Source organism: Miniopterus natalensis, chromosome 13 (genome assembly GCF_054644295.1).
Source record: "Miniopterus natalensis isolate mMinNat1 chromosome 13, mMinNat1.hap1, whole genome shotgun sequence".
NCBI lineage: Eukaryota > Metazoa > Chordata > Mammalia > Chiroptera > Miniopteridae > Miniopterus > Miniopterus natalensis.
In genome coordinates, this window is record NC_142093.1 from 35481208 (window position 1) to 35625386 (window position 144179).

A 144179-nucleotide genomic window follows, 5' to 3' on the forward strand; every position below is an offset into this window, starting at 1 on the left:
TTTTTTAAAATTTTTATTGATTTTAGCGAGAGAGAGAGAGAGAGATTTGTTGTGCAGCTTATTTATGCAATCGTTGGTTGACTCTTGTATGTGTCCTGCCTGGGGATCTGACTCAAAACCATGACATATTGGGAGGATGCTCTAACCAACTGAGCTACCCGGCCAGGGACTTGGATAATTTTTCTTAACAGAATAAAGGCAGAAGGGAACTCTTCCACATAGTTCTCTATCGGGGGGTGGATATTGCTAGGCCATGCCACTGTAGAGTTGGACAATCAGTTGGCTCTCATGGACTCAGCAGTTGGACCTGAGTGGAGGTGAAGGAAAGGAAGAAGCACCGCCATTGTTGGGTGACTGTTGTGCACCAGGCGTTGTACTAGACACTTCGTCTCCACTGGGAATCAACCACCCAGTATGATATTATTTTGCCATTTTGCAGATGAGGAAACCATGGCTTAGAGGGCAGAGGGCGTATGGCAGAGCTTCCCAAATTGGTATGCTGGAATGGGTTATGTGCACTGAGTTATCAATCCCCTCAGCACCAGTGGTGCCAAGAGGGGGCCTGAGGTACCTGGAGCACCTTTCAGTCACCACCTGAAGAGACCCCTCTACCCTCCCAGCCCCATCAATTTACCCCCGGGTGCCATGCCCTCAGGGCCGACCTTCAGTGAGCTCAGGTCCAGGGCCAGACGCTGCTCCTTCACCCTCTGGAGAGCAGGGGTGACTTCACAAAAAGCGGGGAGATGGACAGTTCTCAGGGTTAAGGCTGAGGCACCAAACTGGTAAAAACCTGTCAGGTACCTTTGGGGAAAACAGACTCCCTTTCTGGAAAGCAAAACAACCAATCCCTGACCATACTCCTGTGCCACAATCTTAGGATACAACTAAAAGACTAAGAGCAAACAGGACTCTCAGCCACCCCAGCTCCATGGAGTTACCTCTCAGAGAGGCTGGAAGGTTGCTGGGCTTTGTCCTTGGTGAACTATGGCAGAACCAGAGATTTATGACCCATATTTTAATAGCCTCTTGATTGGATGATTGGAGCTCCCTATATTTCCATCTGCCGGCTAAGTAGTTTGGTGTCTGCACAAGGCCCAAATGCTGTAGCCAGACTCCCGGAGAGGCAATGGCTCTGCACGTTGAGGGAAAGCTTCAGTAACTCAATTGACTTTCAGTTACTGAGAGCATTGATTTTTTTTTTTTTTTTAATTGCACTTACGGTTTATAAGACCTAAAATAGCCTTGGACAATAGAGCACAGATTGCACTGTTGGCCCTTTAAGCAACTCTTGACGTATTCTGACCTCTAAAAGGTCCAGTTAATGTATTAGGCGCTTCTAGCTCAAGCCAAAGGCTTCCACTGATGGGACTACAGGACTACTGATGCTTATATCCATTCCCATGGGAAGGTAACTCTCGGAGAGTCTCCAGTCTCTACAAAGTTTCTGGGTGATATTCTACCTAAATCAGAGATGTCTCAGGAGTTCTGCAGCTTCTCTTTTGTTCTGCATGTGACCTGTGATCTGCAGGTACCTTTTTTCTTTCCCCAGTGACCTTTGCTCTCAGAACCTCCCACCAGCACATGTTGGGAGGAAGGAAGGCATTTTCCAGGGAGAGTAATCACTCCCCATGTTTGTATAGTGCTGTCTAGTCTTTGGTGTTACAGAGAACATTAAAAAGTCCTAGGTCACTCCTGCTTTTATAAATGAAGGATTGAGGTCAAGGGAGGTTAAGTGATTATCCGAAATATCACAGCCAGCAAGAGACAGGGCCAGCGATGATCAATCCAGGCTCTATGAGGTCTATGGAGAGAAGTTCTCATTAATTTATCCATGCCAGGGCTGGAAGGCACTTGTTTTTCCCATATGTGCAGGCCACAGGACTGGCACTGGTTGCACAGATACACCCTGGAAAGAGTGGAGAAAATTTTACAGCCTCCCATGAATTCATTATGGAAAGGTTTATAGGACATGTACTGTGTGCCAGGGGTGGGTGTTCAGATAGAAAGCCTGCATGACCCCATCGCTGTGAATCCTCAGTCCAGTGAAGAGATGAGGATGTGGGGGCTGGAGGGGAGGTGGAGCCCAGGGTTAGAGCGGGTACTATCAGCTCAGCTGGGGTGGAGGGTGACTAGGGCTGCAAGGCTCAGTGCTGACATGGTCTCAGAGGGATCACCTTTGGCAGTCAACTGGTCCCCTTATGGATTCATTCTTCCCTTCAAATGGTTTTCAGGGTCCTAAAGAAATTCAGCTGTATTGCAGGAGTCAGCAGACTTTATGTCACACCCCCTCCCATGTTCAGAATCTACGGCATTGCTTCAGGGTTCACACTTTCACAGCCAAATGGCAGTGTACCTGGTCTGATATCTGAAGATGAATCTGAAATCAATGTCAATATTTTTCCCAAACTTGGAAGTGTGGTTTTAGGCATTGTTGCCTAAAAGTCTTGTTTAAAGCAATCTCCATCCAAAATCCCTTTAAGAAGAAAAACATTTGACATCTATCGATTATTTACTTCGTGCCAGGTGCTGTGTATGCATTAACTCACTGAATCCTCCCGACAACCCTATGGATAGGTCCTATTAAAGGCATATCACAGAGATATTTTGGGGTTGGTTCCAGACCACAACAATAAACAAGTCATAATCTTTTGGTTGGTGGAAGGTCTTGCCCTTCACTTGTAAAAAATGCAACATCTGCGAAGCCCACGCAGTAGAGTGAAGCACAATAAAATGAGGAATGCCTGTCTGTATTAACCCCAATTTCAGGTGAGTAAGCGGGGCCAAGAAAGTAAATGATCAGCCTAGGATCACATAAGGGGAAAGTGGCTTCATGGGGGTTTGTAACTCCTGAGCCCATGATTTGAGTCTGGGCAGTTTAATTACCACTTAAACTGGTGCTTCTCTGAAATAATGTAACATCCAAAGCCATTTAATAAATTCCTGGTTCAGGCATTCTCGGGGTGGGGGGGTGGGAGAGGCTTCTCAGTCTTAGAAAAGTGTATAGTATGAGGAAACTATGTTTACCATAATATTTATTATGTACTTTTATATGTTAAAAAGGGCAATAATAGGCTCTGGCCGGGTAGTTCAGTTGGTTAGAGCATTGTCCCGATACACTAAGGTTGCAGGTTCAATCCCCTGTCAGGGCACAAACAAGGATCAACCACTGAATGAATGAATGGGTGGCACAACAAATCAATCAGTCTCTCTCTCTCTCTTCATTCCTCTCCCTCTCTCAAAAATCAATAAAAACATTTTAAAAACCACATTTAAAAAAATTTTTAATATATCTTTATTGATTTCAGAGAGAAGAAAGGAGAGGGAGAGAGAGAGATAGAAACATCAATGATGAGAGAGTCATTGATCGAGCCCGCAACCCGGGCATGTGCCCTGACCGGGAATCGAACCCCGATCGCCTGGATCCTAGGTCGACGCTTAACCATTGAGCCACGCCCGGCCGGGCCACATTTTGTTTTCAAGGACAATAATAAAGACTTTCATACAACCTTAATTAAGGGGGCACACTCATCCATAATGCCCAAGTGCAGAGAAGCCACAGCTCACCATCTCCATGGCGTCTCAGCAGTAAAGTGGAGAATAGTTTGCCCATCTATAAAGTGGGAGGAATGATAGCACCTACCCGTTAGGGTTATTATGAGGATTAAATAAGATAATGTCTGTCAAGGCTTTTAACCCGGGGCACAGTGTATAACTATAATTGATCACTCAAAGATTTAGGTGGAAAGATAAATAATTTGACTAAGTAATCAAAAGTATTTTGTTGTTAAAATAGATGGGCCTGGATATGGCTAGAATAAACACTTTGTATAGATTTTAAAAGATATAGATCAAACTTCAAGAAAAGTTGGTCTGTTGCAGCGCCTCTTCAGGGCATACTGAGGAGACATCTTTCTCTTTCCTCCTTTGGGGACTATTTTGATGCAAATAGCTAAGTTGCCAGGCTCTAAAAGTCCTTTTCTGTTGAATGCCTCCAGCACCCCAAAAAAGGGCTGGTGTGACTTCCCTTGAAATGTAAATAAAGCTTTTGACGTCTGGGCACCCAAAGTGGCCCCCCCGTCACGTTTGTTGTTTCCCTGGAACTCCCTTGTGTCTAGGGAAATCTGGTAAGGCTGGGGGAGGGTCTGTCTTCCAGATACCACTGGTGTGAAGGACACTTTCTAAGCTTGACAAGCCTGAGGAATGTTGGTAACTTCCTCTTGCGTGTTTGCTTATCTCCTTTCTGTCTCCCTTTGAGATTAGCAGTAAAACCCATTTGACCCCTCTTGTGAAAGAGGCCAACCTATTACCATCATTTCCTTCTGCAACTCTGAGGCCCAGAGCATTTGTGCCATTCCTCGCAAGCCTGCGGAAAGTTAGGTGACCTGGAGGTTCAAGCAAACATCTTTCAATGTCTCTTCTAGTATACCTGCCACACTAGATCACTTGCATCTCGATGATGGCCCCTCTGGAAATCATGGTAAACAGCTCGGGATGTAGAGCTAGACAGAACGGAGTTCGAATCCCGGCTCTACCTCTTACCAGTTGCGTGGCAGCAAAACATTTTGTGACTCTATGAAAGCTTCAGTTCCCACCCCTACAGGGATTAAATGATTTATTAAAAGACTGAGCACCAGGCCAGGCAGAGAGTAAGCCCTCAGAAGATGTTAGCTGTTCATATTCTTTCTTAGAAGTAATTCAAAGAAGTGCAGTTGGGGATTTAAGGAGGAGGAACCTGACAGTTTTTCAAGTTCACAACCAGGCAGTGATAGGCTTCTTACCTCATTGGGAAGCTGCATGAACTGTTTTTTTGTTTTGTTTTGTTTTTGTTTTTAAAGATATCTTTATTGGTTTCAGAAAGAGGAAGGGAGAGGGAGAGAGAGAGAGAGAGAGAGATAGAAACATCAGCGATGAGAGAGTCATCATTGATCAGCGGCCTCCTGCACGCCCCGACTGCGGATGGAGCCTGCAACCTGAAACTCTCTTTATTCAGAACTATTCCTGTGCAAAAGTGGAAGTGTTTCTGCTGCGTAGGAGGTCCTGGTAAATAATTAGCAATAACAGCTGGGTTGAGGGAGCTGGGGTCCTTGGTATGTACCTTTAAAATCAGTGGGCGCAGCATATTCTCCAAGACAAAGGAAACGGGCTACATGGCAGCTTTGTGCCCTGCTGAGTGAGGTTTCCCCAGGGCTGCTGTGCTGTTCCACACACTGGTCGTCACACGGAAGAACTAGTTTATAGGAAACAGGTTTTGCTCGGTGGATCGGAAGGAGCAGAGCCTCCATCCTCGCTTCCCACTGTCTCCCCGAAGGGAGGCCCACCCGGGAGACCTGGGAGGAGGCTGTGGAAGGGAAAAGGGCTCTTACTAAGGCTGATGAGGCAGACTTCCCCCGTGATCAGACATCACCTAGGGGACGGTGGGTGAGGGAGCGGCTGGGGCTGTCAGATACTGAAGGTGCAGGGAATCCGGGAGAACTGACTTAACAGGGGGCTCGCTAAAACTGGACTTTACAGGGGAGTGCACAGGGGGCTTAAGAGGCTCGGGCAAGCGAAGGATCTTTGTCAAGGCCGGAGCTCGGGCGTCCCCCGGTGCTGCCCGGCTCGTGGGCTTCCTGGGCCTCGAGCCTTTGTCTGTAAGGGAGTCATCGCTCTGGAAAGAGCTGTGGGCAGATCTGGGCCGGGAGGAGAAGCACCCGGCGCAGGAAGGAGTCCTTGTCTTGCTGAGAAAACCGGCAGGCCAGGAGGGCAGGGAGCCCAGGGACGAGAAAGGTCCGCCCCTGGCCGAGGGGCAGCTTGCTCTGACCGCAGGGAGGCTGGGGCCCCCGCTTGGGTTTCCCCCAGGAGGCTAAAAGCACTTCCTGGCCGTTACTCCCTTTGCCATGAAACCATTTGGGGAAGAGGGAGGTTTTCGGTCAGCGTGGCCCCGCAGCTGTCAGGGAGGCAGGAAAGCCGAGTGCCATCCTCAGGCGCCGAGGCTGCGGCCCGAGGCGGCGCCCCGCGTCCCCGCGCCCGGGCTTCCCCTCCAAACGGCGGGGCGGAGGGCGGGACCCCACCTCGTTCCAGCCGCACTGTCGTCAAAGAGACGGGACGGGCTCTGGTCTAAGACGTTCACTTGGGAGAGGGCCTGGCATGGGGCTCCCAGGTTAACTCTTCTGACCAGCGCGAGCTTCACAGTCAGGGCGCAGGCGAAGATTCAGCTCCTCCCGTCCCCCCTCCCCCTTCCCTCCCCCCCTCCCCCTTCCCTCCCCCCTCCCCCTTCCCTCCCCCTCCCCCTTCCCTCCCCCTCCCCCCTTCCCTCCCCCTCCCCCCTTCCCTCCCCCTCCCCCTTCCCTCCCCCCTCCCCTTCCCTCCCCCCTCCCCTTCCTCCCCCTTCCCTCCCCCTTCCCTCCCCCCTCCCTTCCTCCCCTCCCCCTTCCCTCCCCCCTCCCCCTCCCTCCCTCCCCCCTTCCCTCCCCCCTCCCCCCCTTCCCTCCCCCCTTCCCCTTCCTCCCCCTCCCCCCTTCCCTCCCCCTCCCCCCTTCCCTCCCCCCTCCCCCTTCCCTCCCCCTCCCCCTTCCCTCCTCCTCCCCCTTCCCTCCTCCTCCCCCTTCCCTCCCCTCCTCCCCCCTCCCCTCCCCCCTTCCCTCTCCCCCCTCGGGCTGGACTAGCAGGAGGAAAAGTCTACAAAGCCGGATTATTTTCAGCCCTTGATTGCCGGCTGATTCACTCCCCCTCGCCCCTTCCTTTGCGGAGCCCCCTTCGGTCCAGCCCGGCTGGGGCGCGAGTTCGCCCCGAGCTGTGGGTGAGCGAAAGGAGCTCAGAGCCGCTCGGCCGGCAGGCAGGGTGCGGGTGCCGGTGCGGGTGCGGGGCCGCGGAGCTGCGGGGCGTCTGCCGTCGTCCGAGGTCCTTGTGTTCACCCCGGCGGCGCCGGCGGGACCCCGGTTTAGAGGGGAGAAGACCCTTGGCAGGTGCTGTTTCCTAGGAAGCGTGGGTTACTCAGGCACACATAGCAGTACCCTTTCTAAGACGAAAAATGCCCCCAGCCACAGTTGGTGTTACTTAAAAAAGGAGTGTGCCTTTTAAAATTTATCAAGAAATATTTTGAACGTGAAAAAGCGCAGCGTACCTTATAACTCATGAGTATAAACTCCTAACATCCCATTTAACACTTAGTCCTACTGAATTCCTTTTTAAATTGATTCTAAGGAGTAAAGCATTACAAAGAGCAGCTGAAGCCCTCCTGTGCTCTCTCCCCACTGCCCTACCCCATGTGAGGGGCTGTGTATCTTTCCAGTCCATCATAGGCAATTTCAAAGCAGGAAGAGACACGGAAACTTGTAAATTAGCTACTACCATTAAAAACATCCTTTTAACTTTTTCTCTTCTTCAGGTCAGTAAGGTCATCAACTCTATTAGCATCAGCAGCATCATTTCTGGTAGAATACATCCCCTACCCACCATAGACTGCAATACAGTCTCCAAGTCATAGATTGCTGGTTCTGGAATGGCCTTAGCAATTAAAATTGAGAAAGCCAAGACTCTAAGAGGCAAGGTGTCTCTGCGTTGACAGTGTGCACACTCAAGAGCAGAAGCTGGAAAGGAGCAGCAACTCTCCCCAGCACCCCGGCACCCCTGGCGCAGACCTTAGCACAGAGGCGGCTCCCTGTAAATGCTCATCGCATGAGTGCCTCTGTTAAAGGATGAATGAGCAGTCATATCCTGCCCACAGTGCACATACGGTTCCTGCTCTAAATTTCATCCTAATCAATGAAGATCTGTTAGGAGGGGGCTCATCTTGTTACTTAATATAATGAATGGAATGTTTCCCAAAACTTCCTAACTATAGAAAAGTCCGCTTGGGACCTTTAAAACAGTTTATTGGGCAATAATTAATATGTGAGAGAAAGTGTTAGCTATGAGAAACACACACACACACACACAACTAAGAAAGAAAGAGAAGTGTTAGAACCTGCATTCAAACAGTGTTCAGCATAGAAATGCCTGGAGGCTAGTTGCTATGGGATGGTACTTCCTATTCATTTATCCAATGTCTCTTTTACTATGTGCCTGGATATAAGGAATAGATAAATAACAGTCCTAGAAGAGCAGGCGAGCGAGAGCACATACGTCTTTGCCTGGTGTGGCGTTTATGAGCTTACTGGCTTGGCTGAGGGGCACAGCTGGTAGCTGCAGGAGAGAGATTTAAAAACTCCCAGATGGTTATTAGACTTATCGTGATGATCACGTTGTAAGGCATATAAATGTCAGATCACTATATTGTACACCTGAAACTAATAGAATATTGCATGCCTATTGTACTTGAATAAAAAGAAAAAAAACACCCACCCAGAAACAGCAGCTTATGGTTGGGACTCAAAGCCAGGTTTTAGGGGCACCAAGCTCTAATCTAGGCCAGATTGCTTCCTAGAGTTCTCAGGGGATGACATGAATTTCTCCCCAGGAATCCAGGCTGGGCAGAGGGCAGGTGGCAGGAGGCCTGGGGTGGTAGAGTGCAGGGCAGACAAATATCAAGACCACCTGGGGAGGGGCTCCTGGCTGACTGGTCATAATGAGATCTAATGTTGAGTGCGTGTCAGACACTGTATTACTCACTAAATCCTTATAATAATCCTGCCAAGTAGAAGCTATTAAACCCTCACATACAGATGAGGAAACTAAGGCCCTGAAAGCTTAAGAAACTGTCTAAGGTCACACAAAAGAAAGTGGTAGAGCTGAGATTCTTTCCCAGGCTGGTGACTCCAAAGCTCATGTCTTTTTTTTTTTTTTTTTTTTTAAACATTGAGGTATAATTTACATACAGTAAAATTTACCCTTTTTACTGGTGTACAATTCATGAGCATTTGACAAATGCATACAGTTGTATAATCACCACCACAATGAACATATAGAACAGTTCCATCACCCTCAAAAATCCACTGGTGCCCCTTTGTAATCAATCCCCTCCTTCCATTCACCCACAGCTCGAGGCTTCCAGTGATCCCTTTTCTGTTTGTTTTGCCTTTTCCAGAATGTTCTATAAATGGAATCATGCAGCCTTTTGAGACTGGCTCCTTTCACTTAGGAAAATGCATTTGAGATTTATTCTTCTTCTGTTGCTGCATTCCTCTATTGTTTGTTCCTTTATATTGGTGAGTACTATTACGATGTATAGATATACCACAGTTTGTCTCCATTCACTAGTTGAAGGACATTTGGGTGGTGCCCAGTCTGGGGGGATTATGAATAAAAATGCATAAATATTTGTGTACAGGTTTTCATATGAGTGGAAATTTTCATTTACTTTTGGGTAAATAAATACCTAGTAATGGGGATAAAGTAATAATGTTATACTCACAACAAAATCTTAAGCTTAAAATATAATTTTTGATATGTGATGAATGCTAAAAACAAAACACTACTCTTTTTTTAAAAAAATTTTGTTTTACTATTTGTAGTCTTGCATCCCAAACAAAACTCACCTCCTACACCCCACCTCACGACATTTCTGGATGTTTCCTGTGTGACTTTGAAAGCATTATAGTCAGACCCAGACACGCAAACGAAAGGTGTAGGGGTTTTCTTTCTCTCCTCTATTTTTTAACTATATCTTTATTGATCTCAGAGAGAGGAAAGGAGAGAGAGAGAGAAACATCAATGATGTGAGAGTCATTGATCGAGCCCGCAACCCGGGCATGTGCCCTGACCGGGAACCGAACCCTGATCGCCTGGATCCCAGGTCAATGCTCAACCGCTGAGCCACGCCCGGCCGGCCTCTCGCCTCTCTTTAGAATCCTGCTCTTTCCTCTCAGGTTTATTTTAACTCTAATCCCGTTCTTCCCCACATCCCTCCCCCCCTTATTCTCACCCATCACCTGCTTTGGAAGAGAAAGCTAGATTCTCAGATTTGTTAAAATCTCTATAACGAGTGCAGTGCACACGTACATGAGGCAAACCACGCCACCCCGCTTTGTGTCCTGATGTACGTAAAAAGTGAGCAAGCATCCCACTTCCAGTGAAATTGTTCTTCCCATTTTTACATGGTGACTCACTCACCCTCCACAAGATGGGTTCTAGTGAATCTACACAATGAAATAGGACTTGGTGAGAAGGCTTCATTGCTGAGCCTCCCCAAGGTGGGTAGAGGGATCACTGTCTCCTCCTTTGGGCTACATGTATTGAGAGCCTCTCTCCGAGTTAGTGCCTGACTGGTTACAACAGCAAGGCTCACATTCAACACAAACATAAGCAAGGATCCAAGAAACCCTCACCGTTGTGCCCTCGTTTTCAGAAGCCAAGTGATTTTTTAACATTAATTTTTAGAGTGAGAGGAAAGGAGAGAGAAGTGAGTGGGGAGAGAGACATCAATTTGTTGTTCCACTTATTGATGCATTCATTGGTTGATTCTTGTATGTGCCCTGACTGGAGATTGAACCCGAAACCTCTGCGTATCGGGACGATGCTCTAACCAACTGAGCTATCCAGCCAGGGCCCCAGGTGATATTTTTTGTGGTTCCTGAGTGCCTTCGTCTGGGTTCTCCCCAAAGCAGAGCCTGATAGGAATGCCAATCTGTGCGTAGTCTAATTCAGAGTGAAACAGGGAAAGAGGGAGAGCCAATAAAAGGATGAATTATTGAATTGGTCACCACTAAGCAGAACCTTCTAAGAAGCTTTGTGAAATGCATCTCAGGAGCATCCGGGGGTGGGGGAGAGGTAATGGGGAAACATTTATCTTCCTGCTCCCAGCCCCTGGTGGGCAGTGGTTGCCCCGTGGGCATCAACATCCCTACACTCATCTGGTTTGTGGTGGGTGTAGGGAAAGCCAGGGGCACGATCCTCACAGAGGCCCCTTGGCTACACAGTGGTGCTCCAGCCACCCCTGGTGTTCGTTGGGCTTCAGGTGCTCTTGCTGAGTAAATGGCAAAGCTATTTGGAGTCTCCTGGGACTTGGACCCAGCCATTGTCTTCCCGTAGCGGGGCTGTAGAAGGCTAGTTGCTCTGAGTGAGCTGGCGAGAATGGCTGTGGAGATCCTACTTGGGAGAGGCCTGGGGGCAGCCATCTGGCTGGGACCTGGGGTGGCCTTCAAGCTGTGTTTGCACAGCAGGTACGGTGTTTACTTAGACTGTAGGGGGTGGCTGAGGGAGAATGGGGGACCCTTAGCTCTGGACACGGCCACCAAGGGCCAGTGCTGCCCATGTAGCCCAGTCTTCAAGCTTCCCGCACCTGATGTCTTTACAAAACCGTGCAGAGCGCTTGCCTGGGCTCTTTCCCTTTCCCTTTCCCATCCGGCCTGGCCTGCGCACTCCCTCACTGGGGGGACGGTGAAAGGGAGCAAAGACGACATCCCCTCCCAGCACAGGAGCTGTAAGTGAGGTCTCAGTTCCCAAGCTTTCAGGGAAATATCTTCAGCCCCCGAAGCTTGTGACTCCCAGGTCCCGGGTGGTATGATCCAAGCACAGCAGTGAGCGCTGGCCGTTGCGCAGTGTCCCCCGGTGCCAAGCTTTCACATGCGTCATCTTACTCAATCAGCCCTCAGACCTGAAGAAAAGGTGACCTCTTTAGCGTGTGACTTGTATTCATTAGTGCCTGTCTTGGCTTGAAAAGCAGTTGCGAATGACCATGTATGGGCCTGTAATCCTCTGCGACTGTCTCTGAGTCCTTGGTGCTGCTCTTGGTAACGTCTCCTTTTCCTCCTCAATTAGCTTTGACGTGAGGAAGCGGGCAGGGCAGGCGGATGAAGACTGTCGGCTGGAATTCCCTTGCTTTGTGTGCTGCTCAGGCCTTGCCTTTCCCCTTTCATTCTCCCCCCCTCCCCGTCCCTGCTTCTAGTCACCAAATTGCCCCCATCCCTTAAGCCTCACTTCCTTCAGGTTCTCTGTCTACTGTGGTTCCCAGAGGTCACCTTCTCCTCTGAAAACAGTGCTTTTCTGCTCAACTAGCTGGGCCATGCATCACTTCTGCCTGATGACAGCTCTGGTTTTGTAATTTATCTTTTCAGATATTCCTGCCTTAACTTTAACCCTTTCCCACACCTCCTTCCACAGCTTCCCCCCAGGAGATTGTAAGCTCCTTGAATTTGCTTTATATTTCTTCATAACCTCCACAGGGTCTAGACGGGTGTCTTAGACACAGTAGGGATCAATAAATACTTCTTAAGTCAAAAAGTGAATAGAAAAAGGGACTTGTGAAAATTTGGGGAAGGACACTATGATTCTTTATCTTCATTGTTGCCTCTATCTGAGTGTATACTGGGTTGAGCCGTGTCCCCCCCCACAAAAATTCATGTCTACCCAAAAACTCAGAATGTGACCTTATTTGGAAATAGGGTCTTTGCAGATGTAATTAGTTTAGATGAGGTCATATGGGATTAGGGTGGGCCCTAAATCCAATGACTGGTATCCAATAAGAAGAAGGAAATTTGAATGCAGAAACAGATACACAGGGAAGGAAGCCATGGGAAGGCAGAGGAAGAGACTGGAGTGGTGAAGCTGCAAGCCAAGGATTGCTGGCCACCATTAGAGGCCAGGAGGAGGCAAGGAAGGAACTCCCTAGAGCCATCAGAGGGAGTGTGGCCCTGCCAACACCTTGAGTTTTGACTTGTAGTCTCCAGGACTGCGAGACAATACATCCCTGTTGTTAAGCCACCCAGTTTGTGGCACTGTGTTATGGCAGCCTTAGGAAGCCAACACAGAATTTAAGCGACTTAAGAGCAGGGACAATGTCTTACTCACCTGTGCCCCACTGCAGTGTTTAGATCAAAGCATGTTGGTTGACCCAAGATGTTAAAGGGAACTTTTTGAAAAGTATAGATTACTGGAAGGTATGGCCCTTTACCACCTGGCTGCTGTCACACACAGCCGCAGAAATTAGGGGTTTGGGGCACTGGACAGTTGCCTCCTGGGAGGACTGGACGGCACTAAGGAAGGGAAACACTTAAGAGGGAGGGAGTTGAGAATGAGCCAAAGCTTCCTTCATCTGCTTCCCAGTTTTGGCTAGAGCTGGCCTGGTCTCAGGCCCTTGTATCTAATTATGTGGGTTCAAAAAGGCTCAGACACTCCTTGTGGGAGTGGAGCAAGTCCTCAAGAATCCAAGGTCCTGACCATGGATTCCTCCGGCTGGACTCGGGAGGACTGGTGGCACTGGGGCTGGGGAAGAGGGTGGTGGCTTGGGGTTGAAGTCGACTTTAGCAAATAGCCCATTGTTCTCTTTCACCCTTCTGTGAAAGACTATCAGAAGTTCACTGCATGGCTCTCAGGAAGTTCCTGGCAGCTCTGTTTATAATAGCGAGATTTTGGAAGTGACCCAAATGTCTGACAGTAGATGATTGGTTAGATAAAGCATGGTTTAGCCAGACATTGGAATTCTATTCAGCCATTAAAAATGATGTCATGAATGATAGTTTACTGGCATGATAAAAGGATATCATATATGGAAAACTTATACATAGATCTGTAATACTTTACATATGTGATACATGCATGACACATGTATGCAGGCATAGGAAAAGATCCACACAGAAATAAGATCAAGATTTTAACAGGGCTTTTCTCTGGCTGGTGAGATTATGGACAATTTTTGCCTCTACAATGGGCACATATTTGTTTGTAATATAAAACTAAAGTTGTTTTTAGTTTAAAAAAGTGCTCTTGCAGTATTATAGATTGAACCATGAGCTTCCTCCTTTCTTCTCCCTACCGGAACTTAACTTTCCTGGATTTCTTTGCACAGGTTTGGGCTCTCCTCTCTATGAATCTGCAGAGGGCCGTGAGAGCATTACAAAGAAAACCTCCTGCCCAGGGCAGTGGGAGGTCTTGCGGGAGCTCTGGGAGCTCCCTAGGAATCATCTCTTTGGTGCTGCGGGCAGCTGAGGTCACCTGCCGTGGTCCATCCACATCATGCAGGCTAGCAGAGGCTTCCCTGACCATCCAACACTGCCTCCGCCTCTCATTCTCTCTAGTAAATCTCGTCTTGCTTGAAATCCCAAACCCTACACCATGTCTCTAAATATTTATTTTAAAGAGTTATAACGTTCTACTCCAGTTCAACTCAGCCAACATTTATTTGACTGTTTATTTTGTTCCAGGCACTAAGTTACATTGTTGGGAAGCAATGATCACCAAGAGAGGGTCTACCGTCTGAAGGGCTCCGTCCGAAGGGCTCGTGGCTGGGACTACCTCTCAGGTGCCAGGGGCTTTGCTGAGGACATGTACATGCTCACTTTTGTTTTTTTTAATCCTCACCGAGGATATTTTTTCCACTGATTTTTTTAGAGAGAGTGGAGGGGAGGGAGGATGAAGGGAGAGAGAGAGAGGGAGGGAGAGACATTGACGTGAGAGAGACCCAGCAACCGGTTGCTTCCTGCGCATGCGGCAGCTGGAGCCCTGATCAAGGCTGCAACCGAGGTACTGCCCTTGACTGGGAATGTGCGGCCTGACGCTCTAACCACTGAGCCAAGCCGGGCAGGGCTACATGCTCACCTTTAATTTAATCAGCACGGCAACCCTTTGGGTAAGCACTAATATTTTTATGGTACAGATGAAAAACTAAGGTTTGGAAAGTGCTCACTGCTCACTACTTGTTTAAATAGCAAGATGGGATACCAAATCCAGTTCTGTCTGACTGTTGCTGCTGCTCCTCCTCTACTCTACTCTACTCTACTCTACTCTACTCTACTCTACTCTACTCTATTCTACTCTACTCTGTTCTACTCTACTCTACTCTACTACTATCTTGGAGTCCCAAGTAGTTTCCATTACACAGTTTTCAGTTAGCAATGTATCAGAGTTTATTCTAACTATTCCTTATTTTGAACAACTGTATACTTTTAAATATGTCTGCTATTATAAGGAGACATTGCTATAATTATGTGTACATACATAGCTTTTGCTGACCTTTAAAAGAAAAGTTCCTACATATGCCCACACATTATGTGTAAGTGAGAGAAAAGACAGAAAGAAAATGCACTAAACATCTAACAATTACACATGGGGCATGGGATACAGCATGGGAGGCATAGGGGAAATAACTTTAACAACTTTAAAAAGTTGACCTTATTTTTTAGAGCAGTTTTAGGTTAAGAGCAAAAATGAGGGTAAGTTAGAGAAATTTCCCATGTATCCCCTCCCCCACACCTCTGGCCTCCCCCACTGTCAACATCTCCCACCAGAGGGGTGCATTTGTTACAACTGATGAACCACATTGACACATCATCACCCACATTCTACAGGTTTTGACAAATACGTAATGATATGTACCCATCATTGTAGTTTTACACAAACAGCTTCACGTGCTGAAGATCCTCTGTGCTTCACAACCCTTGGTAATCATTGATCTTTTTACTGTCTCCATAATTGTGCCTTTTCCAGAACGTTATAGAGTTGGACTCATGTAGTGTGTAGCCTTTTCTGATTGATTTCATTCACTTAGCAATATGCCCTTAAGTTTCCTCCATGTCTTTTCATGGCTTCACAGCTCATTTCTTTTTAGTTCTGAGTAATAAGTCCATTGTTTCGATGTACCACAGTCTATTTATTCATTCACCTACTGAAGGACATCATGGTTGCTTCCAAGTTTTGAAGAAAGCTGCTATAAACACCCATGGGCAGGTTTTGTTCCAACATAAGTTTTCAACTCATTTGGGGCAAATGTCAATGGGCGTGGTTGCTGTATTGTGTGGTCAGAGTATAATTTTGTAAGGAACTGCCCAAACTGTTTTCCAAAGCTGCTGTACCATTTGTAGTCTCACCAGCAGTGAGTGAGAGCTTGTGTTGCTCCAGATACACGCCAGCATTTGGTGCTGTTAGCATTTTGGATTTGGCCATTCCAATTGGTGTGTAGTGGTATTTCATTGTTTTAATTTGCAATTTCCTAATGACACGTGATATTTTTATATGCTTATTTCCATCTGTATACTGATGAGATGTCTATTCAGGTATTTTGCCCACTTTTTAATTTCATTTTTGAAATTATTATTATTATTTTTAATTCTCACCCAAAGACATGCTTAGAGAGAGGAAGAGAGAGAGAGAAAGAGAGAGAGAAACATCAATGGCTGTCTCCTGTACACGCCCCTACCAGGGATTGAACCTGCAACCCAGGGATGTGCCCCGACCAGGAATCGAACTGGCAGTCTTTCAATGCACGGGGTGATGCTCCAACCTACTGAGCCACTCCAGCCCAGCCTTTTGTCCATTTTGAAAACTGGTTATTTTCTTATTGTTGAGTTATAAAAATTCTTTGTATATCTTGGATAATAGTCCTTCATTAAATATGTCTTTTGCACATATTTTCTCCCAGTTTGTGGCTTGTTTTCCCATTCTCTTGAGAATTTTCACTTTTTAGTTTACACACTTCAATTTTGTTTGTCCCCCCTCCTCCCCAAAGGGCATGCAGTGATTAAAAAACATTTTCTTAAAACACTACCTTCTAATGCATTCAGAAGCATACAAATAAACTAGGATTTATCAGTAATACAACTGCTGTTAGAAGGATTCCTAGGAAAATGAAAGATTTTCCCTAACCAGAAACCCAGGCTCAGCCCTGGGAAGAGGAGAGTGCAGTCAGCATGGTGACTGTCTCCCAAAGAGGTAGCAGACTTTTTAAGAGCTTGTGTGTGGTTATGACTGTGTCGTGTTTTCCAGCGTTTAATGCCTATATTATACAGTGATATGTCTGAGAGGGTCTTGGATAAAGAGGACAGTCTCTAGCCTCCCTGAAAAAAATGCTAATGAATTGGATTCCCTTTGGCTGAAAGGAAAAACTGGAGCCAGCTGTCTCAACTCGAGAGAGCAAAGGGAAAGGCTAAAAAAGAGAGCATACTGGAGGCCAGAAAAAGCCATTTGGCAGAGGATAGGCTTCCTTGGCTGATGGACTTCTGTGGCTCTTGTAGGAGGAAGCTCCACATTTCTGGTCAAAGGCCTTGGGCAGCAGACCAGCCCCATCATAAGCTGACTGTGTGACATGAACAAGATGCTAAGCTTTTTTGAGCCACAATTTTCTTATTTTGGGAAAATGCAGATGATAATAATAGTAACTATCTCAGAGGGTTGCTATGAGAATTAAATGATGCTTCACTTTCAAAGTGCTTTGTAAAGAACAAAGTGCTTGTTCTAACATGCTACCCGAGCATTCCTTGGGTATTTAGATACATTGTGCCTGAATGCCCACTGTGTGCTGACTACTGGGCATACCAGGAACAGTAATGCTTGGTGTTTACCCTCAAGAACCTGTCAGGCAGCATAAAAAGTCAGAAAGGATCATCTGATGACTACTGCACAGGAACTAACAGCAGGTAATTTGCCACTTAACAATATAGGGCCATCTGTGTTGTTCATTATTGCAAGAATGTTCTCATCTTCCGAAGCAGATTGCAGGCTCTTTGATGGTAGGGCGTGGCTTCTTTTACCTTCCATTGCAACTTAGAGTGTTGAGCAAATCATATCTATTACCATATATGGAGGGCTCTCTCGGGTGTTGAGATCTTTTAGGTATATATTTAGACATACCTTATGTGATATTTAAAACAACCCGATGAGGTAGGTAATGTTATAATATGAATTTTACAATGAGGGAACAGAGGCACAGAGCGGTTAAATAACTGTCATGAGACTTCTCAGCTTTTGGATGGTGGAGTAAGAATTTGAACCTTGATTTATCTCACTTCACAGCTCATATTCTTAGGTGCTATGCTGTGAGCTCTGGGAATTTGTTGACTGGTTGCTAAACTCATCTTGGGGTCTAAAGTAGAGAAAAACTTAGTGTTGAGTTTAAGAGGAGGCATGAGGTGAAGTGTGAGGGAGCTCAGAGAAAGGGTAAAAGGGGGATTTGGGGCTCCTGTCATGTCCCTGGGGGATGTCCCTATGTTAGGGGACCTCATGCATTTTCCTGGCCCTGCCCTGTGAGAACTGAGGGTATTTGCTGGCTCTCATTTACCAGCAGCCAGTTAAGGATCGCTGTGGGTGCCACACACAAGGGCAGGTCAGTTAGGACTAGGACCCAGTGTACTCATAAGTTGGCGTACAGAGTAGAGGTCGAGGGGCCTGGTGGATCTGGGGCTGGGGGTCATCTGGGATGCTACTTACACAAGGACTGGGTGCTTGGGAGGAGAGATGCTGGGTGAAATAGACAGATTGGGGGGGTGTGTGTGCGTGTACACGCGCGCACACAAATGGAGCCTTGAGTTGAAAGGTTCAGGTCTTCATTGTTCTGGCTCTTCTAAATGATTGTTATTAGTGCTGTCAGTCAGAATTGAGCGGGAAACAACAGACAGTGCCTGGAGAGGGATGTCAAGGAGGGCTTAGTAAAGGGGCTATTCCTGACTACAACGCCAGGAAAAGGATGGTGAAGCACCTTAGGCCTAACAGTAGAGAGAAATGCTACCAGCCTTGGGCCTGAAGCAGCAAGGGGCAACAGCAGACAGGAACACCCTGGGGCCTTTCGCTGTAGGACAGGCCCCTTGACAGGAGCTGCGGTCCCGGAGAGGAACACAGCCACTGTCAACTCGCAGCTGGCAGGAAGTGAACCAGAGGATTCACATCCCGACTCCTCTCTTGTTCCCTCTGATTTCCGGCCACTCACGTAGGTGTCACCCAACTAGATGCCAGAGAGCAAGACAGCCAGCCATGCTATGGGCTGAAAAAGATGGATCTGGAGGGGTGAATGGAGAATAGCCAGGGCCTCTGTCCACAGAAATGCTTAGCAGCTGCTCCCAAAACAACCAAGGCACTTGGTTCCCTATTAATAGGAAAGTATCTAAATAAACTGTGCGATGTCCACACCAGGGAACACTATGCAGCAGCTGCAAAGATAAGCTCGACCAATAAGTACTGATGTGCATGGGTCACTGAGGCATGTCACTGTTGAAGCGAAATGCAGGAGGATGCCCAGTATAGGGTGGCATGTTTATTGCACATGGGGGAGCGTGGGGGTGCACGCACTACCATAAGTCTATTAAATGCCCCAAGTCTATTGACTGCTATGGTATGTTGTGTATAAGTATATTTACAATATATGTGTGCTTGTAGAATCTAGAATGATAGTAGTGGTTAGCACTGGGGAGATGGGAGGAGACTCAAGATTGGGGTGACAGTCAAAGGGGACTTTAGGCGTGGTAGACATAGTTTCCTAATAGCAGCCTTTCCCTACCTTCTCCCCATCCCTTCATACTAACAATTCAAATTCTGTCCAAGGCAGCACTGTGCTTAGGGAAGGTGGGTCCAGTGTCAGATCATGATTGATATAAGCCAAGTACACGCACGCTATTCCTCTTTGCCTGTGATTTGTCTAGGGGTAGGCATGTGACCCAGTCTGCTGGAGATTTCTAGAAAGTTTTTTTCTTCTCTAATAACAAAGAATATAGTGAACAAGGAGCTCTGCTTCTCCCCTTCCTTTCTGTTTTGGGTCGATGTTTGGAAATGTGATGTTGGAGCTATGGCAACCGTCTTATGACCACGAGGGAAAGGTCAGGAAACTGTAGAGATATCACTCCAGCACCCTGATCTCTTCTTGCTGTTCCAAAGCAGAAACCATTTTCCTTCAAACCTCTTGTTGCCTGAAATAATTAAATGCCCTCATTGCTTAAACCACTGTTCGTCAGGCATTCTGTTGTAATTAAACACATTCTAACCAACACAGTGGCTTGATCTGAAATAGTTTAAGAATTTTCTCAGGAGAATTTAGCCCTGTGTACTTGTGTAATTAAACATGTTTTTGTAAAGCTACCTCATGTACTGGCACTTCATTTGCAGAACTGACATGGTCCACCTTCTGCAGGCTCCCTGAGGCTCTCTCTACCCGTCACGTCCTTGTTTGCCTCTGTCTCAAGGTTGCCTCCTGAACTGCTTGACTGATGACTCAAGTGGACAAGACTTTTTGGAACACATACACTCTCTATCCCTCCTGGGGCTGCAGCATCCCCTGCACCTCCTCAGGCTGGGGGCCCACTAACTGGGGCTCTTTCCCACAGCACTCTCTGCAGGGAGGAGCCTGCTCTTTGATAACAAAAGAGATCTGGGGAGACTGGAGAGGTGCATGCAGAATGGGAGAGGCCTAAAGCTGAGGGTAGGATTTGTTCTGCCCCCAGGCCCGCTGTGTGAATATCATAAAGAAGCTCCTTCTGAGTTTACCCAGGGATGTCTTGCAGCTCCGGTGATTTCAGAGAATGCTTTTAAATCACTAGTATTCACTGCCTCTGCTGGAGGTCCTGTGCATTGGACCTGATCCCCACGGCGATGGGACTTGTGCAAATATCTAAAAGAGGAGAAGGAATGGTTTGCGCAGGTTCATAGTTGCATAAGGTCACCCTGGAAGCTGAAGACTGTTGGGAGACCCTTGTGAAAGGCTGAAGGGAGAGAAGCTAGTTGGGGCCCAGGATGGGGTGCAGGGGAGAGAACAGGTGTGAGTTCCCCCTTCCCTTCACTGTGGGTGAAGCTATATATACGTTGGCAAAGCATGTTTTCTGCATTCTTCAAAGGAAGGGCACGGATCATTGGGATGCTGTTTTCTGAGGATGTTTTGGGGAGCTGTCTCTAATAAGGGTTTCGTTTGTGGCATCTGGCAGTCAGTCCCTCCGTAATCATTCCTTGCAGCAGGCCTGGGTAGGGGGATGGGAGAACAGGACTCCTGTTATTCCTTTGCCACTGTGAGCTCTGCGCCCCACTGTGAGTGGTAGGCACCTCCTTCCTCTGTCCCTCTCCACCCGCCTTTTTCCAGTTCGCTTTCCCTCTCCAGGCTTACCGAGGGCTGCACTCCGGTTTGTGGGACAGGGATACCTGTAGTTAAAGACTGGGAAGGAGGGAGGGAGGGAGGGAGGGAGGGAGGGAGGGAGGGAAGGATAAACAAAAGCAAACTTTTGCCTCAGATGCCCGCTGCTTTATTATGCATGCTTTCCTCTTTCTCAGAGTGTTTTGGAAAGACTGAAAATAAACACTTTTGTAATACTGACTTGTAATTCACACTTTCCCGACAAGTCACTGAAAATGCAGCGGTGGCCGCTGAAAGAGGGATCTGACACCTTGGGAGGGCTCTGACGAAGCCTTCCTCAGCAGGGCTCTCTGGTTCAGAATGTCCCAGCCGTGGATCCTGCGCCTCCTAAACCAGCCCCGGGGCCAAGGAGGCCATCGGAACCGGGGCCAGAACTCGCCGCCACCCGGGGCTCCACCACCAACCAGTTCAGGCTTCGACACTGCTGGTCCTCAAGTAATGTTGAGGAATCATTGAAAACCTCACCTGGAAGGGATCATGGGAGCCCATTAACTCAAGACGCTCATTCTACAGGTCAGGGGAAGGACTTTCCTGCATGGAATGACCGGAGGGGTCAGTGGAGGAACGGGGACTGTACCCCTGAAAGCTGGGCTCCCGGCCCTTTCCCATTAAGCCATGCTTTACTAATGCTTGTTTCTTTCACTGATGTTTTTATTATGGAGAAACTGAAACATATGCAAAAGTAGAGAGGCAAGTATAGCAAATACCCAGGTACCCATCACCCCATTGCAATAGTCATCCTTGTTCTGATGTTCTTGGTTTTTTGTTGTTAATCTTCACCTGAGGATATTTTTTCCATTGATTTTTTTAGAGAGAGTGGAAAGGAGGGAGGGGGAGAGACACAGAGAGAGAGAGAAACATCTATGTGAGAGAGACACATCAATTGGTTGCCTCCTCCATGTGTCCCGCCAGGGCTGGGGATCTAACCTGCAACCCAGGTACGTGCTCTTGGCTGGGAATCGAGCCTGAGGCCCTTTGGTGGGCAGGCTGACACTCTAACCATTGAGCCACACTGGCCAGGGCCTGAAGTCTTGTTTTATCGGTTCCCCCACCTTGCCCCTTTGCAACCAGACAGACTTCATACCATTTTATCTGTTAATATAGCAATATGTTTCTCTAACAAAGCTTTTAAAAAGAATGTAATCACAGAACCATTACCACACTCACACAAGGTCCACACATTGCATTTGTTGATTTTGTAAAAGGGCTTTTAAACTGTAATAGCCCCTCCTCCTATATATCCCCCATGCCATATGCTTGTTGCAAAACTGGGTCATCTGTCCTTTAGAATTTCCCTATTTTCTGGAGTTGGCTGATTGTGTCCTGCTGGTGTCTTTTAACATATTTCTACATCCCATTCCCTGTAAATTGGTACTTAGTTGTAGAGCAGTGGTTCTCAACTGGGGAAGATTCATGCCTTCCCTCCCTCCCTGCAATCCCTCCCAGGGCCTGACAGTGTGTGGAGACATTTTTAATTGTCATGATTGGATGGTGCTGTTAGCATCTAGTGGGTCAAGGCCAGGGATGCTGCTAAACATCCTGTGTACACAAGAAAGAATTATGTGTCCCAAGGCGTGAATTTTTAGTAACTCTGATGTTAAGGTTAATCAGTGGGTTCAGGAGGAATCAGCCTGCCATCCATTATAAAGTAAGCCAAATTGAAGTATTTGGAGAGTGAAACAGAGCATTAGTAATAGACAAGAAGACCCAAAATGTCTCTGGCAAACAGGGACATGTGATTATCCTACCCATTGACTTTTTCAAGAGCTTCGTTCTGCTCTAATTGATTTTCTTTGACATTTCTCCCAGTTTTTATAAAAGTTACATGGGCACATAATTTAAAGAGTCACATAATTCTCCTAGACTTGTTGCTATAGCAATTCCCTCATTCCTCCCCATTCTGCCTTCCCAAGAGGCAACCGTTTCCAATTTTTTCAGCTGGTTCTTTTAATATTTATCTTTGCATATCCTAATAATGGGCTTAAATTGCTACTTTTTGCACATTTAAAATTTGGGTATTTTCTAATGACTTCTCCCTAAAGAATATGATAATCTCTCTATTTTTCTAATAATGTTTCCTAGCCAGGCGCCTTTTCTATCCATTTATGTTCTTAGAATAAATGGTAATTTTTGTTGTCTGCTCATGTCTAAGAGCAGGACACTAAAAAGCCCATTAGAAGCTCTGATCTCACTAGTGGGGCTTGTTGACTGCAGCTTCACTGCAGGGTTATCTGGCTATGCTGTTTCTTTAGGGAGCCCCCAACGTCAGAATGTTTAAGTCTTTCTTCTTGGTCCAATAAAATTGCTCAGAGAAGAGTTTTCCAGTGTTGTGCTTGGAAAACTCTTTTTTTTTTTTTAAAAAAAAAGATTTGAGAGAGAGAGGGGCATCAATTTGTTGTTCCACTTATTTGTGCATTCATTGATTGCTTCTTACATGTGCCCTGACTGGGGACTGAACCAGCAACCTTGGCCTAAGGGGACAATGCTCTAACAGCTAAGCTACCTGGTGAGGGCTTAATTATTGTAGCTTTATATCAAGTCTTGAAGTTAGGTAGAACAAACCCTCCACATTTCCAAGCTGAATTGGCTATTGTAGATCTTTTGCATTTCCAAGTGAATTATATAGAATCAGTTTGTCAATTAAAAAAAAAAAAGCATTTATATTGTTAATACAAAATTAACAATATGATGTAAAAATGTATTGTGTGTGATGTAAAAAGCTCGCTGGGATTTTGAGTCAAATTATATTGTATTTCTTGATCATATTAGGGAAAATTTATGTTTAGCAATATTGAGTATTCCAACACAAGAATATGGTATATTTTTCTAAGTATTCCTTCACAAAAAATGTATTCCTTGCCCGGCAGGGCGTGGCTCACCCGTTGAGCAATGACCTAAGATCCAGGAGACTGTGGTTCGATTCCCAGTCAGGGCACATGCCTGGGTTATGGGATCGATCGATCCCCAGTCAGGGGCCTGCAGGAGGCAGCCAATCAATGACTCTCTCTTCATTGATGTTTCTATGATTCTCTTCCTTTCTCTGAAATCAATAAAGACATATTTAAAAAGTATTCCTTCATTTCTTTCCATGATGTTTTGTAGTTTTCATTGTACAGAACTTGCCCATATTTTTTTGGATTTATCCCTAAGTATTTTATATCTTTAAATGGTATTGTAAATGGTATTACATTTTATTTTATTTTTAAAATATGTCTTTATTGATTTCAGAGACAGGAAGGGAGACGGAGAGAGAGAGACAGAAACATCAATGATGAGAGTCATTGATCACCTGCCCCCTGCACGCCCCGGACTAGGGATCAAGCCCGCAACCCGGGTATGTGTCCTGACAGGGAATCGAACCGCGATCTCCTGGATCCTAGGTCGATGCTCAACTGCTGAGCCATGCCCGGCTGGGCAATGGTATTATATTTTAAATTCTATTTCCCACTATTTTTGCTAGTATATAACTTGATTTTTTACATTGGTCTTACATACTGAAACCTGGCTAAACCCATTTATTAATTCTAGCAGCTATTTTGTAGGTTACATAGGATTTTCTACATAGACAATCACGTTATTTGTGAGTAAAGACAGTTTTCCTCCTTCCTATCCAATTTGGATGCCTTTTGGTTCTTTTTCTTGCCTATTGCATTGGCTAGAGGCCCCTGTTCCATGCTGGATTTCAAGGGTAAAAGCAGGCGTCCTTTCCTTGTTCTGACGTTAGGGGGAAACCGATTAGTCTTTCACCACTAACTGTGATGTTAGCTATAGGCTTTTCATAGACACTGCTTATCAGGTTGCAGAAGTTTCCATCTAATCCTACATTGTTGAAAGTTTTTTTTTTAATAAAAATACAAGTTAGATTTTGTTAAGCACTTTTTTTGCACTTATTGAGATAGTCACATGGTATTTTTCTTTTTAATTTGTTAATATAGTGAGTTAAATGGATTGATTTTCAAGTACTACATCAACCTTGCAAGCCTGGGATAAAGCCTACTTGGTCATGATATATTATTTATTTTATATATTGTTGGAATCAATTTGCTAAAATTTTGTTTTAAGAAATTTGCATCTGCGTCTATGAGGAATATTGGTGTGTAGTTTTCTTCTTTTTGACAGTCTTTGTTTGATTTGGTGTCATAGATTGCTGGCCTTGCAGGTTTCCTTCCTTCCTCTTTAACTTTCTGGAAGAGTTTGTGGAGAACCAGTATTATTTCATTAAATTTCTGGCGTTGTTATTATTTCCTTCTGCTTACTTTGGCTTTCATTTGCTCTTCTTTTTTTCATTTCTTAAGTTGGAGGGAAGCTGAGGTTACTGATTTGAGACTTTCTTCTCTCTCATTTTTCCCGATTTAGGCATTTAGTGCTACAGAATTTCCTCTAAGTTCCGCTTTAGTTTTTTTGCACAAATTTTGATATATTGTGTTTTCATTTTCCTTCAGTTCAAAACACTTTCTAACTTCTCTTTGATTTCTTCTTTGACTCATTGGTTAGGAAGTGTGTTATTTAGTTTTCAAACATTTGGAATTTTTAAGATATGTTTTTCTTATTGGCTTCTAATTTAATTTCCTTTTGGTTTCAGAACATACTTTGTATGACTTGAGTCCTTTTAAATTTATTGAGGGTTATTTTATGGCCCAGAATATGAACTCCTTTGGTAGATGGCCCGGGTGCACTAAAGAAGGGTGTGTGTTCTGCCAGTCTCGGGTGGAAAGAGAAACTCTCTCAAGACAGTAAGCTGCAGGATCGCAGAGCTCATCTTCATTTCCTGTCTCTCAGGGATGGCTGCACTTTGTTGCCTAATATCCAGCGTCTTGAGAACAGTTGTTTTCATGCGTTTCATCTGCTTTATAAATTGTGCCTGGTGGGAGGGTAAACCTGGTCCCTGCTGGTCCATTTGGCCAAAGCATAAGTCTCCTCAAACTGCTTTTCGTTGGGGTTTCAACCAATATTCCAGTTAGTCCAACTTTAAACTTCCACTTCAGAAGTTTCTGGTTCTGATAGTTCCTGAGCCTTTGTGGGGATTCTAAGATGTCAGTTGTGTTGTTTCTTGGCTTTTCTCTCTCCTGGCTCTGGAATGTAATAAATATTCTAGGGGAGTTATTAAACTAGAGCAGGGACTACACAGGGGGCTCTGAAACTGGACAATCATGGCCAAGCTCGGTTTTCTCATGAGGCTACTTTGCCTGGAACTGGGCCTCAAACTCAAATACCAACCAGGGCCCTGGAGGGAGGGGGAACGAATGCAAAGCACTGTTGCAAAGTAACAGGGGTAGGCGAGGACATAACTCACCTTGTTTAGACAACTCTGCTCTAGGCTCTTATGGCCATGCAACAAAGAAGGCCCAGGGTTATCAGATCTTCCCTTAATTCAGAGAAGTTGGAAACTCAGAATTTTATGCAAAATTTTCTATTTTTAAAAATCTTGACAATTAATCCAAATTTTAAAAACATGTTGTGGGCCAAATGAAAATCCAAAGAAAGACTGGACCTGTCTTGTCGGCCTGTCATTTGATACCTTTGGCTTTTCATGTCTGCTTCTCCTTTTCGTGTTCCTGATCCATTAAGCAGGTGACTCTCCCTGCTTCCTCATGTGTCTCTGCTCCCCAAGCGTTGCTCACACATGACTCCGGTTTGCCATGGCACCCACACTGACCACCTTCCACATGACCTTTTTGTTCAAGTTCCCAGCACCGTGTAAGTGACTCATTGTCTCAATATTTCAATTTCAGGTTCCCAGAAGAGAGAATCTGATTCTCTGGCTTTGGTCTTATCAACTATGATTGGAGAGGGTCAATTAGGGTGCCACTTACTAGCCTTTGGTGGCTGAGAATGGCATAGGTTTCTATGGGTAGTGAGAAAACAACTGCCTTTCTATGGAAACCAACCAAATCATGCAAGGGGAGAGTTAGAAATGACCTTAAATTTTTGTTGTCAAACTTCATTATGTTACATATGAAGAAACTGGGGCTTAGAGAAGTGAAGTGTCTTCTCCAAGCTGAAAGACTTTATTAGGTGAACATTAGGCCTGGGTGTGGGATTTAGCTGCCTAGCTAAGTTTTCTTTCTATTGTGTTCCATGAGAGCAGGAAATACATTAGTATTCTTAAATGCAAAGAAAGTTTGATGCATAGTAGGTATTCAATGAATATTTGTTGAATAAAATGATGTACTGAGTTGTTTTCTAAAATGTTAGCATACTTTCTTTATAAGTTAAGATAAGGTTTAACTACATATAACAGAAACAATGGCTCATATACAATCAACGTTTATTTAGCTCTCAGGTGAAAGAAGTCTGGTGTTGAGATGGACCTTTAGGATGTCTGTTTTGTCATGCTTAGTGCATAACTTCCATCTTTAAATTTGTCTTATGGTACTGGAGCTCTAGTCAGATACTTAAACTCCAGGATGGAAAAATAGAGAATGGGTCTACGGCAGAAAGATTTCCTGGAAATGCCAACTCAACTTTTCTTGTATCTCACATTTGAAACTTACAGACATGTGGCTACATTTGGTTCCAAGGGAGACTAGAAAAAGGAAGTTGGATGCGTTGTCTCCTTGAATAAATCTGGATTTTGTTAAAGAAAAAAAATGAAGTGGGTATTGGGTAGACATGCAGCAGTGTCTGCCAGCATTAAAAAGAGGTAATTGATTGAAATGTTTCCTAGTTTTGATATGCCCAATAACCAGAATGAAAATATGAAGGCCTTTAAAGATACTTATCAGAAGAGATGCAAACAGAAGAAATGCTGTTTTGGTTCTGATAATATTCTAATGTTCTGGTTCAATTGCTTTAGAACACATTGGCTCAGTTATAGTTCATAGTACTTCAGTAGGATTTTATTGGTTTTCATAGAAATCGTTTTGGGTAAGTTCACAATTTAAAAAAATGTTTGTTTTCAGTTCAGTACTGGGTTTCACAAATTAATATGATCCCTTTCAATTTTTGGTTCATAGCTTGGGTCAGTGCCAGTTCCTGGTTGTGAGGTATCCACACTAAGAATTTTACAGTTATTTAGAATAGCAGGCATAGGCCAAAGAACCGATTTCCATTTAGGCAGGAGTCTATTAATCCTGCTGTTCATATGTAGGAACTAATAATCCTAATGGCGTTGAATGATTCTAAATCTATCTCTGTGACTTGGCATGGCTAAAGGTCCCCCTTATGATAGATATGCCAAAATTAATGCATTAGTCTGTTTCATTCCTGTTCTATAATATAAATGCACGCAATTCAAACTTCTCTGTTCTTACTCAGGTTTTACGTTTCCATAGTTTGAGATTTCCTTTATCATGTTAGTTCTAGAACACTGCTCTGGATTTTGTCTGTATGGTATCTCAGAAAATACACTTAAAATTAGAGGTTAAAAGTTCAAATTTTTTTTTTTAAATATATGGTGACTAGGGAGTTGTTGTGAATTTCAGAAGCAGAGCTTGTGTTGGGAGTGATGGTTGTTTCTGCTAAAGGAAATTTAGCTGATCAGGGCCTCGCAGGACCTGTGGCTCAACATTGCTATGTAGCATAATATTTTAATGAGGACCTGGAGATCTGAATTCATATGAAGAATCCTGATTTTTACGTATCATTCACTAATTTAAAAAATTAAAATCAATGAGTGGGTCATTACTGTGCAGGCCAGACGATACATGCCTATGGGTCTGACACTAGGGGTGCTGGCTTCGGGGTCTGATTTAAATGCGCCATGTTTCTCCATGTCCTTCTTGTTCTCTTCTACGCTTTGCTTGGTTCGCACTTGTTCTTTTGAATAAAAATGTTGACAAAATATTTGAAAGTTGCTTCCTACTTTCATTGGTATCATGACATTGCCTGTGAATCAAAATATATTGCCTATTATATATTTTGATTCACATTGCTTGTGAATCAAAATATATAATACCTATATATTCAACCTAATAGATAGGTTGAATAACCTTTATATTTCCTCTCGTTGTCTAGGAGAGAGTAATTCAATGAGAAGAGGACAATAGGCAGGCAAGGAATTTGCTTCTCTGGGTATGATCGTGTGTTTCTTGCAGCCATTGGCCATCCCTGTGAAATTCATCTGGTCCCTTTGCACATACGACCATTGGTCATAAAGTTAAAAAGGCAAGAGGATGTCAACAATGCATCACAATCTATCCCGCATAACCAACCAAGCAGCAGGACTGCGTATTTATACGCTACTTATTTTCCAGATTCACTCAGTGAATGTCAGCTGTGTGTTAGGCCTATGGTAGAATGGTGAATGGAATGTAGACTGGGGGCATGCCTTCCTCTGGCCTTTACTTATTTCTTGCTAAGGGAATTAAGGAGAATTGAAGGGAAGAAGGCCTTTGTCCTCTGGTCATAAGCTGTGAGGATGTGAGCCTTGAGGCTGCCAGCAGACATTGTTTCTTCAAGAGGAAGCTGGTCTGAGAGCATAAGGTAAGATGCATTATTTCTCCCCTGGGTACTGAACAGCTTCCTGACTTGTCTCCCTGCTTGCGCCCTTGTTCACTGATGGTCTGCTTTTAACAGAAGAGTGGGAGTGATCTTGAAAAACAAAAGTCAGATGTCATTCATTTGCTTAAAACACTGCTTTAGCCCAGCCTGTGTGGCTCAGTGGTTGAGCGCTGACCCATGAACCAGGAGGTCACTGGTTTTATTGCTGATCAGGACACATGACCGAGTTTTGGGCTCGATTCCCAGTAGGGGGTGTGCAGGAGGCAGTCGATCAACATTTCTCTCTCATCATTGATGTTTCCATCTCTCTATCCCTCTCCCTTCCTCTCTCTCTCAAATCAATAAAAACACTTTAAAAAGCAAAAACAATCAAACAAAACCCCCTGCTTTAAGTCCTTGTTTCACACAGAGTAAAAGTGAAGTCTTCACAGTGGCTTATAGCTCCCTATGACTGGTCCTGTTTGCCTCTCTGCCCTCGTCTGCCACAGTAATCCACCTCACTCACTCTAATCTAGCTGCTCCTCCAAATGCCTGGCAGGACCTCTGCATGGGCTGTTCCCTGTCCCCAGGAAACTTCCCATGGATTTTTCAAGTCCAGTGCTCTCTACTCCTCCAAATGTTCAAATCTCACCTTCTCATCGAGGCCTGGTTTAATTGCTTTGCCTTCTGTGTAGCCACACCATCACTTCTCCTTCTTGCCTTTGATCTTGGCCCCGAGTGACTCCAACTCCATGACCACTAAGACCAGTGTTGTAGAAGAAAGGGCTTGGAGAGTGACTGGGGTGGGTGGGGGAGAGAAGCTTCCTTGAAATGGCAAACTCAGTGACTTAGAGGAGCCTTGTCTCTGTGGGCTAATGTGACTAACTTGAGGCTGTTCATTAGCCTCTGGCAATTCTTTTTCACTACAGAAGCTCCCCAGTTTTATTTATACAGAGCGACTTAGCCTTTTCACAGACCACATCTCCTTATTTTTGGATCTGTTAAAAAAAACCAAGCCAACAGCCCCCAAAGCCTCCCAGAAAGCTGTGCTGGAAGCTGAGGCATAGCCCAAGGCTAAGTGTCTACACCTTCAAAGACTAGGAGGGTCTAGAGGCCAGAAGCCTTCACCCTTCCCCTCTCCCCCTCCCTCCCTCCCTCCCTCCCTCCCTCTCTCCCTCCCTCCTTCCTTTGTTCCTACCTCCTTCCCTTTTTCCTGCTTAACTCCCCCCACCCCCATTCTTAATTTGCTTGGCTCATAGTCATGAAATAGTTCCTAATCATATATTAGAAGTAAGACATTTTATAAAAAGTTAAAAGAAGACAAGATATGTTCTTATAAAGATGTCTATAATTTACTTTAAAAAACATCCAACATAGACAGAGAATCTTAAGTTTGTGCTGTTTGGTTTAAGCTCCAACTCGAAGGGCAGCAGCTCTTGCCAAGAACAGAGTCCCGCGTGCGGCCAGGTTCGTTCTGATCAGGAAGCTCAGGCAGCCGCTGAAGGCGCTGATGATGCGCGTGCCTTGATCAATACCCTGTGCCCTGCTAACTAGCACAGCGAATGTCAGAGAGGGGTTTATTGCTAACGCGGAAGCCGGTGGCCTGCATAGTGAAAGTGGGCTCTCAACTTGATGAAACTGAACATATTTAAGATGTATGGATGGGCTAAAATTTCAAAGCCACTTGTAGAAAGAGGGGAGAAGAATCTAGCAAGTCTTTGTAGGTAGCCTGCGCCCTTAGGGCAGGCAACAGACACTTGATCCCTAAATGATCCCATATCCAGCCATTGGTTTAGGAGGATGTCTGTTTACTTGGTGCCACCTGTGTGGGCAACAGGATCTTGTTTCTGGAGAGTTGTCATGTCTGTCTCTGATAAACCTTTCATATGAGGTGGTGGTCAAAACATTATAAGGTAGACAGCTTAGACTTCATGGGACTTATGGAACAGGCTTTATAAACCACTTGTGTTTGCTTGTTTTTTAGTAAATGTTAGTATATGTGGCAGAATTTGGTTTGAGGTTTCCCATTAATGTAACGGGGTGGGGAGGGTGTGGGGAAGCAGCTAATCCTCTCTCACCTTCAACTTTTTTAGTGGCTACTATTTTCACCAAAAAAGACCAATGTTGTATATAACCAAATTGGCTTAGGTCAGTTTTCAGTAACACCCTCCCAGCAGGAAACTTGAATTGTAGCTAGAAAGGATAATGATTGGAATAACAACTGGAAGAGAACACAGCTCAAAGGAGGATACTCCACACTTCACACAATGCACAGCAGGAGCAGGAGGGCTTCAGGAGGGTGGGAAAGGGTGAGCGGGGTTTTAAAAAATATTTTATTTATTTTTGTCAGCTTTATTGAGGTGTAATTTACATAATTTGCCAATCTCAAGTGCATGATTTGATGAGTTTTGACAAAGGTATATACAATTGTATGATGGCCTTCATGATCAAAATATAGAACATGCCTGTCCTCCCCAGAAGTGCCTTCCTTCCCACTAATAGTCAAGCCCCTTCTTCACCTCTTGGCCCCTGACAACAACTAAACTGGTTCTATCGCCATAGTTTGGCCTTTAAAAAAGAATTTCACATAAAGGAAATACAGTTTGTAGCTCTTTGAGTCTGGGTTCGTTCATGTGGCATAACGCATTTGAGCTTCATCTATGTTGCAGTGTATATAACAGCCCATTCCTTTTCATTGCTCAGTAGTATTCCTTTGTATGGATATATGACAAATTGTTTATTTTTTTCACAAGTGATGGGCATCTGGGTTCTTTTCAGTTATGATTATTGTGAATAAAGTTGCTATGAGCTGAACCATTACCATGATTTAGCCCCACTCTACTTACCCAAGACAGGCAGGCGGGGGGAAGTATTAGAGCTGCATATCTATTGTGGGCCAGATATTGTGCGAAGCATTTGACATGTCTTTTCTCAGTTAGCTCCGCAAGAACGCTGGGGATAGGAATTCTCACTATTTTGTGGAAGAGGGTTCTGTCCTGAGTGGTTAGGCGGCTTGTCCATGGTCACCTAGTTGGTAAGTGGAGAAGTTAAGACAGTAAGTCTGACTGATTCTAAAAACACTGTGTCCCAGCTCGTCCCCAGTGTTCACCTTTATTTGGGAGATTCATATCTGTTGACACCAGTTTACTGAAGTATTTTTTCATATGACTCCTCCAACAATTACCTAAATAGTATTCAACTGATCCAGGGATGACTTATTATATTGTATGCCCTCAGCCCCCCTGGTCCATGCCCTGCTCTCTGACCCCTGCCCCTTTATATACCTGGTTCCCTCGGAAGCAGCCGTCCTTTCCCGTGACCCTGCCACCCTGGGCTCAGATGGGCTCCCTGTGGTTTGGGCCAATGAATTGCTCCCTGAGATTTGTAGACTAGAATGGAATCGGCCGCCCCTTGCTGGCCGAGGGCTGCCGCGGGTGGTAGCGGTGGGCGCAGGTTACCTGGCAGGGCGAGCTGGGCAGGCGGCGAAGGCCTTCAGGCGAGGACGTGCGGGTTGGCGGCTGGAAGCTGGGCGGGTGCCCTGAAATGGGCGTGGCCCCCGCAGCTCTGCCAGGGCACTTATTACACCCTCCCCGCCTGCGCCTGTGCCAGGCACCTCTTCCATAATAAAAGAACCGCACAGCAGTGGCATGTTTATATCAAGGTAGGCTCAGGCTGACTTGGGGTTTAAGATCAGTGGGAGAAAAAACCAAATTCTTTGTGTAATTATTGCCTAAAGCCCATCTCTTCGGTTTGACTCTAAGGTTTATGAGGGCAGAGGCTGTGTCTTTATTTGATAGCTGTCTAACCCTCAGGTTCCAGCTCGGCACCTGGCACATAGCAGAACTCCATGCGTTTTTATTGAATGAATAATGCATAACTAGAAACAATGTGAGCTATTAAAATTTGGGAAAATCTGAATGTGTGCAACATAAAAAAAAATGCATCTTTACAGCTCCAAAATGTCATTGTTAGTTTAAGAATATATTTCTGTGTAACAAGCAAATTGATTTGCTTATAAAATTATTAAGCAGCATGTTTAAAGGTCTAAGGACCTTGAAAAACATTGGAGGATTTTGTTTTTTTTTTTGGCTCAAAAAAGTCTAAAGAGGGGGAAAGAAAAAGCTGTTTTTTCAGCTGTTTGTTTTCTTTTCCCTCCCAACTCTGAGGTTTCTATATGCTATTAAAATCGGGCCAAGTATCCCTGGCTTGGATTCCATCTTTCCTTGGGGGCAGAAGTCCCCTTAGGCCTCCAGTCTTCAGTCTACAGATTCTTCAAAATATGGGCTGACTAATCCAGAAATGGTCTTTTTGTTGACCAACTCCAGACACATGTGCTATTTCATGGAGGAGTATTTTTTGAAAGAAAGGCCGCACAGTTTTCATTTGCAAGAGAGGAGTGTATTTTCAGAAGCTGCTATGGAGGGAGGGTATCTTTGCACTCACATGGAGAGCCTTTACTCTGGGTTTTTATGGGGAACATCAATTATTTCCTTCCTTCCTTCCTTCCTTCCTTCCTTCCTTCCTTCCTTCCTTCCTTCCTTCCTTCCTTCCTTCCTTCCTTCCTTCCTTCCTTCCTTCCTTCCTCATGGGTCTTTCCTTCTTTCCTTTCATCTGGGGCTAGTTTTCTCTCTTCTTTGGGTAAACATTTTTATTGAAGGGTTTTACAGCAGGGAGGAAAAGATTTTGTTTGTTGAAAGGACATCTCAGGCTACTGGAATCCAATTGGGCCTAGGGAATAAAATTTGGGAATGCAATTTCCTCAAACTGTACAGACATTTTATAACCCCTGTTTTGCATACTTTGAAATGTGGCATGTATATAAAGCCACAGAGAGAGTTGAAATAATTATTAAGTGAGGTGTTCTAGGCAAGAAAATGAGTTGGAACTGTTATTAAAGCAGTCAACTATAAATGTCCCTCCTTCTGTAACAAAAAACAACACTATGTTAATTAAACCCCTCCTTTCTATCTGGATGCTACAAAACCCCCTGTCTTGTCCGTTGGAAACAATGGTTGGAATGATGACGTAGTCAAGGAAGGTGGGGGGAAGTGTTTGAAATTAAAAAAAAAATGTTTCATGTGGTGAATCAGAAGCTGACCAATAAAATATTGCAACATTTATATCAACCAACCCTATGGTTATGGTTGCAACCATACATAATTATATCTAATTTTCACTTATTTTTAAAGAGATCAGAGATTTCTCTTTCAGCTAAAAACTGGACAGGACATTTCATTGATAATAGAGGGAAGGAGAGGGAAGGATTTTAATGGAGTTGCCTTGTAGTAGGCAATCAGGATGTAGACTTTGGTCAAGGACAGCTAAGCATAGAACTGACCCTCATTCAGCAACAAATAATATATGAAGATTATTGTCTAGAAAAACCCAATGCTATGTACCCCCTAGTTATTTATAAATAAACACAATTAAGGGCTATAAACCTGAATATGTGGACAAAAATTAAAATCTATCATGAAGAGAGAAAAAGTCTCCTCTTCTCTGTCTGTCCCCAGTGGAACCCCAAACTCCTCTAGGTCCATCCATGTTGTCACAATTGGAAAGATTTCATTTTTTTTATGGCTGAGTAATATTCCATTGTATGTATGGACCACATCATCTCAATGCATTCATCTGTCAATGGACACCTAGGTTGCTTCCATATTTCACTATCATAAATAATTCTGCAATGAACATAGGAGTGCATATATCTTTTCAAATTAGTGTTTTCAATTTCTTGGGCTAAATACCCAGCAGTGGGATTGCTGGGTCATATGGTAGTTCTATTTTTAACTTTTTTGAGGAATCTCCATACTGAGCCAACGGCCAGTGAGACATTTGATGGTGAGTCCACCCCATGCACATCCCGTGAGATATATTCAACTCCAGCACACTGGCCCTTACGCCACACCTTTTTCTTTTCACTCAGGACAGCTTGCTGAGTGTCAGAATGCTTTCCAGACAGAGGAACATCTTGAATCCTCTCTACTTTGTAATGAGAAAGGTCAATCTTTGCAAAGCATGTATTCTTTCTGCCATGGAGCCACAGCCTGTGTGGGGAGGCTGCAGTTACAGTCCCTGAGGATCTAACCCTACAGTGGCCTGCTCTCTCCCCGCTGGTGGCATGTTTGGTAGAGAATAACACTGTGGCTCTTCCTGAGAGTATGCTGACCTACACAGCCTTTTGTCCCCATGGGTCCGCTTTACAGTGAGATAAAAATCTTAGCATTTGCCCTTGACTTTTCACCCTAATTTGCAATTTTAATATTATTTGTGGTTAATTTTTTTAAGTTTTTATTTTCTAGTCTAAAGTAAATATATTCAGTCTTATTTTGGAGAATAGAAAGCTGTGTTTTCAGCTTGAAATAAATTAGAATGATAAGTTGGGAGTTTGGTTTAATGAAAAGAGCAGTAGTTTCAGAGTTAGATTTTTAGCTGTGTTCTCAGTATACTTTTCCTTTCTGAGACTTAATTTTTTCATCTGTTAACAGGGGGTTTTTTCGGGGTTGTTAGGAAGATTAAGTACCGTTTGGAAAGCACCAGCCAGGGCCTGGGTCAGAAGACGTCAACAGAGAATGCCCTTCTCTCTGTCTAGTGGGGTGCCCCAGAGCAGCACAAGGCTTAGCTGCAGAGAGATGGACGCCTCAGAATGTAAATTCCCAGGGACCCCCACCTGCAGGTGACTCTCTAGCTGGGCTGTGGGAATTGCTGGTGGCAGTGCCTGAGGCGTGTGTGTGTGTGCCCGCGCATGCCAAATTTTAGGGCTTTGGAGGGAAGTCATATAATTTAGTTCTGTTCTTAGCTTGTTCTTGTACAATATCCTTGTGATATCAAAGACTTGGGTTCTGAGATGATAAATCAGCATAGTCCTCAGTGTTTCTAAAAAGAGATGGAATGGGATCAATTAATAAGAAATCATAGCTGGATGTGGGAGGTAGAGGTATGATCACCTGTGCCAGCAGTGGAAGAGGTTCTGGGAAGATCCTTATGTCTCTAAATGTCCCTAAATGTTTTTCTCTCACTTGCTAATCTGAAATACTTGAAACACCACAGGGTATTTTTTCTTGTCCCTCCCCTCCCCTCCCCTCTCCCTGCCCTTCCTTCCTTCCTTCCTTCCTTCCTTCCTTCCTTCCTTCCTTCCTTCCTTCCTTCCTTCCTTCCTTCCTTCCTTCCTTCCTTCCTTCCTTCCTTCCTTCCTTTTTGCTTTCCTTTAGTTACACATCCAGGTCATTCACCCTGGCCAACTTGCTTGAGACCTTGTTTGAGTCACTTTATCCCTCTGGGCCTCTTAAAATTAGGTATTTATCTAATTAATCTCCAGGGCCAACCAGCTCCGCTATTCTGAATATAGAAAATTGTTACCAGTCTGAGTGTTGGCTCTGGCTGGGCATCTTCAGCAATCACTGGGTGCTAAGTGCTCATCTCTGTGGGTGGGGAAAGTGTTGCATGGGATGCTGAAGAAAAAATAGAGTCATCCGAAGGCAGGCCCTGGGCTCACTGAGGAGAACCTTTAAGAGAAAGGTGCAAGGAAAGCTCCCACAGCTTGAGAAAGTGTCCTGTTGGTTTAGACTCAAGCTGACGAAAGCAAAGCCTTCATCCCGGGGGTTGTCCTATGAGTCCTGCCAAACTGTAGGACCAAAGAGATGAGAGAAGTAAGTGATACAGTTGATTTTCACGGCTCTTGGCTTTAGGCAGTGTGGGAACTGGAGCCGGGAGTTCTGGTTTTGAGGCCCAGACTTACCACTGATTAGCTGGGTGACTCTGCCATCTCCGTGCTTTGCTTTTTTCTGTTAAGTGGGGAACTGCACTTGACTTGATAGAGACCGTGTTCACTCCTGCACTCGCTCGCTCGCTCACTCATTGTTCAAATATCTCTTGAGAGCTGCTTATTATGTTCTGAGCATTGTTCTCGCTGAGGATAGGAAAATAGACAAGGCTCTCACGTCCCTGCAATCAGTGGAGGAGACAGACAGAAAACGAAATAAATGAGATAATTTTGAATTGTGAAACTGCTTGGAGACACTATGAGCATAACAGTAGGTGAAAGCAATCCGCAGTCTGCGTGTTTGGGGCACCGTGGCCCGCAGCGGCTTCTGGTCACCGTCCTTGCTCTGCGCCTGCTCGACAACGCCGTCGTCACCTGTGTTCCGATTCGTTGGAGCCGTGTGGGAGAAGCCAGCGAGATGGCGTTTCTTCGTTTCTGGGATAATTCATTTCTCTCTGTGGCCCATCACTGAACCTCCCCATCTGTATCTTGCTCCCTGTCAGGTAGCACGTCTCGCCAACGCTCTTGGCTTGGGGATGCAGAGTGTGTATTCTGGGGTCTTCTTTGGGGGTGATGGGCTGTTACTATAGCAACTGCCTCCTAGACTTAACAGTTGGTTCCACTGGAGGTTTTTCGTTGGCTTTTCAGACTATAGTCAGTTCTTCTTTCTCTTCAAACGCCAGAGCTGATCTAACTCCCCTGCTTCTCAGCTCGAAGCTGGGGAAGCCCTGGCTGTCACGGAAGTCAGGCCCGCACAGGTTTCAAGTGTTTGAAAGAAACAAAAGCAGGAGCAAGCACAAAAGGGGCCACCTTGCCAGGATGACGGAAGGTGGAAGTTCTGCAGGGCCGGGAGCTCCCCTCTCCTCTTGCCCCTCACTGATCTCTCCAGACCTCCTGGGGGAGTTCTCAGGGGCTCTGGTGGCCACTGCTCCCTCTGTGCTTGGTACTACTCGTTTTCCAGTTTCCCTGCTCTTTGGATCCTGGTGCTAGATTCAAAGGCCAGATTTATAAGGTCAGGAGAATCAAAGACGGCCAGTGACTCACACACTTTCATGTGTCTCAGCCTTTGCCTGTTGGCAGTTTCTGCATCAACTTGTAACCACTTTCCTGGAGCCAGTGCAGGTTAAGGAAAGGAGCTTAGCAAACAGGGAAGGGGTAGGCGGCCTGCCTGAGCCTGAACCCAAGCCCGGGCCTGTGATGTGGTCAGGCTGCTGTGCACTCAACTCGGCAGGCCCTGCCAACCCCGGGCAGACAGGCCAGGGCACACACCACAGGCGCCTGGGAGAGCTCCTGGGTCCCCTGCAGGGTGGGGCTGGCTGGGCCATCCGCTCCCTGTGCTGCCCTGGGGGTTGTGCTCTGGGAGGTGGAAGCAGCCAGAGAGAGGAAAACAGTGGTATTGGTAAAAGTTTGGTAAATATGTGCTGGGCTCTGTGACTTTATGTGCACCGTCCCGCTGGCACATGGACTTCTCTTCTGGTGTTTAAAGATCTTTTGGACACAGTTATGTTCACTTCTTCAATCCTCCCTCTCTAATCTTCAAACTGTAGGTCATAACCCATAAGTGGAACATGAAATCAATTTAGTGGGTTACAAACAACATAGGAGAAAAGATATACCGAATTAACTTTAATAGTTTAGCTGCATCATGCAACTGTGGCTGGATAAGAGAATGTCTTCGTTCTTAGGAGATGCATGCTGAACTATTGAGGTGTGAAGGGGCATGATGTCTGTAATTTACTTTCAAATAGTTCAACCAAAAATTGTGTGTGTGTGTGATTTCGCGCACATGAGTGTATTGAGAGAAAAATAAAGTAATATAGCAAAGTGTTAACATGGCAAAACTGTTGGTGGGTCTAGGTCAGTGGTTCTCAGTGGGAGTGATCGTGCTTATCAGGGGACATTTGGCAATGCCTGGAGACACTGTAGGTTGTCACAACTAGGTACATGTGTGGGGTGCTAATGGCATCCAGTAGGTAGAGGTCAGGGATGCTGCTAAATATCATACAATGCACAGGATGGCCTCCACAGTGCTTTCCTGATTGTGCCTGATGATGTCAGGCAGTGACAGCTATGACATGATTACCCACCTATCTGGCCACCAGCAATAGTGACACACACTGGTTTGGAAATGCTAAAGTGAAAACCTATGGTCTTAGAGTCGGTGAACTCCGTACCTGTCCAGCTTCAACCCCCAAGTCGCTGCATCTCCAGTGACTCACTCCCTTACCCAGTTTTCTGGGTGGTATCATTTGTACCATTGTGAACTTCACGGTGTTTGGACAAAACCCTATGTTTGTCCCTATTGTATCTGTTCGACCTATACTTGTTGATGTATCGTCTCCCTCCCTGGACCAGGAGCCTCTTAAAAACTGAATATTTTATTTATATTTGGGTCTGCTGTGCCTAGGATCATCTGAGGAGTAAAATAAGTGCTTAATAAATATTTTTTGACTGAGCAATGTTAGTAAGAGCCCACAAGTTATATCTGAGAAAGGGACATGCTTACATGAAGCTTCCTAGATGTTAACCTCCTTTCTGGGCAGTTTATTGGTGAAATAAAGACTACTTAATTAGGAGTCATCCAGCTCAAAATGTAACCAAAGAAAAATATTCTGAGACATTGGGGAGGCACAACATGCTATGAAAACAGGGAAGTAAGGAAGAACTTGGGGTGTTAATAGTAATGCAACAGAAGGCAGGCCCTGCCGGTGTGGCTCAGTGGTTGAGCATCGACCTAGGACCCAGGAGATCGCGGTTTGATTCCCGGTCAGGACACATGCCCGGGTTTCGGGCTCGATCCTCATCAGGGGGTTTGCAGGAGGCAGCTGATCAATGATTCTCTCATCATTGATGTTTCTCTCTCTCGATCTCTCCCTTCCTCTCTCTGAAATCAATATATACTAAAAAAAAGAAAAAAAAGAAAACAGAGGGCAGGTGGTTATGCTTAGGTCTAGGAAAGAGACGATGGTTTGAATTTCCTAAATGGCCAACCAAGACCCAGGGGCTCATCCCTGGCTGAGGTGTGAGTTCTGGGGGCTTGGCAGGGCTAGGACGACATTGACTAGAGCTCTGCAGATCCCAGGGACCTGGTCCTTCCAGCAACCTCAGGACACCAGCTCAGCTTCCTCCACCAGGAAGAGAAAGTGCTGAAGGCTTGCCTATCACGTCGGCATTAATGTCTCTCATGATAAATTGGTTGAGATGGGCTAGCAGGATTCACCTCAGCATTACCTGACGGCTTCTGTGCTGGTCCCCGCCAGTCACAGCGGTCACAGCAGGCTGGAGCGAGGCCGGACTGGAACCCAGGAGACCGGGGGCGCAGTGTTAGCTTCTTCCCCACTAACACATGGATCTGGAGGCTGTCTTCTGTGTCTGTGCTGCGTGTCCCAAGGGCTGTGGGTGTCTGTCCTCATCAGGGACAGCCCCCCATGTGCAGTCAGTTGGCTGACCAGCCCAGGGCCTGGGTCCTTGCTTTTTGGATTGCCTCTGTTTCCCTTTCCTCTGGTACCTGCCCCTGGCATCTCTCTCAACAACTCCACCAGCCTTCCTGAACTCTGATTTATGCATCCACCTGTCCCAAAGAGCCTTGGCTCCCTAAATCAGGAGGCCTGGGTCCCCTTCCTCCTACAGACAGAACCCTGGGGCAGCAATACTGGGCTCCATCGTCCAGAGTTTGCTCTGCTCCTTGAGATGTGGTCACTTGAATGCTGGACTCTCTTGAGTGGAGAGGAGGAAAGAGCCGTCTCACCTGTCCTGGTTGATTTCTTCAGTCTAGTTTTCATTTTCAGTAGCTGCCTCCAGCATGCTTTGTGGTCAGGACATTCTTGTTAAGCCAGACAAATGACTGATAAAATAGAATTTCTAGATCTATGACACTGAGGACCTAATGCTGGGCCACGAAGGGCTGTACAGGTGGGATTCCCTGTGAGGCCTATCTTAACAGGGGCTCCTTCTCTTACCCGGAATAACTCAGCCTCTCGAGGAACAGTGGGCAGGTGACCTAGGCTTTGGGGAGGCAGGGAGCATCTCCAAGGCCTCAGTGTTCAGTTGTCACCTCTACCTTGGACCTCCCTTAACCTTGCTACCACAGGATCAGCATCCCTTGAAAGGCTAGAGAAGCAGAATCTCGGGCCTCACCCCAGACCTCTTGAATCAAAAGCTTCATTTTAATAGGAAGCCCAAGTGATTTTAATTCACATAGGACTTTGAGGAACATGTGTCTAAAGCACTCGTGACTGTAGCACTAGTTTGTTATGTACAGATGCTAAGGAGACTCATGTCTACGAAACACCTATTATGTGCCTGCACTTTCTCTACCCAGCCACAGTGCCTGAGGATCTTTACTTTGCTTATAACTATTTTGTTTTTCTTTAAATATATCTTTATTGATTTCAGAGAGAGGAAAGGAGAGGGAGAGAGAGAGAGAGAAACATCAATGATGAGAGAGTCATTGATCAGCTTCAGCCCGCAACCCGGGCATGTGCCCTGACCGGGAATCGAACCCTGATCACCTGGATCCTAGGTCGACGCTTAACCACTGAGCCACGCCCGGCCGGGCCTTTGCTTATAACTCATTCGTTCATTCAACTCTACTTTTGAGATCCACATGTGCTGGGCACTGGGCCAGACATTGGAAATATAAAAGTGAACAAGACTCGGGCCCTGATCACAATGACATGAGGCTGTAATAGCAACACAGTGCCTTGTACACAGTGAGTGCTCAATGAGTGGTACCCAGGTGGCTGATCCAGCAGGTTAGTGTGGGACTCATATACAGGTGTCCCAGATGTGAGCAGTGGGTGGGGTGGTACTTGCTATGTGGGCCCCAGGTTGAAAATGGGTAAATCAGGTTGTAAAAGGGTGGTGTTGTGACTGATGTTGAATAGGAAGAAGTACTACGTGGCAATCCAGAAACATGGACTTTGGAACTAAAGCTGATGTAAACACGAAACAGGAACCAAATAAGCTGTATTCTTTGGCCAGCATGCTCAGAAAGTTGGCATTTTGTTTGTTTGTTTATTTGTTCACCTAAGTTCAGGAGTCTGCAAACTATGGCCCATGAGCCAAGTCTGGCCCACTGCTTGTTTTTGTAAATAAAGTTTTATTGGAAAACAGCCATACTCATTTGTTTACATATTATTTTATGGCTGCTTTTACACTATGATGGCAGCCTTGACTAGTCTCCAATAGAGACTGACCGCAAAGCCGAATTATTTACTATTGAGCTTTACTGAGAAAGTTTGCAGACTTCTGACCTGGTCTTCCACTTTAGCTAAAATAAAAAACAAGTTTTCAATTACTTTGAAAGGTATACATATATTTAGATAGAAAAAGTATGCAATGATATAACATAACTATTTGTGCTTTTCTATGGGGAATTTGATTTGGAAGAATTAGGGAAATGGAACACTTAATTTTTCCTTAATATGTTGTAATAATTTTTGAATTTTTAATGATCAGATTCGATTGCTTTTATATTTAAAAGACTATTTTGTTATATTAAGCACTTTCTGTTATATTAAACTATTTTTATTATGTTAAAAGTAATTTTTAATTACAAAAGCTATACATAAATATTTTAGAAAATACACAGAAACAAAAGGTAAAACTACCCATAATTATCCCACCCAGAAATGTTACTGTTACTGTTCCTATTTTGATGCATGTCTCCAGTCTTTCATTTGAATGTGTTACTATTTTGGTGTATAATCTTCCAGTCTTTTGAGTATATATAAGTGTGTGTGTGAATATGTATATATACACGCACATACATACATATGCATTTAATATACTCATTCTCTTTTGTAAATTATTTTAAAAATTTAATATGTAAACATTTTTCTGGGATGTTAAATAGTCATCTACCCAACATTTAAAATGTTGCATAGTATTGTATCCTATGGAGATATACAATGATGTATTTAACCAGTTCCCTATTATTGGACATTTATGCCGTTTTCAGTTTATTACTCTTTTAAAGAAAGCTGTGGTGAACATTCTTGTAAATAAATCTTTGCAGATTTCCATTATGACTTTTATAGAATAGGTTCGTGGAAGTTGAATTGCTGGATGAAAGTGTATATAAGCACTACAATTTTGATTTCAATTCTATTCCAATGTGTGAGTTTTTCCCCCACATCAGGCAATTCTCAGGTACCAGCTGGGTGTCCTGCATTTCAACTCAATTCTGACACTATCTACCGAGAGAGAGCACCAGATCCCACAGGTTAAGGGCTCAGTCCCACCAGACTGACTGCCCCCCAATTCAAATGGCAATCGCAAGTCCAGGTGTTACCTGTGCTTCTGGCCGACTGGCTATACATCAGGGGTCCCCACAACCCTCTCCTTGGGTTAATTTGCTACAGTGGCTCACAGAACTCAGAGAAACATTGTACTTACTAGATTATCAATTTTTTATGGAAATATATAACTCAGGAACAGCCAAATGGAAGAGATGCCTAGGGAAGTCGAAGGCACTTCCAACTTCTCCCAGCGCCCCCACATGTTCACCAACCTGGAAGCTCTCAGAACTCCGTCCTTTGTTTTTTTATGGAGGCTTCATTACATAGTCATGATTGGTTAAATCACTAGCCGTTGGTGATTGAATTCAATCTCCCGCTCTACACCCATCCTGGAGGGTGGGACTGAAAGTTCCACCTTCCAATCACAAGGCTTATTCCCCTGGCAACCAGCTCTTATCCTTAGGTGACCTAGGGGCTTTCCCAATGTCACTGCATTACCATAACAAAAGACACCTTTGCGGTTTCTTCTCTTAGGAAATTCCACTGGTTTTTGCAGCTCTGTGCCAGAACCAATGAAAACCAGTATATATTTTTTAATTAAAATCACAATATCACACAAGTTTTAAGTTTTTTTTTTTTGTTACTTGTTGATCAGGTTGTGCCAATTTAAATCCTCACCAGTGGTGTCTGAGGTTGCCTGCTTTCCAGAACCTTCCATTAGGTATTATCAGCATGAACCACAACAGTACCTTTGCCACTTTCACTTTTGGTTTTGTGCTTTCTTACCAGACAGGTCTCCTCTTCTTATTGACCGTTTAAGTCTCAACGTCTCACTGTAACGTTGAGCAATGGCTTTCACCCCACATTTCAGGACCATTCAAGTCCTTAACTACTACTGCTTGGCAAGCCAGCCATCAGCATCAACATTGGCACTGCTGGATGTTAGCCTCCAAGTGTGCACACCCCGTCCCCTTGCCTCCCTCAAACACCGGGTGAAGTGCGGAGTCTGGTGGGGTCACATGACTTGGCATGTACTCGATCACACACTACAGAAAAGCAAAAGCTTTATCGTGAGGATGGGTGGCCTCTCTCTCTTCTGTCCTTGGCCAGTATTCTTTAAAGAGTAGTATAAATTTTCTGTTTCCACTCCCAGTCCCATGAGGTTCTGCTGCAGTTGAAATGTTGGTCAGGAATTTTTAACTGCCTGATCCAGGGACTTCTTTTGGGTCTTTTCCTCCTGTTGGCAGCAGTGAGAACAGCAGCAGGTGTTAGGCCAGTGGAGTCAGACCAGACCTGGGTTCTCAGCAACCTTGGTCCTTGAGTTCCGGCAAAGAAAGAATTCAGAGCCAAGGCTCAAACTATAAAGGAAAGTTTATTTAGAAAGCCACAGAGGTAGAAGAAGTGAGCAATAGAAGAAATGGGCTTAGGAAACAAGTTACAGAGGCAAAAGAAGGGCCCTTGGAGCTTAGTAGAGAGAAGGGTAGAAGGAGAAGGGAAAGGCATGGGTGTGCTCCCTGGAGGGAGAGCCACTCTGGGTCCTTCTTACTGAGGGCTTGTAAGTGTGAGGATTTAAAAAAATGTATCTTTATTGTTGAAAGTACCACAGATATCTCCTTTTCCCCTTCCATTGCCCCCCCCCCAACCCACCCCAGGCCTTCAACGCACTATTGTCTGTGTCCATGGGTTATGCATATATGCATATAAGTTCTTTGGTTAATCTCTTAAGGGCAGGGGACTTTAGAGGAGGTACTAGGGGAGGATCTCAATGTAATATTCTTCAGCTTTCCAGGTGTGTCCTTTCAGGGTCTTGATCTCCACTGATCAGTCAAGTCCTGGGCAGGAGGTTATTAGTCAATGCAGCTGGTCCTGAGGCCAGCCATGGCCTAGCTTGTCTGGTTTTGCTGCTTTTCTTGGCCTGGAGCTGAAACACAACCAAAGTCTAGATGTATTTGATGCATGGTCAGAACCTCATTGTCCTGGGGGCTTAATGCTTAAGGGTTGTTCTCCAGACCCTTGGTTCGTTCCCCCTCTAAGGGGGTCTAACTGCATGACTAGCAACATGCCAGGGGAGAAAAGGTCAGGGGATGGTCCAAACTGCATGATAGGTCAGGTGGCCTAAACCTCATGATTAGCGAGTGATAAGAAAGATCAGGGGGTCTAAACCGCATGACCAGCAATGTGCTAGGGAATGAAAAGTTAAGGTCTTTGTTTTCCAAGTTTTGCCTGTTGCTAGGCACTCAGGGCTTTCAATCTGGTGACCTGTACCTGGCCCACTGTCTGTCTAACTGACGACCACACTTCTCCTCTCTTTGGCTTTTGATATTTGACTCTTCTTCTTGGAAGGTGTCTTGTCCACAGCTCGCATTTTGTTGTTCATACTCAGTTTCCTTTGCTAGCTTTCTTCCTTAAATTCCCTTTAAATGCATGCATTAATATTCCTCCAGTTATATCAGGTTACATTCCTCATCTCTTTTTGTTCATGCTGTATGCTTACAAGTCTCTAAAGCTCTCCTCTGCAGACTATTTCTCTAGGCTCCCTTGGCCACCTCAAAACCAGCCCATCCAAAATGCACGTCGCAGCTTCCCTGTCTACCTACCAGAACCAGTCCTTCCCCTCAGGCTTCCTCTCTGAACAGAATCACCCTCTACCAATTGCTCAACCTAGAAACCTCAGAGGCATTTCTGTTTCTGCTTTGTGCCTCGCCCATCAACATACAGCATGTCGTCAAACCCTGCTGGCTTTCTGTGTGTTCGTGAGGGCCATCCAAACTGAAAGGCAGCCCTCATCCTTGGCTTAAATAAATGAGGCAATTTTCTATCCCATTTCCTCCTTTCTGATTCTCTAGGCAGAGTCTACTTTTCTGCCACCACTACAGCGATCCTCCTAACAATGCAAACGTGATTGAGTCCTTTCTCCGTGAAAAGAATCTCTCCGTGATTTCTCATAGATGACAAAGGCCCCCCTAATCTGGCCACCGCCTCCCTTTTATGGCTCACATCCTGCACCCCCTCCTGCCCAGCAGCCAGTCCCCATTCCCGCAGGTCTCACTGCCCTCTGCCCACGATGCCCGGACTTAGGCCCCCTTGAACCCCAAGACCTTGCCTCTCCTTTCCAGGCATTTCTCACTTCCTGCTCTCTGGCGCTGGACACCTTGGGCCATCACTAGGAAAGCAGCTGTCACAGTTATTCCAGTTAGTCACATGTCTTCTCCTCCCCTGTCAGTCCAGGAGTTCATTGTGGACAGGACCCTCCCTTTTTCTCCTGTGTCTCTCCAGGGCTTAGCCCAGTGCCAGGCACAGAGGAGTCACTCCGTGAACGCTTGTTCCTCTAGTGACCTCACCAAGCTTGCTTGGCAACTGATATATATATATTTTTAAATAGATGTTAGACTCCTACTGTTCTTAGTTTTATGGGACTACAATCAAGATAATATTGTATCAGCGATCAGTTTCCATACTGACCTAAGTTTTTGCTGTCATTCATCAGACACACACCTGTATCAGAGGATGGGGTATGCTCCCTGGAGGTCAGTGTTTTCTGGAGTTTCATTACAAATTCAGAAAGAGTGGGCCTCCTGAAAGTTATATGCTTGTTTTAGTCTCCAAACAGGAAGTCAAAAGGCAAATGAAAATGAAGATGGTCCCAGTTAGCAGACAAAGTAAGCCAACATTTTTAGCAACTCTCTCACCAAGCTCTTTGGGATTTAGTCCCTTGCTGCCAATTTAGAAAAAGGTGTTTGCTCTTAGGCTATGAGTGGAGTAATCATATGGGCCCTGAGGGCGTGAGCAGCCACGCCTGGCAGCTGGTGGGCCTTGCTGGGAAAGGAACTTTACCTCTGAGCCTCAGTGTCCTAATCTGTAAAATGGACTCTGAATTACAGGGTTGTTGTAAAGGTTAAAGGATGCAATGCCTTGGAGTGTGGCTGGGGCCACTCAACATAATGCAGCCGCTGAGAGGAGCTACCCTTTGCGGGACACAGAAGGAAGTGAGCCAGGAAGTTCCTGTTCCACGCAGGCTCAACCCTTGGCCGGTATAGATAATAGTGCTGCCTCCCCCACCCAAGAGATTGTTTAATTGCGGTTATTGGAGTTGGGCAAGTGAGAGGTGATTAGTCATGTGCAGGGAATGCCCTCTTGCTTTATAGTTCAGTGACCAGGGAAAAGGTTTTTAGTGGTTCAGGCAAGGTGTTCAGGGGTTCAGGGGTTCTTTGAACCCCCTGAAACTGTATAGTGAATTTTGTGTAAAAGCACATTTTTCTAGGAAAGAGGCCTTGGTGTTATCAGATTCTCAGAGGGGTCTGTGACCTTAAAAACGTTAAGAACCACAGGCCTGGAGTCCTACAAACTGGAGACATTTGAATGTGTATTGTTTTCATCTCCAGGGCAGGAGTGCTGAGAGCAGAGGCCAGTCCAGCCTTTAGGGGACATGTAGGTGGAGAAAGGAGAGATCCTTAGTCAAGACTGGGAAGTGAAGTGATCGGCCTTGTTAATGCAGATGCCCTTGTCACAGGCCCTGTTCTACCAGGTACTCCCAGTTTCCCCACAGATCAGAGCTGTACTACCTGCAGGAGGCTGTGGCAGGCTGCTCTGGTGTGTGTGTGTGCGTGTGTGTGTGAGCGCACTCGCATCTGCCTGGATCTGGGTGGCAGATGTTTGCACCAGCTGCTGGGGTGGGAGGTGCAGTCTGTAATCCAGGAATTTTAGAAAAGAGAGATCTCCAGTGATCCTTATGAAAATCAAGCCTTGGTCTTATTAAGCTGGGGCTCTAACCAACACCCATTAAACCAAGCAGGTAGCTACAGGCAGCTCACTAGCTCTTACAGCAGATGCGTGGAAAGACAAGATGACCTCTCCAGGAGGAACATCTTCGGGGCGTGAAGTCAGACTTCTAGGTGGAGGTGCTACCAGGGTGGCTTTCCTCCCATCTCGTGCAGAGAGAAGTTTCTGCAGAGGGTCTCCCGTGCTGGCCTGACAGGGTCTCCCGTGCTGGCCTGGCAGGGATGTTCAGAACACAGACACCTGGCCTTGAGTTCTCCTTGGAGACTGGAGGAGAGTCTCTCTCGACTGCAAATTGGGTGTGTTCAGTCTGACTGACTCCTGTGTGGTTTTTTAAAAATTCTCATTTGAGAATATTTTTTCCATTGATTTTTTTTTAGAGAGAGTGGAAGGGAGGGAGGAGAGGGGGAGAGAGAGAAGAGAGAAACATCAATGCGAGAGAGGCACATCAATTGGTTGTCCCCCTCTTGCTCCCTGACTGGGACTGGGGCTTGAACCTGCAACCGAGGTAAGTGCCCTTGACTGGAATAGAACCCAAGACCCCCCTCTGAGGGCTGATGCTCTAACCACTGAGCAAAACTGGCCAGGGCCTGTTTTGTTTTAACACACTGGGTTAGTGGGATGGCAGGCTGTCCAGGGTTACTCCCTGGCTGAAGAAGGTTCCTGATGGAAATGTGTTCCTCGGACAGGATCTCACGGCTCCTTGTACATAAAGACACTTCTGCTCCGAATGACTCAGCCTTCCTGGCGAGCGAATGGAAGTCCCTCGTGTTCCTTGCTGAAGGAGAAGATGCTGCTGTGAGATCGCAGCTCGAGTCTGTCTTCACGCATATTACATTCAGGTCTTTACAATGAGTGTTTGATTTGCTGTGGACGAATATTTATTTCCAAATTCACTGAATGCTTCTCAAGGCAACCTCCACACAGATTTTAATTGCTAAACCCACTTATTCTGACTCAGTGTCTGTTTGGTAAAATGTCTAGAGATACAGAAAGTAGGGAGAAGTGAGCTGAGCCCAGCTGCTTCCCTATGACTAACAGAATGTCCCCCCGAAGTTGGGAGATGAGCAGCCGGCTGGCGTGTCATAGGTGGGTGGGTTTCTCATAACTCTTATTTAAAGCTGTGCCCTATTGTACTAAAATTATAATTTGTGAATAAGCATTGAATGAGAGTCGTTGGGCTGAGCTGACTCACTGCTGGTAACTGGGACAGGGTCTGAGGATGTCTTCATGTCACATGCAACTCAGTCAGGAGGAGAAAAGCAGAGAATGCTTGCTGGGGAACGTGCCTGTGGCTCTCCTGATGTCATTTCTCAGACAACCTGGGCCACTCATTTATCTCTCCACTCAGTTCTTCCATCCCTTTAGAAGAACAGGGTTGAAGCACTCACAGAGTTATCCGATGGAGCTTAGTGGAGATGCTTGAAAATCAGAGTTTGGGGCTTTGAGGCCACACAGCCTGCATCCAATCTCTAGGATGGCCCCTGCAGCACAAGGTGTGGCAGGAAACACACAGAAAGTTCAAACGTGGTTTCAGGACCAGATTTGGATGTGGCCTAACATTATTACCTTTTGAAGTCATAGCTTTGGGGCCCGGGGAGGAGTAGATGATCTTTCCAGTTGACACGGACCATTCTGCTGAGCTCTGTGTTTCTGCCAGTCAGAGCAACCTGGGTACCTTGAGCGGAACAAAGTCTTATATATTGTTCTTGTGGGGACCCTCTTGTGCCATCGTGGGCATTTATGTCCTGGGATGCTCAAACGTCATATGACTGATGCAAAGTAGTTCCTATTAAGATTTCCAGTGACAAATAAGGGATTGTGGAGGTGACTGTGGGTGAGGGAATGACTGGCATCTCTCTTCATTAACAATTTGATTGAGTTCACTGATTATATTATATGAATCAACATTCTGAAAAACAGAGAGTAAGGTTCTGAGGTAAGAGATTTCATGAAGCATAATTTCCATGGAAACAGGGTAGAGAAATCCCAGAACACAGGGCCCTGGAAAAAGGGTGAGAGTAGTGTGATGACATAAAGGCTATAACACGCTGACTCCCATTGGGGGCGACCCTGCCCCGGGAACACTGGGCGATGGGTGGAGGCACTTGTGGTTGTCACTGAGAGGGGAGGTACCACTGGATTCCAGTGTTTAGAGGACAGGGATGCTGCTGAAGATCCTACAATACACAGGACAGACACAGTGAAGAACTATCTGGTCCCCAACGTCACTGGTGCTGCTCCTGAGAAACTGTAAATGGACCCTAGAGCACAGCGTTGGCCTGCACGCATTCCCTTCCTCCTGCACGATGCCTCTTGCATTTTATGTGTAATGACCACCAAATGTTTTGGGAGCATCATCTGTGTGCCAGACACAGTGATTGGCTGAGTGGGAGGCTAAAAGATGACTAAGACCAATTAGGGAGAAAGGACATGATCATTTAGTGTCTCTTCTCCGGGACAGAAAGCTCTCCTGGAGAGCGTTGCATCCCCTGTGCTCTTACAGAATTAGTGGTGGTGCCCAATGGTGGCCTTTTTCTCAGCAGATGCCTACATGCGCTTGGGAGTGGGGGCGGGCTGGGCTCGGGCTCCCCTCCCCTGCAGGCTCTGTGCCACGATTTGGTCCTGGTGCTGAGTTGCCCTGTGGTGCTGTTCCGAAGGCTTCTTGGTTTCTCATCCGTGCAGCTTCCCACTCCGAAGGGCAGACTTGTTTTAGTAACTGAGATGAACTCAGATGAGATAGCCTGGAATTCATTCTCTTGCTCAATAGTGATTATTCACGCTTGACTGCAGATTTCTGCTGAAAAGCCCCCACATCCGGCTTCAGGAAGCCCCGCTCAGGGGGGAGTTCTTATGTGAAGGTGTCCTGGCAAAGGAGCTTTGGCGGAGAAAAATCATCTGGGTCGCTCACAATTCCGTCACTCCAACCTCCCTTGATTGCACGTTGAGCCACAAGAGCTCAGGGGATGCGAAGGTTTGTTCTGCAGAAGGGATTCAGGCTTGAGGGAGATGGAGAAGTCAGAAGACACGAACTCTCCCTGGGCCTGCCCCAACCCCATCCCACCCCACCCCACCCCACCCCACCCCACCCCACCCCACCCCACCCCACCCCATCCCCATCCCATCCCATCCCATCCCATCCCATCCCATCCCATCCCATCCCATCCCATCCCATCCCATCCCATCCCATCCCATCTAGGCATATGTCCCCATTTCCACTCCACTGCAACAAGAATGTAGGACAATTCCTTTGCCGATGAACTTATAGCATCCTGTCTCTTCACCATCACACGTTTATAGTCTTCACATTCTGTGTGCGAGAGCCCAGGGTGGGGTGGAAGGTGCTGCAGAGTTACTGCAAGAGTTCTGTAGGCAAATACATAGTATTTCACACAGGCAAGTTCTACTATTTTTTAAATGTGTGTGATGCTGCTGTGTCTAAACAATAGGGATTAATTGAGGTGCCAAATTCAGAGTGAATTTTCATTCCCCTGCTACTCCTGCCTCAATCCACAGCCAGTTTTGGAGTCTGTTTCCTCCCTGGTTTCCAATTCCTCCCCATTTCCACCTCTTCAGTCAGGAGCCAGGTCTTGTCAACTACTCCTTTAGAACCCCTTGTATGTCTCCTTTCTTCTCCACCTTTGTCACCCAAGTCTGCTCCACCGTGACTCAAAGCTGCCCACTCAAAGCTGTCCCTGAGGTTCTATTCCGGATCGTCTCTCACACTGCCACCAACTAAATCTCCCTAGTGTCCATACAATTCCTTGACTTAAAAATATTTAGGACTTCCAGTCTCGTTAACCTGGGACTCAAAATGCCTCACGGCCTGGCATTAACAACCATCTCATGAGCACAAAATGCGAGTCACCTTATCATTTCCATGCCTGAATATCATAAAAATAACTTAAAAAATAAGGTTTAAGTTTCCCATTAAGATACCAATTAATTTATACTGACCATGTCAACTCACTTATTTTCTCACACCCTTCAGAATAAAACTGTTCCATAAACATATGTCTCCCATGCAGTGGTATTATGGACTCAGTGAGTGGGAAGCTTTATTTCATTTTCCTCAGATTTCACATTTTTAAAGAACAGGTGTTCATTTCTTTTTCGCTTTAAATACGTTGCTAAAAACCCCTAGTGCTCTCCAGAGCGCTGCGCACCGCGAAGCCCCGGGGCTGCGGGGCTCGGGGTCGCGCCGCAGCATTGCGCCCTCTGCTGGGCGGGAGGGGGGCCGGGGCCTCGGGAGCGGGGAAGCGCGTCCAAGCGGGGCTGCCGCGCCCCCTCGTGGACGGCAGCGAGAAACACGCGGGGAGGAAGGTTGCTCTGCGTGCGGGCCGATGCCGCTTTATAGAAACACCCCCAGGAAAGGACTGTGGAACAGGTATGGTTTGAGACGGAGTTGTGTGGGGTTTTTTTGCCTTTTTTGGTGTGTGTGTGTGTACTGCAGATAATTAAAATGCCAAATTTTAGCCCATGGCTTCATTGTTTGGCTGCAGTGAACTTTTCCACCAGAGCAATTCACAGGGAACAAACTGGTTCAGGTATCTCCCCCGCGGCCCCTTCCCTCCTCAGGGTGAAAAGAGGAGCAGGGTGATCCTAGAGGCCCTGGCGACGGCTCCTGCTCCCAGAAGAGACAGGCAGGCTCTTCAGCTCACCCGGTCTCAGCTGGACCCCGTGGTCCTGAGTCAGCCTGGGGGCTGGATGGCACAGGACGCCGGGCCTATGGTTCCCTTCCTGTCAGCTCTTTCTACTGACAGTTAACCAGCTTCTGGTCCCTGTCCTGTCAGCCTGGTCCCAGGTCACTTGCCAGTGCACACAGGGACCATGGTTAGGGGTTACTCCCTAGGAAAGGGGTGGAACAGAATGGGCGATGATTACCACGTCTAATACAACCTGTCATGCGCGAAATGCATCCAGCTTTTGTCAGGGTCAGCTTTTGCAATCGCACCACGTGGGCCTTAATTTTGATGGCAGAGAGACAGTTGAGTGCATCTGACTGGGGGAACACCGGAGGAGTCCCTGCTATGGGCATTCCTCTGCTTGGCTAAATCTGGCCTGTTTTCCTGACCTTATCTTAGGCGTCATTTGCTCCAGGTGGCCCTCCAAGGCAGGTTGAGGCGATTCTCCCGCATACCTCCAGCACCTGCTGACACCCTGACTATTGCCCTCTGTCAGTCCCTCCCTTGCCACAGAGGTGAGAAGACAGTGGGACAAGGGAACATGCTCATGCAAACCCTGCACCTCCCAGACCATCTCTGGGTTCTGTGAGCCCGGAATTCCCAGCTCAAGTGACCCTGAGTCTGCTTCCTGGGCCTGGGTTCCTCCTCCCAGGGTGAGACCGTGTTGCTGATGCACAAGCCTCCAGGCCCAAGACACAGCTGTTTTGGGTTGTATGGGTGAAGCGTGGATGTTAGTGCTGGGCTGTCCACACACTTGCATGAGAGGCCTTGTGACATAGGACAGATCCATGGGTGGATAGTGAAGGGACAGAGCAAGGGCTAGGGGTCAAAGGCTGGCTTTCCCCACATGCCACATTTCTGTGCTAAAACCCCAAGAGGCTTGATGGATTCTAAATGCAAGCTTGGTCTTCCTTGTCATTATGAAGGTATTTGTCAAGATAGGAAGAAAAAGATTTTAACCCACTAGAATGGCTATAATTAAAAAGATGGACAATAACAAGGGCTGGTGAGGATACGGAGAAAGTAGAACCCTCACGTGCTGCTGGTGGAATGTAAAAAGGGTGCAGCTGCTGTGGAAAGTTAAACAGAATCACAATGTGACCCAGCAGTTCCACTCCCAGGAATATGCCCAAGAGAACTGAAAACGTGCGCACACAAAAACTTGTACAAAAATGTTCACAGCAGCATTATCCATAATAGCGAAAAGGAAGAAACAATGGGAATGTCCATCAACTGATGAATGCATAAGTAAAATGTGCTATATCCACACAAAGGAATATTATGCAGCTGTAAAAAGGAATGAAACACATATGCATGATACAACATGGATGGATATTAAAAACGTTACACTAAGTGTAAGAATCTGGTAAGAAAAGACCACATGTTGTATGATTACATTCATAAGAAAAGTCCAGAATGGACAAGTCCCTACAGGCATGAAGATTAGTGGTTGCAGGGGTTGGGGGACAGAGGGAGTGAGTGGGTGGTGATGTTAATGGGTATGGGGTTTCTTTTGGGAGTGATGAAAATCTGGAAGTAGACAGTGGTGATGTTTGCACAACTCTGAGAACATACTAAAAACCACTGAATTGTACACTTTAAAATGATTTTACAATATGTGAATTCCATCCAATTTAAAAAGGAGGAAACATTTATTGGAGAGTGTGTTAGTTTGATTGAAAATGTTTAATATTTAGGCACAGGGCACATGGGCTTCCATTTATACTCTACCTGGAGGCCCTGTGATGTTACCGTGGAGCCTGAACATGGCTGTGAAAATGGCTGCAAGTTTCTCAGGAAAGCCCGGAGCATAACCTTTGGGGTGGAGAACGGTGGGAAATGAAGCTGGAGCCTAAACAGGCCAGGCCCTGGAGGGCTTATAGACCCTGGGAAGGAGAGCAGATGATCGGGGTGGGCTCTGGTGCAGGTGGGCATTGAGACTCTTAAACCAGATTTTGCGTTTTCAGAGAAACCACTCTGGCAGCTGGTGCGGAGGACAGATGTGCGTGAACGGAGTGGATGTGGGACATCAGTCAGCTATTGGGTTCTAGGCGTTTTCTCCAGGAAGCATGTCTGCCATAAACATCTGTGCTGCCAGTGTTCTCACCACAAGGTTGCCATAAAAGATAAAATCCTGAAAAATAAAGGAGGGACATTATAAAGGACATAATGAAATGTGAAGTTTAATAACAAGAGTAAAAGACTTTATTGCGAAAAATTAAAATACATGGTCCTCAAAGTCTTTTGTTCACGTAGTATACATTTTATTGCTTGTTTTGTCTCCTGGTTCGGCATAGCGTTTCTGTTCTGTTTTTGCTACAGTTTCTTCCTTCATTAAGAGAGGTATCAGTTTCCAAGTAAAGAGTTGATAATTCACTTTCTGGAAGAATGAATTAGTAGCTGCCTCTTTAATATTAGCCAGAGGTTGGACTTGTAGCTTCCAGAATTAAGGAAATGCGCTTCTGTTATTTCAGCCATCCAGCCTGCTGTATCGTTACGGAAGCCCTAGCGAACTAATACGCTTGAGTTTTGTGTGACTTGCTTCATTCAAGCCAAAAAGAAATTGATGGATATTTTCTGTTGGGCTTTGCCTTGGGCCCAAAATCTGGCAAAAGAAAGTCTATTTCTGTGGGAATTCAGTCATTGACTACTTTAGGTGGTTTCTCTTCAAACCTTTGGGGACAGCGACATCTAGTGGTCATTTGTTTTATAGAACCTTTTCAGTGGTTCTCAATCCCCAGGCAGGTTACAATCACTCAAGATTAAAAAAAAAAAAATCAAAAAAATCCTGATGCCCGGGTGGCACCCAGATAAATTATGTCAGAATCTCAGGGGATGGGGCCTAGGTATTACTGCTTTTCAAAATTTTCTACATTAGTCCAAAGTGCAGCCAAGGTTGGAAACCACAGCTTTCAATGGTTCCGCTGCTAAATGGTGAATACACAGTTCAATGAAAACAATTCTGGTTTGTAAACATATGAACTCATATTATGATGCAATTTCTCACAATATGAAAAAGTTTGCTAATTTTGTACTTATGTATTGTCCCTCGGCCTCCAAAGAAGATAAAATACATGAGAGAGGGAGGGAGGGGCCATTTGTCTGGTTCGACATTGGGTCCCATGAGCCTGGAACAGTGCTGGGCAGGGTCTGGACTCATAATAGCTTTTGCAAAATGAATGAACAAAAAATATAGCCGCTCTCTGGCTGTGTTAATTATAAATATGACTTCCATATGATGAAAAATAGGTCTTATTGAGTTTTTTAAAAATTAAATTTATTGGGGTGACTGGTTAGTAACCATTGAGAGTTTAGAATACATTATATTGGGTTCAGTTCAAGGTGACTTATGAACTATTACAGGAAGACATTTCTTGGTCTGTCATATAACATGCTAGATTGATTTCTTGGGGTCTCTACCACCTCTGATCATAGGAGATGACTTTCTGAGGTTCAGTTTAGCAGTAAATTCTCAATGTCTATTAAGTATTTTAGTTCAAAAGAACTGTTAAATCTATTATCTTTCCCTCTGCTTCCCCCCCCCCCCCACTGTGTTTGGGCTTAAAAAGTTCTCTATTATTTCAAAATAATATATCCAGTGAAAAGTTTTTTAGTTTTTAAATTGTTTCTTTTTTTATCGGATTCACATATCTGGGATTAATTTTTTTGCATATGATGAAAAGTATCTAGTTTAAGATTCTGAAATTCAAGAGCCAATCCTACTCACTTGATTTGAGAATACACCATTGTTTTTCCTGGTTTGCGATGCTTCCTTTTTCCCAAATTAAGTCCTTTTATGTGCCAATAGATGTTAGATGTCAGGTTGACACTTTCACGGAAAAGCGAGTGGTAAACAATTCTGCATTGTCTTCAAAGGAAATCTCTGAGAACCAGCTTCTTGACCTTTGGATGTTCTTAGAAAGATAGTGAGTAAGGAGAGAAAGAAAAAAACAGGAATTGGTAAAGGGATTTCTCTGGGGAGAGCTGCTGCTGTGCTCTGGGGTGTGTGGGGCAGGGTGAGGGTGCTACCTTCTAACCTCAGGTTTGAGAGCATGAGGAGAACTTTGGAAAGTGTTTCCCATGAGGGTGACCTAGAGGATCAATGTTGACTCAAGGTGGAGTGTGGACTCCTACATGGAAACCTGGCTGCTTTTGGCAGGGCCAGCAGAGCGTCGCTGCGTGTGGATTGGCCCTCACGCCCCAAGTGTGTGGGGCACAGATGTGTAGGTGTGTCCTGAGGACCAGATGGGGGCTGCCTGGACAAGAAGGAAGACGTGGGATTATTATGGTTTAAAACATGTTCACAGATTCAATACTCCCTTTGACAGATGGTGCTTAGTTCCCCTTTGTTGAGTGTGGGCTGGACTTAGTGACTTGCTTCTAATGAATATAGAATTTGGTGGCAGTAAGAGTGAGACCTCCAGGACTAGGTCATGACAGGTGTGGCTCCTCCTTGCTCTCTGGGATCGCTTGGGGGAAGCCACTGCCAGGTTGTGAGCATGTTCCAGCAGCCCTGTGGTTGGGCTGCCCGTGAAAATACAGGATGCCCAGTTTGAATTTCAGAGAAACAATTACTACTTTTTTAGTTTGAATATATCCCAAATATTATTTAGTAAAGTAGGTGCCAAATGCTGACTTGGCACCCTTATTTTGGAGTTGAAACTGTAGTTGGGATTTACAGTGACTTGGATTGTCTCTGGCCTGTGAGCCTATGAGTAGGCAAAAAAATTAGTGGTTTTTTTTTAAATCCTCACCTGAGGATATTTTTTCCATTGCTTTCCAGAGAGAGTGGAAGGGAGAGAGAGAGAGAGATAGAAACATCCATGTGAAAGAGACACATCAGTTGGTTGCCTCCCACATGCTCCCTGGACCGGGGCCAGGGAGGGGATCAGGCCTGCAACCCAGGTACGTGCCCTTGGGCAGAATCGAACCTGGGACCCTTCAGTCGGCAGGCCGATGCTCTGACCACTGAGCAAACTGGCTAGGGCTATGTTATGTGTTTTTCAACACAATTAATTTGCGGGATTAAAAAAAAATTGTCCATGTGGGTTACACCTGGAGAGACTTAGCTGGATTTCGGAGGCAGGGCTCAGGTGGCTTCTTTCACCATTTTGTGCTGATTTATGAGGATTTTTACCTGCTTGTTTCGGAGACTAACCTTGATATCAAAACCTGGGGCACCCCCAGGGAGTCCCCCATGCTGTCTGAATCTCCGGCCCTGCATGGTGCGAGGCCAGCCCTGGCCATGGAGTGTGCTCCTCTCTGTCACCAGGCCAGGCTGACATGAGAGGAAGGGTAGATGCTTTTTCTAAATACTCTGTACCTTTGCTCACCAAATAATTTCTCTTCCAGAGCTTTTACAAACATTTTTATTTATTTTGGCTGCGTGAAAGAATCCTTGAAGTCCATAAGTTAGCACTGACGATAAAAGCACTGTTTGCACAATTCTCCCTCTCAGTTCTCTATATGCTTGATTTAAAGTTGATCGTCAACTGAGGATGCGATGAGTTTAAATGTTAATTATCCAATGAGATATTAACTCAAGCATCCTGCACTCAGGCAGTTTATAAATTAATTTGTTCGACTACATAAAGATTCTATGGTCCCTGCTCAGGGAAGAATTATGTGGCCAGATCTCAAGCTGGAAATGGCCAGGGCTATCATGAAGCAATGCCTCCTTTTCCTAACACTTCCCAGCACAAGCCACACAGAGATCAGTGGGAATCAGGCAGTGGAGAGAGGGTAGTGGGCGCCTCGTTGAGGCTAATGGTTTCAGAAAACTGTCGCGATTAACTCTGGGGATCCTGTACATTAGTTACTACATTGTCACTGAGGCCTTCAAACTGGGTTCTATGAAATATCTTTGGATTCTGTCAGTGGTCCTTTCGTTTCTGTTATGTCTACAGGTTTCAGAGGTGGCTACTGTTTCCAGGATATCCTGTATGATGCCTCTGCCCTCCACAGTAAGTCTCAGAGATGCCACCAGACTTAAGTCCTGGTGTCCTTGGAAGTCCAGAAGTTTCCCAAGGCAGGGAGTATGGTTCCAAAAGAGGTCAAGAATGCTATTTTTCTTTTGGGGGGTGTGTGTCTCCAAATACCGAGCTCAGAAAGCTACTGTGGGTGGTCTACTTTTACATAAATCTCGCTTGCAAGCTTCCTTGGAGGAAGTGCACATTTATTTGTATATTTATTTCTAAGGAAGTTGTGCTATTTCCAGGTCTTGATATAATGCACTTTACATCTCGCATAAAAAGCCCCTCTGTGGAACCTTCAGGCTTGGCTTCGGGATTTCTGGGCCTTTTCTCTTAATTGCTTAATAAAAAGCACAACTCCACTGACAAGTGACTCAGAGCCACAGAACTGAGGACTGGAAGGGGGTCTTCAGGGGTTTCTTGGGCAGTCCTGGGGGTGGGGGTGGGACAGATACCTTCAAGAACCGTGAGGCTCCAAGTCCAGACGAAGGCTAGAGCAAGATGTGGGGAGGGGCTGACATGTATAATCCATAACGGTGCATGCTCATGCGTGTGTGTGTGTGTGTTTTGGGTGAATGTTAGGGTGGTGGGTACCTAGAATATTCAGTGTGTTAGGTTCCTGTAACAAATGCCCGCACATTCAGTGGCTTAAAACAACACACATTTAATCTTTTACAGTTATGGAGGTCAGCAGTCTTACAGTCAAGGTGTTGGCAGTGCTGGGCTCCTTCTGGAGGCTCCAGGTGAGAATGGTCCTGTCCTCGTCAAGCTTCTCGAGGCTGCCTGCGGTCACTGACTTGTAGTCCCCTCTGTCGTCAAAGCTGGCAGAGTAGCATTTCAAATCTCTTACTCCGGCCTCTGCGTCTTTTTTCACACTTCCATGTGCTTATTTGCAAAGCATCATCTTTGATCTCTTTCTCTTTTGAATTCCATCAGTTTTTGCCTCATGCTCTGTTGTTAGGCACATACGCGTTTAGTCATTTAGTATTGTTATGTCTTCTTACTGTCATGTCTCGTGTCTCTTTATACAGCTAAATATCCTTGTTTGGAAGTCTGCTTTTTCCTGATATTAATATAGCCCCTCCAGCTTTAAAAAAATTAACATCTGTGCCCTCACCAGGTAGCTCAGTTGGTTGGAGCATTGCCCCGTACACCAAAGCCTGCGGGTTTGGTTCCCGGTCAGGGCACATACCCAAGCTGTGGGTTGGATCCCTGGTTGGGGTGTCTACTGGAGGCAACTGACTGATGTTTCTCTCTCACACCGATGTTTCTCTCTCCCTTCCTCTCTCTAAAAACATATCCTCTGGTGAGGATTTAAAAAAAAATATGAACATTTGCATGGAAATATTTTTCCGTCATTTTAACTTTAACCCAACTATACAATCACATTTTAAAAAGATTTTTAAAAATACAGCATGTAGTTGGGTCTTTAAAAAAATCCAATCTGTTCATCTCTATCTTTTAATCGGTATGTTTAAACTACTTGTATTTTACATGGTTGTAGATGTTTTAAAGTCATTGTGTGATAATTCCAACACCTGGATCATCTTGGGGCTGGCATCTGTCGATTGCCTTGTCCTTAAGAATTGGTCAGATTTTTCTGCTTTTTCATGTGTAGCAATTTTGGACTGTATCCTGGATATTTTGTATGCAGCCGCATGATTCTGAGTCCTGTTGAAATTCTCTGGAGAATGTTGATCACTTTTGTTTACTTTTGCAGCCCATCGAGCCCATTAGGTTCAGACTGGGTGTGGGCTGTGAATCCAGTATCGGTTCAATTTTCAACCCTTTTGCTGTGCTGTTTGGGTCTTCGCTGCACATGCACCACGTAGAGATTAGTCTGGGGCTTGGCCAGGCCTCAGAGTCTTTGGTAGGCTTCTTTGGGTCCATTCCACACCCATGCAGTTCAGACCTGTATCGGTTCAGACATAGGATTAGGGGACCCATTTCTCCAACTCTCTGCTCTCAGTGACTGCCCCCCCACTCTTTAGCTTCCGGGGCCTCCTCTCCCCTGTTCTCCTGGTCAGAAAGATGGGTTTCTCTCAGAGATGATCCCTTGCCACCATTCTCTCATGCAGTTCTGAACAACCGAGGCTGTCCCCAGGTTCAAAATAGTGAGAGAAAAAGAACAGGGGTCTCCTCCACATACTGGACCACACGGATTTCTTCTCCTCTGGCCAGAAAGACAGGTTTCCCCTTGGGTTTTAGGTATTTTTGCAGCTCAAAAACTGGGGGTGGCCTTAGGTCAGGCCTAGGAGAGTTAATAAAAAAAAAGGTTATTTTTCCCACACTCTCAGGCTCAGAGGGGCCTTTTTCCTAGAAAATGGAGGTTTCTCTTGGAGCTTTGCTCTTCAGGCTTGTTCCACAGCTCGGACCCTATTCTGTCAGAGCTGGAAGGTAAAGAAGGAACAACCCAGCCCCAGGCAGCTCAGGGCTGTACCTGACGTTTTTTAAGTCTTGACTCCCTTCTCTGACTTGCCTGCTTTCTTGGACTTTTCAGATTCTTCAGGTAGTTGCTTTTTGTTTTATGCAGAAGCTTACATTGTAATTAGTGGGAGAGAGAGGCTACGGTGCATTTACTTCACCCAGACTGGCACTGGACATCACCGCATTCTTTCCACCCAGTGATCTTCGCAGTCTGGATTCTTTCCTCTTTACTCAGGTAGAAAGGGGCTTATATTTTTCCAGCTTTATTGAGATCTAATTGACATATAACAGTATGTAATTTTAAGGTGTACAATGTGATGACTTTTTTTGAGTATTTTATTGCTTTTGATGCTCTTGTGAATAGGATTAAAAATTTGTTTTCAGGTACTTTGTTGTTAGTGTATAGAAATGAAACTGATTTCTGTATATTGATTTTGTATCTTGCAAATTTACTGAATTTACAGTTTTTTGGTGGAGTCTTTTAGGATTTTTTCTACTGGGTGGGACAAAAGTAGGTTTACAGTTGTCCATGTGGAAAATAATACAATAATTAATGAATAATAATATAAGAATAAACTGTGTTTCGTGTACGCACAACTGTAAACCTACTTTTGCCCACCCTGTGTATGTATAATTGTTATATCTCTTTTGATGAATTGACCCCCTTGATTATTGTATAATGACCTTCTTTGTCTCCTGCTATAGTTTTTGCTTTGAGGCCTATTTTGTCTGATATACGTACGGCTACCCCTGTTCTCTTTTGGTTTTCACTTGTATGGGATATTATTTCCATCTCTTCACTTTAAGTCTTTGTGTGTCTCTAAAGCTGAAGTGAGTCTCTTATAGGCAGCATATAGTAAGGTCTAACTTTAAAAATCCAGTGATGGCTGTTTTAATTTACGTTAGATGGTCTGTCTCTTCCAGCACCGGCCCCTCTCCTCCTCTTACTAGAGCTTCCTTTATTTTTTATTTTTATTTTTAAAAAAAATCTTTATTGATTTTAGAGAGAGGAAAGAAGAGGAAGAGAGAGAAATAGAAACATCAATGATGAGAGAGTCATTGATCGAACCTGCAACCCAGGCATGTGCCCTGACCGGGAATCGAACCCCGATCGCCTGGATGCTAGGTCGACACTCAATCGCTGAGCCACGCCCGGCCGGGCTAGAGCTTCCTTTACTGAGAAAGTTTTCTTTTGGGACTGGGCAGTAAATTTTGTGCCACACCTAATACCCCGCTGTGTTTCTTCCACAGAGTCTGTGACTCAAAGCTGGACATAGATCCTAGACCCTGTTCTCCTTGGGGTGAACCGCAGGACGTGCTCAGGCAGCCACTGTCGTGTGCGTGCGTGTGTGTGTGTGTGTAGTGCCTTGACTTCAGTGTCTAGCTCTCTAATAATAACCTTTCAGATCCTCTAGGTCGAAGGGCATTCAGAGGCCTTATATAAATAGGACACCCCTTAATTCCTGAGGTGGGCCTGCGGGGCCAGCCCGGGTGTGACCTTGTGATACGCAGTTCATGGATTGCCTCGTGTGTAGTTTTCTTCCACTTTCCCACTCTCACTTATTGGGAGCAGTTCTTGTTGGCCTGGTATGCTTCCCTCTGCTTGTGTGGAGTCTAATCTTCCCAGAGGACGTGGAATTTTTATGACATTGAGTACGTCCCACTGTGGAAGCGACAGTTGGAGCCAGGAAGCGAAGGGATCTTCATTAGCATTCTCCTTCAACCCAAAAGCTCCCATGATTGTGATGGGGAGAAGTGTGGGGACTGTTACAAGCTCAGGGAGGAATCATGTCAAGTCTCTTTTTGATTGACCTTTGCTGGCAGCTCTGCCATTGGCTATTCCCCCAAAGGGGGAGGTTTCTGTTAAGAAAGGAGGAAACAGGTATTGAAGAATTTCCCTTTTTTCCTATTCCTGAGCCTTGAGCTTAAAGACGGGGAACATTTGTATGCTGGTCACAGGCCCAGGCAGATGGCAACTTTCTGAGGCACCCGTTTTCCAGCTGTTTGCACCCCCTATAGAGGCCAGAATAAATGCGAGTAAATATAAAAAATTCTACAAACTCCATTTAGGATGTTAGTAAGTAGCCAAGGAGAATTCTTGTTTAAACAAAATCAGTGCCAAGGGATATTTATACATATGTCATATTTTGCCCAGTGTGCATGTATTAATCTTGTAGTTGGAGTAGTGAATTAGTATTAACCTGATGCCATACTTAGAACTCCTTAGGCCTATTTTCCATTTGGAGTAAAAAAAACCCTCCACAACACACACACACACACACACACACACACACACAGACACTCACTCACACGAGAGCCCTGATTACTTTTTTTTGTTTTGTTCTATATCTTGTAAAAGAAAAACCCCTTGTGTTTTGGGGTGATGTCATTTTCTCTTTGGGAGAAGAGTATGAGATTAGTATTTGTTCCTCACCTTTAAGTCTGACTTTTGATTTAATTACCCTGTAGAAGTAATCTTTTAGCAGGGTGTTCTATCATAGCTTTAATGCCACGTCTGATTTTGCCTGTGCGGAGAGGGCCTGAGTCTCCTCCAAGTGTTCAATTAGGACGGCTTACAAGAACAAAGTGGGGGAAATGGCATTGGCTATCATACCAAAGCCATTTGTGCTATCAAATAATGACGTCTCTTTTCTAGAAACACATAATTATATTTGGAATTCATGATAACATTCTCCTGTATTTCAAAATCCGTGCCAAAAACAGATAAAAATATCAGAGGGAAGAAAATGCTTTTGATGTGTCAGAATTCATTTATTTTCCAACTTGTAATTCTTTGTCTTACGTATGTGAATGAGCACTTATCAAAACATAAGAAGGTTATTATTCAAATATTCCATTCTGAACATTTGTCCAAATGCAGTTCAGCGTGTCCTATTAACATGAGGAATGTTGAGAAAAGATCCCAAATAGACTTCAGGAGGTGATTAGAAAACTAAATTAGGGTTTGTTTCTAAGTATTTAAAAATATTTATTTAAGTTATGAAAGTAATACATGAACAGATACTTAACGTTAAAAAGCAAACACATTCTTAGATACTTTACAGCATTGGGTCAAAAATCCTTCTTCTGGAAGAAATTTGGGAATATATCTTTTCACAGCTAATGTCCTTAATTTAGCATTTTTTACAATAAAATAATATTGCAACTACCCATTAAAATATATAATTTATTATTTAGGATTCTCTTTTAAAACAGTTTGCATTTTGGCTTGCTCTCTTTAGTTAGAGGGAGATTTATAACCCATCCTTCCAAAGTGTAGCACTTATTTTCTTCCCATTAACTTGTCTGCTTTTATGCTTTGGGTTGTTGAACCGATCATTGTGGTGCTTTCTTATTTCCACGTGCCTTATCTTCCCAGCTAAACTGTAAACTCCTTACGTTAGTGTAAATCTATACCTTGTGTTTTTTGTGTTCTATATAACTCGAAGGGTATCATACAAAGTTGGTGCTCAGGAAATACTTTTCCACATTAGAAATGCAGATTAGCCTTCGATTAGCTCAGATATGCCACACGGGGTCATAGCCTCAAAAGTTGTTTTTAGGGAGAGCTGGTGGTGATATAAATCTTTGCTGTCTCCTGGTTCACTTGTGGTTTGGCAACTTCTTAAGAGAGAATTAAAAAACTTCTATTAATTGAAAGTGCTAATCTCACTTTCAAGTCAAGGTTTCATTTTATGAAGACTTTATTTGCAGAAGGGGAAATGAAATCTGAGCATTTAGATTTGAATGAGGGGGTAAAAGACCAAGTTGCTATTTTGTTTACGCTTCTCTCACCTGTCCCGTCCTGCCTTATACACACACAGCCATTTCCGCAGGGTGGTCTCACCATTTTCCCCTTTTCTGATGCAAGGCACTGAACACGGGAGTGCAATGGGTAGTGGGTTGGTTGAACTCACCGACAGGGCACTTTGTTCACAGCCCGGGCACTTCTCAGTTACCCTTAGTTCATCTCTTTCTTCCAGGTATGTGTGGATCACCTGTTATTTGGCAGGAGCTGTGCAGTCCTCGAAGTACAATGGGGACAAGACATACTCTGACCCCTAAAAAATGTGTCTCGTCGGGCTCTGTCAAGATCCAAAATACAATCCTTTGCAGAGAGGATGTGGCCTGCTTGGAGTCTGATGGTGTCGGAGGAAAAGTTGGACCTCTTCAGACTGATTCACAGAGTAATTGTTTTACTCCCCGCTTGACTTACATCTACTTAGTCAGGTTATGTAAATAAATATAAAATCAGGTTGGCTTTTCCATTCTAAGGAGAAAAATGCTTTAATGTTATTAAAAATAAATCCTAGCCCTGCTGGTGTGGCTCAGTGGTTGAGCGTCGACCCCTGAACCAGGAGGGATCAGGGTCGGATTCCTAGTAGGAGCAGTGGGCTGTGGGCTGGATCACCAGTAGGGGGCATGCATGAGGCAGCCGATCAACGATTCCCTCTCATCACTGATGTTTCTATCTCTCTCTCCCCCCTTCCTCTCTGAAATCAATAAAAATATACTTAAAAAATAAATAAATTCTAATAAAAATAGAAAGTTATATATAAATTATACTCCCCATATGAGAGTTTCTTACAAAGAATTAGTCTCCTACAACTCTTAAGTAACCTACAACCAAGATATTTTTCCTTTTTCAATGGAAGCTGATACTGTGTTGAGTGTCCTGTGGAATGAATGAATGAAACAGGGACATTTCACTTGTTAGAAAAATATGGGACCATGATTTCAAGGATGATTCCATATAGCTTGGCAGAAGTCCTTGATAGACCTCCTGCTGTGTTTTTTTTTGTTTGTTTGTTTGTTTGTTTTTGGTAACACAATGGAGAAAACAATGCAGATGAAATTTCTAGGAAGTAACCCAATCAGGTGTTGCTTAATGGAGTCTACTGCCATTAAAATCCAATTCGATTCATTTGGAGAGTGAAATATCACAATTGCAACTACACCATAATGGCTTTTGGAAGATGGAATTTGTATAAACTGGGTTAATCCCTTGATCACCAATTCAAATAAAAATAGATAAAACATGAGGAGGCTGGCAGTAGTGAAGGACTGGGAGCAGAAATGGCGATGCCAGAAGGTGTCTTTCCTGCCAAAGGGAATTGGCATAAGGAAGCTCTCTGAGCCCAAATCCTGGAAACCACAAGCTGGTAGAGACAAAAGACAGATTGTACACATCCAGGTGGGGAGCTGGAGCTCTGCTGGCCCAGCCAGATCACAAGAGAACTGCCTCTCTGACCTGCACATATGGCCTTGTGTGCAGAAATGTACATTTCTTACCACTTAGAGTTTTGCTTTCTGTTAGCATGCAAGAAGTTTAATGGCTTGCCATGAGCAAGTTGTATCTTTGGAAAACACAACAGAGACTTAGTTTCTCTGAGGGGTGAGCTACTCCTGTTTGTAGAAGAGCTTATTTCAATGTAGTAATTAGAGAACTGTTCAGTGAATTCTGGCTTTATACTCAGAAATGACACCCTGAAGGTCTCACCACAACATCCTGGTAGACTTTCAGAGTGTAATTTCTACACCCAGGCTGGGCCTGTGATATTGGAGGGATTACACTAGGCCTCCTCAATTATGGGGCTGTTACCATGAACTTGAAATACTTTGACAATCCACAATAATTAGCATGAATTGGGGTGAAATTTGTCTCTCTTTGGCAAATTCTTGTAACTTACTAAAAGTGAAATGGGATTTCAATGGTACGCCTGTATTGCTTTTGATGACAAACTTTCAATTACCTAACAAAAAAATTGGCATGGTATTTACAACTTTTTAGGTATTCATTAAAATAGACCCTACAATAACCTCTATGAGGCTACACTTGAATGCCTGTACATTGGGTAGGATGTTTTCACTGCGTTACAGAAAGCCCAGGTCAGAATGGTTTAAACGATATGACTAATTTGTCATCTCGCATAGCAAGAAGACCTGACACATAGGGTAGCTTCAGGACTGGTTCCAAAGACATCACCTACAAAAACACCACCTTCCTTCCATTTCGCCCTTCTCAGTGAGCTCGGTACCTTATCCTGGTATCAAGAGGGCTGCCAGAGCTCTGGCATCAAAATGGACACAACCACGTCGAGCGGAAGGAAATTCCCGTGTGTTGCTCTTTATTATTGAGGAAACACTTCGATCATAGAGACCTCTAGAGACCTCTCAAGCAGACTTCCTGTCATCTCACTGGGCAGGAGTGGATCACACTCCCTTCCTGGGCCATGCATATATGTTCTTTGGCTAATCTCTTTACCTACTTTGCCTGCTATTAATGGAGCCACACCAGCTTTCTTATGGTTAAAGTATGCATGGTAAATCACCAAGGGGTCTCCTGCTCTGACCAGCTGGTGGATGAGCCCCCATGTCCAGTGGAAAAGAAATCTATTCCTGTTGTGCATTTCCCCCAACTCGATGGCGAATGACACTAATTCTACGCTATGAGACTTCCAGTGCTGGCTTTTGATTTGAAAACTAAGATTTTGGAATTCTAAAGTCTCTGTCTAAAACATTTTTATGCTATGTGTCTAAAATACCTATTCCGAAATCAGTTTTTGTTCTGGGCTGTGGACAGTGAATTTCGAAGGCCCTCCCTGTTGCCTGAAGTGAGGGGAGAGGAAGGTGGGGTGGAAAGGAGCCTCTCAAAACACCTTGCAGGCGCTCATGTTGCCTCTTTTGTCCGACTGTGAGCTCCTGGGGGGCAGGGTCTGTATCCTCATTTTGTGTCACCCGCCTTGGCTGGCAAAATAGGAGCTAGGAAGAAAATGTTTGAATAAATGAATGAATTAGTGGATGACTTGACTTCTTGTTTTTTCCCCACCTATAAAAATAGGGTAAACAATTCTTACGGGTGACCATAGGCAAAATCTAAATTTTCCTCTGTTCCCTTTGGGTGGCCCATTTCTGTCCCCTATTAAAAATTACTTCCAGGAAGGGCTCACCTGGGGTTTTACCTTACATTACACACTGGTCACACTGGTCGACGGGTTATCTTTCCAAGGGGTATTTACTTCTTAAGCCTTCTCTGTGATGTGACATGGAAGGGCTGTCTGTCCAAGGGGGATTTTCAGTGTGAGTTGTTGGAATGGGTTCTCGGAAGTGGTTAGTCCTTTCCTGGGCCCCCGATCCACTGAGTACATAATCTGCTTTGCTTACTCTGAAGGCTGGCCCTGCTAATCCTGGCCCAGCCTGCGTCACCGGGCTGTCAGGAAGATCAACTGGGATGATGGACGGAGGAATACTCTGAAAAGTTAAAAGCTGCTTACAAATGCGAGTTGTTATTGTTATTAATCCACAGCGTCAGAGAGGCACTCCTCTTGGAGAGCCCCATCTCTGAGAAGACTGGGGGCAGTTTGGAAGGAGGTACCATTTGTTGGTTTCTTGTTCTTAGAGCAACAAAATCCCCCAGTGCCAGCGCAGAGTGAACAGGAGGAACAGTTGTTCTTAAAATCAGCATGGATAAGGGGCATCCCCTCCCCCCTCCAAAGCCTCTAAAAACTACAAACTTTGTTTTGGCAGGTTCATTGCCAAATGACAGGGAGCCAATAGCCTTAATTTTTCTCTCTGTTCCCACATCTCTTTCTCTACTTTCTCTCCCCCTCCCCCCTTAATTATTTTAGAACAAGTCTCAGCTTGGAGCTGATGTTCAACTTCTGGAAAGCTGAGTTGGTTCCTGCGTATTTGGCTTGGCTGAGTGAGGGGAGCAGGGTCTGCTCCTGCAGGAAGAGAGGGGTGCAAGCTGGGGAAAATCTGGGGAACTGGGAGGAGACGGGAGGCCTTCTTCCAAGTTTGAGTATTCTCTCCTTGGGCCTGCGCTTCAGCACTATGCTGCTTACAGCCTGGCTGGTGGGGCTGGGAGCTGGTGCGGGTGTGGGGTAGGGAAGGAGGTCGGGCTGGGAGCGGCTGGGAAGGTAGGAGGGAGGGTTTGAGGCAGCCAGGTCCTGGGTCTGATTAGAATTCTGACTGCTGGTCAGATTTCACTGACTACGGGACCCGTGGCTGGAAAATAAGTCAGAAGTGGGCGAGAGGCGGCGGTATTTATGGTGGTGATTTGCTGTCTTACAGGCAGGTAGCTGTTCCACTACGCTTTCCAGAAAGGGGGAAGGCCCCCTGCCTTTCCCTCGACCCTGGCTATGTCACGCTTTTCTTGGGGGAGGCTTGTGCGTGCTGAGTATGAGCTGGAGGCCACATGTTGGCCGGGGCTCCTTGGAGGGGTTGGGCAGGGTGGAAAGACCTGCTGGGGCGCTGAGATCCCACCCTCTGCCGTCGCCGTCGGTGGACACACTGAGCCCTCCTGCTCCTCCGAGCGGCCCAGGGTGTGAGGCCTGGCAGCCGCTGGGGTGTGGGCCAGCGGGAAACAGTGGCTTTGTTCCAGCGTGGGGGATAGGAGAGCCTGTAAGAGCCTTCAAGGGATTCTCTGGGCAATCCCAGGATGTGTGGCTTCTTTTCTCTCCTCCTCACTGAGTGGAAAGCCCTCACCCCACCCCCCCTTGCTTTTCCCATTTTAATTCAACTCACCCCCACAACGCTCTGCTCAAACCCACCCCCTCCAGTGCTTCTAGGACACCTCTTTACCTCGCCAACACCCAGAACCGTTTGTACTCACCAAACGAGTGGGCTCTTGATTACCTGAAATTCCATACACACTGGCCGTGCGCATTTATTTTCATTTTACCAGCTTATTATGCATGTCTTAAGAACTGCTCTGTCTCTATGCCCTATATTCTTCTTGAGGTGGCTTGTTTCTTTAGGACAAACGATATGCCCTACTCCTTTTATATACTTTCCAATTTCAACCTTATACTGAACACTGCCCACATTCAGAAGCCCATTAACTTTCTTTTTCCTTTGTGAGCACAGTTTATGTGGACTGAGGACAGGCCCTGGAAGGGGAGGTCGCGCTCAAGAATCGACGGGGCTCTAGCCCAGTCTGTACTGCACGGTGCGCCTGGGCTTCCTCCTGCGCCAGGGCGAGGCGTCCCCGGGGGCCCTGCACTCCCCTCAGCCTGACAACTCGCTCCAGCCTATAAGGCGGTCAGAGCTGCCTTTGTGGGGTGCATGCAGGCTTCTTTGGAATTCCTACCCCCCATCTCTCTGTCTTCCCTGGAATGGCCTAGGTGGGTAAGATGTGGTGCAGCTAGTCAGAGGGCAGGAGGATGTTCTGGGCACAGCAGGCAGCCCCTTAACATTTTGCCACATTGGGGAGGTTGGGTACTCATGTTTGGGTGGCGGTCACGCAGGAAGGTGAGTAAAATGGCCCTTTAAGTTTCTGTAGTTGCTTCAAGACCTAGCATTCCAGTACCCTGGTGTCCAGGTCGCCCATTCGTATTTCCTGCTCCAGGTGTGACATCACATAAGTAGACTTTACATTTTGGTGTTTCCCCTGTAAAGTGGGTACAGTCAGGGAGGTGATTGTTTTTCTCTCTTCCAATTCATACCTGATGCTCTAAGATTTTCAAGTTAAGAATTGTTTTAAGGAACTAATGTTAAAATACTGCCAGTATTCACCTCCCTGGGGACATAATAGACACAGCCAGTGCCTCCGCCCTTCACCCCTCCCTGCCCCCCCACCCCAGATCCTTGTACCACTCTGGGTGCCTGCTGCCCAGCCTCACTCCACTTTGCTCCCAAGCTGGCATCCATGGCCTTTTCCACAGGATGCCCTTGGGCCACTGGCATTGCTTGGATCGCAGCACAGAGAGCTGGAAGTGCCTGGGCTTTACAGCTACCTTGCGGTGGCCCAGAGCAAATGACTGTAGGAGAAAGAAGGGCAGCCAGCTCTGCCTCAGTGGGACAATTCATGCTTAGAACGCCCACGAGTCAGGCCAAGGAATCGCTCGTGCCCTGCTCTTTCCTTGTCCTTGCCCTGCTCCCTCCACTACCTTCTCCGTTTCTCCTGGAAACACTTCATTGATAGATTCCTGGCAAGTGAATCAGTCTCAAGGTCTGATTCTGGGAAGCTGGTTTAAGATGAGGGCAGCGGAGGGGTGGTGGTGGTGGTGATGGTGGTGATAATGGTGAGTAATCTCAATCATGGTTAAAATCAGACTTCCCTGAGTCATGGCCTGGGGGCCCAGGATCCACTTGTAAAGCACAGCGGGGATACTTGGAGGATCTGTTTACCCAGCCAGGCTGGGTAATGGGTAGGGCTGGCGCTGCCAGTTGTCTAGTCTAGAGAGGAGGATTTCAGAGTAGGGCTGAGACTAGGTGGGCAACAGTCAATGTTTATGGTTCAGGTTAAACCACTTCTGGAAGCCAGAGGGTTGGTTATAGGTGGCTTTCTGTTTCTGATGAAAAACTTATGTCTTGTTTAAGCAGGTTTCCCCCCTCTTTCCTTCCTCCCCCACCCTCCCTGGATTTTTTTTCTAATTTTTTTTTTTTTAACACCATCGTATGAGTCAGAATGGGTGTATCACTCTTAATTATTGTTGATTACCATTCGTGTTGGAGCAGCTACCTTGAAACGCCATCTCCCATCAGGAAGTAACTGCCGACTTAGTGACCTGCGTGAGCTAGCTGGTGACCCATCCCACTGGGGAGATGGCGGGCAGCCGCCTGGTGCTTGTTGAATTAAGAAGTGTGACTACAGTAATTAGCAGCAAGTTTCCAGTACAGGATAGAGCAGAAACAGGGCAGAGCACAGTTGCCATACAGGTCGACCTCCGTGCGGGAGAAATGAGGGATTTGGGATTGGGGCCTGGAAGGTTGGGGAAGGGGGTCACGAGAAAGAAGTTCAGTAGCAGAAACCAATTTGACATCCCTGAGCCTGTAATAGGATTTACCCTGGGTTCACCGACCTCGCAGAGCTGCTGCCCTGGAACGTGTATTTGGGACCAGAAGAGTTAAGTCTTTACTGCTTTGTCTCCAGCATGTGCTTAATGGAACACAAACAAAAAGGAGGAGACACCGTGTTAAAATAGAACTGGGGCACAGAATGAAATAATACGTGATTACTAGCAGTTGTACACTTTATGGAAAAAATGTGCACGCAGGTCTTTTAGGAAGTGTAAATAAAACAGATGGATTTATGGAGGGGGGAAGTATGCGTTACACACCCAGCTCCTATATCAACAAATGTTGCCCTCAAGGTAAAATTAAAAAAAAAATCTTCTAAGCTTGTATTAGTCACACCCATTTATTTTTGGCATAATTTGTGCACTATCTGGAAGTTGGCAAGAATGGGAATGTTAGGGCCAACATTTGGTCTTGCTTCAGGAGTTTCTATGAATATGAATGCCTGAAGTTTACATAGGCTTATGCCGTCTCTATAGCAACGTGAGTTTGTTGTGAAAATCTAGCCTTTTAAAGTCAAGAATCTCTATGTGAACCTCAAATTCAACACACTATCTAATTCTGGTGTTTTAAAAACACTTTTAAGACTGTTGCATGTTCAGTATTGGATTGGATTAGGTTGGAGGCTGAGTTGATGGCTGTCCTTGGAACTGCCCCCCCCCCCCCATATTTTTTTCGAAGGGAAGCCGTTGCTTATGGAAGTTAACCTTACTATGCCTCCAAATGGAGCCAGATAGAGGAACTTCAAATCACGGAGCAGTGCAGGCAGATCTGAGAGACCAGTTTGAAGGAGCAAAAGAGAAAATTCCCTGTTAGAGTGTTAATGGGTGCTTAGAACTTGAGGGAAATCTTGGGAGTACCCCTCTAGCTGGTTCTCGTCTTTTGGAGCCTGGAGAGGGGAAAGAGGGGTGCTGGCATGAGTGAGGCAAAACAGCCCAGATCTTTTCATCAGCCTGGAGACACTGGGGCTCATCTGTACGGCTTTATCCCTGTTGGGCTTACGTGATGTGTGTATGGTGGACTGTTCTTGCCCTTAATGGGATTCTTGGTGGAATTCCAGTCAGATACCGTTGTGTTTAAGAACTTGAATATATTCACTGATCCCCTCCTCCCCCCGATGTAAAATGATGGTATCCTTTATGTTCTGATAGCTTGCTTGTCTTTGGGGATGCTCTTTCCTGATGCGCAGGGTCTATAGAGACATGCCCATGAACCATTGGTGAAAACTCTTAAGGTCTCCATTTTGGTGTAAGGGAAAAGAAAATAATGTCTGCTTGAATGAGATAGTGGATGTGACAAAACTTTGCAGAATTCTCAACTGATTCAAATGCAAGTCTATTATTCTCACATAAATAAGGGATGGCAAATAGTTTTCCACTCATATCCCAACTTTGCTCATTTGGTGGTAGCTGCGTGGAGTGTTGTGCTGAGAAGGATTCTGAGACAATCCTGCAGGGAGAAGTGCTAAGGCTGGTGAATGATGTCTGTCATTGGCACAGGGAGGCTGGAAGGGTGCCCTGCAGTGTAAAGTGTTGGCACTCCTGGGTCAATTTGCTTTTCAAGAGGAATAGAGAATATGAAATAAGTGGATACACATTTAACAGTAAATTTCAGTTATCAGTGCATGGAAAAGGCATTATTTTGAGGAAGACCTCTTGATGCCCAGAATAAACCATGCGTATAATTCTCACTCTTGTCTATGGGAGAGAATTCTTACATTTCTCAAGACCATTCCCCCGGATGTCTGGTTAAGGAGATGCTAATATTTGGGACCAATCTTTTCTTTCTGTTTTCTTGTTGATCATATTGTCTCTCCTATACTTTTTGACATTTGATGAGATTTAATTTAGCCCTTGGCTCTTTGTTGTCCTATCTGGATCTCTAATGGTTTTTAACTATACATTTTCACAAATCATTTGAGGCAGGGATTATTTCCCATATTTTCCCTCCTCTTGATTCCTGCTCTAGTGTAGCATACAAAATAACTTGCCTAGCAAATTTTGAATTGATCATTAATTTTTTCTGATTACATATAATATTAATTTTGGAAAATATGAAAAACAAAAAATACAAAGAATCTAGTAAAAATAAGTTATAACAGCCCAGCCAGCTGTAGCTCAGTGGTTGAGCATTGACCCATGAACCAGAAGGTCACGGTTCGATTCCCGGTCAGGACACATGCCCCAATTTCAGGCTCCATCCTCAGTAGGGTGTGTAGGAGTCAGCTGATCAATGATTCTCTCTCATCACTGATGTTTCTATCTCTCTCCCCCCTCCCTTCCTCTCTCTGAAATCAATACAAACATATTAAAAAAAAGGTTATAACATTATAACCATAAAACATTATATACCATTTTGATGTGTTTCCTGACAGCATTTTTTTTCTATGTATATATTTATATATTATTTTTAAGACAGTTGAGCCTGTACTCTAAATATAATCTTTTTTTCCCCTTTTATACTACATTATAATTACTTCTCTGGATCTGTAAATGAGTCTTGATAAATATTAAAATGCTTAAATATTAAAACTTTAACTGTTTTATTAGTTGTGACTTAAACAGTAATACCTGTTTACTGGAAAAAAATAACCCACAAAATGGTACAGAAAGATATTGAATAAAAAGTAAAAACCCTCCCTCTTCTTATCTACTTCATTTCCTCACTTCCTGTACCCCCGTTTTTACAATTTCTTATGTTTCCTTTCATATGTTAGTTTTCCATTCATAGATATATAAAACATGGTTCATATTATTCATACAGTCTTCCAACATGACTTTTGCACTTACTGTGTCTTGGAGATCTTTCATGCTACTGCACTCCAACTCATTTCATCCTTCTAACTGCTGCTAGGTCTTCCGTTCTATGGAAATCTTATTCTTAATCAAACTTCTATTTTTAGCTATTCAAGTGGTTTCCAGTTTTTGCTATTATAAACAACATTGTATTGAACATCTTTGCACATATATTTCTGTGCCCAATTGTGATTATTTATGTAAGATTAATTCCTGGGAGTTGAAATTCTGGGCAGAGGGGAGGGTTCACGTTTAAAATATTAAAGGATATGGGAAAATTGCCCTTCAAAAATTAAGGATGCTGGTTTATTCCAAGAGTCTAGTGTATCCATTTACATTCTCACCAGTTCTGCATGAGCTTTCTGGTTTCTCACACCCTTATCATTATATGGCCTTAAAACAAACAAATAGGAACTCACTATTGTTTTAATTTATGTTATTATTATTGAGGCTGTATGTTTATTTGCCACATACTTATTTTTCTATAAAATGCTGTTTGTGTACTTCGCACATATTTTTATATCATGTTGGTAAGTTTCTTATTGATATATCTTTAAGTAGTAAGAAAAGTAGCTATTTGTCATATATATTGGAAGTAATTTCACTAATTTTTGTTTTTCACCTTGTTTATGGTGTTTTTACTTACAGTAATTTAAAATGTACTGGTCTTTTTTTCAATTATTTTATTTCATGTTAAGAGTCTAGTTTATTCTAAGATAATTTAGATAATTCACATATCCTTCCCTATTAGCAATTTTTAAAAAATGTTTTTATTTTCATGTTAAAATCATGTTATTTTTATGTTAAAATCAAAGTTGTAATGTAGGGCTCCAGTTTAAACTTTTTCCAAACATCTAGCTAGTTGCCTTACACCATTTATTGAATAATCTATCTTTTCCTTTCTGATTTGGAATGTCACCTTTATTATATACTAAATTCTTGTGTATACTTTGGCCTCCTCTGAACTTTCTAGTCTATTTTATTGAACTGTCTAGTCCTGCATTTGTACTATATTGTTTTAATTACTGTAGCTTTATAATGTACTTTCATAATAGGATGGTCTAGAGTACCCTTGCTATTCATCCTTTAAAAAAATATTTCTTGCCCAGCCAGCATGGCTCAGTGGTTGAGCATTGACTTATGATCCAGGAGATTTTGGTTCAATTCCCGGTCAGGGCACATGCCAGGTTGTGGGCTCGATCCCCAGTCAGGGGTGTGCAGGAGGCGGCCGATCAATGACTCTCTCATCATGGATGTTTCTGTCTCTCTCTCTCCCTCTCCCTTCCTCTCTCTGAAATCAATAAAGACATATTTTTTAAAAAAATTCTTGGCTATTTTCATATGGACTATTTTTCCAGATGACTTTAAAATAATCTTATCAAATTCCTATCCTCTCAACAAAATGGACAAACAAAACCCTTTTTGTGATTTTGGTGAGGATCACATAGAATTTAAGCAATAAGATAGAACTGATATCTTTACATTATGTTCAGCAACAGTTTTTGTTCCCTTTTATTTAGATCTTATTTTGTGTTTTTCAGTAGAAGTAAGCATCATTTTTAAAGGCAAATAATACTTTGTCTATGGGTTTACCAGAATTTACCTGACTGTTCCCTTATTGCTGAACTACTGGATCGTTTCCCATCTTTTTGTAGATTCAACAATGCTGTGGTGAGCCTGAACGTACTTCGCTCTTTGACCACATTTTGCTGATTTCCTTAGAATACACTTCCAGAAGCAGATTAGATCAAATGATCTGGGCATTAAAGGCTCTTGATAGGCAATTGGGAGATTGCTTTTTAGAGAGGCGCAAACAATCTACTCTTCTACCAGATGTATGAGATACCTGTCTGACTGAATCCTCACATTAGCATTAATAAAAACTTTGCTACGTTGACGACAATGAGGCACGTGGTGGAACACAGCCTTGTGTGGCTGCCTTCGTCTGTGGGTGAACAGATCTTTCCTTTTCTCCCAGAGGGCAGTGTTCGCTCTTCCCTGAGACTTTGGAGACATTTACTTTAGTGAGTTTTTAGGTCTTTTGAAAAATTTCAATTGTTCACTGGCATCTAGGGCTGGAGGGTAAATTTTGAGAGGTGTCTTTCTATTTTGCTGTGATAGAATTGTCTAATAGCAGAAATGACAGATGAGAACTCTACCTCCTGCAAACACACACACACACACACACACACACACACTCACACACACGGCTGAGACTCCACAAATTACTCAGAGTAACTTGGAGTTGGTCAAGGTAGAAATTTTTTTTCCAAATTCCATGCCCCCTATAGGTCTCTGGTGAAGAAGGGTTCCTCTTGCTACTTAGTAGAAATGGTTGTTTGGATTCCCCAAGTTTAGAACCCAGATGTGCTAATTTGTAAAAAGCAAATGTCAAGTTTGCTAGGCAAGCCTGAGATGGACACTGGACAACCTCCTGGCAATGTTTCTTTGCTTTTGGGCTCTTATTCGTTCCTGTGTACTTTGGCAGGCCTTGAGCATGGGAATTAGACACTTGAACTGCTCTCCTTCCATCTGAAAGCCCTTCTTGGTGCCACCACCTTGCTGCAGAACCCCTTCCATCAGGATTTTTGTGTGGGGTGGGTCGTGCTTTTACAGGGTGGTTTCTTTCAGGGCGAGTCTATTAGGCTTGTAGGATGTTTTAATTGAGGTGGTGTAATTGTGGGCTGCTACAAGGGCCCTGGCAAGGGTTACTTTATAAATAAGATTATTATGCTTAGTCGTGTTAATGGGCATTTACGTGCCCTAAATCCTTCATACAGCAATGGGATAACAACCCTTAAGGCCATAGTTACTATTTTGGGTTGGGCTCACTTGTAAAACTGGATCTTTTTATTGTGAAGCTGTTTTTAGTTAGAGGAGTACATAAAACCCTTTGAAAGACAGAATTTCAATTTTGTGGTTGCTGTCTTATATAGTTTAAATGGTAAAATCACTATATATGTGTGTGTGTTTTTAAAGTTTAGAACCAAACAGTTAAAATTGTGCTCACTTCAGCAGGACTTCTCAATAAAGGCGAAATACAGATCCTTAGTGCACTTTGGCCAAAGGTACATCCTTTCTCCTGACCAGCGGTAATTTTTAACTTTGGGAGACAGGTTCTCTTTGGTTCTGTAATGCTTGTTTCTCAGAGGTTGCAGGTCCCCAGGAAGATTTGGGTACTGTGTCCTAGTGATGGGCAGTGGTGTGGAGGGCACGTGCTGTGTGGGCTACACCCGGGTGTGTGTGAACACACTGGTGTGACTTGATGAGGTTTTGCAGGCACATTTCCATCCCCAGGCTTGCGGCAGACAGAGTGCCTGCCTGGCACAACAGGACGTCCCCAGACTCCCCAGGAGCCTGGTTACCCTGTTTGATGGTTCCCAGCAAGCAAACTGAGTGGACCGTGGGCAGTTAGCCTTGCTAGCTTGTGATGTGTAGACGCGGCTGCACTTGGATGAGACGGAAAACTGTGTGACCCAGGCGGAGGGGGGTGGGGGGGGTGGGGAGGATGGCTCATTTCCCCGATAGAGAGGATCCAGTGCAGGGGGGTGATCCCTGCCTGACCACAAATGTCCGTGTCCACCCCTGCCACCGAGTCACCTTTTCCAAGGTCTTTTTCCTTTACTTACAGTGAGAGGGCTGCTCCTGCCTGGCAAGAGCCTGCACCTGCACCCCTGCCTCTCGGTTCTGAGGGAGGGGACTGGGAATATTGGAGGAAGCGACTCTGGGGATGGAAACGGAGTCCCAGAGACCTGAGGGCTGAATAATCAGATGATGGGGTAGTTCTCATGGTCTTACTCTGTACTTCCAAAACAAACTCTGGTGACTAGGGACTCTTCTCTGTTCCCCCTTGCCATCCATCCTGTTCCTGGTGCTAAATGGGTTAGTCTGAAGGATCAGCCATCAATGGCAGTGATTTTCATAGCATCGTTCTGACTGCTTCAATCCCTCTTTCTGACATAAACCCCACCTGGCCTGTTCCCATGTCTGCTCCTAACATTTCTCCTGCATATGTGACCCCAGGCCCCTTGTCTGTCCTTTCCCTTCTTGTAGATCCTCATCAGCTTATCACTAGTGTCACTTAATTGCTCCCTTTTTCTTTGCCCTTCTGTCCTGTTCTTGGCCTCTTTATTTGCCCTCTCTTCTCTTCCCTCTTTGGTTGCTGGGGCAGATCTTCAGTCTACAAGGAAACAGCAGAGGGGAGTAGAGCTCCAGATTTCTGGCCGGGGCCTCTGCACTGCTCTCACTTGGAGCCATTTCCCTCCACACCGTTCACACTGGCTCAGTGCTGAAGCTGGCTGTTCTGAATCTCTGCTCGGAGTTCCTCCCCCCATTGCGTGCATTCCTGGGTGTTACTCTTCTCTCCCCAGCTAGAGCATGTACTTGTTTGGGGCAAAGAATATGGCTTGTATTGCTGTGTGCAAAGTGGGCACACAGTAGGCAGCTGGTAATTATTTACTCAGTGGCACTACTGACTGGAGGCTAGGTGAGAAAAATAGGACAAATGCCCCTGTAATCTGTGGATCAGTAGCCCCTAGAGGACATGCTCAACTGGTGGCCCAAAGGGTCACAGCTCAGGCTCCTGGCCTGTCTTTTGCATGAAAGAGGTGGTCTCCAGGGTTGAGGGGTGAGTGAAGTCCTGGGTGAAAAAAGGAAAGAATGATATTTAAAACCTGAGAACATACCATTTCTCTATATTAAAATATTGGCACACAAGGGAACAAAGAATACATATATAAAAATATAATAAAATGGCTGTCAATTGCAGGGAGGGAAATCAGGCCTGGGAATGGAGAGGAAAGAGAATTAGAAAAGTTTAGAGGAGAGAGCTTGTGCATGGACCCAAAGTAATAATGTGAACTGAGGCGTCTGACCAACACGACCCTCAGGCCTGAAACACAGGCCGCTCCCCACTAAATCTCCCACTTGCATTAACTTCGCGCTGGCTTTGGGGAGCGTTTCATCATGTTACTGCTCTTGCTTTGTTGGTAATACTTTCCTCCTATGGGAAGTCTCAGCCTCTTAGTGCTGGAAGAGATTTCCCTTCAATAGCACCTTGCCCCATGCTGCTTGTTGAGAGAGATACAAGCAAGCAAGAAACACTTCCTCTCTTCAGGCTAATTCACGTCGATGGGGAGAAAGCATGCTCAGGAAACAGTTAGATAACAGCACAGGATGGTCTGTAATTAAGTGTTAGGCTGCGTGGGGCAAGCCTGCGACCAGCAAAGGCCGAGGTGTGGGGAAGAACAGGATGGCTGCTCAAGATAAAAACAGTTCTATGGAATTTCATGGACTTCGGAAGAATTTGTTTAAGCGAAGCCGCCACAGCAGGCGTTCCCTGCCCCCTGAGCTCGCTGCCCCTTGCCAGGAGCCGTGGATTCCCAGCTGTGCTGCCAGGAGGCCCAGAGGTTGCCCGGGCCTGCCCGTGGCGAAGGCGGCAAGCACGTGGGAGATGCTGTGGATTTACCACCCACCTGAGACCAGATTTGTTTTCACACACAGGGCCCTGGATTGAGATTTTGCCTGAGGATACATTTCTGTGTTAAAAAGTTTGAAAACCAGAGGCCTAGAGTATAAAGTCCCAGCACCTTAGTGGGCGTGCTGGGCCCTCCTTTCTTGATCTGGCTCTCCCTGACCACGTGGGCCTCCTCTGACCCCAGAAACTGCATTTTTTCTGAATACCCCCTTCTCTCTTAGGCCTCCGGGTGCTGAACAAATTGCTCACATTTTTTAAGGTGTAGCGCAAGCATCTTTTTCTCCTTGGACTCTCTTCTCATCAGTCACCTTCTCCTAACCAGAGCAGGTCCGGCCCTCCCTTATTGAAGCACTCACCACATACTGCACTGCGATCCTCCTGCCATCGGCTGTGGGCGTCCCAAAGGTCAAGGGCATACTTCTCCATCTTCGTAGCTTTAGCACCCAGAATGCACCTGGCGCATTATAAATGATAACGGAACATTTGTTGAGGGAATGTGTGATTGCTATACGTGTGCTTCTTTCAGATTTCATGTGTTTGTTTACATAAAAACTATGGTATTTAACATAGGGCTCTCTCTCTTGGTCTGGCACAGAGGTCAGAAAAATTAAGTATGTAGGCTAGATGCAGCCAGTGACCTGATTTAGCCCACAAGCTAAGAATGACTTTTACATTTTTAAAGACTTAAAAGCCCTAAGAAGATTATGTGACAGAGACCCTGTAAAGCCCAAACTCTTTACTATCTGACCCTTTACAGAAAAATTTGCCTCCACCCTGGGACTTTAGTGGAAGATACTATGAAAAGTTAGTCCTGGTTAACATTTACTAGTTGGCACTTAGCTAACATAGTAGCTCTTATTATATGCCAGGCACTGTCCTAAGCACTTACATATGTTAACTCAGTTAATTTTCTTCCAAACTCTATGAGGTGTGTACTCTTATTGGTTCCATTTTACAGATGAGGAGGCTGAGGCAAAGAACGTTTGACTCAGCTAAGGTTTCACTGTGGTTTTTCTTCAGATGGGCCTGAGACTTGGCAGAGCACGGTAGTTAAGAACCATGCATTCTGTGCCACTCTGCCTGGTTTGACTCCTGGCTCCACAACTTAAATGAGTCTCTCGGTGTCAAGTGCTCAGCTCAGTCGGGAATTAGGTAAGTGTTCTCTGTTACTGTCATTGTGACTCTGCAGAAGTAACGTTGACAAGTACCTTTGTGTCACTGTAATGGAATGGAAAATACTATTCACTGGCATTGGAGGGAAGCAGTCAGACCGGGAGAACTATGCTTCCTGGGGCTCCGTGCATGTTGGGGGAAGCCCTGGATAGTGAGTGTGGTAAGGAAAGGCTGCCTGGGGTGGATGGGGGAGCAGTATGGTAAGCAGCATCTGTGTGTGTGTGTGTGTGTGTGCACACACACACGTGTACATATGTATGAGACTGTGTGTGTATTTGGCCTTTAACGTAATTGTAAAACTTTGAAAACAGCACGAGATGTCTAAGGAGGGTTGATTGGGAAGATTTCTGAATGAAGCAGTTGCATAAAACATAAAGAACGCCCCCCCCCCCAAACTGATAATGCTTTTCAGAGCTTCTGGAACTTGTGTTTGAGTGTCTCTTTATTTTGGGACATGGTCACAGGGGCCAGGATTTATGTGGGACATAGTAACTAGTACGGACCTCATCCTATATGGGTGTGTTAAGAAACCCAGGCATCCTGCCCAGCCGGTGTGGCTCAGTGGTTGAGCAATGACCTATGATCCAGGAGATCATGGTTCGATTCGGGGCCAGGGCACACGCCTGAGTTTCGGGCTCAATCCCTGGTGGGGCGCATGCAGGAGGCAATCAGTCAGTCCATGACTCTCATTGTTGATGTTTCTATCTCTCTCCCTCTCCCTCTCCTTTCCTCTCTCTGAAACCAGTAAAGAAACATTAAAAAAAACCACAATAAAACCCTCAGGCATCCAGTGGTGGAATCCACCTGCATTGTCTTGCAAGAGCCAATTGTGCATAGACACTCCCAACTCTGCCTGTCTTGATATCATACTGGTAGCTTGAAACTGGCCTTGATGGAGGTTAGCAAATGCTACAAATCAGAGTTATTTGCCCTCACTTCGAGCTGGTTGTTAAATGTCTACCAGCACACCACTGCAGGCATCAGACATCTCTCTTCTCAGTTCCATTTTTTAAAAATTATGTGAATGCAAGGATCATGGTAACAAGGGCAGAACATGAGAGTAACCTTGTTTCAATGGTAAAATTTTATTTTTAATAAATACACTGAATAGCAGTTCTTGGTTTTGAGGACTTTTTAAGTGTTCCAATGCTAATCAATCTAATTTTGATATAAAACATTCTAGGCTAACACAGTAGATGTAAAATGATTTGGTTTATATATTTAAATTGTGTGTGTGTGTGTGTGCATGGCATTGAAGACTTTTGGTCAGGAAGGAGCTGGTGTATGGTAGGGGTAGTTATATAAAACAGGATATATATATATATATATATATATATATATATACACACACACATATATATATACACATATATGTGTATATATATATACACATATATGTGTGTGTGTGTGTGTGTGTGTGTGTGTGTGTGTGTGTGTGTATATATATATATATATATATGTTGGCCCATTATTTTTTTGTGTTTTACTCAGGTTTATTTTGTGTATGTGCTTGGGAGGGGGATCATTTTTATTGTGCATTGACTGATTATCTTTCCACTAGAATATTACAGGGAAAGAAGGGCATTAAAAAAATAAATTTAATTCAAGCCATACCCTGAGAGGATGAAAGATTACTGAGTTGTCCATGCAAGGCTGAGTATTATGTCAAGACTTTGGTTTTTCGACAATAGCTAATTTTCAATAAAGAGATTATCCTGTAAAATTGCAGTAACTTTGGAAAGGAGTCAAAGCTTCATAGCTATGCTGTAGGAATTTGCTATTATCAAGGGTTAGCTCTAATTAACACAAGAATGAGATTTCAGATGACACTGAAGGGAAGTGTAAGTGCCTTTGTTGTGTGACTATGTTACTGTTTGTGGAAGAACCAACTCTTGTGGAAAATGTAGACTTTGCAGCCATTGCAATATAATTATGTGTGTTTTGTTTGTTTTTACAGAACAGATGCAAGACAAAGAACATAGTATGAGATACTGGAATGTAATTTCGAAACATATGTTTCCAAAATTATGGAAACGTTCTGGATGATAAATAAATCCTTTCAGCCTCAGAGGGTGCAGGCTGCAAGGCTGAGGGAGAGCCGGGTGTTGGATGGGGAGGAACGTGGTTTAAGTAACAGGCTGAATAGTAAGCACATCAAAGCCATTAAAGCATAAACCCCCAGATTTAAAAACGTGAAAGGCAAAAGATTATGTAGCGTGGCCTGGCGGCTTTATAGAGCCCATTTCCAATGAGGGATAGAACAAAAGAATGTGTGATTGAAGCTCTTGAAGAGATTTATTTCAGGAGAGAGGCAAACATTTTGCTCTGATACCAATTAACCAGGAAAAAGCACCACATCATAAGTGCCAATATTAAAAATGTAAATCCCACACGGGGCTGTATTGAAGACAGGTCACAGTGCTTGGAGAGAGTGCATAAGGAGATGACAGGAGGAGAGCTTTCCAGCCATCCGGTTACCTGCTCAGTTCTTCAGTGTCCTGCCTGCTGGAGAGATTCTCAGCGGGGAAGCAGCCCCTTGTTCGGGGCGGTGCGGCCACTTGACCTCTTATAATGTGGGATTTTGATCCTGTCCAAGAGAATTTATCATGGGGACTGCAGAAGATCCTCTTTATCACACTTTCATCGGTGACAGCCTGGGATGTTCCAGAGTTTTTCTATATTATTTTGGAGAGCAGAGTTAACATAATGGATGTGTAAAGTTGTTTACAAAATGCAGAGTGAAAACCATCAAGTCTATATATAGCATTTTGATGCCTTTTAAAGTGTATTCACATCCATTGACTTGTTTGTTTCTCACCGTAATTCTGTGCAAAAGGAAAGTGAGATAGAGTCTTAGTCTTGTATTGGATGTATTTAGGATGATTGAGCCCAACCCTTTCATAGTGACAAAGAGGCCCAGGGAGGTTGAGGGAGATCTTTCCCCATTAGCCTACTCAGGGCACTGAGCCAGGGGAGATCTGAGCTCCTCGGCCACCAACAGCATCACCTGTGGAATCTTGGGTTTCTCTCGTTGATAGTAAGGTGCACCAGTCTTCCAGGAAAAAGATACACTAAAAATTCATTAAACAGTGTTGTCTGGAATAGAGATGTCTGTTGCTACAAAAATATCCAACTCATCCTTACTAAATGGGGATAATAAATCCCCTTACCTTTTGTGTTTGGTGCATGGAAACATTATCTTTTATGATCATAGGTGTTGCTGCATTATTTAAAGCACACTTGTTATTGCAGGAAAGACAAGCTTGCGTGTGATTTATAATGGACCGATTGTGCTTTGAGTTAAATGAAAGTTCAGAGGAAAATGAATTCTAAATAAGAATAATTGAAAGGATTCAAGGTTCATTCGAGTTTATATTCATCAAGACAATTGTCTCCAGAAATCCCTTTATTTAAAGCAACAGGACAGATCGTAACTTACCAACTTCGTCTTTATGACATCACTTTGTTCTATATATCATAATCAGAAATGTTAAGCCTCAGCAGTAATTTATACAAAACGTATTGTTACAGAGTTATAAATGTCATTAAGTGGTAGACTTATGCCTCAGTGTCATGCAGGTTGATCCCTGGATTTAAAAAAAATAATTACCCATAATGCAAGTATTCTATAAAAATATTCTTCGTTCTTTCTCCTGCAGAGCAGCTTCGTATTAAAAGTTCAGTTTCACTTTCCACCTGTACTCTGCTCTGGGAAGGGCAACCTTTATTTCTCCTCCATGTTTTTAAAGTCACCTTCTTAATTCTGCTAGAACATAACTCAAACAACTGAAAATGTTAGGAATGGATTTACAGTCCCTCTGGCTACTCTCTATCTGGGATGAAAGGGAAGCGAAGCTGGAGATAACTTTTCCTGCCATCAGGGGACACCTAGAGAGAAGAGGTGATGAATTGTAATGTGCCAACTAGTTTTGATTATTCAGGGACTTGTGATGGAACTTGTGGATTCTTCCTTCAGGGCTCTGGTTTTTATTTTGGTTGATTTCACTGCTCAGTGGAACCTCTGGAGGTCAGGGACAACGGTCCATCTATGGTGGGTCCCCAAAGAGATAGTGGCAAAGGAACAGCCCCCTTATTGAGCACCTACTCTGTGTCAGACACAGGGCAGAGTTTTCACAAATATGTTGTCTCATTAAATCTTCACAATAAACCTATGAAGAAGATACTGTCATCCCATTTTACAGATGATAAGGGCTCAGTGTAATTCATTCACTTCTCAAATCTTTATTGAATATATTCTATATTCTAGTCCCTGCGAGAAGATGGGGAATGAGAGATGTGGTCTCTGCCCTCTCTGAGCTTAGAATGCTGTAGGAAAAAATGGAATTAGACAGGTCATCCCACATATAAATTGTAAAATTACAAATGGTGATATGTGTTATGAACAAAAATTATAAGGGATTATGGGATTCATACAAAGGGGACCTGATCTCGTTTGTAGGGTCAGAGAGTGTGTCCCCAAGGGTGTAACCTTTGAGCTGGTAACTAAAAGATGGAAGAGAAGTTGTCAAAACTTGCCCAGCTTGCCAGCAGCAGAACTGGGATTCGAACTCAGGTCTGCTTGGTGCCAGATTCCCTATTGCACTATTACATGCAGTTGAACCTATCACTGAGACCAGCTCTTTGACTCCAGCCACCGGCCACAGTCCATCAGCTTCTGCGTCCGTGTTCTCCGTGCCCGTGGGGGTTGGTGATGGTGGGCTGGAGGCTGCAGTGGGCCCTGTGGCTTCTCAGCAAGTTAAACCAGCAACACAGCAGCGCCTGCTCTCTGTGCCGTCTTTCCACTGTCCTCATCGGTCCATCTCAGCTGGACCTGGGCACTGGCGATAGGGGCGACTCTCTGGCATTACTCCCGATGGGGGAGAGGCCTTTGGAACACCTGGGATGGGCTTGATTAATGACCAGCCCACGCCAGAGTTCAGGAACATCGCCTGGATCCTTTCCTTCTTCCCAGAGCCTGCCTCCTAGTCTAACTCCCTTTGCTCAACCCCACCTCCCTGATCTAAAGCCATCCTGGGGATTGGCCACCTGCCTAAAACACTCCCTGACCTGCTGAGGAACTGCAGCAGGGAGTCCTGTTAGCAGCTGTGGGAGGGTGGTTGGAGTCTGACCAGAACATTCCTCACTCAGGTTTCCACCCACTTTGTGTCTGTCTGCAGGGTGAGCTGCTCCGTTGGACATGGTGGCCACCCCAGAGCCGCACCTTGCAGCCAGGCAGGCACAGGAGTGGGAGCAGCTGAGGATGGAGGTGAGAAGTTTGGGAAATGGAACATTTTCCTGGGCCCAACCCTGCCAGATTATAGCAAGGGTAGTGATTGTCAAACAATAAAAATAAAAAATGAGACATCGGATGGCTGTTCAAAGGCACTTCTCCAAAAAAACAAAAGAACCTAGGGGGAAAAAAAATCTTTCTCCTTAAGCCTAACTTTCCACCATTGGTGATTTATTCTTTTGGATTAAGTGGCATTGCCTTCTTGCTTCAGTGCTTTTGTTAAAATGCACACAGTCTCAGAGAAGAGAACTTTTCAGTCCTGGTCACCTTATTGTGAATACGTTGATCATTTCCCTTTTCTGTGCCTGGTGAGAAGGCAGCTGGAGGGCACCTGAGTGTCTTGGGGAGTAGGTTGCTGCAGCGGGGGGAGGTAAGGGGCATGGACTTGCACTGGTCCCAGCTCCCCAGTCTCTCTTTGTAAAAAACAGCGCCATGCTATGATCACTAGGGGGCGGAATTAGGCCAGCAACTGGCCTCTAGTACTTGTTACCAATTCTGCAAACCAAAGTTGGCAAATATGCATTATTAGTGCTCTGCTTTTCTTAGAAATCTGGAGTCTCTCTGAGATGGTAGGAATGTGTGGGTGAAGCCACTATAGTGCAATGAAGCAACTGTCTGGACAATAAGAACCCTGAACAGGTAAAGAAACACCCAATAGGTTCTGTCAAGGGACTTTGATAGTGCTCTGCCACCGTTTTCATTATGAAAATATACTGACAATTTCTCAGAGCTAAGATTCAAATAAGAACATTTGAAGCCAGACTGACCTGTCAAATGCATATTGGTGTAAACTTACATACAGATCAGATACATTCTTCAGATTATAGTGAAGAAACTCTCCTGAGGGATGGTGAAAAAAATCCACCTCACAGTCGAACATATAGTGTACTGTTACGGATGGCTCTGTTCTTACCGAATAAATCTTGCTTAGCAACTTACCTCCAGAGTAAATAATAAATCACTGCCAGAAACTCCAGGCATTTCGCTCTGTCTGGGCAGTAAAACTTAGCGACGGTCCTGACAGCATTTTGTAAAATCATAATTGCTTAGGGAAAGTGATTCTGGATGTCTTCAAATGTTCAGAATTAAAGAGTAGCTGTTCCTTTGAGGAAAATTATCCTAATGCCGTGTGTGTTATCCTTTATATGAATTCTAGGTGATAATCTACAGAACCTCATCATTTCTATTCAAAATGTGTAAGAATTTTACTAGAAGCATAACCACACGCATCACACTCAGGTTTTCTAGGAAACTTAGGGACAGTTAAGGGAAATGTCCTTAGTTATCTGTGCAGGCTTATCTAATTTACGTACAGGCTGAATTGTGTCCCCCTAAAATTCATATGTTGAAATCCCAACCCCCAGTAGCTCAGAATGTAACTGTATTGGGAGTTAGGGTCCTCAAAGAAGTAAATGAGGTCACTATGGGGGGCCCTAATCCAATATGACGGGTGTCCTTATAAGAAGAGAAAATGCCACAGATACACACAGAGGGAAGACACGGGGAGAAAGCAGCCAAAGAGAGTCTTCAGGAGAAAACAGCCCCGCCAATATCTTTATCTTGGACTTTTAGCTTATAGGGCTGTGAAGAAATAAATTTCTATTGTTTAAGCTACCCAGGGCAGCCCTAGAAAACTAACATTATATATAAAATTGTTTTCAAAGGTCATTGTATTAAAATGGCATCTTTAGGTATTTAAAATAGAGCTCATGATTTGGATTTAAATTTTAATATCAGTTATTTTGAAGTAGAATTGTTTAAGGTGAAATAAAATCTTTACAGAAAGTCATGTTATTGAGCTGATCACCCCTCTGTAAACTGCAGATGAGCTCAGCCTACAGGATTTGTGCCTGGGTTTAATGTAACTACTTGGCTGTTTCAATTTCTTATCCTTGGCCAGTGGGAAGGTACACTTAAATATTGCTTTTTTCTCTTTTCCCCCCAAATTGTCATAGCACATTTAACCCCAAGTCTTGCAGAGGAAGTGAAGTCTGCTTCTTTGACTTATTTTATCCAGAGAAACAATGGTGCAGTGTTCCCGGGTTCACCTTTGGGGTGGGATGTGAAGGGGAATGGTCACTATGGCCTCCTCACTGCGGGCAGCACCTGAGAAGTGCCAGGAACGTCATATCCAAAACCCAGAGGGGAGAGACAGGGCTAAGTGGTTTGAAACACTTAGAGCATGGACTTGAGCTAATCTTTCAAGACGGAGAGCTTGGCTGAGAGTTCTTAATCTCGCTTTGTTTAACTACCTTTGTTACCAGGTTTGCTGGTGGCTCACTGGATGAGAGCTTGGACCAGCGGTCAGAAGGCTGGGTTCTAGCTTATCCCAGGTACCTCTCCCTGCTCCCTTCCAGCACTAACATGCTCTACAGTAACTAAGTTCTTGAAGCCAGTGGGCAACTGCTGGGCCTAAAATAGCCCTTGGCAAAACTGACAAGGTCAACATTCCTGCCCAGTCCAGGGACCTGGTAGTTCCTTTCCAAGGCTGTTTTTGCATCCACAAGACCCTCTCACTTCACCTATAGGCATCATAGGCCTGTTCTCTTCTTTGCCATCTCTCCCTCTGGAAAAACTGAGTCTCTAGAGAGTGTCGAATATGAGTCATTTACAACTTAGTACAAACTTAATAGGTTACCTTACCCCTTGTCAAGGGCATTTAAAACCGCCTTCCATATCTGTAGGACTTTCTCCTCCTGAGGACAGCTTCAACCATCTAGCATTGGGGAGGCACCTTTGAGGGGCAGAACTTTTCCTGATGCATTTGTCAGGGAGGCAGTTTTCTTTTTTGCTGGTGGAGAAGGTCGAATGTGAGTAAAAGAGCCATGTTAAGCAGTTGTTGTAACGAATAAACATTTGTGCCAGGATTAGGCGCCTGGGTCCAGTTGACCGCTTTCATCTTCATCTTCTTAGAAGGGGGGCATATTTGGATGTAGATTCGCTCACTCTGGCAGCTCAGTGTTCTACACCAGTTAATTGAGCCAGGAAGCAGCCTGAGTCCCATGGGCAGCAGGACAGGACAGGGCAGGACAGGACAGGACAGGGCAGGGCCAGCCCCTGAAAGATGCCTGCTCCATTGCCTCTGATGCAATTTGGGCAACAGAAGCATGGTACACATGAGATCAATAAAATATTTTTTGGCTGGATGAATGAATGAATGAATAAATGAATCCTAGGAGTCTGTGGTGGGGGGTGGGGTGGGAATTCCATTTTGAGTCTTTCACTTTATTTTCCTGCTTTCCTTTCCAGTTAGGAGTGAGCTTGGTGCCTTAACACTGAGTACTACTGTGCTACTCTTGCTACACATCACCTGCTATACCATGTAGCATGTTATACCATGTAGTACATGCTACACATACACATACTTACTACATATGTCATATCCATTATAAGATATATACCAACATTTAAAACATTTAACAAATTGAGAAAAACCTAAGTATAAACCCAAGTTCTAATATTTCTCCCTACAACCCAGTGGATGTAAATGCGCACCTTTTGGGGGAGGGTGTTGGACCCTACTTGGGGGACCACTTGCTTAGTGCAATTGTTTTACATCTGCCATTGACCAGAATCTATGTCACATCCACTCGAGGAAGTAAAACCAGAATTCAGTTAGATAAGTATTTGCTGAGGGCCTGGCTTGTGGACAGTCTGCTGACTGCGGAGGGGTAGTGGCTCTATGCCTTGGAGCATTCCAGGTAGAATTGATTTATAAGACCTGCTCTCCTCTTCCCACAAATACACTCATACTGGCTGGTTGCATGCCCATATTTTTAGCACAGAAAGTGTTGTGACAGTTGCTGTGGAAGAAACAAAGATGTTGCAGACTGTTTTTGTTGCTCACGTCTTATTTTGGGTTATGTTGTTAGGAGTGTCCACAGTAAAAGAACACAGAGCCACCGGGGAGGGGTGTACAGGAGCTTCAGGTACCTTGGTAATGTTTGTTTCTGAACCCAAGAGGTTTCTTTTTTATTATTCTCATCTAATCCATACATATGTGCTCTAGGTACATTTCTGAAAGATGAGCTATTTTATTAAAAGCAAAAGGAAATAAAATCGCAGGGCCTTTTGGGAATAAGTACGGATAGAGTGGAGCAGGAGGCATGTTCCATAGGCCAATGGGACTGGGGTCTGGGGAGGCTGGAGGGCCGGGGGACTGGAGGGATTTGACAGTGAGCTCATCTGTTGCTGGACCTGGAAGCACAGGGCCCTGAGGGCAGGTGGAGGGGAGCCACGGGACACTCCCGGTGTGTTGAGCAGTGAGAGCTAAGCATGGCGCTGGGGCTGAGCCTGGAAGGCATGAAGGGCCCTGGAAGTCAGTGGGAGGGCAGCAGATGGGCATTCATGTTGAGGAATAGTGGGAGTTCAGTGGAAAGATGGGGTAAAATTGGCTGTAGCATGTTCTGAAAGCCGGACAGAAGAGTTTCAAAATTATGTTGAGAGTACTGAAGAGCCATTGACCACATCAAACTACTTTTGGGAAAGTTAATTTGAAGCTGTGGAGAAATAATACCTATTGATGGCAGCTACCTGATATATCCTGATTCCATCGATTTCTCTGTAATGTAGCAACGGCCTTCTTATTGGCTTCCCTCCTGCCTGCCCATCTTAAGCCTTAATGGTTCATTTTCTGTACTTTTGGTTGAGAGATCTTTTTAAAATGCCATCTGACCATATCTCTTCCAAGCTCAAACATTTTTCAATGATTCCCCACCGCTTTCCCAGCAAGTCGAAATTCCACAGCCAGACATACAAATGCCCCTGTGCCTTTTCCCTTGTTTCACCCCCAGCCTTTCCTCCCACTCCCCACTCAGGCCAAACTGAAGCACTCGTACGTCTCTGAACCCTCCACCCCCTCACAATTGTACCTGGGCCATGAGGCCCCCGTTCACCCCCAGCTTCCTCTTACCCTGGCAGACTTCTCACGTTTTAAGACTCAGCTCAGTTATCAGTGTCGTCTAAGCCTTTACTACACAAAGTGTGGTCTGTACACCAGCAGCACCCTCAGCATCCCTGCGAGCTTGTTAGAAGTACAGAATCTCAGGCCCCACCCAGACCCACTGAGTCAGGACTCTGCAGGTAACGAGAACTCAGGGAGACCTGGGTGTGCGGAGAAGCTCTCAGAAGCGCTGCTCTAGGCAGTCTGGTCTGCCGCCAGCACCGCGTGGGAGGGCAGGGGAGTCAGGCCCCCAGGCACTCCTGGAAGTGTTCTATCAGGTGTTACCTTCTGTTTACTTCTCTGTGTTTCCTTCATTAGGTTTGGACTCCCCGAGGGCCAGGACCACATTTTATTCAACTTTGGTGGCTCAGTGACTACTCTAGTGCCAGCACACAGTAGATGCTCAATAAATGCTTGCTGCATGAGTGAAAAGCCGTAATATGCTCATACTGTGAATAAATGGCAGTCTGCTCCTCATGCACCATCAGCGACCAGCTTAAGGCAGATCCATTTCAGACTCTCTGTTGGGTCTTGCTTTAGCTTCTCTTTTCAAGCATCTATTTCCTTCAGATAAGCTGCAAGGCTCCAGACACCTGCCAGAGTCCAGAGCCAGCACTCGTGATGCGGACCCTTAAACCCAAGACACTCTCCCGTGAATAGAAATGCTTTAAAATGACCATCCCCCTTGGGGAAACCCCAACTGTTCTTGAAAAGCAGACTTTGCAATTAAACAACATCTTCATTTTGATCAAAGATCTACTTTGAAGACTTAAATTGGGCTTAAAGTGAGGATTAAGAGACTAAGAGGCACGGGGCATAACCTTTGGCTTCTTACCCTTACTGGGGAGCCCTTATCAGGACTCTTGGCTCCGTGTAAAGAATGGGGAGGCCACCCTCACCCCACAACTGGCTTTTCTCTCCTTTATCTGGGAGAGGGAGATGGGTGAGACTCATGCCAGAGCTTCAATGGCTAGAGATCCTTCACTCAGTGTTGGATTCTTAGAGACATTTAGATCCGCCTCAGTTCTTCCACATCATGCCAAAGAGGGTGGGGGACTCGAAGGTCAAGGCTTGACCCACACCTCCTCGGAAGGCTTCTTTACTCTCTGCCACAGGACAGGTTTTTGATTTTTCTCTTTCTCACTCTGACCCACTTTTAGCATATTTGGACCCAGGAAAGTGTCTTCTATTTGTGATGAAATAATGTCTTGTATTTGCGAAATGCTTAACTCTTTGATGTACTTTCCAATCTTTGATCTCACTTGGCCCATGGGAGGAAACAGGACACTTTTCATTTTAGACCTCTGGAATTAAGGTGCAGAGGCGGGGAGAAACTAACCCAAGGTCCTACAGCGAGCTGGGCAGAGCCGAGGTTTGGATTCAGAGCCTCTGGCTCGTTGCAGAGCCCTGTGTTCCCTGCTTCCCGCCTTGATAATGCGGAGTTTTGCATATGGATACCGCGTGCCAGGTTTTGAATACATGACCTCTTAATTCTCGTTTCTCTGAGACAGAGGCACCCGTCTTCCTATCTGTGTCAAGGTGGACACCCCCATCTTGGCTGGGCAAACTTCCCCTGCAAGGCCCAGCTCGATTGTGATGCCTAGGATTTCCCCTGGTTTCCTGGCCGCTGTGGGTGCTCCCTCTTCGCTCTTCTCTTGAACTAGTCTGTCTCTCCTCTACGGCACCCATCCGATGGGGTGGCGATCATTTGGACTGAGTGGTTTGAGGATATCATTTTTTTTGATAGGATTCAACACTGGGTAATATTATTCTTTCTCCTTTGCAATGCCATCTAAAGTTTTGTTTCTTTGGGGTCTTCTGGAGCAAAAGAAAGTGTGTTATACACCAGGACACATTTAACAGATGCAAGTGATTAACCTAATGGTGGGATTATTTTCCTATGTGTCTAATATATTCAGCTTTTTCTTTTTTTCAAAAGAAATGAATTTAAAATTCATCCTAAAAATGAAATGGGGTCTTTAAAATTTTCCTACCTACCTTCTTCTTTTATCTGGATATTAAAGCCTTTTTGTCTTTATTATGAGGGGGATATTGTGTTGCCTGTAATTTGCTTTAAAATACTTTGACAGAGACAGCCTGATTTAATCTTTTTATATAGTATACATATATATACACTTATGTACAAGCATATCCTTCTATATATACATATACACACACACATACACACATACGTATCATACACAGATATATACATGATGTATATATACACATACATGTATACTTACATATATACATCTATATTTGCCTATCGCTCTGTGTGTGCATGCACACAAATGCACTGTCATGTTGGTATACATGATGTGTGTGTAAATTTATATCCCAGCGACAGATCATTACCCTAAGAGAGCATATATTTCTGGGGTAGGTAGTTAGTGTTTTGAAATCTAATCAGAGCCCACACTGCAGAGGTGGACCTCAGCTGTCTTTCTATCTGACCAATACTGGAGGCTTTGTTATTATTCACGGCTGAGAGAAGTAGTGCTTGAGATCTATGGATTGGCCAGAAATGTTGCATAAATGGGGCACAGGATTTTAGCCCAGATGTTTATACCTTTCAATATGTTTCCAGAGGCTTCCTTCTGAAATGGTCCTGTGCCCAGCCACTGATCAGAGAATTCCGGTCTCATGAAGCTAATTATAAGCCGGCTGAAACCTGCCAGAAGATCATTGTCGTGTTTGCCTTTGGTAAACCTAACAGCTTCTACAAGGGCAGGAAGCTGCAACTTGAAGCTTACACACTAGGTTTTCTGAGTGCACGGGGCCTGCTTGCTAAATCAAGGAATGTACATGTGGCAGAATTTGGTCTGAGACTGTATTTCATCGTAATCAAATGGCCAGGCGGAGAGAGAGCCTCCACCTACCTCCAACTATTGGATGCAGCCCATGTTTACTAGAAAGAACCTAATAATTGTGAACAACCAAATTAGGTAATTAGGCTTCGTTAAGATCACAGCAGCAGAAAACAGAGTAACTGAGTTTGTCTCTTAGAGTGGTCTTTGCTCTCTTAGATTACTATTTCCATCATTTTGATATTCAATGATCAGTCTTCTCAATTTCGCAAAGGTGGCTAATAAAGTATCCTCCAAGTAAGCAATGTTAAGAACATGACACATTTAATGATGTCTTAGCTTCATCTCATCATATGTCTGAAATTTAGTTTTAAAAATATAATGTGGGGCCATGGGTGAAATGGATGCCCGTGTGACAATAGAGGCAGGAATGCTTGACAGTGTGCAAGGGGCATTGGCCGTGGCAGCCCTGCTATCAATCCAGGGCCGCTGGGGAGAGACTCTGCAGTTATTTCAACACATTTGGCCACATGGGGCCTGTTAGGATTGAGGGGAGAAGGTTGCTGTGGATTTTGTGGGGATCATCCTTAAAATGGTACAACTAGTTGGGTAAATCCTGCCTTGCCAGGATGGGGTTTTCTCTCTTTTCTACAGTCAGAGGATACAATTTTTCTTTTCTTTTTTAAAATATAGTAATAATAGCACAGCCAAAAGATTCGGGACATAGAAGAGAACTCTGGAATTAAATACACCACTGTCAGTTATGGTTGTCTTTGGGTGGTGGAAATACTGACGGTATTTTTCATTTATTGCCCCCCAAATCATTTAGGTGCCTGATATTGTTTTGAGGCACTCAGTATGGAGTCCTTTGGCTTTGATTGAGTTGGGGGTGGGGGCGAGCTGAACACAGGGTGAGAACAAACCAGGTTAACCCTGTGGGCATTGCCCAGTTAATTATAGGAGGAAGGACTCCAGAAAGGGAAGAAAGAGATTTTCTCAACAGGGAGATGGAGGCTTGGATCAGCTTAATTTCAATATTAGAAGAGACGTGACCGTATTTTAACTCCTAAGCTTCTAGAACAGGTTGTCACAGAAGCATTTTTCCATGTTATTACACACTTTTCATAAACATATAAAGTTCTACAATTCAAACATACTCACTAAATTAAAGGTTACATACTTTATCAATGAATAACTATATTATTGTTCAATTAACCATATATGCTCTTATGGTTGGAAATTCAACCTTTTAATATATTATATGGTATATGGATATGTGTAAAGCTTTTTTTGGTTTCTGATAATAATGCTGGTTAGTATTTATGAAGCCCTTTCTATGTGCTTGACTTTGGGCTAAGCATTTTACAAACATGCTTTTATTTAATCTGCATAACCACCCTATGATTCGATACTACCATTATATCCATTTTACATATGAGAAAATTAAGACTCACAGAAACTAGTATATTGCCCAAAGTCCCCCAGCTAAGAAATGGTAGACTCAGAATTTGAATCTAGGTGCATATGACTTACAAAGTCTATGCTTCTGGTCACTATGCACCTTCCTCTATCTTTGGGATTATTTTCTTAGCATAGGTTTATAGGAACAGAATTACTGAGCTAAAGATCATGTTAACTTAGAGGGCTTTTAACACCTTTTGCCACCAGTATATACATTTTATCTCATCCTCATGAATATTGGGTATTGCTATTATAATAATTAAAAATTTGGCTAATTTGACATGCAAGAATAGCATCTTATATTTTATTTGCATTTATTTGATTACTGGAAATGGTGTACATTTGCCTGCATTTACAATCCTTCTTTTCTGAATTTTCTGCTATGCCCTTTGGTTTATTTCTCTAGTGGGGTATGGGTGTGTTTCTAATAAGCTATTTACATAATAAAGATTTTAACCCTTTGTTACATTGCTGCAATATTTTTCTCTCTGTTATTTATCTTCCAATTTCTTTACTATTATGGTTTGATCCTTAAGCACATCATGGAAATTTTTATTAGCATTCACTTATTCTGTAAGCACCTATTTATTACCTACTTTGTGTAAAGCATTGTGTTAGGTATTGGGGTACCAGAGTGCGTGTGTCTGCAGAGATGGAAGAGGGGCAGGGAGAGGCTGACTACCCTTCAAGAACTTCAAATCTAGTTGGAGGGTAGGGTCAGGCCCACATGTAAAATAATAAAATGACACAGGACAAGACCTTATAATAATGAGTGATAAATAAGTTGTACAGCCAGTGCCATAAATTTAGGTGAAGTAGAAATCCAACCATTACTCATGAGAGTCTACCAGACTCACCTGGTCTTCGGTTTCAGATAGAGCTGAGTTCAAATACAGGTACTGACACTTATTTACTGTGTGATTTTGGGTAAGTTATTTAACTTCTGACTCTGTTAGAGATAATTTTGGGGGGAGAGCAAAGAAATGCCTTATCTTACATTTAAATCCAATAAATGCATGCCAAGATGTGAGACCATTTTAGTTGGCTGTAAACTTTAGGGAAAGGTAATATTTTATTGGGCTATTCTGGGGTACCTAAATCATACCAAATATAAGTGTACACCTTCCTCTGAATACAGTAGATGCCAACAGCCTGAGGATGGAGCTCAGGTTGTCCTAGTTTCTTCACCTCACTTATTCATGTAACTAATATTTACTGCCTCTTAGCCATGTGTCAGGCACTAGTGACTCTGGGGGCTTTTTCTCTCTCCTTTAAGGTGTATCAGCTTTATTAACGGCCCAAAATTGAGGATAAGAAGGTTTTCTCTCCAAGTAATTGAGGACCTGGATACCAAAACAGTTTCAAAAAATATTTATGGATATACACAGTCTGATTGCTCATCAGTTCCAAATGGAAGTGTTAGTGATGAGCACATTGGGGGTGGGGTTACGAGAAGCCCTTCAATGACCTTGTGTTTAGGGGTTAGTGCTTAGAGACTGTTCTTGCAAATGTGGCTCTAAAAGCTGCTTGTGAAGTTTGCACCTGAGGCGAGCGCTACCAGCCCAGTGAGTACTCGTGATTATTGCTCCAGAAGTTGATGACTAAACTGAGACTCCTCCCTCCTCTCTCCACTCCCAACTTTTTAGGCAAGCCAACTTAGCCTCGAGATCTGGGTCCAGGGACAGTAGGACCCCAGGGTTGCAGCCAGCCTTCTTACACTGTAGCCAGCATTACCTGTCCACTTCCCCAGTCTCCCACCAACACTGGTTGTTATCCATGGTCTTATCTTTGCCTTATCTCAAATACTTTTCTATCTCAACAAATAGATGTCCACAAAAGCATTCTTTGGTCAACCAATCTCTTACTGGATGTTTAGATCATTTCAATAGTTCATCATTTAGTTCTCAAAACATTATCATTATTATTTTCTCAGTTGCTCCTAGTAAAGCAGTGCCAGTGTGGACGCCTACTGCAGGGTAGGAGGATGCAATTTCTCTGCATGTCAATGAGAGATGTAATAGCAATTTAAAAAATTGTGTTAATGTGATAGAAAATGGAATTTCATGATTTAATTTGCATTTCTTTGATCATTGGGAAAACGTAGCACATTTTTCACATTTATTGGCCATTTGTACTTCCTCTTTGTGAATTGCTTGTTCACTCTTTGCTATTGGTGTGATCGCTCTTTTTCTTACTGACACATAGGAGCTTTTTACATATGAAGAACACACATTTAATTTTAAATGTTACGATTATAGTTAAAAGGAAACGGGATCACACGCAAAGAAAGTGTAAACATAACAGTGTCTTGGTACTCTAAAGCCTGTTCTTCTCTAATTCATTGTCTATGCAGAGGTTAGAGTGAGGGCTCTAAAATGCAAGTCTGATCATGTCATTGTCCCTTTAATAGCTCCCAAATGCTTTAGGGCACCTTCCAACTCCCAGATGTAGAGTAGGAGGCATTTTGTGATGATCCTGCTCTCCTCTACAGACTCACCTCTCCTAATCTCCTATATCCAACTCTAAGAACTATTCACATTGAATTACTTTCAGCTCCTGGAAGTGCCAACCTCTCTCTTTTCTGGGCGTTTGTGCTCTATTCTCTGCCTGGACCTCTCTTCCAATTCTTTCTATTAACTACCACTCATCATTCAGGTCCTCCTTGGACACCACTTCCTTTAGATCGGTGATTCTCAAATGTCCTCAGGGAACTTTTGGCAATGTCTGAAGACATTTTTGGTCATCACACTGGGGGAGAAGTATGCTGATGATGTATTGAGTGGAGGTCAGGGCTGCTGCTACTGTACAGAACAGCCCTCCGCAACCAGGGACCATCTGGCTCGAACTGTGGGTAGCGCTGAGGTTGAGAAACCCTGCTTTACACCTCAAAAGTCCTGACCGATCTTCCCACCCACTGCTGCCCACTCTAAGACTGGTTGGGTCTCCCAGGACACCAGCTTGTGCTTATATTCGCAGACCTACTACACTGTATTGTAATTGTCCTCTAGTCAGAAGCTTCTCGAGGGCAAGGAACGTGTTTTGTTACTCAAGAGTCCAGGGTTAGGAATATCGTTCAAAGAAGTAGATTAGCACAGCGTGAGCTGGGGATAGAGAGTGTTGGGATTTGAACCCCAAACTCTGCTACTTACTAGCTGTGTGCTCTTGGGCAAATTACTAACCTCTCTGTGCCAAAGTGTCCTCTTCTCTAAAATGAGGTTGTTAATAGTACCTACAGCGTGGAGTTATTAGGAGGAATACATGGGTTAATATTTGTAGATTGCTTACAGAAGCACGCTCTCAAGTAAAGAGTTAAGTAAAGAAACAGGAATGAAACAAGCCCTCAGTGAAAACCTGGTGGCCGACCGGTCGGTGTGAGCCTCACTCTGGGTTTGGCCATTTCTCCCTTTCTCATATTTCTCCTGTTCCCCTCAGCACACAGTGATTTACCCCAACAATTTAAAAAGTTTCTTTTCTTTGTAGTTTTTAATCGTCCTAGGCTCACATTATATCTCTGTAGTCATGAGCTGCTAATTTTCCTAAAAAGTGTTCCCGTTTCTATTGTGTAAAGGGGGCAAAGGAGAGTGAGCCAAAATGTGGGATCACAGACACATACACCTTGTTTGGGAAACAAATTTCTTTTAAATAAAATGCATATGTGGCCCCTCCTTTTGTATGTGGGGTACACTATGGAAAGGCTTTTACGAATGAACCCACTGAAGACAGAGATTTACGCGAGGCACACGGAGCGCTCTCCTCCGCAGCCTGGGTACCGTCTCGAACCAGCGTCAGCTGTTACACATTTGAAGTTAATTTGACGTTGAAGTAAACAAATCAAAGTGTGTTTATGGAATAATTAGGCCCCATTCTCAATGCTGTGGCTAAGAAGCTTTGTCACAATTACTGATCAGTGGTTTTCTTTGTTTTGTTTTCGAAATTCCATAGCAACACACAAAAATAAAGCTGTTGTTACACTAGTACTTATGCAATCCCAGCATCTTGCAGGCCGGGAATCTGAGGATGAAGTCAACAGATTCTTAGCTGAAACTCCTCATCGTGGTTCTTAGAGTAGAACCTGGTTGGATGTTTGGAAACCGGGAGGAAAAGGGAGAATCTTTTATTCTTATTTATTTTTTAAATTCTCACCCGAGGATATTTTTCCCCATTGCTTTTCAGAGAGAGTGGAAGGGAGCAGGAGAGAGAGAAACTTCGATGTGAGAGAGACACACCGACTGGTTGCCTCCCACACGTGCCTGGATCAGGGCCAGGGATCGAGCCTGCAACCGAGGTATGCATGTCCTTGGCCGGAATCGAACCTGGGACCCTTCAGTTCGCCAGCCGACGCTCTAACCACTGAGCAAACTGGCTAGGGCAGGGAGAATCTTTTATCAGCATAGTCCGATCTTCCAAAACGGTTTTCAAATGCATGCCGTACTCATTCCTTTCTTGCACGAGGGATTGTCTTGTGTGTTGTGGCTTTTTCTCCTTGCCACTGGGGAGAACTGGTTCGAGAGCTTGTGACACAAACGGATGCTTCCTTCCAGATCAGCAACAGGAAACTTGACACAAGAAAGCAAACCAAGGGAGCATCAGGCTTTGTCACTTAAAAAATATTTCTGAAAGGAGCTCGTTGAGCTCCATAAAGGGTTATATTAATTGAAAACATCAGAGAGCAGGCTTTTCATGGAGGTACCAGTTGACTGCCAGGAAGGTGTATCTAGGATAAGGGACCTACAGGGGGCTGAGGGCGTGCTGGAGGGGTAGAGGTGGAGAGGCCTGCCCAGCAAACCTCCCTGAAGTTGGTCTGACCCACCAGAGAGGGTTAGGATGGATCTAACTCTTTTCCTCAGACACTGTCTCCCCAGTGACTTTCTCAGGACATTCTGGTGTTTTGATAGGTCCTTCTGCAAAGAACCTGTTTTCCCTCCTGGTCTCCTTTAAAGGGAGGTGTGGGTCAGTCCCCAGTTTTTAGCATTAATGTCGGTTCCATTTTTCCTCCCCTACGAAACCCAAGACTCCTTGCCCTTTGCACACAGCATACTGTTTCTCCATGGTGTCCCTGCAACTTCTCACTGCTTATTTGAGGACCTTGGTGATAGTGGGCGCTGTGCAGCTGTCAAATTCTGGGGTCTGCTGCTAAGTGTTATATTAATTTCTCTTCATCTAAATTCCTCATAGAGCAGCTTTTGAAACATGAGCTTGTCTTATTAAGAGGTACTTATTGTAAAGTAGAGTGAACTCCACCTTTGATGAAGACAGTAGAGACCAAGTTTGATGGGTTGGACAGCGTTAGACAAAGAGAGTAATTAATGACTTAATTGCCTCTTCACCCTTTCCTCAAAAAAAGAAAAAAAAAAGAAAAAAGAAAGTTTTTCTTCTTTTCTTTGAAAACTCTCTGGGCTCAAAATTGGAATCCCCAATGCTATCTTACAGTTTAGCGAAAAAAGAAAAGAGAAAAATAAACTGGAACCCATTTTTTTAAATTACATTTTCCTGTAACATCTTCCTCACTTTCTAGAATGATCATCTATTGATTTTTACCTTTAGTGGCCTTGGATGTTGCCCCCATCTGTTTGTGGAGAGTTCAGTACCTGGCATGGATTTCCTCGTGTTAGTTTAAACGCTGATAAGATACGTGGCAAATTAATGAAACAAAAATAGTTTCGTCAATAAACAAAAGAGAAGCCACTTTCAACATTTGTTCAGTACCCGTTGCTTTTCAGGGCCTAGACGAAATTAGTGGGTAGGATTAAAGAATATATTCGTCTTTTATCCCATGTTTGAGTACTTGATCACAGAGGCATGGTTTAATCCAAACATCAATAGCACCTCGTCAATTCTGGCAGAGACAGCTGTCAAAGTGGACTTTGGGTTTGTTAGAGCTTTGGGTTTTATCCTATTTTTAAGGTCATGGAGTATTTTCTTTGATTTCTGATGCTGAAATCTTTCTTAATCTTCTAAACTTGCGAAACATCTGTTAAGATTTAATGGGATGGCTTTTGTCTTAAAATTAGAGTCCATCTTGCAAATCTGTCCGCCTCCTTTCCTTCCCCACCCCCAATCTGGCAATGGGGGAGCCGTGCCAGAGGAAGCGAAGCACATGCCCCCCTGGGACGGAAGCGCTCCGGCCAGTGTGCTCTCGAGAGGACGCGGTAGGCGACTCTCGGGCAGGACACGCACTGCCGAAACCCTGAATGCCGTGAACCCGGCGTTCAATTTTGTTTTGTTTCCTAGTGACAACAGTAGCAATTTCCCTGCAGCACACCACTTAGCCTGGGATCTGAGTGGCAGCTTTATGGATCCCAGTGAGTAATGAGACAAAAATGATGTCAGGACCAGAGGCAGCTGGAAAGAGGAATGTTCCCCTCTCCCCGAAAGCCTCCTTGTTACTGGGTCGCATCGCGTCGACAAAACTTCGTGGTTAAAATAGCTGGAGGTACAGTTAGGGCATCTAAAAATGTACGCCTCCCAGCTGTCGTGTCTGGTGACAGGATATAGTGGTCATTGTCCCCCTCAGTGGACACAAAGCCATCGCAGTGCTCCTGATGGGGGCATTTCATACCATGGGCCTGGCGGCGATTTGGAGGTCCTCTGATAGAGTCACCCCCCGGCAATCACGGTGTTTTCATCTACTCGCTTTTTATATTCTTCACCTGGATGTTAACACCTCAGTCGGAGCGCTTCACAGGGAAGCATTAAAAGGCTCTGCTTGTTCCTTCAGACACATTCCCACCTCCCTCTGACATGGAACTGTGGGCTGGAAACGCCTCTTCTCAACAAGAAGGTAGTTCAAAACCTTTCACACGAACGAACCTTCTACAAATGTAATGTGAGAAAAACGAGGCCGACTCCTCAGAACTGGATTCGCAGCAGCATCCAAGGATTCCTTTGCCCCTCCTCAGAGGCAGGAAGGAAGCCCCAGTGCAGAGCACGTGGGGGGAAGAGGCAGGAGAGGGGGTTTGGGGAGTCAAAGGGAACCCACAATGCCACATTTAGGGACCATGGGACTTCGGGGAACTTATTTAACTTTCCCGAGCCTCAGATTCTTAGTGGAAAATGGGGATGATCATAACTATCTTACAGCTTTGTTCAAAATTCATGAAAGCCCTCGCATGCACTTGCTATAAGAGACGATTGAAAAATATTAGCTTGTCTGCCTTCCTTCCCTATTACCTCTGCATTCTCCCTCTGCGGAGCCCTACCACCTTCCTCTCCCACTTCAACACATACATGCATTGTCCCCTTTCCATCCGAAGGCCTCCGTAGAGCTGGTACCTGATTTACTTATGGGGTAGAACAGCAGTCTCAGCTATTTCCCCCTGATTTTTGAACAAGGGGAGATCTGACAAGGGGAGAATTCTCATTATTATAAACAAGAGCAAAGGATTAACAACTATCACTCTATCAGGCATTGTATGAAATGCTCACATGTATTATCTCATTTTACAATGGCCCTATGGAGCAGATACAGCTCTTATCCCCATCTTACAGAGGAGCTCGGGTCATTTGCCTGGGACCACACAGCTGAGGGTGGAGTGGCCAGGCCTTGACCCAGGCAGCCTGTCTCCAGAGCAGCAGGCACCTCAGGCTCACAGACAAAGCAAGCCCCAGAGTTGGGCAGGTGTCTAGAGGCCCATTAGCCGCATCCTTATGGCCTGTTTTGATTTGTCAGGTGCTGTCTCCCCAGAGCCCTAGTCCCCAAGTTCTCTCTGCTGGGAGGAAGGACCCCTGTGTGGCTGAGACGGAGCAAGACCTGCCCTTTTGGGAGGTGCATTGCTGTTTACAATATAAGACAGTCCTATCAAGGGCTGTTGTTTTTCCTCTCTGCCTCTTCCTCTCACTTCTGACAAGGTTTTCAATTAGCAGCTTGTAGAGGCGCAGCCTGTGGCCCTCCTTTCATGAAACACGCTTAACAGACATCCCCTGGAGGGATCGGAGGGCAGGGGAGAGGGGGAGGAGTGAAATAAAGGCCCCTCGACTGGAGGGCAGAGATGTGCTGTGGGTACCAGCTGACAGCAATGCTTCCTTTAAACTTTCCTGGGCCAGGGGTCATTTGGGAAGTGACTGTCGGGGAGATGAAAGGGGACTGCTGCTGTCCCAGGATGTGGGGCCACTGCGCTGGTTGTTGGGCCCCTCCACCTTGTGTCTGCTTTCTAGACAGAAACTGGAGCAGGCACCTGCTCGGGCCTTCGAGTGCCTAGGAGGAAGCCATTTCCTCTCCCTTTTGGGAGGTGAGTGAATCTCCTATCTCTGGTGGCTTCTCCCAATGGAAGGCCTTGTTGTCTGTAAGGCATGGCGTGTTTATTCAATGCCTGGGCTGGATGGAGCTGGAGCTCCCGCACCTCTTTCCAGGGCGGGAAGGATGCCATTGTTTCTGGGGTGATTCTGCTGGCTGCTTTCCCTTATCGCCAGACTGTCTACACTTCACATGGGAGCCATGTTTCCTTCCTTCCTTCCTTCCTTCCTTCCTTCCTTCCTTCCTTCCTTCCTTCCTTCCTTCCTTCCTTCCTTCCTTCCTTCCTTCCTTCCTTCCTTCCTTCCCTCCTCCCTCCTTCCTTCCCTTCCCTTCCCTTCCCTTCCCTTCCCTTCCCTTCCCTTCCCTTCCCTTCCCTTCCCTTCCCTTCCCTTCCCTTCCCTTCCCTTCCCTTCCCTTCCCTTCCCTTCCCTTCCCTTCCCTTCCCTTCCCTTCCCTTCCCTTCCCTTCCCTTCCCTTCCCTTCCCTTCCCTTCCCTTCCCTTCCCTTCCCTCCTTCCTTTTTGGTTAATCCTCACCTGAAGATATTTTTTCCATTGATTTTTAGAGAGAGATTTTTAGAGAGGGGAAGGGAGGGAGGGGGGAGAGAGGGAGAGAGATACATTGATGTGAGAGAGACACATCGATTGCTTGCCTCTGCATGTGGGATCCAGCCTGCAACCGAGGCACGTGCCCTTGGCCTCAATCGAACCCAGGACCCTTCAGTCCACAGGTTGACGCTCTAACCACTGACCAAAAATGGCTAGGGCAGAATAGTTGTTTTAAGGAAGAAAAAATCAAGATGCACATGATTGAAAACACAAACGCTACTCACTTGCCACCTGTCTCTAGCACAGAGCCCGTGTTCTACCTGAATGTGCTGTGGAAAGGGCTGAAGGGAGAATCTTGTTCGAATTTATGAGGGCCCAGTGATCATCTGAAAAAGATGACAGAGCAAACTAAATTCTGGTTCTCCATAGGGGTAAAGAGGTTGTGAGCTGCATTTAAACTCCCCCTTTATGTTGTTTCCTTAGGGTCCACAGGTAGCATTTGCTCTTGATGAGGACCATGGGCCTGGACACCTTCCTGGTGGTCCTGAGAGGGCCTGATGTTTGGAGGGTCAGGAGAAGAGATTCTGGGTGTCTGGAGGCAGGGACACAACTGCCATCCTCAGGGCCCCAGGGGCCTCTGGGTAGCAGCCATAGCTCCTAGGAAGGAGTTAAGTTCCTGGCCTGTTTTGTGAGTAAGGAAAGTGAAAGGTGCCTGATGAATCACGGTGCTATTTCAACTTGAAGTCATCCCAAAAGCTTATGTTGTCGTCAGAGCGTAACAGCCAGAGCTTATGTTCTCTTTGTATCTCCCTCCCCTCCCCTCCCCTCCCCTCCCCTCCCCTCCCCTCCCCTCCCCTCCCCTCCCCTCCCCTCCCCTCCCCTCTCCCTCCCTTTCCATTCCCTCCTCCCCCCACCCTGCCAGCAGACACTTCCTCTCTCCCAGCCAACTTCTTGGTGAGGGCTCTTTGGAGTCACTCATCCCCCACAGGACAGATCTGAATCATCCTGAGTGGGGTGTACAGTCATGTAGTGGGAACATGTGGAAACAGGCCCTTGAAGAAGCTGGACTCAGGGCTGCCCACTGCCAACACTTTCTAGGTGAGCACGATTGAATTACAAGCCCAGCCAGACCTCAGCGCACGGGGCAATCAGGCAAGGCCTGCTTGTGTGGAGGACAGCGAGGGTGTGAGTGAAAACCCGCTTTCCAGGGAAGAGTGACTCTGAATCTCCATGATGTTTTTCCAGACACAGTTTCAGCTTTTACAATTTCCTGTAAATGAGGCCTTTCTCGTTCTGGGTGAGTGGGCTCTCCCCTCCTCCTGCATCTGACGTCCCTGCCACTGCCAACCGATTAGGCAGGAGTCAGGCGAGGCAGCTGCTGCCCGGGGCGGGCTGGTCCGATGGGCACTCATCAGGAGGTTTGGGGGTCTCCCACTGGTAAATACACTTGCTGTTGTGAACCCCATACATAAAAGGCAGAGTATCACATTTTCCTCTGAATTCTTGAGGAAATTGCTCTCATATACAACACCAACCTTTGGCTGCGTGACAGAGACGGAGTGTCGTTTGCATGCCATTACCAGGCTGTAAAGTCTGGTCAGGGCTGCCTCTTCGGAGTTTCCAATCTTTTGGGATCCTGGGAGGGTCACCCTGCGGGTCAGGTTTGTTTAGTCTGGTCCGTAATGGTGTAAAGTGGCCTTGACTGCGGAGCCCACCTAAATAATGCCCTATCTGTTTGATACTCCAACAGGCCCTCTGAGTTGTATATATGTTTCACTTTCTAATAGTCAAAGCCGAATTGGATTTCATTGTTAATAGAAGGCAAATTGTTTCTAAAAACAACCCTCATCTTGCTTTGAAAATCGGCCAAGTTCAGAGGGCCCCCGCATTTTAAGGGGCGATCTACATTTTCCCTGGGAAAGTGGCACAGCATTTCAGTGTGTTTGTACGCACATTACCCACTCTTTGCATCTCTTTTAAGAGACTCATTGGAACATGTGCTATTTTTAAAACTTTGTATTGAAGTACATTATACATAGAGGAAACAGCACACATCCTAAGAGTACAGCGAATTTTCACAGACTAAATACACTCCAGCAACTGGCCCCCCATCAGGAAACAGAACCTCACAGCCCTCCAGGGGCCCCCAGAGGCCTCCACTTGTTTACCCAAAGTTTTCCATCTCATAACGTATTCCTCATTCCCCAACAGTCAACCTTCTCTGAACTGTCACCTACAAATCAGGAGGGGAAAAGGGCCTGTTGGATCTTCTGGGTAATAATAAACAGTGCCTTTTTAGCATCTTTGAATCTGGTGTCATAAGGGCCTATGGAGCTCTGCAAATTCATCAGTACCTTGTTAAAACGGGGTTCATTTTTATATGGATCCCTCTGGAAGCTCAAATTATACTCCTTTACCTGTTTCACACACTAAAAGCCTGGTTTCACTAGGTTAGTCTTAGTGTTATGGGTTTATCTGTCTAATTCATACTCCAGTTCGTGGAGCACTATGGACCCCACTTTATAAATGTTAAGCAACTATGACCATGGGGGTGGAGAGGATAGTGGTGGAAGGAAGATGCTCACTGCAAACATTTTTGCCCAGAGGCTTTTAGGAGTAAATAAGTTCGCCTCGCCAGCCTCTCTATATTTCAGAATGAATTTTGTTTGGAGCCCTATAGATGGACTTCCTCTCCTCCCTTTAAAATGAGTTCAATTCCTTTCTTCCTAAGCTCCTCAGGTCCCAGTACAGCTTCATTACCGCCACATAAATAAAAAGTGACATAAAATTATACAGCCCCGTGTAAAGTAGTTTAAGGAAAATGTCTTTTATGGCAACTTTTATGGTTTCACCAATTAGTTATTAGATTTTCTCTGTTTTTAATTGGACGCACTTTGTGTGCATTCTGAAAGGTTTCTTCCCCCTTTTATCTTCTGGCTGCAATAGGGTTGGGGGCATTGAGCCCTGTTTAGCTAACTTTTTTGTTTCATGAAGGCATTCCCACAGCCTGTTGCTAGATTTTAGCAAAGCAATTCCTCGGGATAGAAGCCAGCTTTGAGCCATTTTCATGTGAGCAAAGGTTCACCCCCTTAGGAGCACTCAATGTCCCCTGCAGCCCATGGGCCTGCCTCCCACTGAGGGTAGCTGCAGGCAGGCCTCCGGATGGCACCATAGCAGTTGGACTTTAAGCTGATAAATTCTGAGTTTTTAGTAACTTTCCAAACATTCCTGGGGAGTGAGAATAACAGAGATTTACTCCTGCCAAAATTTAATCATGCAGAAAGAGCGAAATTTAGATCGGCGTATAGATTATTTTTTAATGTGATCGCTCGACAGCGGAGGGCAAGGAAGCCAGAAGTTGAACACTTAGCGTGGCCGAGTCTAGACCATTGCAATTTGATTCATTTGGGGGAATTGTATTAGGTTTTAGGCTTTGGCGTGGGCCAGGCTGTTCTGTTTGGGAGTGCATGATGTCATTGTGTCAAGCATGTCACGGCCAAGGCATTTCGATATTTATGTTGGCCTCAGATCTAGCCCAGAGTACATGGCAGGCTCAATTTATTGCTACTTTAACTTTGTTTAGTCATGGAGAGGCTTTATTTATGTTGGTAAATTTCAAACAGTGGCCAACAGTGACCGCACAATGAAAAGGCCTGCAAGATTCGTCATCGATAAATCACCTTGTTGCTGAGTTTCTTTAATTAAGGAAAAACTCCGACTGTTGATCCCTGTGGTTGCTGGAAGGAAAGCAGGGTGGGGAGGGCTTTGATTAATCCATCTATCAGCCCGGCTTTGGAAAGTGAGTCTCCTGTTTCTGATTGTAGCTGGGCAAAGACCTAAATAAAAATTTATCTTGTCAAAACCAATGGGCTAACTGAAAGCAAATAAAGAAGTTTTATGGCATCCACATAAAGTTAAATAAATAGTGAGAAAGTGCAGTGGGTCCTATGGACATTTTTCAGTACAGTATGTGGCCGTTCTTTGGGGAGAGCTCATTAACTTTAAAAAAATTACCTTTAATGGGCCACTCGTTATCGTCATCATCAAATGGTTTGCTTGTCTAATGTTCCAGGGTTTAATACCTGATTAAAACCAAAGTCTGGGGCTCATGGCTTGGTGCTGTTGGAACTACCCAGGGTGGTAGGCCAGGCGAGTGTTTTTAAAAGGTAAAATATGGGCATGGTAAGCAGCATTGCAAGTACAGTACCAAGATTTTTTTTTTATTGATCCCTCTAGCAGGCAGTCAACCTTCCTGGTAATGACATACTATGGGGGTAATGGGATAAACTTTTCATATCTGACTGAACAAGGGACCTCATCTTTGGATGAACTTACCTTTCATGTGGGGGAGTCCCTTTGCTGGGAAAAGTCTAGAAAAATATATTGGGATTGGAAGGTTCTTGTCACCAAATGTAGTTTAAGCAGACTTTTCTCTGGGCTTGGGCTCATGGTAGAGTATATTTTATTTCTAGTTTAAAAATGTCTTTGAATCAGGCAAAAGACAACAGCTGGTGATTGAGAAGGCCAATTGTGATACTAGAATGAGCTTAAGAGTCTTCGCTTTTCCTTTTTTTAGTTTATGAAAAGGGAGCTTTCTTGATATCAAGCTTCAGGATCCATTCATAGGAAAGTACAATTTCTCAAGCGTCAAATCTTGGAGCATGATGCATCTGGCAATCAGCTCCCGTCTATTTGATGAATTTGTACAATAAATGTGGGCTTCGGGGAGTAAGGAACATTTTGACAACCATCTCTTGTGGGATCCTGGTGCTGTAGACTACTTTGGCACATGGCATCTTTGTGTTGACAAGCTAAAGCTGCTCTTGGATTTAGCTGATGGTTTTGCAAGTTCCTGGCTCCTTTCCTGCCTCCTGTCAGTGTCTGTCTTTATTAATAGGTCAGGGCTCCCCATGACTGAGGGTGGTGGTCCTGGTGATGTGTGCAAGAAGCAAGGCTGCTTTGCCAGGGTCTAGTTAGGAGAGTTGGGGAAGCCAGATCTTCCCTTGCATTAGTAAGACAAAAACTTACTCAAATGTGGGAAAATTTCAAAGAGAGGTCACAATCGGGACCTTTGAAATCTGGTCATAGACTGATAAAAGTTTCCAGCCACTTTATAATGACTATGTCTCATGTACTTTCTATCTTCTTCAGTGACTCCAAGATAAAGTCCAAGGTTACCTTGGAGTCAGCTTAGTTTGCCCTGTGCGTAACAAAGGGCGCTTCACTTTTATCAGCCTGGAGGGCAGAGGTCAACAACAGGGCAGCAAGTATATGCTAAGCTCTCTCTAATGAGCTTAACTAGTACAGGGCAGCGGGGAGACCCCAAAGAATCCCGTCATGGCCCTTCCCCTGAAGAGGCTTCTAATCTCCCGGGAGGAAGCAGGATTGATATAACTGTTAGATTGAAAGTGAGGACTCCGATGGGCTGCAATCACAAAATGTTTGTTCTTTCTTTCCATGTCTGGGCTATGGGGCTAGTTTTCTATCCCACAGGTGAGATCTAGGGCAAGTTCTATCATTTTTCTGGTCACTCTGATCTTTTGCTTGCAAACATGTTCTTAATCTGGTATTATTGAATGGGTTTCAACCTGGGCTGCCCATCAGAATCACCTGGGCAGCTTTAAAAAAACATTCATGTCCAAGGTGCTTCCCAGAGCAATGGAATCAGCATCCCTTGGCGTAGGGCACAGACCGCAGGAATTTTAAAGTTCCCAGGTGATCCCAATGGGCAGCCAGGATTCATCACTGAAATGTACAGCTCCAGACAAACAATGAAAAATTCAAACTTTATTTAAAATTAAAGCTTCTCATCTCTTCCTTCTGATCTGCAATTCTGAGTTGGGGAGCAAGGCGTGGGGAGCTACTACTTCTCATTTTCCAAGTTCTTTCCTCCCTGCCAACTGGTCCACCGCAGTTGCTGCTTGTTCTGAGGTTGGGGTGGTGGGGGAGGCGGGAGAAGGAATGCCGGGAGGGTCTAATGTGACTGGCACTGATGCCCCCCGACATGGCTTCCTCGAACTGCGGCAGATGTTTAAAGCTGATTCATTTTGGGGTGGGGATGAGCATATGTGTTTTTCAGAGACTGCCTTTCAACCCTGGGAATCTCTCCTCTGCAGTTCCCTTGGTTTTTCAGCAACTTGATTCACACACAGGGACACTGCTGGTGTCCCACTGCCTCCCCAGGAGCCCATCTTAGGCAAAGTCCCTTTCGGTCGGCACCAGGCTGGCTCTTTCTCAGTTTGTGGGCCATCCCTTCCTCTCTGCTTTCGGACGAGGCAGCCACCTTTTCTTCCCAGGCTTGTTTGTGCAGGGTTCTTACGCCAGACACTGGTGCCCCACAGACTCCAGAGGACACTGGATAAGCTCTGGCTGGTCTTCTTGAGGCTCCTTCCGCTAGGCTGGAGGTGAAGGGAAGCAGTACTTTAGCAGAAAACACTAGTCGTCCCCCATTATTTGTCCCATTTCTTCCCACAGTGCAGACATGGCTTCCCAGAATAAAAACCATGTCTCCCAGTTTCCTTTGCAGCTAGACATGCCCCTGTGACTAAATTCTGATCCACGGTAAATTGAGTAGAAGTAGTATGGGCAATTTCCAGGAAAGGTCTTTATCTCTTTCTTTTTTTCTTTATTAAAATGTAGTTAACATATAATATTATATTAGTTTTAAGTGTACAACATAGTGATTCAACATTTATGTACCCTACAATGTGATTGCCACAATAAATCCAGCAACCATCTCCCTATCCCCCTTTCCTACCGGATGGAGTGCAGTTGGCTGGCCTGGAAGAGCCATCTTGGTCCCAGAGGTGGATGTGGCATGTTGAGGATGTGGAGCAGCTGTAAAACTATGAAACTCCTCATGTTTGAAGTTTTCCATAGTAAAAGGAAAAAAGGATCTCTGTATCTTCAGGCAACTTTGTAGAAGGAGTTCCAAACAACTCGCAATTAATAGAGTTCACCCTGTCCGTTTCATTCTGCATAATGTCCAGACCGAGGCCACTAGCGTGAGGAAGCTTCTGGGTCTGAAGAACATAGCACATATTGTGGGGTGGATTTTCAATTTTACATAAATGCATATTGGCCTGAAGCCTGGTCTCTTTTAGGCTGAGTGCTTGTAAGTGATCATTTAGGCTATTCTTTGTGTGTGTGTGTGTGTGTGTGTATCTAATACTTATTTTCATGCCATTGAAATTGGGTTGTCAATTGGGACATGTCACAAGACTGCTCCAACTTTTTACAGACCATTCTTGGTTCTGAATATTCCAGACAAAAAGCTAATGGGTAAAATGAAGTTTGGTAGGGCTTCTCTCCACATAGCTAAAATTAGTTGAATTCCTACTGTGTGTCAGGTGCTAAGCTGAGTATTTTATATGCAATATTTCATGAAATCCTCATGATTACTCTATGGAAAAGTACAATTATCATACCAGTTTTTTTTAGATGAGAAAATGGAAGCTTGGAGAGTCCACCGAACTTTTACAAGGTCACATGACTAGTAGTGAAGTAGGCATGGAACCCGCTAGGGTTTGAAACCTAGGCTGCTCGATCCCAAAATCTGAATTCTATCATGAACTTCAAGTTCTATGGCAATTCAGTTTATTGCAGACTAAATTAAATCCAGGTCCCCTGAAATATGTATATTTAAGAAAAGGCAAAAAAAAAAAAAGAATTAAAACAAAACAAAAGTTAAAACAAATGTCAAATCTACAAAGATGTTTTTAGGTTTGCTAGAATTTAAAGGCTTATGGTGGTTGCCACTGTGGAAGTGGCCTTCCATGAAGCCTCTGGAGCCTTCTTCAGAGCACCTGACAACTGCAGGGGCTACGTTTTTTTCTCCTTGTTGGCCACTTAAGGCAGGAATGAGATGGGCTTTCTTGGTCCACAGGACTTGGCAATCCTGGTAATGATCTGAAATCTTGTTTTCCGTGGGTCCTGTTACATCGCCATTGGCAGAACAGCAGGATTTGCTCAGCCTCTTTTAACAGACTGTCCGTGTAAGGCTCGCTCCCTGGGCATGAGGTGGTGGCCAGGTCAAGTTCAGGAGGGAAGCAGATCAGTCCTGCAGTGTGTCCAGAGGACAAGGGCGGTCCGCAGTTTTGAAGGGTAGACGGGAGAGTGCTGGAACTCAGGAATTGTCTTGATTTGTAAAGAAAATATTTTAAATTCCCTTGTGAACAACTTGAAAAACTACTGAAAGTTTTACTCCGGCCATTTGAAGAATAAAGCACTTGGGATTGAGGGAGCCATGATATAAAGATTTACGAATCCCTTTTATTCTGTTTAGATTCCAGAATTTGGAGTTTAATTGTATTAGATGTTTTCAAATGGATTTGTAATCCATGGAGAAGCTAGGGCCTGTAAAGTTTCCATTAGTTGTTATGGGTACCCAGCTTCTGCGATTTTTAAGCATCAGGAAACGTGTTTTGTGGGTAATAATTTTTACCTCATGGTTCAGATGGAATCTCCTGCTACTTAAAATACAATAAAAACCACTTTATTTCCAATCCAAAACAGGGTTACAATATTTAAATGACAGTGACATTGTATTTGCAGAATTACTAAACCCAGAAAGTGTTTTTTTTTTTCTCCCTCCACTGAAACTGATTTTTTATTCAGCAATATAATAGCGTCTCATGACAAGGGGCTTGAGTAATAATTTTATGTTTCTTAGAACTCATTTTGAATGACCTGAGTGTATAGGCTTTTTTTTTTTTGTAATTATGAAAAATGAATAAACTACCAGTGGTAGATATAATTTGTGATTAAGACCCTCTTTGTAACATCTTCCAACTAGGACTTGTGAATGACTCTTCTTGAGTTAATCGTACTTAAAATCAGAATATGTAATATAAGTTTAACTGTGTTAAATTATGCACAGAAAAAGAACTTTATAGAAATAAAATATTAAATGATATCTTTGGGTGCTGAGATTCTGGGTAATTTTAATTTTATGTGTTTGTATATTTAAACAATTCTCTATAATAATAAATTATACTTTATAGTCAGAAAAATAGGTTTTATGAAAATCAACATATATATGTGTGTGTGTGTGTGTATATATATATATACTGCATGATACAAATTATATAAATATTATACACGAGAAAAGAATGAGAGGGATACACAAGGATATTAAATGGACAGTCTGCTGTCTTTGGATGTTAGAACTACAAATGATTTCTCTTTCTTTCTTTCTTTTTTAATTTTTACATGTGAGATGGCTATATATATTTTTCTGCTGAAAAAATACTTTATTTTATAACTATACCAAAATAAAATATACTTTATGCAGCATAAAAATGTCAAGATGGTTGTATATAAAAATATATACTTTTTACTTTTAATTCTTCAAAAGTGGCCTTTATTTAAACTGTAGCCCTCTCGTCTTACAAATACATTACTTTAAAAATTGGTGGTGGTCCAAACATTGCAAGACTCATATTAATAAAATAATTTTAATAAAAATAATTATTTTAAGTAAAATAGCCATGATGAAATGAATACTTTTTTTTTTGAAATGAATAGTTTTAAATAAAATTATTACAGTGAAACAGAAAACCTGAGTTTTGGACTTGAAATTCTAAACCATGGTTTTAGAGAAGAAAGGGCTTTTGGGTTGACTTCAGGGCCAACTTCCTTATTTGATGGTGAGGAAACTAAAGCAAGGAGAAGTGAAGTGAGTTGCTCTGAGTTTTACATTAATTTACACTAGAATTCAGGGTTCCACTGATTTCTCTTATAATCATGCTCCTGGAAAAGGCTGTCTTTGAGAGGTGATACGGAGGAAAGTGACATACATATGTAGGCTATAGATTATTCATCTCTAATGCATCTTCATACACAAAGTAAACTGTGGCCTATTTATTTTACAGTTATGTGGAACACCTTTAGATTCCTGCATCACTGCCCCATGGCTAAAGCTGCTTGGTGACCATCCCGAAAGGGAGAGCAAAATCCCCAATGTTACTCCTCTTGCTCAGAATTTCACTATAGGGTTCCACCCGAGGAAGTCTATGAGGCATTCCCTGAAAACGGAATAGCTTCCAGGATTAAATGAGCAAAATATATTTAGTTCCTCTTGTACCATTTTTCAGATTAAAATCAGTGGAATGTTTACAGCCATGCCCTGTGTAACGATGTCTTGGTCAACAACAGGACGGCTTATGGGATGGTGGTCCCATAAGATTAGCATGGAGCTGAAAAATCCCATCACCCAGTGAGGCTGTAGCTGGCTTAACATTGTGTGTAGCACAAAGCAATACTCACATGTTTGTGGTGATGCTGGTGTAAACAAACCTACTGGGCTGCCAGGTGTATAAAAGTACAGCACATACAATTCTGGACAGCACATAATACTTGACAATGATAATAAATAACTATGTTACTGGTTTGTGCACTTATTATTCTACACTTTTTATTGTTATTTTAGAGCGTACCCTTTTTACTTTTAAAAAACCGGTTTGCTGTAAAACAATATGCCGTGTTACCCCAGCAGCAGCTTCATACAGCTCGTGTTTACCAGGTCTCTTGATGGCAACGTTTTTTTCTCGTGCTTGGTACAATCTCGTGCTGTTTTGTGCAGAAACGTGCTGCGCAGGCTTGTAGGCCGGGAGCAGTGGGCCGTCCCATGCAGCCTAGCTGTGTGGAATGCTGTACCACCTAAGAAGTTTGCGTAAATACACTCTATGATGTTTGCGCAGTGACAAAATCACCTAACAACGCATTTCTCAGAACATAGTCCTGTCTTTACGCGGAGCATGACTGTACTTCAAAAGGTTATTTTACATTTTACAGAGCCCACCAGGCTTGAAAAAAAATCAAATAATTCATCTCTAGATTCTAGGGTTTAGAAGGTAAGAGACAGGACAATGGTGAGGAAAATGATCTTCCTGGCACAGCAGTGGCATGGGGTGGTGCTAATAATCACTTCGTTTGCAGTGGGCAGGCATCCAAGGGTATTCTGGGCAAGTCTTATTTTCCAAGGCATGTTCTACTTTTATGAACTAGCAAAAATTTTTTTTGAGATATATGTGAGATTGGACTCTGGCATTGAGTTTTCTGAATGTACAACAGCATATAAAATGACATATTAGCTGGGGTTGGAGGCTCTCCTTTGATGCGCAAGTGATCAAATTGACCATTTCCACTAGATGGCATTAGAAACTTCTGAAGTCGTGAACTAATTACTAGTCACCTTTGTTAAGCTGTAAGTTACACCTGTATGTTTTAGAAGGTAATTGGCAATCGACTTTCTGGCATGTTTTACCCCTGATGGCAGATACACGGTTAAAACATGGGTATCAGATCTCTCCGTCAGTATAAATAGCTCCTGGGATTACCAGAATGTCATTCCCCATCTCATATTCCAAGCAAGAGTTTTGAAAGCAACATTTACCCTCACTCCACCGTAAATCAAAACCGAGTAACACTACCCCTTCCTACCCCAGCCGGGCAATCAGTTTAGAGCTAACATATTAGGTGGAAAGGGTAACCCCAAAGTTATTTTCCCAACATGCAGAGGAATTTTTGTTTCTTTTGAATGCGATGCTGTGTTTCTAACAGGAGGGGCCAAAAAAGATGTTTTTGAAGATTTATCAGCTTCTTCTAATGGTTGTTATAGTTGAACCGTGTAGGATTTTAAATTATAAATGAAAACGTACAGTGTCTGTGATGAGTGCGCACTGCAGTGTGTCTGAATAGCCTTTGCGTCTTTAGAGGCTCTGTCTAGCTACACCAAGAAATAGTAGGTTTGGGGTGTGCGTGTGCGTGTGCGTGTGCGTGTGCGTGTGCGTGTGAGTATGTATCTTTTCTCCCAGTGGTGTGTCTCTGCGGCTGCCACCGGTGCTGCGTGCTTCCTAGCCTGGCTTTCATCATTTCTTCCTGTTGATTGGTGTCACCTCGCATGCTTAGAATGTCTGCCTGTCTGTTCAGAGTGTGAACACATTCCTCAGAATGCTGATCTGCTCGTTTCACACCGGTGTCAAAATGCCTTATTAAATTCAGCACCTCCTGATGCTCAGTGGCTGATGTGTTGCTGTCCAAACAGTAAATGACAATAAGCATATGCAGCTGGTGGGCCGAGCAAACTCATTTAATTTGATAAAAATGTCACCGCAACATGCTTTAAATCGCTGTCCTTTTCATCATTGCTAATTGCCAGCTATAGACCTTTTTTCCTAGGCTTAATACAAGTGTTAGGATGCTGCTCCTTCCAGCCTGATTAAGAATTAAAAAAAAAAAAGTAGAATTCCTTTTCGGCGGCAGCATTATTTCATCAAGAGATGGATTTTGCTCTTAATTAGCCAACATGCCACTAGGGAAGCTTCAGAGTCATGGGTGTGAACAGCCTCAAGCAGGAGATCAATCTAAAGGAAAAAAATGGTGGCTGGGGAATAATTGGCAGCTCCGGCGAACGTGGGCTGGTTATAACAGTGACAATATGTTCCAGTGGAGTATCACAAACCTCTCTTCCTATTTCCAACTTGGCACATTTCAAGCTCAACAAAGGCTGAACGATAGATCTCGTGGTTATTTGTCTATTGTTTTGTCTTTTTTTTTCCCCTTGCTGCTTCATTGAGATTTTCTTGTGTGTTGGGTTGACATCCTGGACATTTTCCCCAAACAGATTAGGGGATTATGAAGGAGTACAAATTCTAAAAATAATAATCCTTCAGTAGCTCGGTGCTTAAAAAACAGATCTGGAGCTGATCCATACACAAGAAAACAGATAAATCTGCACTAATTTGCTAAACCCAAATGTTGATTTAAAATACACACACACACAAATTGACTCAGACTTTCTTTGAAGTATGTTCACTAGATTGAATATAAATTGACTCCTTTTTTTATTTATTTGTGCAGTCAAAAAACTGCAACGTAAACTTTTTCCAGTTAGTTGATATTTAATTTGGTTCAAATGCCTGCTTTTTTGTCTTTTAAAATAACCTTTGTGTGTGGAGCCTGACTTCTAGAGCAAGGGAACTGACAGCTACTCAGGCCACCAGCCCATCTGCCCACCCATTAGCTCCTCTCTGCAGGAGGCTTTATCTAGGATCTGACTTGTACAAAATGGACTGAACAAAGAACTGGAATCTTCCTTTCCCCCTGATATTCTTGCATTTTAGAAACTTTCTCCTCCCTTTGCTAAATATGCAGCATTGATCCTGTATTATTTCCTATTTGTGCGGTTGAATGTATTTCTTAAAGTTGCTCATGGAAGAAAACATTACAGTCATTTTCTTGTAACTTCCAGCGATCTCCTCAGTCACCCACCTCTAGTTTCCTGCTTTGACCACCCAATCTAAATAAGAGTTAGTTGAATATGTGAGTCACCAACTTGGAAATAAAAGTTTGCTCTGATTCCTATTCTACACCCCAAGTTAAGAGGTCCATTGGGGTCGCCAGGCAGTCTGAGGCTGTGAGAGGTTGGTTCATTTTCTCTTTTCTTTGTGTGCTAGGGCAACCTGTACCTCTGGTGTGTACAAAAAGAACATCTTTGTGAGCAATGCTCAGAAGCAAAGCTGAGCTCTCCCAGATCAATGTCAGTCTACCAGGGCAGTTCCAAGTCACAGGGACCAGAGGCTCTGTGTACTGATTAATATGAGGGGGGGGGGTTCCATCAACCATATCAGAGTCCCCAGAAACTGGTTTTGGGTGCTGGTGTGGATGCATGCTCCCCATCTGGCTGGTACATGGAAGAAGGCAAGGCTGATGCCCTGCTGGGTGACATGTTGGGGCACAGGGAACCCATTCAGGTTTTCAGCTCATCACAGAGTGCCCCCAGTCCCAGCTGCAACTTGATTTTACATACCAGTGCCTTACAGGGTCCATTTCCAAATAGGTTTGGAGCCAAGCTTTGAAAATTTCAGCTCTGTAAAGGAAATCATACTTATCCTGAGTTAGAACTCCAGGTCCTCCACGTTTTGGCCTGATTGTAACACCAGCTCTCATTTACTGACTGGTAGAGACTCTTCTAGAATTACTATATTCCCTGAAACAAGCTGGAAGATCGTTTTTATTGGCCATGTAAAATGCAAGTGTTTTTTTCTCATGTATGAGCAATATATAAATATAGTCTCCTCTGAAATATTTAAGCAATAGGGTCCCCATTCACTCGCCCTGTCCCACTCCAGGCCTGCTCCCAGAGTGGATCCCCTTCATGCCTTGGCCCGTGTGCCTTAGCCTGTACTTCTCTGGGCTCTCACATATATGTCTATGGGCTTGAAGAAATCACCCAGTGTTGTTTTGTGGCTTCTTTTACCAAATGTGAATGGCATCGCCCTATGTGTAGCATTCCACAGCTTGCTTGTTTAACCAAATAGTGTGCCTGAGAGCTAGCCAGCCTGTTCTAGAAGACGTGGGTTATTGTTTTGAAGAACGCCAAGGGCTTCCATAAGATAAAAAGAGCAGAGTTTGTTTAGCAGTTTCTCTTCATGTTATAGATGAGAAAAGGGAGGCTCAGGGAAGTGAAGTGACTTATCCCAGGACACCCAGCTCCTAAGTGGTAGAGTGTGGGAGAGAACCCAGGCTGGGCTCATTCTCCAACACACACGGATCCTTCTGTGTTATCTGGTTCCCCTGACATATTGCCTCCTGTCTTTCCTCTCTCTACTTCTCTCCCACCTGCTTCACTCTGGAAGCTAGGTTGGGCTCTGTGCTTCTGATATGAGTGTCCTAATTTGTGAGGCCAGATTTATGCCAACCTAGAAAGTACTCCAGGATGAACAAATATTTTGAAAACCATTTTACACAGGTACGAAGTGTCTTTTTGTCATTTTAATATTTTATTTTGCCAACGAAATAGTTTTCTAAACCCTTGGGCTATCCTAATCCTACAAATCTTTTAAAGACTTCTCTCCAGCAGATGAGTTCCCACGTTCAATAGGAAAGCATGTAGGAGGGATGCGGGAAGCACTTGCTTGGGGGTACTATTGCTCCATCTCCAGCCATGATTATGGAGATCACGGCGGCTCCTAAACAAATGTTTGTGGCAGTCTCCTGGGTCAACAGGAGTGTCTGGTTTTGAAATTGCTGCGACATCAGAATGGCAGGATAGGCTTAGAAACTCAGTTGCTTTATAAATAAAAGAGCCTTTAGCCTCCCCCAAAGACTTTCATAGCATCTGAGACCCAGTGGCTAACCCTGGAGAGGTTCCATTCTCGATAACGGCCTACTTAATGTGGCAGTTTGAGAAGCTGTCAGCAAGTACAGGATGAACCCCACCCCCCAAAAAAATTGTTAAGAAAGGTTTTGCTTGTAAATTCTGTTTACCCATGAAATGAACTCATTTTTTGCATCTCAGTACCAAGATTTGGAACTTCTCATAGATGTATTTGAACATAAAATTTTAAAGCCATTGTTGCCCTGGCTACGTGCTACAGACACCCCTCCTCCCCCCATCGACCACCTGGTTAGTTTTCTGAGAGTTTCTGCGGGAAAGGTTTACAATGGCTGGTTTCTGGTTTGATGTCATATCGATAAATTATGGTGCTTTAAACAGATGTGATCTCACAGCGTGGAATCCTTTAGGGTAAAGCTCGTGAAAAGGTTTCTTTCCCCCCTTGGTTTCATTGTAGTTTTGTTGTTTGGAGGTTTTATGTTGTTCATTTAGTTCTCTGGCTATTGGGGTTTTATAGTCGTATTTCCTTTGTTTAATATAATTTCCTTTTTTTCCTTTAGCTATTTTTGTTAGGGTGCCCAGAGGCTTCGGTTATGAGTGGCTGTAAAGTAAAATATATTATGATTATTACAATGATAAAGTATAAGCTTTTAAGAGTCTGCTTATATTGACCCATATATTCTCTTTCTCTCTCTCTCTCCAAGATACACACAGAGGCACATTCGAAGTGCAATAGAAAACGGCTGCCAATTTAAAAGCAGAAGTTGAGAAGAGCAAACCTGAATGTAGAGTGAGACAGCTTTGAGCTGGACCGGCTCGCAGCAGAAGGGAAACCGGAAATCTTGAGTTCCATTGCCTCTTCCTTCCTCTGTGAAGTGGCAGAAGATGTCAGCCCCTGGGTTTGAACTTGGTCATTAATGCTTTTTTCCCACCCTTTTCCAAGTTCCTTAACTCCCTGGAGCCTTAGTTTTCTCATCTGTGAATTGGGAGACAATGTGTTCTTCATTCTCGAGGTTGTTGTGAGGACTGAATGTATGGAAGCGCCAAGCACGGTTCCAGGCATGTAGTAGGTGCTCAGTAAATTGAACTAGTGTGAGCATGAACTCCACTCCCTCTTGTCCCCTCAGGGTGCCTGGTCTCTGGTGACTGGTCTCTTATGCTCCCTGAGACTTAGTAGTTTTTCCAAAGTGGGCACTAAGGCAGTGTCTGTCCTCCATACTTATGTTTCTTGTGCCACCGGCTCCCTTCCAATCACAGATCCCAGGTTCCATTCCAACAAAACTTTGCTTCTGCTAGTTATGCTTAAAAAGGGGCTGATGACCACTGGAGTGTGAGAAAATAATGACTTATGAATGCCATCCCTCCAGACAATGTTTGCAGTATTACAGGTTGCTTTTATTTTATTTGGCACTAGAAAAGCACTGAGAATAAAAAGAAACTCTAACTGGAATATATACTTTTTTTTTTTTTTTTTTTATGGAGAGGAAGGAAGATTTTCATCCTGAAACCTTTCAAGTCATACCAATAAGTAGCTGCCAAGTCTCTGCTCACACTGATCTCCCTGCTGGGTGGAATAGTGTCCCCCTAAATTCATGTCTACCCGGAATCTGTGAATGTGACCTTATTTAGAAATAGAGTCATTGCAGATATACTCAAGTTAAGATGAGGCCATACTGGAGTAGGGTGAGCTTTAAGTCCAGTATGACCAGAGTCTTTAGATGAAAAGGAAAATTTGGACACAGAGATGTAGACACACAGGGGATTGGGCCAGAGATTGGAGTGAGTGAGGTGTCTGTCTGCAAGTCAAGGGGCAGCAAGGATTGCTGACAGCCATCAGAATACAGAAGAGGCAAAGGAGGGGTTCTTCCTCAGAGCCTTTAGAGGGACCATGGTCCTGCCAGCACCTTGACATTGGACTTCTAGCCTCCAGAACTTTGAGAGAATAAACTTTTGTTGTTTTTAGCCAACCAGTCTGTGGTGCTTTGTCACAGCAGCCCCAGGAAACTAATACATTGATTAAGCAGGATGTTTGCTGAATGTTCAGGACCAGTCCAGTGGACCCAGCAAGGAGGAGGGCTTGCAGGGAGGCTTCTGTGGCAGGCAAGTGATGCCGACTCCAGGAGGCAGGGCTTGGAGAGCAGAGCATGAGGTGTGTGCTCTTCAGCTCGAGGAAGGGCACGAGTAGGCTCTGTGGCATGGCAATACCTTAAGTGTTTCTGAGTGAGTAACTACCTGTGTTCCATGAGAGTGTGCTTCCCCTTACAAAAGGAATGCACTCCCAAATTATTCCATGTCACCTACATTTTTCTTGAAAAATTTTTTTTAGGAGAAAGTGAAGTTTGAAGGAGCATTGACATTTCAAGAAACTATATAGATTGAAAAAAATCCACTCCCCTCCCCAACCTGGGCGTTTTTTTATTTTGTAAGCTTCCATCCTACTACTTGTGAAATTGAGGACTTCCTGAAACACAGGGGAGAGCCCAGGAAGATTTGGGAGAGTGAAGGGAGACCGGCTTTCTCTTTTTTTCCTAGGGGAAAAAAAATCATACAACTCTGGTAATTTAAGAATTTGAGAATGATCTCTTTAGACACTTGATAATTTATCTCTGAATGTTAAGGAATAGAATTGAGCAAGAAGTGGCTATTGTGTGTCAAAATAGAGGAGGCCCTTACTCGATCGTTTGAAATAACAGAGAAAAGTAGTGTTGTTGAGCCATCCATTCAACAAACATTAGGCCGTGGTAGACACTCTGTCGGGCACTTGGGGAGAAAGATACCAATAGTCTTGACCCTCGCGCCGTGGTAGACACTCTGTCGGGCACTTGGGGAGAAAGATACCAATAGTCTTGACCCTCGCCATCAATGACGTTGGGGGAGGGAATATACAAGCTTGTAAATATGCAATAATGGCAATAGTGAACATTTCTGAATGCAAGAAATGCTTTACGTGCAGGATGGCATTGGATTGTGGCTTATTCCCCCACAACCCAATGAGGTAGGTCACACTTTACAGAGGAAACTGGGGCTTGGAGAGGCCGAGTAACTTTCTCGGTGTCATTAAACTCAGTAAGTGGTGAAGCCGACATTCAAACCCTGAAGGCTCCACTTGTCATCACTACAGGTGCTTGAGATACAGCTGTTGCATGGGCTCAAGAGTCAGAGTTCCTGGGTTTGAATCTTGTACCATCCCCCTCAGCTAACTGTGCCTTACTGTTGGTTCTTCAGGGGAGGCTAACGGCAGTCCCTATCTCAATAGGGTTGTGAAAATGGTCTGATGCAGGCAAACTGTTTAACACAGCACCTGACTCGACCAGGGCAGTCATGAACTATCAGCTTTTGTTACTACCTACCTGCTGGTGGGAGCTACGGAAGGGTGTGGCCAGAGGGCTGTGGTCCTGGTCCAGGCATGAATCTTTTTTGAGGTCAATGGGCGATTTGTGTGCGAGGGAAGCTTTGGAACTATGGGTGGTATGAGATAGGGTGGAACAAAAATCAGGGGATTAATTTTCCTAAAGTCCCATTTAAAAAATAATAGTGGTTTCAGTCTATTTAAACGTATTCTACCATAATATTTGCTACACAGGTCGTGATCTAAGGGGTGGGATTGGAGGTAGTGATAGAAAGTTCCTTTAGGCAACAGTATCTCCAGCCTAAGTAGGTTAGTGAATTAAGGGCTTTTAAAAACTATAAGTGCTATTTGGGAGTGTTAGAGTAGTAGCTTCCAAAAACTGGGTACACCTTACCTCAATCATTTTAACACATGGGTACTAGCAGAAAGCTGGTTCTGAGAAGATGGCAGGTAAATTTACAGGACAGATTAATTGATGGGGACTGGTAACTGGTACCTAAAGCTACCTAGTAGCGGTGGCGTTTTGAAGTGTAGAGGCTTGAACTTGAATCAAATGCTTGGTTAACTCTTATGAAACCTTCAAACTTTGACTCAAATATCGCCTCCTTTAGTAAGCTTTCTGTGGTCCCCTAGAGCAGCGGTTTTCAACCAGTGTGCTGCGAACACTGGTGGGCCACAAGAATTTTTAAAACATGCAATACCTGACTATTCAGTCAGGGCACTGACTGCTTTTCCCTTAGATTGTCAAGTAAAAAAATGACAACAGTCAACATAATAGCCGTCTGGTGTTAATGAATCAAAATTATATCACCCCCCCCCCCTTTTTTGGCCAGATTGGCAAAACATATATCTTTTTGGTGTGCCACAGACTTTTAGTAATTAGTTTATGTGCACCACGAGATGAAGGAGGCTGGACATCGTTGCCCTGGAGTCCCGTCTGTGCCCTCTGTGCTCACTCAGAACACCTTGAGTGAAACATGCACCATGCTTTGGTGGAGCGATCCCGTGACGCGCTCGGGCTCTTACTCCAGCCCCCATCATATTTCTAACACTATGGAAGCAGCACGTAGTAGGTACCCAAGTTGTAACTGAACTGAGTAGATATTATTAGGTTAACAAAAAGCTGAGGGGAATCGGTCCAGAAAGGGGGCACTCAAAGAATGCTGATGACAGTCTAGTCCTTCATTTCATAATCTTGTATCAAATAGCCCTTGGCTCTACGTCTTTGAATTTAAAGTCCAATGTATTACCAACCTGGACTCCTTTTATAACATTAATTCTACCTTGAATAATTCATTTTCCCCATCCAGACCTGGAAAAGCCACAAACCTCAGGCAGTGTGCTTTACTTTCTTGGAAGCAAAGCAAATGTGACTGGCCTGGGTTCAGGAGAGAGAAGGGACACTGATCCATCTTTCTCAAGAAGAGAGAGAACTTAGGCAAGGTCCACTTTAAGGCAGAGGGCAACACCTTGGGAATAAAGTCTACTCTGTCAAGATCAATGGCACTAGCCATCGTGTCCCTAACTTGCTCCTTCAACATGGTGGTGCCATTGGCCTTGGCAGAGTAGAGCCAAGGTCTGTGTGTTAACCTAATAATACCTACTCAGTTCAGTTACACGTGGGGAATTTTACACGCTTTCACATCAGCTGTGTCTTCTGGGGAGAGCTCTACCATGTGTGCCTGAGATGCTGAAAATGACTCTTCTAAATATCTTCTCAGCCAGCTTTGGGAGGATTTCAAACTTGAGAAAAGAAGTTGAGGGTAGAAAACTACCTTTTATTATTTTTTTTAAGAACATATCATTGCAAATCAGTGTAGACAGGCTATAAAGTTCTAGATTTTGTTTAAAATTTCTATTCATTGTAGAACAGCCTCCTTGCTGTGTGTTGGCAGAAGGAGCCCTTTCCTTAATAGAAGCCAAGGCACGGCCGTAAACCAGGCCGACAGATATAATGTGTTTGGAATGTATTGTTATTTGTTGCTGGGAGGGCTTATAGCACACAACTCACCATAAACAAATGAGCTCTAATGCTTGGATTACAAAGGGCTGTAAATTTAAACTTACTCAACTTATGTTTGTTCGGGCTTATCTCTCTGCCTATGGCGTCCCGCTCTGACTTGCTGCTACTGCCTGATTCTTCGATGGAGATGAAAAAAATTGCAACAAATCTGAATGACTTGGGGCTTTGGAAACCCCAGATGCTGAGCCACTAGAGGGGAGATCTGAGAGTGGGAGCAGGGCCCTAGTCGTCAGGTCAGTGCTGCTGGTTGGCTAACAGCAGGTGAGACGCTTGAGTTTTGGGGAAGGCAGAGCATTATGGTGTCAAGAATATGGACATGGAAGCAGATGGACTTGGATTTAAATTCCACCACTTACTAGTGGAGGGACTTCAGCCTCCACACAGCTGTCTTTCTTATTATTTTCTCTTTTTAAATGAGTGATGTTTGTATAAGTTTGAAAATTCAAAAAATACACTGCATGTACTTCAAATTTGTTTTCTTATTTGTTCCTAGTCATCTAGATTGCCTCGCTCCTGAACCCTGTAGACAACCATTGTTCTTAGGTTTTTATTGTTCCTTCTGGTGGTTTAGTGAAAATGTAAGCAAATATGAATATATAATTATTTCCCTTCCTTTCTTACTCAAGAGGCATCATATTATATACATTGTCTTGAACCTTGTTTTTTAATTCTTAACATCAGGGCATAAAAGTCTTCGTGCCTGGCCAGGTGTGGTTCAGCGGTTGAGCAACGACCTAGGATCCAGGAGATCGAGGTTCCATTCCCGGTCAGGGCACATGCCTGGGCTGCGGGCAGCCGATCAATGACGACTCTCTCATCATTGACGTTTCTCTCCCTCTCTCCCTCTCCCTTCCTTTCTCTGAAATCAATAAAGACATATTAAAAAAAAAAGTCTTCTTCATTTTTTTATGGTTGCATTGTGTTCCATGGCATGGATATGTACCATCATTTATTCAACCAGGACACCATTGCATTGTTTCTAGTCTTTTGCTATTAAAAACACAGGTTTTCCCTGCTATCTGAAAGCAGAGTGTTCCTATGAAACCTTTTATAAGCTGAAATGGCGTAAAGCAAAGAAGCAATCACCTTAGGACACATCTTACTAACGAATGCACAAAATAAATAGAGATAAAGCCCAGATGCTCACAGACACAACTCAAAGCTATGGCAGTTTGATGCTGAGATGCGGAGGGTAGTTTCTGGAAAAGGAGCTTGGTGGTGCCACCGCTTGGGGTGTGCGCGGCCTCTAAAACAGCTCACTGCAAAGTAAGTGCTGCATGCTCTCTTTGTTTTTTGCTTTTTTTCTTAAAGTGAAAAGCCTCTTTGATTTCTTTTGATTAGCAAAACCAGGTCCTAAGGTAGGTCTTTCAGAAAAACGAAATGCTGTAAAGCGAACTTTTGAAAAGTGGGGCATACCTGTAATGCCATGGTCCCGTCAGTACGTCCCACGTGTGCTGGTATGTCTGTAGGAATACCTTTGTTGGGGTGAAGGGTAAATGCATCTATAATTTTAGTGGCGCTTGAACCAGAGAGTTCTAACTTCTTTAAGAATTTGCTTTAACTGACTGGTAGGTAGAATGATGTCGTTGTCTCACATTAAAGTGTATTTTAAGATAGAGCCCTGGGAAGTTTATTATCTTATTTACTTCCAGGTATATAATAAAGTGCTTGAGAGAGCGGACTCCAGAGTCAGACAGTCCTTTGTTTGAATCCTAGCTTTGCCACTTACTGGACATGCCAGGTTAGGCCATTTGGTTACCCTCTCAGAACCCCAATTTCCATCAAGTGTAAAATGCTCACATCCTCAGGTGGTTCTGAGGATTAAATGAAGCAATGGCTATAAAGTGCTTAGCACAGAATAGCACCCAATAATAGTAGGTGTTAATTATCATTAGACAGAAAATTTCAAGCCTGACAATCTTTCTGTCTTTAGAGCATGGCCTCTTAGTAGGTGCTCAATAAATATTTATTGATTGAGTACTGTAGGAACACCATTAAAGATGTTATTGCTTACTTTCTTCCATGTCTTTTAAAATTTATTTTAAATTTATCTTTATTGTTGAAAGTATTACAGGTGTCCCACTTTTCCCCCCCAATTGACCCCCTCCACCTCGTTCCCATCCCCTCTCCAGGCCTTCACCCCGTTATTGACTGTGTCCATGGGTTATGCTTATATGCACATAACTTTGGTTACTCTCTTCCCACCCTCCACCCCCCTTCCCTCTTTCCTCTGAAATACAGTCATCTGTTGCCTGCATCAGTATCTCTGGATCTATTTAGTTCATCAGTTTCTTTTGTTCATTATCTTCTTCTTAAAGAAGACCCTTCAACTTTTCCTGTAGTGCTGGTCTGGTGGTGATGAACTCCTTTAGTTTTTTCTTATCTGTAAAGCTCTTTATCTGACCTTCAATTCTAAATGATAGCTTTGCAGGGTAGAGCAATCTTGGTTGTAGTTCCACATTTTTCATCACTTTGAATATTTCTTGCCACTCCCTTCTGGCCTGCAAGGTTTCTGTTGAGAAATCAGCTGACAGTCGTATGGGTGCTCCCTTGTAGGTAACTAATTGCTTTTCTCTTGTTGCTTTTAAGATTCTCTCTTTGTCTTTAACCTTTGGCATTTTAATGATGATGTGTCTTGCTGTGGGCCTCTTTGGGTTCCTCTTGTTTGGGACTCTCTGTGCTTCCTGGACTCGTAAGTCTGTTTCTTTCCCCAGTCAGGGGAAGTTTTCTGTCATTTTTTCAAATAGGTTTTCAACTTCTTGCTCTCCTTCCTCTCCTTCTGATACCACAATAATATGAATGTTGGGCCACTTGAAGTTGTCCCAGAGGCTCCTTATACTATCTTCATATTTCTGGATTCTTTTATCTTTTTGCTCTTCTGGTTGGGTGTTTTTTGTTCCCTCATGTTCCAAATTGCTGATTTGATTCTCAGCATCCTCTACTCTACTGTTGATTCCCTGTAAATTATTCTTCATTTCAGTTCGTGTAGCCTTCATTTCAAATTGGTACTTTATTATGTCATCGATTTTCTCAGTTATTCTCATCATACTCTTACTAATATGGCGGGTGCAGCTGCTACCTACGCCACCATCTTGTTTCCGCCTTTCTTTTAAATCTTTTCCATGTCTTCTTAATAAGGGCAAATCTCTTTTTGGTCTGTCTCATGATTAATTATATTTCTAAACAAATAGTCTGATTTTCTTCTATAGACACTAGATTGTGCAATGGATTGATTCCTTCTTTTCACCTTGGCTGCTAGGAAGCTCAGGGCCAAATTTTCTCTTCTCCTAGCTAGTATCCAGACCTTTAGGGCAGCTATATTGCAATCCAGTGTTTCTCAAACTTAGTAGAATCACCAGGGGCACTTAAAAACATCCCAATAGCCAGGTCACAGTATATACCAATTAAATCAAGATCTTTGAGACTCAGGCACCAGTACTTTTTAAAGCTGTTCAGGGGATTCTAATCCGCAGACAAGAATGAAAACAAGTATTCTAAACTAACTTTATCCCTAGCTTTATTTTATTTTTTCTATTATTTTTCTTCCATGATAATAAATATTATTTCTCTGATACTCTACATTTATCCCGTCTCTTTCCATGTGGAAAGTAATGCATGGCTTTGTATGAGTCATCAACAACAGGATGCTTGGCAGAAGGAATGGAGAAGGAAATCAGGTCTCTTTCTAGAGAAAAATTCACTTATTCATTTATGCATGCATCATTCATTTATATTCAGCAAATATTTATGAAGTGCTTTGGGCTCAGCTCCATGTTTTGGGGATAAAAATTACCTCTATGTTTGGTGGAAATAATGTCTAAGAGAGATTCTTTCTAACGAATATGTTTTTTAGGCATAAGGTAATTTCAGGTTGTCTAATAGGAGCTATGCTTCTGACATTTCTTTTGCCCTCCAGGGAGGATCTTGGCATTTACCCAGAGAAACACCCTCACCTGTCCACAGCAGGGCATGGTAAAGAACCTACAAACACGTCAGTCACTAGAAGGCGTCTTGGCCCCAGGAAAGCCAAGTATTTGTATGATGAGGCATAGAGTGGATTTTGGCTTATGTCTTTCATCACTTGGCCAAGTCCTTTGTCAGATGAAAAGGTAGCAGCTGAGAGCATTAGCAGAAACAATCGCAGACCTAAGCTCCCTGTGAGAGCAGCAGACTCAGTTGATGAGGGCTGGCAGTCTGGGTGTGGGTTGACGACAGGCAGTGATTCTCATCAGCATAGACCCACTGTACTCAGAGTCCCCTTTCCCTCTGGCACCAGCAAACATGCATCCTGACTGTGTGCAGACTCTGGAGAAGGATCATCTAAACAGCAGCAGTGCCCTGTCAGTGGTCAGCCAAGCAGGGACAAGCAAAGCCAATAGGTGCCTGCAGGCCCCAGTTACAGGGTTTCCTGGAGACTGACACATCTCTAGCTGAGAAGAGCCCTTTAGAGAACAAAGACAAGTGAGGAGGAAAATGCCATGCCTAAAAGTATTCAAAGCTGCTCTGGCAGCGTGGCTCAGTTGGTTGAGTGTTGTGCCATGCACTGGGCAAGAGGTTGCTGGTTTGATTCCTGGTCAGGGCACATACCTGGGTTGTGGGTTTGATCCCCAGTAGGGGGCGAAATTTCTCTCATTGATGTTTCTCTCTCTCTTTCCCTTCCTCTCTCTGTAAAATCAATAAAAACATATTAAAAAAATATTCAAAGGCTGAAGTCTAGCTTCTTGGTATCACACATCAGAAGTGTGTAGATTCCAGGCTAGAGGGCTACTTTTGTTCAGTAGGTGGAAACAAGGATTCAGGAAACGTTTTGAAATTGTTGCTAAATTCAGGGCTGAGAAAAATTTGGAGTTCTTATCCCAAGGCGGAATCCAGTGCTGATTTTGTGGGCTTGGCTGCCTCCACGCAGGCAGAGCGGTATCAGAAGCAGGCCAGCAGCAGCAGCCACACCTAACATGGGTCTCGCCTTCCCAGCAGGCATCCCTGCCGAGGTGGGAAAACCTGAGATGCTCCCCAGCGGGTGCAAATATGTGGGAGAAAATTGAATAGAAGCCCCCCCCCATCCCCAAGCACGCTTCCTTCCCTGCTCTGCGTTTTGTTCTCATTTTCACTTCTTCTGTGTCTGGCTCTAGCCTTTATGTTGTTAAAAATGAAATTAGAACTGAAATGAAAAGGGGGAGCAGTTGTGGCCAAAGATGACACTGAAAGAGGCAGCAATTGGTGGCAGCATCAGGTTTCCTCAGCCCCAGTCAGAAGCGCCCAAATAAATAAGCAGAAAGTCACCGGCATCTCTGGTGCCTGGAGGTCGATTGAAGTAAAGCAGAGCTGCGGGGCCACTGTGTGCCCTTGAGTTTTTAGCGTGGTGGTGCCACTCAGACCCTGGGGACACCCCAGCCTCCCTCCCTTGAGTTCCTCCTCCCCTTTCTCTTCTTCAGGGAGGGGGCAGGGCTTCCCCCACTCTAGAAGGATTTGTGAGCGTTGGAGGAGTAGCTTTTAAAGCCAAAAGGTTTGGGGGTGATGTGTGAAAGCACAAATAACACCCCACTGGCCTGGCCACATGGTAGAGGCCAGTGAGGTTCTGACTTGTTGGCCATGGGGTAGGAGGCTGGAAGGTGGGGTGGGAGCTCTCCCCGTGTCCTACGTGAATTAAGTAACCTCAGAGAAGTGAGGGCCAGAGTGCATGCTTGGGGTTTCCCTCACTGAGAGGCAAGCGCTGAGGGTGAGGTCCTGGCTGAACCCCCTAAAACTTACGGTGAGGCCTTGAGTTGGGGCAGCGTTTCTGGTCAGAGGGTTGTCTGGCCCACTCACCTGGGCCCTGCCAAAAAGCCATCTGAGCACTGGTTTGAATGCTGATGTAAGGAAGTGATTATGACTGGAAACTTGAACTTGGAATGTGTTCTCTTCAGACCTGGGTACTTCTCTTGTGCCTGGGGGAGGAAAATGGACTTTTCCAGCTCCGTGGGTGGCCTCGCGTGGAGTGGGAGGAGCCTGCAGCTGGAAGGTGTGAATTGCAGGCCCAGCTCAGTCAGTAGCCACCCTGTGACTGGGGACAACTCTCTCAGCATCTTCAGGGCCTCACATGAGCGCCTCGGCCCTTTGCACCTCAAGAAATTCTATGTAATCAAGTGTGTTATTCATCTGGCGTCATTCTTTCCCCGTAGTTTATGTAGACAGGAAGCGGAGTTGTGCTAAAAAGAAAGCCGGAGAAGCCAAAACACACATCCACAAAACCCCTCAGCATCTCTCCGTCGAGTTTCACTTGTCAGGAAGTGCTGCTAAAGGACAGCTTGATTTTTCTTGATGCAGCTTGTCTGCAAATGGCACTTGAACTAAAATATTCCCTTTCATCTTTGTGACAGAAATATGATTCAGTAATTCTTTGTGAAAATGTAGATGATACGCTGCCGTAGTTACAGCGAGTTAGGTTTAAGTGGCAAATGCCTACTGATCAAGACTTAATTAAAGACACAATAGCAGTGGGAGGTCATTATAGTAATTACAGTGCCGGCTTTATTGTTGGGGCCCAGTGCTGAATTGTAGCAGCACATTATCGCTACAGAGCGTCCTGGTTTGACGAGGCAGTGATCCAGTTCAGCGTACTCAGACTTCCATTTACCGCAGGACTGGCGCTCTTTGCGAATGCTCTGGTTCCACTTTGTTCTAGTGCAGCCTCTGCGCCTCCTTTAAACGACGTGATAAAATAAGTCGGTGACCTCATACGGGGGTGCTCTGTTGCATTTCTTCCTGGACACATATTAGACTGGCACCAGTGGTATGTAAGGGTTGGGGAAGGTGCCCTGGATTTTCTTTATGGCACCACATCCATAAGCCTTATCTTGGGGAGTTCTGAGACCTCAGAGGGCAAAAAGTTGTGAGGCCAGCAGCTTTCTCTTTGCCTGGGATGGGGCAATGGGTGGCCCAGTGTGACGGCCTGGAATAGCCTGACTTGGGGGTGGTTGTGAGGTGTGTAAAGCTGTTGTCTCCAACTTCTGAGTAAGGTAGCTAAGTTCTCAGCACCTCCCGTGGGTCTCTGCCTCCAAGTCACTCCGGTTGCATTACATCGGGGCGCTGCTCCAGGCCGGATCACAGGCGAGCGCCTTTATCCGCTTAAGGACAAACCCTTCTCCAGACTTTCAGGAAAGGGGCAGGGTCTTGAAATGGGTTTCTTGGCATGTTGGTTGGAATATTGGTATCAAAGAACAAGAGCTATTAGCAGTTTGACAATGTGGTTAAGGATATTTATTTCATTATTTCAGAACTATTTTCAATTGAATAACATAATATTGGGAAATTAAGCATGAAAGTCCATCAAAATGGCAGTCTTTTCAGAAAGTAGAGCGATGGTGGCCAGTGACTGGGGGAGGGGAAAATGGGGAATTATTGTTTAATGAACACAGAGTTCCAGTGTGGAAAGATTTAAAAAGTTCTGGAGATGGGTGGTATGATGGTTGCAGATCAATGTGTTATATTTATACCACTGGACTGTACACTAAGAAAGGATTAAGATAGTAAATTTTATGTTGTGTGCATTTCGCCAGAATTTTAGAAAATGCCGGTCGTCTGCCTCTTAGAAGTCTGGGGTACATAGTTTGAGGGTTACTAGACATTCTATTCACCAGTTAAAGAAGGTTTTATCTTTTCCCTAAAGTCATTATTTTTTTCTGCCTCTCTGACCAGCTATTGGCTTGACTAATGATTCTTTAATTGGGATTTCTGGCCCTGACCAGGGCTAATGAGACGGAGGGATCAAATAAGATGAGACCCATGGAGTGTGATTTTTAGGATATTCAGAATATACAGCTCAAACTTTCTTCCCCATCATCCTGTTGCTGAGCAGTTAATTCCTTTGGGTTATTTTAAAAGCTATGGATAACCTTAAGATGAACAACAGTATGGCCATGGGAGTCCTAGGTCACTAAGGCTCTGATGAAATTAAATGGAACCCTCACATGTCTTCCTCATATCTGGATCTTGACATCTTTCTTTTTTTTTTAGTTTCATATGTTTTTATTCCATGAAAAACAAAACAAGACTTAAAACTATACTCATAGAACATAATACACTTATTTAAACTTTGACAGTGTACAAAATTAAAGTTAGTATATTTAAACCAAGGTTTTTAACATAAGTATTATCTTGCAAGGCAATTTCTTTCCTTTAATAAATAACATATAATGTGCATATTATTCTGGAAACAAATCATCTCCTAACTCCTCATTAGCAAAATCTTTCTCCTTGACACTCTCCTTGGCTGCAGTCTTTGACCTTTCTACGTGAGGGCCAAGTGGGATCCTGACATTCTTGAGCTCCTTGGCTGGTTGCTGACTTTGGTTGTTGGTTAAGAACTCGGCTGTTGGCTGCTCTGTTTAGCTCTTTGTCACTTCTAGCCTACTGGTTGGAACTAACTTTGGCTTTGCCTGATTGACTCATCTGCTGCTAACTTTATATGTGGCTGCGTCTCTTCTGGCATCTACCTGTGGAAAGTCCCAGGCTTGGGTTTTACCACATTCCACAGTGTTCAGGGCTCCTGGTTATAACGCCAATAATCTTCAAAGGAGGGTTCTGCCTTGAACCCTCCAAGGGATTAAGTTCCAGAAGGAAAAGCATTGGACCCTTTAGTAAAAGGTGAGAGTAGGATGGTTGGTGGGGGAGAGAAATATTCAGTAATTGGGGACTTCAACACCTCACTATCAGCAATTGATAGAACAAATAGATCAGCAAAGATGTAGAAAAACTGAATAAACCATCAAACAGCAGGATCTAATGGACATTTATAGACCACTTTACCTAACAATAGCAGAATATACATTCATTTCAAACACCCATGATACATTCACCAAGATAGACTTATCCTGGGTCATAAAACAAGCTTTACCAAGTTTAAAAGAATTGAAATTGTAGAGAGTGTGTTCTCAGAGTATGGAAGCAAACTGGAAACCAGTAATAGAAAGACAACAGGAAAATCTCCAAATACTTGGATGTTAAACAGCACAGTTCTAAATAACCCACAGGCCAAAGAAGAAACCTCGAATGAAATTTTAAAAAATACACAGAATACAAATAAAAACACAACATAACATTTGTGGGAGGCGGTGTTGAGAAGGAAATTTGTAACACTAAATGCTTACATTAGAAAAGAGGAAAGATCTCAAATAAATAATCAACGTTTCTATCTCAAGAAACTAGAAAAAGAAGAGCAAAAACAAAAACAATCCAAAGCAAGCAGAAGGAATGAAATAACAAAGAGCAGAAACTTATGGAATTGAAAACAGGAAAACTAGAGAAAATTTAATGAAACCAAAGTTAGTTATTCAAAAGAAATCAATGAAATTGATAAATTTCTAGCAAGGCGAATAAAAATGAAAAAAGAGAAAATACAGAAGTCACCAATATCAGGAATGAAACTGGATATCACAACAGGTATTAAAAGGATAACAGAGGAGTATTAAAAACAACTTTATGCTCAGAAAATTCAAACTTAGGAGAAATGGACCATTTCCTCAAAACCCACAAGCTACCAAAAACTCAGACAAGATAAATGGACAACCTAAATAGTCCTATAAGCACTTAAATATTAAATTTGTAATTAAGTAGCTACTGAAAAAGAAACCTCCAGACTGAGATGGTTTTATTGGGAGAATTTTATCAAACAGTTAAAGAATAATTAACACCAATTTTATACAGTCTCTTGCAGAAAATAGAAGAGGCGGGAATACTTTCCAACTCATTTTGTGAGGTGAATATTATACTGGTTCCAAAAGCAGCACACAAAAAAGAAAACTGTAGACTAATATCTCTAATGACTTGTATGCAAAAATCTTCAACAAAATTTTAACAAATCGAATCCCACACTGTATAAAAAAAAAATAGACCATGGCCAAGTGGTATTTATTCCATATAGGCAAGGCTGCTTGAATATTTGAAAATGAATCCATGTAACCCACCAGTTCAACATCATATGAAAATATCAATTGAGGCAAAAAAAGTTTTACAAAATTTAATACCTCTTCATGATAAAAACTGCCAGTATCCTAGGAATAGGCAGGAACTTCCTCAAACTCATAAAAATCATACAGCTAACATTGTACTTATTGGTGAAGGACCGAATGCCTTCCCTCTAAAATTAGGGACAAAGCAAGGATGCTACTCTCACTACTCTTATTCAATATAGCGCTGGAAGTTCTAGCCACTGTGATAAGGTAAGAACAAAAAATAAAAGGCAAACAAATTGGGAAAGAAGAGAGATAAAACTGTCTCTATTTGCAGACGACATGATGGTCTACGTAGAAAGTCCCAAAGAATCTACCAAAAAGCTTCCAGAACTAAGTGAGTTCGATAAAGTGGAAGGATACAAAATCATTGCGCAAAAATCAGTCTCATTTCTGTATACTGACGAACCAAAATAAAATATATAATGCTATTTACAATTGCTGCAAAAGTGAAGTAGTTAGGTGTAAACTTAGCAAAATGTGCAAAATCTGTATGTTGAAAATTATAAAATGCTGATGAAAGAAAAGAAACTAAATATTTGTAGAGACATAATGTAGATTGGAAGACTCAACATAATGAAGGTGTCAATTCTCTTTAAATTGATCTAGAGGTTTAATGCAATTCTTACCAAAATCTCAGCTAAGTTTTTATAGACATAGGTAACCTTGTGCTAAAATTCACGTGGAAAGGGAAAGGCTCTATACAAATTTGAAGCCAGGACAAATTTGAAAAAGAAGAATAAAGTGGTAGAAATTATTTTTCCTGAAGTTAAAGCTTATTGTTCAGCTACAAGAATGAGAACAGTGTGGTATTTGCAGAGGAGATACAAGGACCAGTGGAACAGAGTAGAGAACCCAGAAATAAATCCACACGAATTGCTCAATTAATTATTAACAAATAAGCCAAAGCAATTCAATGGAGTAGCGATATCCTTTTCAATAAATGGTGCTGGGGTAATTGGATATCTATAGGCTAAAACACTGGCTGTTGACCTAAATCTCACACCTTATATGTAAATTAACTCAAAATGGATCATGGACTAAATGTGAAACATCAAACTATAAAACTTCTGGAAAAAAAGGGGGAAATCTTTGTCATCTCAAACTAGGCCAAGAATTCCTAGACTTGACGTCAAAAGCATAATCCATAAGAGGAAAAATTGGGCCTTATCAAAATTAAAAATTGGCTTTGTGAAACACTCTATTAACAGGAATAAAAAAAGACAAATTACAGACTGGGAGAAAACATTTGCAAGTAACATATCTGACAAAGGAGTCATACTGAGGATATATAAAGTACTCTCAATGCTCAACACTAAAAAACCAAACAGAAAATGGGAAAACTACATGAACAGGCATTTCTGAAGACAGATGACAAGCATCTGAAAAGTAAATTAAAATCATGAGATATCACTATGCATCTCTCAGAACGGCTAGAATGAAAAATAGTTGTAACGCCAAATGCTGGCAAGACTGTGGAGAAACTGGATCACTCACACATTGTTGGTGGGAATGTAAGATTGTCCAGCCACTCTAGAAAATAGTTTGACAGTTTATATAAAAAATTAAACATATAATCACCATAAAACCTACTAATTGCCTTTATCTCAGAGAAATGAAAACTATTTTCGCTCAGAGAAATAAAAACTATGTTCATTCAGAAACTTGTACAGGAATGTTCATAGCAGCTTTAGTAATAGCCCCAAACCGGATGCTACACAAATGTTCTTTAGTGAGTAAATGGTTAAACAAATTGTGGTACATCAATACAATGGGATACGACTCAGCAATAAAAAGGAATAAGCTATTGATATACACAGCAACTTGGATGAATCTCAAGGAAATGATGTTGAATAAAAGAAAGGCAATTCCAAAAAGATGCATACTGTACAATTCCATTTATAAAATATTTGTGAAATAATTATAGAGATGGCGTGGTTGCCAGGGGTTAGGGATATTGGTGTGGGGGTCTGAGGGCTGGATGCGCTACAAAGGGATAGCACAAAGGAAGGAGTCTTGTGGGGATGGAATCTGTATCTTGATTATGGTGGCGGATACTGGAAGCTGCACATACGATAAAATTGTGTAAAGAAACACACACACATATAACTGGTGAAATCTGAATGAACTGTGGTTTAGTCATCTTGTTTTATTTTTTCATTTTAAAGAAAAATGACTCTATTGTCTTTTCAGGGAAGTTATATTTGGGGGGAGAAGCAAGGAGATAGACGAGAGAGACAGGAGGAAAGAAAAGAGATAACAAAAGCCAAGATCACTATTCTATCTTCTTATGTTTTTTGCCTCTTTACTTTGATCCCTTTTTTTCCAACTGAGAAAGGGAGGCTGAATTATTCGAGCTCTCAGAGAGGACTTTAACTGCATTAAGTATTCAAGGCAGTATTTTATGGCAACACAGCGATCTGGTTTACTGCTAAGAGCAGATGCCCAAGGCACAAAACTCAGGCAATAACTGAGTTTGGAAGCGTAGTAAAGACAGATAATTTTGAACGGGCGTAGTATTTAGAAATGGTTAACTACTAGAGAGTGTGGAAATTGTTCATGACAAGCACAGGCTGGGAGGTTAATTTTCTGTTTTCCTATTGGCTATTTAGATAGCTTCCACTCTAGCGATTTACTTTTAAATTCTAAGACAGTGAATTTAAAAATCCCCAACCTTACTGGATATCTGAACTGTTAGTCTCTGAAAATAAGGTAAAAGAAAATATTATATGTTCATGCAACATGCATTCCACCTGCAGCTGGGAGAGCCATCTGCTTGAAGCAAAGGATAGGAAAATAGAAGTTTGATCTCATCACCCTTTTTTGTCCTGGTTTTATTGGAAGCAGACTTGTTATTTGTGACTAAGACACCAAAAAGTTACCTTGGAAGAAATGACGGAATTGTGAAAAAGAAAATGTTCCTTAATGAGGAATGATAGGGGGAACTGTGGGTACGCAGAGAATTTGAGAGACCAAAGGCCCAAGCCTGCAAGTGTGAGTTTGACCTGGAAGGTCATGCAGAGGCAGGCTCCTGCATCACAAACGGGCTCCTGGTGGAATGAGTGCAAAGCAGGGAACGCTGAAGGCTGGGAAAGGGGCCTGGGCGTGGAGGAGACTGGTGGATTTTTCAGAACAGCTTTACGGAGATAAAATTCACATACCGTGAAATCCACCCATTTGTAGTGTACAATCCACTTTCTTCCCAGAGTTATGCAACCACCATGACAGTCAATTTTAGCCATTCCCCAAAAGAAATCATACTCTACCCCCAACCCGCAGCCAGGGCAACCACTAATCAACTTTTGGTCCCTACAGATTTGCCTATTCTGGGCATGTCATACAGATAGGATCATATAGTGTCTGGCCTTTTGACGTCACTTCTTTTACTTAGCATAATGTTTTCAAGGTTCATCTGTCTTGTAGCATGTATCAGTACTTCATTTCTTTTCATATTCCATTTAATGTTACATTGTATGAGTGTAGTACTTAGTGTTTACTCATTCATTAGTTGCTGGACATTTGGGTTTGTTTCCACCTTTTGGCTATTATGGATAATAGTGCTATGAACATTTGTGCGCAAGGTTTTGTAGACATACTTCTCATGTGTAGATGCCTAGAATTGAAATTCCTGGGTCATATGGCAATTATAGGTTTGACCATTTGAGGAACTGACAGAATGCTTTAGAAAGTGCACCATTTGCATTCCCTCCAGCAGCGTACAAGTGTTCCGAATTTTCCACATCCTTGCCAATACTTGCTTTTGTCCATATTTTTTATTATCACCATCCTAGTAGGTATGGAGAGGTATCTCATGGTGATATTAATTTGCATTTTGTTAGTGATTAACGATGTTCATCTTTTCATCTGCTTATTGGCCATTTGTATAGCTTTGGTGAAATGTCTATTCAGGTCTTTGCCAATTTTTAAATTAGGTTATTTGTCTTTTTATTATTGAGTTGTGAGTTCTTTATATATTCCAGATTTAATCCTCTAGCAGATATATAACTTGCAAATATTTTCTCCCACTTGGTGAATTGTCTCTTTGCTTTTTTGATTAGTTATGTTATTGATACACAAATGCTTTTAATTTTTATGAAGTCCAATTTATCTATTTTTTCTTCTGTTGCTCATGCTTTTGATGTCACATCTAAGAATCCACTGGCAAATCTGAGGTTCTGAGGATTTATCCCTATGTTTTTTTTTAAGACTTTTAAGTTTTAGCTCTTACATTTTGCTCTTTGGTTCACTTGGAGTCAATTTCTGTAGATGGTATGAGGAAAGGGTTCAACTTCATTATTTTGCATGTGACTAGTTATTCCAGCACCACTTATTGATCTCTGGTGGAATTTTAATGAGTTGCACATTACACTTTTAAAGCCGTCCTGTTGGAAACCTTGATGATTGGGTCCATCCATTTTATAAAGGAGGCAGAGCTGCTTGTGGAATAAACATGCCCCGTCTGCACAGGGAGCCTTCTAGCCTATATGGTACTTTGGGTGGGGCAGAAAGGCAAGACCACTGTGGCAGTGACTGAGGTGAGCTGAAGCCTGGTTACGAATCAAGGTCAAGTCAGGCTTCTTGAAATGCCCCTGCTCTGGTGTGGGGATGCCACCCGAGTATTGGATCTAGCCGGTGACCTGGGGGTGCAGCCTAGGGCCTCTCCAAGCTTCCTCAACGCAGCTACTTCGGACCTGCCCGAGGGTACTGGGTGGAGGTCGGGGAGAGAGGAGGGCATACGTTTCAGAACTAGCATCTCTTTGAGGCAAAGACACTTGATTTTCTCTCATATTTTCACATTTCTTAGACTTTCTATATTTTCTTAAATAATAAATAACCCTCTTTTTACCAAATAAGGAACTGATATTTTTAGTATAAGAAACCAAAGAGGGATTTGAGGAAATAATGTGGGAGGAGGAGCTAGTGGAAAGAGCAATGACGCTGGCTGCTCATCCTGTCACTGCCTTTAGTTGGCAGTGTGACTTGGACCAGATAATAAGGATAGTGACTATATTAGATCAGTAGGGTTGCCGTAACAAAGTGCCACAGACTGGGTGGCTTAAGCAATAGAAATGTTCTCTCTTACATTTCTGGAGGCTGGAAGTCTAAGATCAAGGCGCAGGCCGTCTTGATTTGTCCGGAGACCTCTGGCTTGCAGAGGGCCTCCTTGCTCTGTCCTCACATGGCCTTTTCTCTGTGTGGGTGCTCCCTGGTGTCTTTTCCTCCTCTTATAAAATATATTTGTAATGTTTTATTTTTTAAGCATTGTGATATGAACAATGAACTGAGTATACTATTTTTATTAAATTTTTTTTTAACTTAAAAATATCTATAAAAGCAGAGAGAAGAGAAAAACCAACTCCCATGTATCTATCACCTTGCCTCAGAAAGTATTGACTCACACAATCTGATTTCATTCTCATCGAATTAACCTGCAGTAGAATCAGAGAGCACATCATTTTATCTGTAAGTACTTTCAAAAATATTTTCCATTTTTATTGAGATGTTGATATATAACATATGTAAATTTAAAGTGCACTGTGTGATAATTTGATACATATATATGTTGTGAAACAACTACCACAATTAGTTTTTAGTTAACACCTCCATCCCCTCACATAATTACCATTTCTTGAGAGAGTGATAACTTTAAGATGTACTTTTTAAACAACGTCCAAGTGTATAATACAGTATTTTAATTATAGTCACCATGCTGAACATTAGATCCCCAGAACTTATCTTTTAGGTAGAAGTTTGTACATTTTGACCAACATCTCCCCATTTCGCCACTCCCCAGCCACTGCCAACTACCATTCTACTCTGTATTTCTTTGAGCTTAGCTTTTTAAAATTCTACCTGTGAGTGAGAACAAACAATATTTATCTTTCTCTGTCTTATTTCACTTAGTATAATACCCTTCAGGTTCATCATGTGGTCTTTCCACAGAAGACAGGATTTCCTTCTTTTTTATGGTTGAATAATATTCCATTGATATAATAACATGTTTTGTTATCCATTCATCCATTGATGGACACTTAGGTTGGCTACTGTGAATAATGCTGCAGTGAACACGGGGGTGCAGATATTTCTTCAAGGTAGTGATTTCATTTCCTTCAGATATATACACAGAAGAGGAAGTGCTGAATCATATAGTAGCTCTATTTTTAATTTTTGAGAAACCTCCATACTCTTTTCCTTATTTAACTGTAATTACCTCTTTAAGGGCCCTATCTCCAAATGCAGTCATATTGGCAATTAGGGCTTTAACATGCAAATTTTTTGGGGGGGAACAACTCAGTTTATAACAGTGATAATGATAATAATAACAGCAACAGTAGTAATATAGACAGCAATGTTTATTGATTTGTTACATATCCCAGACACTATTTTAATTGCTGTCTGTGGATTATCTCATTTAATTGTCACAACCACCCAGTGAAACAAGCATTACTATTATTATTATTGCCTTTTACAGAGGCAAAAAAGCTGCCCAAAGAAACACACCTAGTGATTTATAGGATTAGCATTTGACTCTAGAGTCCAAGCGCTTATTTCCTAAGCTATACTATCTCCCAACATTTGGGAAGCCCATGTTACCCATATTAACAATAGACTAGATATTGCTTGGGATCTCTTCCAGTCCTAACATTCAAGGTTTATATGACTATACTTCGGTACTTATTGAATAAACTACTTCTAAGGAAGGCCTAATTCTTGGTGCTTTGAAAGATAATGAAATGGGGTAGGTTTTTCTCTAAACTTTCATCCCTGTGCCAGTCCTTGGCCTCTTAGGTTCTTGCTTATGATCAAATCCCTTGTTTGGATCCCGGTCTGTTTTTGGGTGCTGGTGGCATTCGTTCTTGTTTGAGTTTTGTTTCAGTTCGTTGTCTCATCACACAGAACAGTTCCTAAGGGATTTGAGTTGTCCCTCGCTTTCAGCAAGGTTCTTGGAACAGGAGTCCTGCCTTTAAATCCTGGTCCCTGCTCCCAGTGACTGTGACTGTTGCACCTCTCTGCCTGTATTTCTACCACTCACCTGCCTAAGGCTTCAGGTGCCCCCTTTCTTCTCAGGTGGGTGCTGGTTGATGGCCTCCTTTGCTCCAGGAAGCCAGTGCAATGCCTGACCCCCAGTTCTCTCTGTCTTAGCCCATCTTGGTAGCTGTAGGGCATATAAGAGATGAGAAAGGTAAACCTGATAAGATGGGGACCAAATACTTGGCTTTAAACCCACAACACCCTGGGTCATTAAAATAATGGCATTACAGTTCTAACTTTCAGCTTGTTGAGAGATTCCATTTCAGGAGGTGTCCCAGTTGCCTGCCAGTTACCACTTTAATGTCTTGGGATTTCTAGCAGCCTTCCAGCACATGCTGGCATTTCAGATTCACTTGGTGCAATTAAAGAAATTACATGACTGCTAGTTTCTTCTCTTTTATCCCCCCTTAGATAAATTGCAGAATCCAACTTGATTAAAACATTTATTAAGTGAGATTTAATAGATTCCAGTAATGCTCTGTGTGTGTGTGTGTGTGTGTGTGTGTGTGTGTGCCTGTGTGCATTCATTATCCATTTCTTCCATATGTGCCAAGAATGGCCATGTGCATAGAGAATTGTTCACGGAACTTGCTTTATTCTGCAATTTACCAGCAATGTCAAATTAGGGGGTTTAATGGATTCCTACACAGAAATTCCTAGCGTGGTTATATCAGCAGCAAGTTTCATTAAAAAGGGCTATTTTTCTCTACTGGGATTTCAGTAAAGAGACAATGTTTATTTTTTCAGTGGAAAATTGATTGTAACTAAGAGGATACTTGGCTTGAAAGTGGGGAATTATCATATCATATGATTAAATGAAAGCTTACCTTGTTATAAGGTAACTAGACATATCCCAGTAGAATTGAGACAATGTTTGATTAAGCCAGATTTTCCTACTTTATATTCAAGGAACAAATTAAAGAATAATTGAGATCCTTTTCAGATCTTTTATAAGCTGCATATATAAAGCTTCAGCTCCAGGTGGCAAAGCAATTAGCTGATGAATAAAATCAACCCCACTGTCATTCGTCAGATGTTTAAATTCTATAAACCAGATAAATTAATGTGTTCCTTAAGCCAAATAAACGGTCATGCTCTCCATGTTACCACTCAATTCCCTGGGGGAATGGTTGGAAGCATGTTCATAGAAGGCCTAGGATCTACTTAATCAGAAAGGTTGAAATTAAGTTGCCCATTTGATTTTCTGAAATAAATGTCCATCTGGCACAAAACCCATTTTCCCAGCAAAGTTGTTAGACATGATGGTTTGGCTTATTTAGTAAACTCAGGATGGGGTTGGACTTGGCATTGCACTCTCCTGGCTGAAAGGTTAAATATCTTTCCATTTCCCTGTACTTCCCTGTACTAAGCAACTGGAAGTGCTCTGGTTTCATTTCTCCCTCGTTCCCAAGTATTAATGCAGAGAATGAGAACCTCTGCTCTCTTTGTCTTTCCAGATTTATTTCTCGAAGATGAGTTTCCTGGATGAGGGCAACTTACCGCCAGGAATGATGGCATGCTGGACTTTTCTGACATCGACATCTAGATAAGGTAGACTTGAGGCCCAGAGGACATTATTTTATCAGCTGGTGACTAACCTTTGTTGGTCACTTCTCCTGTTCTGCCTTGTTCATTATAAGTGTTGTTTTCAGGGCCTGCTCACTGATCTTTCTACTCTTTTCCACCTGGTTTGTTTGGATGGTGTTGATACCTTGGTCATTGTGGATGCCATTCTAAGTGTGTTCCTGTAACCAGCAGCATCGAGGGCCTTTTTGGAAATGCAGAATCTCAAGTCCCCTCCCCGCCCCCAGATCTATTGAACCATAACTTGCATTTTGTCAGATGCATGTGACATTCACGTTTGGGAGGCACTGTGTTAAAGGGCATCGTGTCTTCAAATATATCCAGGGTTGGAGTCATGAAGTGAAAGCATGCAGCCAATGCGAGTATCTAGTCTGTTGATTTTCTAAACCTTGAAGCTTCCTTTCTTTTTCACATTTTATTCCCATTAGCCAGTAGCACTTAAGAAATGTTAACAAAAAAGAAGAGCTGGAATTCATTTATTACAATATTGATTATTGGAGTCCAGCATTCTTCAGGAACTGTAGCAAAAATTGGCAATTAT